Source organism: Vespa mandarinia, unplaced genomic scaffold (assembly GCF_050613455.1).
Source record: "Vespa mandarinia isolate Hongniang unplaced genomic scaffold, ASM5061345v1 scaffold_57, whole genome shotgun sequence".
Taxonomy (NCBI): Eukaryota; Metazoa; Arthropoda; class Insecta; order Hymenoptera; family Vespidae; genus Vespa; species Vespa mandarinia.
The window spans coordinates 238,482-382,660 of NW_028197191.1; the positions used below are offsets into that span (position 1 = coordinate 238,482).

General features: G+C 31.7%; 3 protein-coding genes, 4 long non-coding RNA genes and 3 pseudogenes across 25 annotated transcripts; 4 read left to right on the forward strand and 6 right to left on the reverse strand.

The window, feature by feature from the left end:
* Window positions 1-1,118: 1,118 nt before the first annotated feature.
* On the reverse strand, window positions 1,119-10,805 carry LOC118450136 (uncharacterized). 5 transcript variants are annotated; one of them, XM_085664422.1, is made up of 8 exons: window positions 10,598-10,805; window positions 10,265-10,468; window positions 9,973-10,057; window positions 9,119-9,294; window positions 8,585-9,027; window positions 4,429-8,521; window positions 3,968-4,364; window positions 1,119-1,519 (listed from the first exon to the last, which is right to left on the reverse strand). In XM_085664422.1, the coding sequence occupies exons 7-8, from the start codon at window positions 4,346-4,348 to the stop codon at window positions 1,514-1,516; spliced, it is 387 nt and encodes a 128-aa protein (XP_085520548.1). In that variant the 5' UTR covers window positions 4,349-4,364; window positions 4,429-8,521; window positions 8,585-9,027; window positions 9,119-9,294; window positions 9,973-10,057; window positions 10,265-10,468; window positions 10,598-10,805; the 3' UTR covers window positions 1,119-1,513. The 5 variants fall into 5 exon arrangements, with proteins under 5 accessions (XP_085520548.1, XP_085520545.1, XP_085520547.1 ...); XM_085664419.1 differs by lacking the exon at window positions 1,119-1,519 and adding an exon at window positions 2,037-3,770; XM_085664421.1 differs by lacking the exon at window positions 1,119-1,519 and adding an exon at window positions 2,037-3,883.
* Window positions 10,806-10,986: 181 nt separating this feature from the next.
* Window positions 10,987-19,302, forward strand: LOC118450146 (uncharacterized). Of its 7 annotated transcripts, none has more exons than XR_014983670.1 (4): window positions 17,421-17,663; window positions 17,853-18,025; window positions 18,156-18,378; window positions 18,448-19,302. It is a non-coding gene; the product is annotated as an uncharacterized LOC118450146 (long non-coding RNA). The 7 variants fall into 7 exon arrangements; XR_014983669.1 differs by having other exon boundaries at window positions 17,853-18,010; XR_014983671.1 differs by having other exon boundaries at window positions 17,853-17,990.
* LOC146872084 (fatty acyl-CoA reductase wat-like) lies at window positions 12,533-15,016 on the reverse strand. The gene is made up of 6 exons (XM_085664415.1): window positions 14,476-15,016; window positions 14,035-14,372; window positions 13,815-13,924; window positions 13,549-13,744; window positions 13,200-13,447; window positions 12,533-13,107 (listed from the first exon to the last, which is right to left on the reverse strand). The coding sequence occupies exons 4-6, from the start codon at window positions 13,734-13,736 to the stop codon at window positions 13,019-13,021; spliced, it is 525 nt and encodes a 174-aa protein (XP_085520541.1). The 5' UTR covers window positions 13,737-13,744; window positions 13,815-13,924; window positions 14,035-14,372; window positions 14,476-15,016; the 3' UTR covers window positions 12,533-13,018.
* Window positions 19,303-19,633: 331 nt separating the features above from the next.
* Window positions 19,634-25,948, forward strand: LOC118450142 (histone-lysine N-methyltransferase SETMAR pseudogene; annotated as a pseudogene). 5 transcript variants are annotated; one of them, XR_004840607.2, is made up of 8 exons: window positions 19,634-19,803; window positions 20,186-20,299; window positions 20,362-20,407; window positions 20,479-20,638; window positions 21,118-21,261; window positions 21,342-21,465; window positions 21,810-22,012; window positions 22,151-25,948. The product of XR_004840607.2 is annotated as a histone-lysine N-methyltransferase SETMAR pseudogene, transcript variant X4 (transcript). The 5 variants fall into 5 exon arrangements; XR_014983688.1 differs by having other exon boundaries at window positions 20,192-20,299; window positions 21,086-21,261; XR_014983687.1 differs by having other exon boundaries at window positions 20,192-20,299.
* Window positions 25,949-26,817: 869 nt separating this feature from the next.
* LOC118450133 (uncharacterized) lies at window positions 26,818-59,792 on the forward strand. Of its 4 annotated transcripts, none has more exons than XR_014983681.1 (6): window positions 26,966-27,101; window positions 27,675-27,786; window positions 29,325-29,529; window positions 29,956-30,116; window positions 30,244-30,387; window positions 57,572-59,792. It is a non-coding gene; the product is annotated as an uncharacterized LOC118450133 (long non-coding RNA). The 4 variants fall into 4 exon arrangements; XR_014983680.1 differs by lacking the exon at window positions 57,572-59,792 and adding an exon at window positions 30,700-31,055; XR_014983679.1 differs by lacking the exons at window positions 29,325-29,529; window positions 29,956-30,116; window positions 30,244-30,387; window positions 57,572-59,792 and adding exons at window positions 26,818-26,842; window positions 28,485-28,566; window positions 29,207-29,298 and having other exon boundaries at window positions 26,913-27,101.
* On the reverse strand, window positions 30,999-31,588 carry LOC146872085 (uncharacterized). Its single transcript, XR_014983673.1, has 2 exons — window positions 31,296-31,588; window positions 30,999-31,208 (listed from the first exon to the last, which is right to left on the reverse strand). It is a non-coding gene; the product is annotated as an uncharacterized LOC146872085 (long non-coding RNA).
* On the reverse strand, window positions 39,193-41,970 carry LOC146872086 (uncharacterized). Its single transcript, XM_085664427.1, has 2 exons — window positions 41,867-41,970; window positions 39,193-41,791 (listed from the first exon to the last, which is right to left on the reverse strand). The coding sequence occupies exon 2, from the start codon at window positions 41,769-41,771 to the stop codon at window positions 41,376-41,378; it is 396 nt and encodes a 131-aa protein (XP_085520553.1). The 5' UTR covers window positions 41,772-41,791; window positions 41,867-41,970; the 3' UTR covers window positions 39,193-41,375.
* LOC118450122 (uncharacterized) lies at window positions 42,184-43,965 on the reverse strand (annotated as a pseudogene).
* Window positions 59,793-109,124: 49,332 nt separating the features above from the next.
* On the forward strand, window positions 109,125-110,707 carry LOC146872087 (uncharacterized). Its single transcript, XR_014983682.1, has 3 exons — window positions 109,125-109,238; window positions 109,784-109,895; window positions 110,594-110,707. It is a non-coding gene; the product is annotated as an uncharacterized LOC146872087 (long non-coding RNA).
* A 23,211-nt stretch (window positions 110,708-133,918) lies between these two features.
* On the reverse strand, window positions 133,919-138,286 carry LOC118450129 (uncharacterized; annotated as a pseudogene).
* Between the last annotated feature and the right edge of the window lie 5,893 nt (window positions 138,287-144,179).

Consider the following 144,179-nt stretch of genomic DNA (forward strand, 5'->3'; position numbering starts at 1 on the left):
AATATATAGTATTATTAAGATTTTATACAAATTACATTTATATCAATTAATTGAAATATAAAGTTTCATTTTTATATGAAATCAAATTTGACAGTAAAATTAAATAAATTAATTAACTTAAATACAAATTAAAATATGTGCAAATTATCTGTCATTTTTAATAAAATATTCTACCTCAGAAATTTTAAATAATATCTATTGCAGTTAGGTATTACAAAATATTTTCTATTCAACATCGAGCTAACAATCATTAAGTTAATTTATTAAATTAATTAAACAGTTTTTATTTAATACATTTAAGAATCCATTTATAAAAATAAAAAATCACGAAAAAGAGAAGGAAATAATTGCAAAAGAAGAACTTTCCTCGCTGAAGCCCTGTTCAGTTAGATACGAAAGATTCATCCACACAAGATGGATGGAAATCCGCGTCTCGAACACATCAAAAATTTTACTTTGACCAGTACACTCTCGCCCAATCTTGAAAAGATCAGCCAAAGGCTTTCTTATTCTATAATCGAGAAAGACGGCAAAGAAAGGCTTATACAAGCTAAAAAAGTTACAACCACTCTCTCTCTCTACCGAAAGATCCAGGGATTTTCCTTAGAGTAATTTGAGAGTTACTGACGAACTCCGCTAGTGGCTCCGAAGCGACATACGAAGAAACTTCGTTACTATTAATCTAAGAAATGTATTATATAGGAATAGCAAACCATCCGAACACTTGTGAGAAACGTAACAGTGACTCTCAATTCCTACCTAACTTTGCATTTTATTCGAACAATCATATAATATATTTTTAATCTAATACAGAATGATTCATAATTTTAATATATTTCATTACTTATGGTTGACTTTATAATTTATATATATTTTGTATATTCAGACACAAAATTAGAAATTTTTCAAAGAACTTAATCAACATGTGTACGAGAAAATAAAGTAATATATTAATAATCATTGAGATACTTTTGAAATGACTTACATCGAGATATATATGCACAAAAAAAATACAAGTCGAATGTAATTAATATGAAATACTATAAAATAAAAGAAATTACCTGTAGGTTTGTAATAAAAAATTATTTACGCTTATTTTCTGACAATCCAAACATTCTCATAGTTTATTTCTCTTCCTACATATTTATAAGAAATAGTGTAGGTCAATCGTTAACAATTAATAAAATTTAAAGAGTAAAAATTGATTAAATATGACACAAATATGTATATATTAATAGATTTATAGAGTTATGAACCGACTGGAAAGATTCATTTCAGACATTCTTTAATTAAGATTGTTGACTACTGAATTAAAACTGACTGCCCTTTCCTTCTTCTTCTTCTTCAGCGATAAAACACTATTCCTTTAAAAGAAGCAATTGCACAGTGGAAACACAGAGGAAAAGTATGAGATATATCAAGATGTGGCAATATCACATCAGTATCATGAATTTATCGTAATTTGGAAAAGCGTGTCAGCAGAGGTGCAAGTGCATATAACTGAAGATGTTTACTAAGCCTACAACAGAAATATTATCATATAAAATTGTATTTAATAGTTCTAAGTATATTAATTTTTTAAAGTCTTTAATGGATCTAATATTATTGCTTTTAATACCGACAGTGCTATACCATTAAATTTAAAAGAAATGCTATATGCATATAATATGTTTTATTATTTTGGATGAGGTGATAAACGAAAATATGTTTCTCTGTGAACAAAGGAATAAATTTTATTCGTTAATTAACAATTATTTGCTATTTACAGTCTTACCTGTGAACAATTTTATTTAATATATTATCTTTATAAAATTTCTCTGTAATCTCTCATAAATAGGTCCTATTTTCTAATGCCCATTTTTCTTCAAAATCTTAACGGCTCGACTTGCAAATAACAAAAGTCAATCGAAGGACGGGATATAAGAAGCGCGGCAAATCTAAATCAAGAAAGTATACTTTCTTTACATCTCTCCACCCCGCCCAGGATAAAATTCCTACAATTTTTAGTCCTCGTCTCCATCTTCTGATATTGGAAGTAATTTTGTTATGTGAAAGAATCCAGTTTTTTGTTTTCGTTTTCCTGTTTCTATTTTGTATATTGATTCTGATATTTTTTTACCATTTGGAAAGAACCAATTCTCAATTCGTCTAATTTCCTTCTATTCAACCTATTGCCATCTTTTATATACACCAGATCTCCTGTGTTAAACTGGTGATTCTTTCTATTCTTGTTAAATATCTTTTTGTTATATTTGAGTGATTTTTTTGTTCTTTCTAGAGCTAGTTCTTTATCTCTTATCCAATTTTCTTTACTGTTTCTTCTTTTTATTTCTTCGGGTAAAATGCTGGTATTTGTGCCATCTAACAAATACTTAGGTGTAAAGCCGGTTACTCTATGCTCTGTTTCATTATATTTATCCAAACATTCTTTAGCGATCGTTGTCCAAGCTTTTTTTTTTCTTTCTCATTTATCCTGCATCTTATTTTGTTTGATTCAATCTCTCGTTCAGACCGTTGGAGAAGGGCATGTTGATAGCCGTAAAAATTAGTTTATTGTCATTATTAGGAATTCCTTAAATTCTCTTGAGTTTATTCCCGGGTATTGATCTGCGAGTATTAGTCATATTCTGTCTGTTTCTAGCACTTTATTTATCAGCTTGATGAAATCCATTGCACTCTGGGTTTTTGATGTTACCATAAATGCGTATCTTGTAAAATGGTCCACCAGCAGGTGGAGATATCTTTTTATCGATCTTTGTCCTCCAAAGTCTCCGATGGTATCTATTGACATTATTTTAAATGGTTTTGTTGTTGGTCCTAATTGTGACATCAGTCCATATTTTCCTTGCCCTCTGAATTTGTTCTTAATACATATTTCACAATTCTGGCAAATTTTTTTTTATGTTTGCAGTTATACCTTTAGCTGTATAATAAGGAGATATCGTGTTTATCATTTGTTTGATCCCTATATGACACCATTCAGAGTGTATTTCTTTAACACTAGAACTACTAACAGTTGTTATATACCTATTTCTACCAAACCGTTCATTTTGTCCAGCCTGATATTTAGTTGGCAAAATATAAAAATTCAAAGAAAAGTTTTAAAGAAAATAAAATATATTTCATTCAAATATTGCAAGTACATGATATATACATCTATTTACATAAAAGGTAGTACTATTATTTGTTTTTTATTTAGGTTTAGTTATTATTTGGATCACCACAATTTTTGCATAAAGAAATTTTTTTCAATGTACATTTACCACAAACATGTTTTTTACAGCCAGCACATATAGTCATAGTTTTATTTTCATTACAAAAATCTATTTGGCAAGTTTTTCGTATATTAGAACTCTCGGGGCTCTTCAAGAGCTCATTCAAGTTTTCCAGTTCAGATGGATCTTGAAAAAAATTGATGACTGTCTTGTTTCGTCCTTTCCCAAATACGGGAACCCATTTATTATAAATTTACTTTGGAGATCAGATGCCAAGCAAAATTTTATTCCGAACTTATCGGGTTTGTTCGGCATATACTGCATGAATCGGCATCTCGCTTTGTTTGGAAATAGTTGTTCGTCGACTGTAATATTTTCTCCTACGTAACAATTCTGGCTATTTTCAATGAATGAATATCAAACATTTGAAATCAATGCAAATTTATCCGTTTGCAATCGTACACTCCGTTCATTTCTCTTATCGAGGCGGTTAAATTTTAAAATATCCGTAAACTCCTTTCTACTCATAGTTTTCGAAAAAAACGCTGGTCCCCACTTTTTAAACCATAAATAAGATAATTTCAAATTCTTAGCTTTATAAGCATCACGTGCATATAAAATTGCAAGAAAATTTTTCTTAAGATAGATTCCATTTTTCACCAAGAACTCTAAAAGCTTCTAGTTTTATGCATGTTCTAATATAATCCATCATTCGTCGATTAATTATAAAAAAAAAAAAAAGCACTACTTACAGTGGCCTTCATTATGCTTCGTTTTGTATATGCTGTGGGTCCAATTATTGCTTTGAAAATGCTATTTATTGATCTCCTTCCTGGAGTGGATCTAGCTTTTATTTTTGTCCAGATAGTTCCATCAGGAGCAATTTCAGTTTGTTGACGGTCATTCTGATCCGAAGATGACGACAATCTCAAAAGTCTTCTTGATCTATGTACATTCAGGATGTTCTCTTCTTCATTATTGCCGTCTGAGGAAACACACTTCTTCTTCTGATTGATTCTCTGAAATATCTGCTGGTCCAATCTCAGGGTCAAAATCACCTTGGTCGATATCAAGTCTTCTCTTATATTTGTTATGTTCTCTAAAATTTTAGGTATTTTCGGACGTCTCGGCATTTTTAAGGTAAAGTTTCTGGATAAAAATATTCTAAATATATTTTCCCTTATTATAATAAAAATATTCACAATTTACTTACATTTCAAGCTACGATAACTATAAATTGAAAGAAATATATTCAGCAGAATTGTCCACAATATTGAAAGTATTTCAACCGTATATAACAGCTGCCAATAAATAAATGACTGAATACTGTACTGAATGTAAGTATTTCAACTGTATACAATAGTTACCAATAAGAAAATAAAAAAGTATCACACAGAAACATTAAAAATGCAGACTGATCAATACCGGTCGGTATATATAAGTATATCACATATGTATATCAGAAAAATTGAAGTGAATGATCAAAATAATTTATAATATATGTTAAATACATGAATTTAGTAAAAATCATAACATTATTATAAAATATTAAATAAAATTTCAAGACAAAATCTTGTGAACAATTAATATAATTGGTCATTTTGATCGGTCGTTAGTTCTAGTGTTAATTAATTTTAAACTTAATTCTTCAAATAAAATTATCTTTTCTTTATTTCTAATTTTTTTTTTATAGAACACTCCATCTTTTTCTATTAATTTTGTTTTAGTTTTCTGCAGTGTTCTATTCTCTTTTTGATCTTCTTCTTCTTTTGATGAGCCCTGCTAGGGACTACGTGCCAATTTCAATTCTTCACACTTAGCTGTTTTCTTTTCCGTTCCCTCCAATATTCCTTCATCTTTTCACTATGCTACTTCTTTCTGTCCTCAGACCACTTCGCACCAGGTTTTTTCTTCAATCTTACTTGGAATCCTTCCATGTTTAATACCCTCTTTCTAAAAATCTCTCTGTCTATAGTTTCTTCCTCACTTATATTATTTCTTTCTAGATCTCTCTTTACCTCTTGAATCCAGCTAGTTGTTGCCTTTTTCTCCCAAAGGTACATGAGTATCCTTTTTGTTAGTCTGGACTCATCCATTCTGTAAATATGGCCAAAAAATTGCAGTCTTCTTTTCCTTATCGTTTCTGTTATGCCTTCTATGTTCCTGTATATTTCATCATTAGATATTAATTTCCATACTTTTGTTGTTTTCATTGGACCTAACATTTTCTACATGATTTTCCTTTCTATTACTTCTAGTTTATCTAATCTTTAATTTAGTACCAAGCATTCACCCGCGTATAAGCATTCCGGTTTCACTACTGTAGCGTAGTGACTTATTTTAAGATTTTTTGATAAACACTTTTTGTTGTAAAAATTCTTAGTGATACCATACGCTATTTCCATCTTGCGTAACCTTTCTTCTACTGCAGATTTTTCTAAACCATTTTCTTGATTTATTTCTCCCACGTATTTGAATTTCTTTACTTTTTTCACTGGATCAATATCTGTAGTTAAAAATTTTTGAGCGTTCTTGATGTTTATAATAATCTTTTTGATCTGTTTTTATCTCCTTTATTTTTATTAGATTAACTATTTTTAGCATTTATTATGTATTTTCGGATGATTCCAGTAATGGATTTCTACTTAGATTATCTGATTCAGCGTTATCTTTCCCGGAATATATTTAATTTGAAAATCATATTGTGACAAATAGTACGTTAACTTGCCAAGTTCTTCATCCGTTCTAACTTCTCTGTTCATACTTTCTAATGGTTTATGATCTGTAAATATCGTGAACTTTCTTCCGATCCGCCAATGTTGCCAATACTTTACCGCTTCCTTGATTGCCAGGCATTCAAAGTAAATTGCTTTTTTTTTCTTTTTTGCAAATCATTCAATTTTTTTGAAAAATACGCTACTGGCTTTTTCTTACAATCACTTTGTATCTACTTAAATACAGCAGCAATGCCTTCTAGTGATGCATCCGTGTAAATTCTCATAGGTAAATTCTTATCGAATATTTGCAATACTGGTTGAGAACATAATAATTTTTTTATATTTGTAAAAGTTTTCTCACACTCTTCAGACGGTATAAACTTCTCATGTTTTCTTAATAGTTTATGTAATGGGTCTAGCAGTATTGAGCTTTTCGGTATATATTCATGATAGAAGTTTATTTTTCCGAGAAACTGTCTAATATTTTTATGGGTTTTTGGTGTGGGAAAATTTTGTATTGAGATTAGATTATCTTTCACTAGTCTTATTGTATTCTATTCACTAGTCTTACTATAATATGTCCGAGATATTTCACTTATTCTGTTGCAAATGTACATTTTTCAAATTTTAGTCTGAAACCTTCATTTACTATTGCTTTCATTACTCTTTCTATGTGTTCTATATGTTCTTCGAATGATTCTGAAAAAATTAAGATGTCGTCTATGTAATTATCTGAAAAGTCTTTCAATTTGTGCTTTCTTAAAATATTTGATAATATTCTTTAGAAAATAGCTGGTTTTCTTGTTTCTTGTTTTTAGTTTATTAAATCTTCTATTAATAAGAATGGTTAAGCTTGTGGTGTAACTATCTTGTTCAATTTGCGGAAATCTATACACAATCGTGATCGTTTGTTTTCATCTCTTTTGAATGTTAGAGTTATTGGTGCTGCAAACGGACTATAAGATTCTTCAATTAATTTATTTTCTAATAGTTTTACCACCTGATTTTCTATCTCCTTTTTATCCTCTATAGTGCATCTATATGGCCTCTTACTGCAATATTTATTAACCAGTAAGCCTATTCGAGTTTCGTAGTCCGAAACGGTGCCTACATCATACTTATTTTTTGCGAATATGAAATTATACTTTTCTATAAGTTTTTTTATCCTTTTTTTTGTATTGTCCAAGTGATTCAAATCCAATCTAAATTCGTCTTCATTCACATGTTCGTTAAAATTTACTTCAACTTCTTTTATTTCTTCATTTCTATCCAATGTATTTATATTTTTTTTTTGCTTATGTTTCTTTCTTTTGAGATATCTGTAAGTTTTCATCATGAATTAGTTTGAATTTCTTTATCATATCTAACCCAATAATGAAATCTTCAAAGTTATTTCTATCTACAATAAATACATCAACTTATTCCTTTTTAACCAAAATTTTTACTTTAATGGTTACTAAACCTTTTGTTTATGTCACATCATTGACCATCTTTAAATTTTATTTTTATCTTCTGTCTCTTTTTTTTTATTTTGACTAGTCTCAAATTTATTAGAGAGACATGGGAACCTGGGTCATATGTTCCGTTTACCTCTAACTTCTCTTCTAATACTATCTTTACTTTGATCAATGGTGTGGTTATCCGTTTTTTTGTTCCTTGCATAGGTCCACTTCTATCATCGAATTTCTTCCATTAATTCTGATTTCCTTTTTATTTTCCTTCTTGAACCAACAGGAGTCCTCTGAATGATATCTAATACCTTTGTTTAGTTTTTCACAATTCTTACATGGTATCTTTTCTTCAAATTTCTTTTTATTATCTTGTCTTTCCTCTTTCTTTTTTGTAAAACTGTTTTTACTTACTAAATTTTCAAATTTTTTTATTTCTTGTAATAATTCTGTTGAGCTTTGACAATTTTCTCTATCTATTTTATCTCTTATGAATTCTGGTAATCCTGCTGCTATAAGCATCATCAGAATCTTTATACTGATATCGTTGTCCATATCCAGTAATAGTTTTTCTTTCCTCATAGCGTATTCCATTAGTGAACCTTCTTTATATCTGTAGGATATAGCATATATACTTGTACTCCATCCCTTGTCTGCATTTGAGTGTTTACATACAAATTTTTTAATCATGAATTTTTCTGATATACACTTTAAATCTATTTGATATTCTTTCTTCTGTGTGGGTTCTATTGTGTTTGTTTCCACTATTTCTTCTAGATATAGATTATTAAACATTATACTGTCATCTTCATCAAAATACGTACTCTCCATTTCCTATGTGCATTTAATCCATATTTTTTTTTCTTGGCCTCTTTGATTGAGCCTTTTTTTCATTCTTTTATAGCTTTCTGTTTTTGTTAGTCCGCTGTGGTTACTTGCAAATTTTTCATTTTCTGGCTACATATTTTTTTTATCTTCAGATGTGATAGAGGTTATGGCAATCACATTTGTCTTTCTATCGCTCGGTGATGCAACACATTTAAATACGAATTGTAGTTTTCTTGCCATTATAAACCAAAAATTGTCGTTTTATAATATGTTTTATTATTTTGGATGAGATGATAAACAACAACATGTTTCTCTGTGAACAAAGGAATAAATTTTTATTCGTTAATTAACAGTTATTTGCTATTTATAGTCTTACCTGTGAACAGAGAAACGACAATTTACGTTTATTATTTACCCTACTTAAATTTTATTTAATATATTATTTTTATAAAATTTCTCTGTAGTCTCTCGTACATAGGTCCTGTTTCCTAATGCCCGTTTTTCTTCAAAATTTTAACGGCTCGACTTGTACATAACAAAAGTCAATCGAAGAACGGGACATGAGAAGCGCGGCAAATCTAACTCAAGGAAGTACACTTTCTTTACATGAATATATACATAAAACGCCTAATTAAAGAATTTCAAAGTCGATCTTTCTTTTGACATTCTCATTTCTTATAGACTACTCTATTTTTTTTACTCTTTCTTAGAGATTCTCTTTCTTATTCACTACTTACGTTTTTCTCCTTGTTCACTTTCTTCCTTTGTTTCATAATTTAAGGTTTCTTCCTTTACTGCTAATTTCAATTTTCCCACAAACTACAATTATAAATTTATTAAATGTATAAAGAAATATAAATGTTGGTAATCGTATTAAAAACAAAAAGAACCGTATATATGGATGACATACTTTGTAGTAGAACTAATTACGATACTTTACATGCAGGTTATGTCTCTTGTTGCAGTTTTGTTGTCTTTTACTATAGAATTTCGTATTTTCTTCCTTACTTTTATTTCTTTGTCACAAAAATTATCTCCTTTGTCAGTTTATCCAAAAGTAGATGATTCTATAATCGTAGACATTTCCTTTAAAAAAAAAAGAGACTTTACATTAAAAAGTATTTCCTTTAATTTTCCCATTTATATAGTACCCATTAATATCAGTGGCCCATTTGAATATTGTATTTCTCAGAACATAATAAACTTGTATACTTAGAATAGAGATTCTAATTAATATTAAATAGAATGATACCACTGATAACAAATTAAGTGCTTCAATTATTTCTATAGTTATAGTTTTTTTTAATCATTTCATTAGTCAAGTAAGAGATAAAGTATTACTCTTTTTATATAATCAATAATCGTTATCTGAGTAAACAATATGACTTTTAACTTATTTCGAGATCTATGCGAAGAAAATTAAATTTTTGACAAATATATTCACTAATTTTATGAATTTTATGAATGAAAATCTATTTGTAATCACTCGATTACAATCCATGTTAAAATCTTGAAAGTATCAATCAGATTAACATAACCATAATTCTTCAATGTTGCATATCTATCGAATTATAGTTTGGTCTATATTATGAAAATTCAATATGTTTTCGTATGACAAACAAATGTGCATCTGTCGTTTCATCTTTATCTTCTAAATATATAAAATATTTTTATTATTTAATTTCATATCATTCCATTCTTTCTTCTTTGTCTTGCTCAACTAAAGTATTATTTTCATCATCACGTTTTCATTATCGTCATTACCATTTTCGTTTTCTTTTTCACTGTTTTTAGAGATAAGCTTATTTTCATTTGTAGATAATTCCGAGTTTTCCTGGATAATTTGTTGCTGAAATTGAATATTTCTTTTTAATTGGTATAAATAAAATTTTGATTTACGAATTCATTTTTTTATTGGAATAAAGTTATAATATCTGTTTTAGAAAGAAATAAAATCGGTATAGTCTATCACATCTTCAGACATTAACTTTTTAAAGCGAGTAAGTTAATGTTTACTATCTTGCAATTTCTTCTAAAAAGAAAATGTAATACTTACTCTCATTTAATTTTTAACTATATATATTTTAGAAACGTTCGATGATATATTGTTCCTTATCGAGCGATTACAAAATTCTAATAATTTTTCTCATTTATATTTTAGAACGGCGATAGTCATATGTTAATTTCATGAGATTCCATTTTTGTGTCGCTTCATAAAAATACATTTCCACTTCCTCGTCGTTTTCTTCCCTTCTGCAAGCTACACAAAGAAAATACTTGTCTCATGTACTTTTTCAAAAGAACGATTTAAATTATAACAATAGGGAATATTATTAAATAACATTTAATTTTTTCAAAAATTATTATATTATTAATAACATAATATAACCTGAAATGTATCTTTCCATTTATGACGTGTTGATCTGTTCTTCATTTTAATATAATATTTCAAAACTGCGTTTAATGATTCTAATTTTAATAATATTTCACCATCAACTTTATTAATTAATTGATAATAATGGTTTTTATTACAGCTAGAACTTGTATTAAGTTGAACGTACATATTTGTTAAAAAATTTTTATTTTGGTTAGTGGAAGAGTGAAGAACCCAAACAATAACTTAGGCGACATCTTGCGGTAGTAATGTGTAAGCTTATTATGGCGGCGTTCGAGTTTGCAGTTTTTGCTGGACTATCAAATCATAAGTTCCCTCGAAATATAGTTTCCTTATTTATCGACACTATGGTATCAGCCATGTTTAAAAATAGAATCGATGAACGATATACTAGGCTCGATAATGATACCGAGACCGTGCCTGGAGAAAGATTACCAGAAATACAGTAGATTTTGTGAAGAATAAAACATTTTTTGGAGAATGATTTTGTATGAAATACTTGTTAAGTATAAGGTATAGTGCTACAATTAACTATCTTTTCAAATTCTCCATAGCATCTTATTATTTACGTTTATTAACTTTAAAACGTCTCATTTCTGTTCGTGTTTTTCTAAATTCTTGATAAACTCAAATATTACATCATTCATTCTTATTGTATTTTTGCATTTACATATTCGTATCAACATGCAATGCAACTATGTCGCATTAATTGATTTCATATTATTCTAACAATTTTTTAATCTATTTCTGTCGATGCACATATACTTTTCGCTAATCCTATTTAACACGCATTTTTTAGAATAATTTTTGTTTTTATTTGATTTCTATTTTTCTATTAATCTTGTTCATACATCTTTTTATAAAAATGAAACTACTAGATATCAATATGAATTCCAGGATAAAGAAAATTGTTTTCTACTTTGGTAAAGAAAAATCATGAATTTTCTTTAAATCAATTCAATTCACCATTTATCCTTATATCTGTTAGAAATTCATTCCGACTTTTTTCAATTTATTTTTATTTATAAATACTCTTATTTATTTGGCATAAGAACGTTTTCTTTTGATCGTATCAGCTCTTTTTTAAACGACAAATAATTATAAACATGATATCAGGAGACAATATTTTTATTATATTGATATACATTTATATATTTGTATCTTTCAATATTTACCTATAGATTTTTTAAAATTATATGAGGTATTCATCTAAGCATCTCGATCGAAAAACATCGTTGATAAATGTGTTAATATATGAGAAATATGGGATGGGACTAAAATCTATATATATTTTACTTATTGCAAAAGTATTTCCCATTTTGCATAATTAAAATTTACGCACTTTCATCGCAATTATAAACGTTTAAAGCAAGCATTCTTTTCTTATGGTCATGTCACATACAGATGTTGTTATCGAATGTACTCACTGTAGCATTGAACTATAAAGTTTAGTAGAAGTAGGTAGCCTTTTCTCCTCAATCATTGAAGGCTTAAGTTATCAATGTACGCAACTCATAACGATCCAAAACTGTACATTTATAAATTAATTTTCAACGTTTCGGTTAAATTTTTAGGATTTGAAATCAGTATGGCGAATACATTTCACAAAAAAGTCCAAAATAATGAATTTACTAGTAAAAATGATACGGAATTAATAAGTATTTCGGTAACAAATCTCATCAGTTATGATTCCGAAATACGTATTTATTGAACGAATTTTGAATTATTGTCTTATTCATTTTACTTTAATTTTTACTAAGAAAGAGAAAATGCAGAAAAAGTGATACATGGTTTCAGTGAAGTTTAGGAATGAAACTTGTAGCTAAATATTCGGCCATAATAAAAATTAAATATAAAAAAATATATATGATATGCAATAAATGCGTAGTATATAAGGAGATAGTTCTAACCCTAACATCTGTTCGAGAATTCACGAATAAAAACAGTTTAATTTTGATTTATTTTCATTCAAGAAATTATTGATTCGTACATAGGCGATAGTCTAAATTATGATTATTTTTATCCTTCATTCTTTTGCTTATCTTTACTTCTTTTACGGAGATTCAAACGTTACAAATAGTCTAGAAATCACAGCCCATGTAATGATAAATAGGACACAGACGATAAGTAGTTTCAATGCTTGATGCATCAAATAAAACAAAATTTGAAAGATCAATATTTTTTGAAAGTGATTGTCAATAACAGAAGGACAATAAAATAAAAATGCTATAAAAAAAATACCTTCGCCATTTTATACGAGCTTGTGGAAGTGTTTCAATAGGATCCTTTAAGATATATTTTCTTATACATGAGAAGTATATTTCAAAATAAGTATTCCAAACGAGATCCTTCATATCACGATAGAATAATTCACGATCTTCGGGCGTCAACTTTCTCATCAATTCGTTCCATTTTTTATTCGTAAATTTTTTTTCGTTTATAGAAAAATGACGAAGCAGATCTGACTTTTATTGACATGAATTTTATTGTACATTCTGAGTAACCTTGAACGAAAAGGATTATTTCGAGATGAAATTTTTCGCTTCTTTATCGTTCTAATACGCTCCCTCTAGAAAATAAGATAAGAGAAATTTACCTTTGGTTTTTACCTCTGTACAAAAAGATTGTATCGAAGAGCTGGCTGTAAGAGCTGGTAGTAAATGTAAAAAATATACGTAGAAAAGATAGATCGGCCGATACTTTGTTATTTCAAAGATGGGGCACCAAATTGCCTTTTCGAACGGTACCAATTCTCCATACGTAACTATCATTTCTATAAATCTGCCGTAAGTGAATGGATTGTCCTTTGATACGTAATTGTAAATGGGAATATCTTTATTGGATCTAAAAAGATTATGTATTCATACAGACGAATTAATTCAATATTTTCTAATATCATTATTTAATTTGATCCAAAAAATATTGTTTCGAGTATTTGTCGTTACTTTCGATTATTTGCAATCTCCCATACGCTAGCGATTATTCCATTGGTGGTCAAATATTCAGGTACGAAGTCCACATTTATCGATCCATCGCAATGATGAGTTTGCATTAATACCATTAAAACACCGGTTGTAATTCCTATTGGTCCGATCATGTTGACGATCCATCCTCGGATACGTTCTCGGTACATGGATGTGACTAGAAATAATACATCAATTAATATACATTATTTATTACTTTATTTTATAAGGATTGTGTTGCTACAAACCAATTCTTGGACGAAATATTCCAATCGGTATAGAGTCAGCATGCTTTCTTATAAGATTCTCTGCGACTGTTTTCGTATAAACATAAGTATTTGGCCATATTCCGAGTAATCTACAATTAAACAATTGTGTGAGTGTAATTAAGTGCACTATCTATTCATTTTATATTTTTTATAAATAAATATGAAACTAAGCAATCGATACTCCGAGGTATAAACGTACTGTGGGGTAATATCGTCGAGCAATTTTTCATTTATACAGTTCACTAATTCCTATATTCGAATTTACATGTTGTTTTCTAGATGAGTTTGGAAATGATGCAAGAAATTATATAATTATTGGTACAGGCAGCCAGATAACGATTTTCATGGTCAATTAATTTCTTTTTTTCAGAACGTGTCAAAAGATACATCTATTTTTTAAAGTAATATCCTCTTCACAATTCCTTGGTCAATAATTACCTCGTTGATTTTATTTCCCTGTTTGCAAATATTTATTTACGTACTTATTTTTTTATTCAATTGGTCGAAGGATCATTATCTAATTAAATGTTTAGAACGCTGTGAAATAAAATTTTTGTAACTACAAAATCTATTATCACTGCGAATAATCTGATATCATCACATATGAATATATCAGTGTTTTTTTGAAATGGAAAAGTACCAATATAATTCGTAATACGTAGTGAAAAATGTTTATTACGTCTCTCGAAGTATCTTTGAAATGAATATCATTCATTGTTATGACTTTCCACCATAATTAGTTATCATGCTATACTTTCTCTTTTATTCATGGAGAATGTAGAAATATGATTTCTAATTTTAATCAGGTTTAACCGGATTTTAAATTATTTGTAAAATATATCGACACGATGCATCTTAGTGAGACGAGTGAAAGAGGACTTATTTTTAGTAAATTTCTTCCGCATTTTTATATTAATTGTCGTGTAAGAAATCATAAAAAATCATCATAAAAAATCTTTAATCCTATTAAATTCGTCAAGTTTTTAGATATGATCGACTGTAGAATATTGTCTCCTAATTTAATAACATCCTCTCTTCCTCATTTGCTTGCTTTTATTTTCTCCTTTGATCTTTATATTAAAAATATAAATATAAATATTAGTAAAAATAAAAATTTTTTATATTAAAGTATTACATTAATATTTAAAAAATTGTTGTATTGCCAAATTATAATCGTAATAATTGTGATTTATTAATTTAATTGTTTAAATTATAATATATTAATTTAAATTCTTCATATTTATTTAAACTTTGATTATACAAAAATATTTAATATTTCAAAAATTATGAAAAATTTGTTAGTATTTTAATTACCACGGGTCATTTAAATTATCGGTTTAGCAGTATCTCATTACAATTAGAGTGCAATATTTTGCAGCTAGTTTTTTTTAACTTGTTAAATTATGGTAATATCTAAATAACTGAAAAAATATTTCGCATAACTACGTGTAACTTAAAAAGTTTTTTTATATTTTTTCCAACGTAGACTTGGAATTTGTTGAATTATCATAGAGGAATATGACTAAATCTAGGTGTCTTAATAGTCGGTAGAACTATACTTATACGAGAGGTCCCGGTTTTTTTCTATGTTGCTTCGACTGTGAGATGCAATGAGAAAATGAAATCAACGTCAGCTATTAACGTTTGAAATCAAAAATTTTATATCATTTCAATTTGCATTAATTTATTCGATTAATATTGTACTAGTAGAAAATGTCATTTGTATGCTGTTTCATTTCTTTTCTACATACACACAAGCACGATTATACAAATTTATCGATAATATTAAAAGAGATCGAATGCAAATTCAATGTAAGAAAAAAGCAAAAACGTAACCGGTTAACAAAATATATTAGTAATCTATTCTTGTAAGTGCGCCCGAAAATTTAACCTATGATAAACATCGTCGAATAAAAATTAAAACGAGACTATGACTATGGCTACGACTGTATGAAGATATTGGTCACAAATCATTTTAAAATAAAATTTTCATACGGGTTACATGTAAAAGTAAATACATATGCTTTTGTGATTCACGCCTTTTACGGATGCGGAAGAATAATCAGGTTTGATAAATTTCCAATCGACTTAATTAAACGGTCAAGGATTTTTGCTGATAAATTAAAAAAAGAGTGAGAAATGTAAGCAAGAGGAAAGATAAAATGATCTATTTAACCGAATACACTAAATAAACTATTATGTAGATCTATGTACATATATAAACTCGAACGAGTCGTTTGCATCAAATAATTTAATATTTTTGAATTTGTTTTTCAACGGGTAGTGTAAACTTTTGTATAATGTAGAAATACTTTTCGGGTTTTTATTCTTTTTGGAATTTGATACCATTTCAGATCCAAATCTATATATATATATGTAATATATATAATCTATATATAGAATAATAATATTATCTATATAATATATATTATCTAATATATATTATCTATATATATAATCTATATATATATGGAAAGAAAGTATACTTTCTTCAGGTAGATTTGCCGTGCGTCTCATAGCCCGCCCTTCCATTGTCCTTTATTATTTACAATTTCTTTTGTGACCTTCAAATCGAGTCGTTAAGATTTGGAAGAGAAACGGACAGTATGAAATATAACATAGAAGAGAAAAGCAACACGAGAGCTAGAAGAAGATTCATAATATAATAGAAATAAAATTTAACAGTGTGAATAATAAACGTAAATTTTCGTTTTTTTGTTCACAGAGAAACATATTTTTGTTTATAACCTCCCATAATCAATAAAAGATATTATACATATATACATGAATATTTTCCTAATTCTACAATACCTACAACTATACCTTTTGTATACATCTATATCGCACTAAGTTACATAAGCTTGTTTTTCTACTCGTACGAATTTTATCAATAACTGCAACTTGAAAATGCGAAGTCTTCATATGTACAGCTCACGAATGAACATGAATATTTTGCAATTTCAAGAGTAAAGAGAAAAGTAAAAACAAAAAGATGTTGGAAGAGGAAATGTTACATGCAAAATTGGGGAGCAATATTCGATAGAGATGAAAATTTATCAAATTTAATAGGATCTAATTTCTTCTTCCATACATTTAAAAGAAAAAAAACTATAGGTAATATTTACTATAGGTAATTTCAGTTATGATTTCCAAAATCATAACAATCTGCAACTAGAAAGCGATTATTATGTACGAGTGAGAGAGATATGACCAAGACAAGTTTAAGAGGAAAAGATGATAAACTAATTTTTTTGGATCCGAGGTTACAACGATTTTATGTTTAATTCATCACTTTGTTTTCGATCTGGCGTATTCATGATTTATGTCACTATCGTAACGTGATCTAATTAGCATTTTATCGAACGTTAGCTTATTAACCAGTTTTTTGTCCCTAACGCTTATCAAAATGAATAATATAGTAACAAAAGTTTGGTTTAACATTCCTATAGGTATAAGAAAAAGCATAATTAAGTATTCGCGCGCCACAGTTTAAATCGAAGTCTGTTTTAATTTTGAGAGAAAAGTATTTACGATCGAAATGAACGTATGAAGGACATTCAACCGCTAACAGTCGATAAAGTACGTGTGATTGCTTTGCAAAATAGATTTGAGAGGCAGCGTTTTCTTCTATTTTATTCAATTAAACTTGGTTTCCTTCCCCGAAAGTACTTTCCAATTTTGCACGTACTGACCCTATCGAATTTTTTAAATAGTCGAAAAATAAACAAATATAGTGAACTCAATCGTAACATTTCATTTTTAAACTTTGTATGAAAATATTTCAAATTGACGGAAAAATTAAAAGATAATTATAACAAATAACAAACTGTAGGTATCATTATCTATCGTTGTATATTAACTTACGGTGTACATACAAACGAATAATTTTTCCTTCACATTTTAAGATAATATATGACTTTTAAGCATTAAAAAGCAATATGTTTTTACTACATTTTTTTTCTTTGACAAATCTGTATAATTATACAAATATAACTAAATTTATTTATATTTTGTTAGAGGGAAGCTGGAAGTTTAAGGAGTATACAAAATGACTGAGTTAACATTTATCAAGTCCAAACAATTTATTTATCAATTTAAAACGAATATTTTGAACAAATGATAGAATCGAAGTTTGAAACAAGTGTTTAATCACTGGTAAAATCAGTGGAAGCCAAGTAAATTTTATTGTGGTGAAATAAATTTTTTGAGTTGCATACTGCCAATGGAATGTTATAAATTAAAAAAAAAAACTAATTAACCTTTTAACTATAAGATTACTATTGGAATGATATTTTAAAGTAAAATTGATTATTTTAATAGTTACAGTAGCCGACGCGTTGTATGTCAACTGGAACAACACATGCTCACGGAGAGAAATTTGTATCGTCGCGTTGACGTCAGTGATTCGTTTCTCAAATGTCACGAAAATGATCCATTTTTGATGCGCATCATTACTGGGGACGAAAAATGGGTTGTATATAACAATGTCAAACGCAAAAGATCATAGAGCAAAAAAGATGAACCGCCTCAAAGCATTTCCAAAGTCAATATCCATCAATAAAAACTGATGATGTCTGTTTGATGGGATTTTAAAAGAATCGTTCTTTTTTAGATTTTACCGGATAACACAACAATTATTTCGGAAATTTACTGTCATCAGCTGGACAAACTAAATGATACACTTCAACAAAAAAGGCCAGAATTAATCAACAGAAAAGGTATAGTGTTCCTCCAAAATAATGCGAGATGTCATATAAGTTTGGTCATTTGCCAAAAGCTTTTACAGCTTGAATGGGATACAATGCCACATTCACCATATTCTCCAGATCTGGCGCCTTCGGATTATTATTTGTTCCGGTCACTGTAAAATTTTTTAGACGGTAAAACCTTCACTTCAAATGAGGAAGTCAAAAATCACCTCGATCAGTTTTATGCCAACTAAGATCAAAAATTTTATGAGCGTGGAATCATGCTACTACCAGAAAGATGGCAAAAGTTATTGGACCAGAATGGCCAATATATAAGTTCATAAAATATTTGTCCATAATACGAAAATTGTCTTTCATTTTCACAAAAAAAAAAACGAAATTACTTTCCGAACAAACCTTTATTTCAAACAGATTTAGAATTATAAAACTTCAGATATTCGAAAAATAATTATAAACTACTACTTTACTTTCATTTGCTAAGCTTTACATATAGGCAAAGCATTTTTTCTTTATTTTTTAATATTCTTATTCTTATTTAAGAAAAATAGACTACTGCGTTAACTACTCTCAGTTTTGTATTTTTAAAAAGATGTTGATATCAATAATTACTTAATAAAACGTACTTTGAAGATAAAATTGATAATTATTTTAAAAAATCAAGATCAATGAAGAGAGCGACTACAGATTATAAAGCCTATAAGTTACCAAATTGGACTGAAAAAAGTTTTTTGTGCAAATAAAAATATAAAATATAAACCCACAATATAAAAATATATATGATCATAAATATCACAAATATAAAAATTATAGAAATAACAATATAAAATTATTTTTTTAATTTATTTATTTTATGTTATTCATTCAGCTACGATCTCGAAAATATCGTTACACCCTTTATATTGTGCATAAGTACGATAGAAATTATCGATCGGGTACATAAATTTGATTAATACATAAGTGTCAATAAATCAGGAAGTTTTATTTCTAAAGATGGTAAAAGATTATGAAATCAGATTATGAAAAGCAAATATGAATCGAATATCCCGCGGAAACTAGAATAATACAAGAGCGCCACTATGGTAAGAATCGAGTTACTACCGCAATGTCGCTTAAGTTAGTTGTTTTACTTTTTCTGCTAATCAAAGTAGAAAGACTTAAATAGAATGAAGAAAATAATCTAAAAGGCATCAATGTATTATCACATTATTATAAATGTTTTAAGGATTCAAGCAAATATTAATAATCATAAATTTATCCAGGTTTATATTTTTCTAACCTCTTAAGTTTTATATCTATTGATCATTATAGAATCTATGCATGAACTATAATATATATTAATTAATAAGTAAAGTAGTTTGTGTTACAAAATATAAATTGAAATTAGAATCACTAAATACAATTTTTAAATACTTTTTCAAAATGAAGAACAAGTCAACACATCATAAAGGCAGAGATACATTTCAGATATTATTCAAAAATAAATGTGATTTTTCATAATATTATATGTTATTTAATATTGTTTTCTATTTTTTAATTATATTTTTAATTATAATATTTTTTAATTTTATATTTTATATTATAATTCAAATGATTTTCTAAAAGAGTCAACAGAATAGATATTAATATCTTTTATTGTATAAGTTACAGAAGTCAGGACAATGATGAAATCAGAACCTATTTTCATGAAATGAAAAATGGCTTCAAAAAAGAAATCTCCTGAATCTAAGAGAGAGTTATTGGAATTTAAAAAGACAAGTAAGAGAATTTGTTATATCAATTGCTTAGTAAGAAATGTTATGTTATTGATTCATTTTTAGAATATTTAGACAAGCGAGATGTTCTATTTCTACAGCTAATATTCGAGTAAGTATTTTAATTGGCATAACTTAATATATCTATTTTAATTATATTTGCATAACAATTTTATGTTTTAGATAAATAGCGACAAATTTATGAAAGGATTTTTTAAAGATATTTTTATCAATTTTTACAAGCTATAATGGGTATTATGATTAAAAAATATAAAAGAAATAGAATGCACATTCATGACTTGCCAACTAATACAAATATCTGTGGCGATATTAATTCTAAAATGTAAGAACTCTTTTAGATTTGCTTTCATCACTTTTACTCGACCCAATCATTTCATATTAATAGTATTGGTACAGAAAGTTTTGTCTTCATTGTCAAAATTAATTAAAATTTACTGCGATTTCTGTTGAAGATATTATAAGATTAATTAATATGAAATTACTGACTTTAGAAGATTTATGTTTGAAGATCTAATACAGTAGTATATCAATTTAATCTTTTTGGAAATCAGATCTTGTAACATTATTTTAACATTTTAAAAGATGAATTTATAAATCAAGATCTAATATATACTTACGTGCAACTAATATTGTTATATCACTGGAAAATATTATTTATACAAATTAAAAAGAAATAGTTAATTTCGAAGACAATCTATAAAGAAATAATCAGAATGATCTATAACCGAAAATAAGTTAAAAAAAAATAAAGCTTAAATAAATTAAAAAGATTACTATGTCAATTACATGGAATCATCACAGCAAGGAATCACCATGTTCCAGGATCAGAGAAAAGTTCTTTATAAATATGGAAAAATAAAATCTAATGAGAACTCCTATCGCATTAGCATTTGTTAGATTATTAAAAAATCTTCCAGAAGATATTTTAAATTTGCATCTATGAAGGTAAATATATATATTTTTCTAAAGTAAATAAAAATTATTTGCAATTATACATTATACTCTTATTAAATTTTTCTTTGTAGAAAACAATTCACCTTTATTGGCACGTACCCATATATAGAGAAATTCGCAACAAATTAATTTTGTACTTTCCGTTTTTGATATTGATAAAGTTGTCATACTTTACAACTTGATAAACATCCAACGGTAAAAAAATTGTCAATTCTAATCTCATTGATGTTTTACAGAGTTCGATTTGAGTCCTGATCACACAATTATAACTACATATTATCTATATAACTAGCAAGCACAAACTGTTAAAAACTTGATGTTCTTTACATCGCATAGTACTTTGTTACAAGTTAGAAATCATAATAATATTAACTCACAATGTAGATAAAGGGAGTAATATTTTACTATTGAAATGATTAAAAAAATTATAAATATAGAAATAATTCCAACAATTAATTTGATATCATTGATAAATATCATTATATTTAATACAAATATTATCAATTTCTATGCTCGATATAGAAATTTATTATTTTCAGAGAAACGAAATATCCAAATGGGTCATCAATGCATGAGAAATGTTCATGACTGAAGAATCATCTACCTTTTCGTATCAATTAATAAAAAAAACTCTATGACAACGAAATAAATATATAATACAGAATATATGAGATTTCTTAGTGAAATACAACAAAATCTTCATAGAAAAAAAATGAAATATCAAAAGATACATAAACAGCAGGTAATTATTATATTTTACCTAGAAGAAATTAATTCTTGAGTAAACTATAAATTAATCATCTATATAATCTTCTTTTTATTTTTAATAAATTATTTTCATCAATATTTACTTATATATTTAATGAATTTATAATTGCAGTTTAAACAGAGAAACCTAAAATTTATGGCAAAATCTAAAGTCATGAAGACAACGAAAGAAGAAACCAAATAATAAGAAAAGTTAGAAACGCAAAAGTTAGAGATGTACAAAAAATTACAAGGAAGAAAGAATCAACTTCTTTCTACAAAATTTATAAATATGATTTCTTTTAAATTCAGTGACATAACGCTCTTAATAGTTAAAACAAAAACATCTAACTTGTTAAAAATAGTTTTAAAAATTGAAATGCTTAACACGCAATTAAACATAAGTTTACGAAAATATTTTCTTTTTAAATAATTTTAAATTTAAATACTTTATTTTTAAAGTAAATTTAATATATAATTAGTAATTTTAATATATAAACGAAGAGATATATTAAGAGAATATTTGGAAAAATTTACAAAACATATATAAATTAAAAAGTCAATCATAATATAAAAAATTGAAATATAAATCATTGAGAATACATTCTACGGTTATCGAGATCAAATCTAACATTGTTAAAAATTGAAAATCATTGTTCTTACATAATAAACTTTCAAGGGTAGTAGTAATGAAATTTCCTTGTGTCACATTGGAGTCATATTATTTTTAATTAAGATTATTGAAGTCACATTATTACTCAGTGGAGAATAAAATTAAATCTAACCAAAACAGAAATAATAATATTGACAAAGAAAAAGGAAAAAAACAATACAATAATATAAAATGATATACAAAACAAAACTATTAAAATAGTAAAATACTTAGGAGTGTATCTTGTGTCTAAACTAATCTTCAAAAATTTTATAAAAAATTTAATCAAGAAAGTTCAAGCAATATTAAGCAAGTTATATTCGCTAATGATATATGATTTGCCAATATATCTCAATACAATAAAAAACTCATATATAAAATAATAATAAAACAAATAGTAATATATTTAGTACCTGTTTGTGTAAGGGTGCGCCAATCAATATATTCTGTATTATTATAAATAATACAGAATAAACGCCCAAGTTTGATACTGTTAATCGATATATGCTTGTAAGAAATCTGTATGAATTTACAAAAATAGAATACATAAGTGAATATATAACATAACATAACTTGTATATAACATAACTTGACTGATAATTCTTACAACAGTCAATTGAATAACATTTTGTTAATAGAAGAATTAACAAACATGTCACAATTCCCTATAAAATATTAGGTGGATCGGAAAGTAATGTCGTTTCTGCGCATGTCGATATTTAATTTAATTTGTTAGCTCATTGTCTACTTCGAAGTCGTGTCAAAAACATTTTAAGGTTATTGTGACTTGTTCACTTCTAAATAATTAAATATTAGACTCTTTTTTTGCAATTTGGGGTGAAATGGCCAGCCAAATACCAAAAGAGCATATCCGGCATTGTATGCTTTTTGAGTTTCGCAAGGGTAGTAATGCAATAGTTGCGACCAAAAACATTTGCAATGTTTATCCAAGTGCATTAGACGTTCGTAAATGCCAAAAATGGTTCTCTAAGTTCAGATCCGGTAATTTTGATCTCTCTGACTTCTATCGATCAAGAAAACCAAAAACCAATAACATTAGACAACGACATGCTAAAGGCAGAAGTGGAAGCAAATCCACGTCAGACAATCGAGGAACTCTCAAACACCCTTAACCAACCTTGGTCGATCATTCAAGAACATTTGCAGCAGATTGGAAAAATAAGCAGAGCAGGTGTTTGGTTCCCCCATAATCTGTCCGAAGAGAACAAAGCCAACCGATTCATCACATGCAACGTATTGCTTCAACGGCACCATACAGAACCATTTTTTGATCGCTTAATCACTGGAGACGATAAATGGGTCCTATATGATAATCCAAAACGCAAAAGGCAGTGGCTCTCTCCAAATGAATCATCACGAAGTATTGCGAAGCCAGGTTTACATCCCAAAAAGGCGCTTCTGTGTGTTTAGTGGAGTATACGCGGAATTGTTCATTTTGAAGTGCTGAAACCTGGACAAACTGTTAATGCAGATCTTTATTGTGAACAATTGGATCGAGTAAACCAATCTTTAATTAAAAAGTATCCGGCGATTGTCAACAGAAAAGGCGTTAATCTGCAATACGACAATGCAAGACCGCACTGTGCAAGAAGAACCTTGGAAAAAATTAATGAATTGGGGTGGGAGGTATTGCCTCACCCACTCGCCCGATATCGCATCCTCGCATTTCCATTTATTCCGATCGCTACAACGTTTTCTTAGTGACAAAAAATTTGAAAATTTGGATGATGTTCAAAATGCCATCTCGAGATATTTTACTCAAAAACCAATCGATTTTTATCAGTCCGGCATTGAAAATTTGCATACTAGATGGCAAAAGGTTGTTGATAACGAAGGTGATTAAATTATTTATTATATATTAAAAATAAAAGCTTGTTAAAAATTTATTCGTTTGAATTTAGTTTAAGAAAGCGATATTACTTTCCGGTATCCTTAATATAAATACAAACTACTATATCAAAATCTTTTTTATGAGTCATTGTTATGAATCACTGACATTTTCTATTTGAATATGATATAGTTTTTTATATAAAACGAGTAATTTAAGATAAATAACTAAATACAAAAAGACTCGTTAATTTAGTAAGAGATATATAAAATTAAGTTTTTTCAAAGTTTTTCAAAACTTTTATGCGTAAAATAAGAAATACAAATAATACATAATAATAAATTCAAAATATATATATATTTCATATATTTTTAAATGTATATAAAAAGTTCATAAAATAAAGAGATTATCTGATCATTTGTGAAAGTTAGTCAGTAATCTTGAACTTGCTCTGAGAAAAATACCTGGACTTTTGGCAGAAGAGTGACGTCTTTAGTCATAAAAATAAAACCTGTCCCCCATCATTCTCAATCTAAGATGGGGAAGTTTTAGTTGATCTTCCGAGATTGAGCGAATGTGTATTAGTCAAAGTAAAGCTAGATAATATGTTCGAGACGAATTATCAATCTTGTTTAGAGTGATATTATCTAACTCAATAGAACTTTCAGTAAGATTGAAAGTTTCATCTTCTTTTTTCTTTTGACATTATTTGTTGCATTCTTTTTTGCCTTTTTATATTTTATAAATAAATTCTACAATGCATTAAATATCATAAAAATTTTGAAGTTAATTTTTTAAATTAATGTAATTATTAGCTCGAAGTTGAATAAGAAACATTCTTATGCTTACTGCCTTATAAAACAATTAACATTTTTTACTGATCGACCCCTCTTGAAAGTATTAGGTGGACCGGAAAGTAATGTCGTTTCTGCGAATATCGATATTTGATTGTGATTAAAAATAAGAACTTGTTAAAAATTTATTTGTTTGAATTTAATTTAAGAAAGCGACATTACTTTCCGGTCCACCTAATACAAGTATTACAAAAGTACAAAGTGAAGCCTTCTTTCAGGCGCAATATTTACTATTTATATAAAAATTATATAAAAAAAAATCTTGATCTTATTTATGTTAATAATTTCACTATACCAATTATAATATATATTTAAAACACAATAACAATTTTGGATATAAAGCTAAAATCAAATTTGTTAAAAAATGGGTGTATAAAAATGAAATTTAAAAATTACGTGATATTGTGAAGAGTTAATTTTCAGAATTCTTTGTATTTATACGTTTCGAACCTATGTGATTATATTGAACTTAACAAATTGAACGTTCGTTAAAGACTGAGGATAGTCATTTAACATTTATATTAAGAATTTGACAAAATTATCGCATAAGCTAATACTAATTATTTATCAGTTATAATTTGTAAGGAATCACATTTTTAATTATAATAAGAATACTTATAAAAATTTATTTATATATTATAATATATGACATATCTTAAATTATTTATTTATTATGATAATAATTATTTCTACTTTATTTACATTCTTAAATAATATTCGATTATGTAATATAATTTGTGACATATTTTAAATTATTTATTTATTAGGAGAATAATTGCTTTGTTTAAATATTTATATTCTATTGTATCATTATATTTAAATTAAATATTTGTATATATATATACTATAAATTTCATGAAATATCAAAAAATCAATAAATTTTTCCTTTTAGTAATTTTTTTATTAAACATAAGATAAAAACATTTTTTTCATCAAAAATTAATAAATTTTTCTTTTAATGATTTTTTTATTAAATAAAAATTAAATATTTATCATTGTATTAAAAATTCTTAATAATTACGTCTTATTTTTATATATTATATTATAATAAATATATATATAATATAATCAAATCATATATATATATATATATATATATATATATATATATATATATATGATTGCGACTATGTTGTCTACCATAAATAATTTTTTCAAAATATCTCGCAAACTAATCATTTTTCGACATTGTAGTTTAATACTTTTTTATTCAGAATGGCAAGAGAGATCAATTTATACAAACTAATTGTAGATTTAATAAAATATTTATGATCTTGAAATTTCTTAATAAAATTAAACCTTTAGAAAAAATTCTTTCCATCATAATAGGTGTCCTTTGAAAGGTGACTTTGTTCTGAACATTTTTTCCATACATTCATAAATACTGGAAATATTTACTTGTTTTCATTTAAAAGTTATTCTCTGTGTAAACATATATGTATGTAAATATGTAAGGTAACGAGGAATAAGGTAAAAAAGAAATATTCAAGCACAAGTTAGAACAATAGACTTAAGCAAATAAATAAAAACATTTTGTAAGGTTATTGGTTCTTTGTTCTGCTATACGTACAATACAAAGAGAGATTTTCAAGTAGATGGAAATAAACAGAGAAAAGAAAATAATGTCAAGACTTATTTACTACATATATTTTTGAAAGGATGTTCTAAGATCTGTTGACGAATGTGAAGTATCAAGAAGAGAGCTAGTTTTGTATATACGATGAATACTGTAAGTTAAATTTTGTTATTTGAAAATTATATTCTGTTCTTTTTGTTCTTATTTATAAGTTTCTACTTTAAGCATTTACTTAAGTATTAATTTAGGATAACAATTACTTTCCCTTTCTCCCTCTTCCCACTCCCTCTCACTTCCTCTCAGTAAAACAATTAATGATGGTGATATATATATATATATATATATATATATATATATATATATATATATATACTGAAGGTTTGTTGTAAAAACCTTCACTGTCAATTAGTTTTTTATACCATTATTTATTCAAAATTATTTCTTCGCCGCGAATTTCTTCTTTCTAAACACTGACCAAACATTTCCAATGATTCTTGATTTCTAACGCTTCCTGATATTTCATTTTAATTATAAATTCTATATTATTAGAGATTTATAAATAACAATGAATAGATAGAGATAAATATTGTTTTTTTTAAATATTTATGAAACGGATTCAAATTTATTGCACAGATTTATTTATTATTTGATTCATTGTATTTTCGTATTTATTTATTATCGTAAGATTGAGAACATAATTGAGAACATCTTTTCCGCTGTTGCCAGATGGGTTCCACTAAAAGTACAAGTCTCTACCGGTTTCCCTACCACTGCTCTCATTTTGGATTCGCGTGCGCCAACAGCTTTTCACGGGGCTTCATTGTCCTTCTATTTACAGGTAATTAACTTTTTTTTTCAAAGTTATAATTTCGTCCAATATATTAATCGGTAGCAAAACATGCAATTTGTATAGTGTAATGTTTGCAAATTTGGAAAATGTGGCGTTTAAAAGATATTCGTGAAAATGAATTTGCCATCGAGATCGAGAAATTATTACATCATTCTTTCTGTTGAATTTTCTTATATCTTTTTTAATGATGATATACAAAAAAGGTCTCATAATAATCTATGCTAGAGAAAAATTATAATATATGTATATATTTTCACTAATTATTACATTAAAAAAAATAATCGACGAATATATATATATACTTTAAATACATTTGTCATCTAGCGAAATTGTACTGCTGCCTTTGTTCTATATAGAATAGGTTATCCCGAAACTCGAATCAAGTAGGAGAAATAAATTTAAGAGATTTGATAGTAATATCTTATTAAATTATCAAATAAGCAAAAGTAAATAAAGTTATTAATTATTTTTTTCGATAAAATCAAAAAAGGTACCAACGGAATCATTAGCTTCATAACTATGATTCCTGAATTACAAATTTAGACGCTTACTAATATGTTACACATTACTTATAAAATCTCTTCATTTCTAGTTTATAAAATAAAAAACGAACAACAATTTTTTCTTAAATTTAATAATATCTCTGAAAATCAGTAATGGGGATATGACCTTTTTTTTTGCCACAGATTTCGAGGGTGACCACTGTACGAAACTTTCTCTTCCTGAAAAATATGAAAAACAGCATTTATACCAATAATGAGAACAAGAGTAATTTTTAATCGATTTTTATGAACACGATCTTATTTTAAGGAGGAAGGTTTTATCTACAACCCCGATTTTTTGAATATTTGAAAAAGCTTTATATTTATGCATAAAACTCTTTTATTTTACGTTATAATACATAGTTTTATTAAATTCTAGAAGCATTTGCTACGAATAATTTGTAATACATAATATAATACGAATAGACAACCTCACACGTACAGTGTCTTTTTTTACTAGTTTTCGTATGTAACTGAAGGTATGTTACGTGTATCTATTAAAAATTTGCAAATAAATTCTGGTATAAGAATTTATATTAAGATGTATTAATTCTCCTATAAGAATATATATTATTCTATTTTAATCAGTATGTTTTAGGAAATTTGTCTTCATACATGAATTTATGAAAGATTGTGTCGTGGGATAGGATTAAATAATTTTTGTTGCAAAGTAATAGGATACCTACTTTGGAAAATACTTAGCTTTTTGTTACATAGATAAATAATATTATTAATTATAAATAATATTATTAATAATAAATTAATTATTGATTTATTAATAATTGTGATTTATTATAAGCTATGTACTTTTATTATAAAATTATTAGCACTATTAACGTTATTAATATTTTGTTGGTCAAGGATAGGAAATTGGCAGTTTGAAATGTGGCTCTTTATGCACTTATTTGTTCCGTTAAGATGGAAGAAGATGTTTTCCATTATTGGATCTCAGTAATAGGTATATGAACTTTTTCTTTTTTGCAGGTGCTACTGTATGAAACTTTTTTTTCTCGAAAAATATGAAAAACAATATTTAGACCAATAATGAAAACAGGCGTAATTCTTAAGCATAATTTTGATAAACGCGGAGCATGGAATTATGGCTAGTAAATTTATATAGTGGAGGAATGAATTGATTGACACGGTTGTTGATCATGCAGCTAATGGAAGAGAAGTTGTTCTGTTTTTGGTAATAATTAATATTAATAAGTTAATAAATTGTAGGTAATAGTTAATGTTTATTAAATCTTTTTTGTAATATTTTTGTTTATTTCGTTGGTACTTTATATTAGTAAAAACTCAAGTAACCTCTTATTTTCTGTCTATATTTTTTAATGATTCTTTTTTATTGATACTAATGATATTGTTTGTATTTTATTTCAGATTATTATTGCACAATTTGTGGAGTCATGAATGAATCAATCTTTGTTTCGATAAAATAAAAGAACTAAAATCGATTTAGGGTTTTATTGTTAATTTGCATTCATTTGTATTTTGTGATTTCAATTAAATTTTAGAAGCATGTGTATTTTAATAGATTGTGCACAAAGCAGTCATTAAATCAGTGTTTGTTCGTATAAAGTTTTATTAATGTTTCTATTTTGTTTTTTTATAGTTCGATAGATATATATATATATCTATACTTTATATGTGAAACATCCAATTGAATAAAATTTTTGGTGTCTCATGAACAATAAATAATTATCGCGTATTAAAGGCAATGCACCATGGAAGACGATCAAGGAGCTAGTATATTTCTTCTATAGAAGTATAGCAGTAAGTAAATGTTGAAATTTTATAGTCATATAATTTTACAATTCATTTTATTACAAAAAATTTAATATCAATTTCTTTTTCAATCTGTTTTCATATCATCATTGCATTCTCAAATCAATTTTCCAAGAAATCTACTGCAACTTCAACCTACTACATTTTCAATTTACTTTGATGTAAATATATCTTATTTTTAACTTATTACGAGTCAATCTACTCTAATTTCAACCTACAATAAGGATGAATGTTTTGGAACGTGGAATTTCTTAAATAAGTAAGTGAACAAAATTGTATTTCTTCAGTACTTATTTTGTTGAGAACAAAACATCCAAATCGGTACGAGTTACTGGTTGTAATTTTTTCAATCAATTATTAACTAACATGACCATTAACAATTCTTTTTTTGGATTTTCTCATAAGTAGTACATTTTTAAATGTTCTCATTTTTTTCTTTATATGTTTAACTATTTTATTTGCTGAAAATAGAATTTTGTATTATCGATTACAACGATACAATTTAATTGTATTATTAATTAATGATGCATTTAATTAACTCTTCTTTTTTTATGTATGCTTACGATATTAGTTGTGAAATCGAGCGTTCATTTACCTGATATCATTTGATATTACGATATTTCGATATCGAAGTACCAAAACATGAAGGAAAAGAAGATAGTGATGCATAGATTCGAGAATTCAACAATGTCATGGCAGATCATGACATTGTTTTTTTATTAGAACAATCACGTGTATGGAGTTATAAATATATACCACGAACATGTAATTTATAAAAATATTAAGCGTGAGCAGTGAAAAAAATAAATGTACGTAAGATGTAACAGTGTTAAGCCAACGGAACTATTAGCTCTTTGTATCGTATGGCTATTTTTGGTAATAATATTACCGAGTAAACATCGTCAATTACTGTATTTCTTCTACTATCTTTTTGGTTCTTCGTATGATCGACCTAGGATGAAAAAGCCATTCATCCAGAGTTCGCGAAAGTGTGATCTTAAGATATTTACGTCGATGATACTTTAAGCAAAGCTGACATCATCGAAGAGTCTCTTGGTCGTTAGCTGATAGCTGCAGCATCTTTTTATGAAAAATGGATCAGTAACTATTTGTTCTTGCTACATGACATTATTGTCAACTTGCCGATTCTGATCGTCTATTACATACCAGGAATATCTTTACATGTTACAACAACGCAGCACTCAGTTGCCATCTCGTGATATTCATGAAAGAAGATAACCACTCTCCTCTTAAATGGGCTCGGATGCATCATATAGAGCACAATATTGTCACTTGTATTGAGTAGCATGTGACGTAGACACATCTGTCGGAAATATCCAGTTATTGCTTCGCAAACTATACTCTCTGCTATTTCAATAGATATCATTAATCATCTGATTTTAATGAAGTTTCATGACATGTTAAGTTGCGACTTTTCTCTATGTCGTTTTGTATACTAAAGTGTGACTAGTTCTTGTAAGTTGGCTCACTAAAGACTAAATAAGTTATTCATCCTATTACTTAGCTTAGAATTGGGTAATTTTATGTAGTTTACTTTTTTAGTCTGGACAGTTAAGCCGATATCTTCCTTTCCTGCTGATTCCAATGCTTTTCTTTCACATCTCGTAAAAACTATTCAAGAAACAGAGTTATAAAATTAAAAGGCCGGTAGCGTTCATCGGTCCTTAAACAGAGACACAAAATGACTGAATTTGTCATTTGCCATACTTGATTAATTTCTTAATCAAGTTTTCTAAGGACTCATCCGCTATTTTTGAGAGGGGCACTGCTGCAAGCTTTCTTTTAATTCCTAAACTGATTAAGGTGAAGCCCGTGTCTTGTTTTTGAATTTAAGACTTTTAGGATATCTAATTGTGTCTGATGTACAAACTGATGAATCTCTTCTGTAATTACTGCTGAAACAATCCATATGCAGCTGCAGAATTCAAACTCCTGCGAGTGTGAAGATTTCTTCGAAGAAAAAACTCTCTTCAGAGTCTGTTTTCTTAATGAGGAGTGATAAGCCGTGGATGCGCGGATGGATACTTTTACGTGAATAAAATTATTCTAAGTGCGAATCCGTTCCCGATCATGGTCGTAAGAATTCTCGCAAGAACTTTCGTAAGTATAGGTGTTACTACTGCAGTTTCTAACGACTCAGAATATACCATGACAGATTTTAATGCCTTTTGGCACAGCTGTTGAAGATGACTCACATACCAATAACTCATTAGTATGCTGAAAAATGTCTTCGAATGAATTTTTTATTATTTTTAATTGTTTCAACTTCTGTTTTGGACGACACGATATAGTTAATTCATAGTAGGTATAAAAATTATCAATGTATAATGTTCATCCCTGGTTGATAAACTTTGCTGTAAGTTGCAGACATACATTATATGTCAATCCAGTTCCTCTGATATCACAATGTTAATACCATGGGACTTGAGAAATATAGAAAATTTAGGGGTGTCCTATTGTATTGTCACAAAATGTAGTTGGCTTTTCACTATAGATCCTTATTACATCCATATATATCCTTTAGGAGAGCATAATTTAAATTATTTTATTTCCTATTTATGGGCTTTATTTGGAATATATTACTTAATTATCAATCTTTTATACCATGAAATTAATGTTTCGTCAACGATGATATTTCTTCCTAGTTTAAATATTTTTTGATACTTCTTTTGTTTTTTTTTCATCCCATAGTCGAAATACCTTTCCAAGTCCATTACTATAAGCAATAGTAGTGTTATCAGCGAACTGAAAGTTGCTGAAAAGTATAATCTTTCGAATCTGTTCTGTGATATGATGGTACGCAGTAAATCAAAATTATACAATGTGCTTTTTAGCAATAATTGTTTATTGAGTTGACTCTTACATCAGAGAATTGATCTCAAGAATTTTCTTATTTCATCCGGATTAGTTTATGTCTATTGATGCATTCGTGCAGATTGAATTAATGTGGCTTTATTTAATTTTTATTCTGTTTATTTGTTCTATGAGCAAATTTATCAATTTGTTATCAACTTATAAAGAAAATACATCATATGAAGTATAGTATAAGTAGTTGTTGATGTCGATTGTTCGAATGAAAGTAAACAATTTCTGATGTCCACAAAATTCAATCCACCTAGCGCACTTAATTGCAGTTTCCTCGACATTATCATCTTCGATATCTTTCTTAATAATTAATTCTTGTATGATATATTGAATAGCATCTTACTATATATTTATATAGTATCAAGTTAATTATCACAACTATTCAATCGTCAATATCCAAATCCGATGCATACAATTTTATTTGTTTTTATTTTTGGAAAAATCTAAATTCTTTTCTATCATTACTATGCAAATTTTTGTAAAACGCATAGGTTTCTTCTTTACTACTAGATGATTTATGAAATAATATTGTGCTTCTTCTTTTCGCTATTGCAAACAATTAGCCCAAAGTTTAACTTTTTTTTTTTTAACTGTAAATTTTCAATAGAAGGAATATATTATTTCTTAGATGCTTACTTTTCGATTACAGACTTTCAACAGAAATTTGTTGAAAAAATATACATACACATACACATACATATTTGCATACAATACAACTATACACATTCGTCTTCACAGTAACTTTTGTGAGTATTGTGGTATTTTTTTAGTATATTACTGGAAAAAATATTCTACTATTATTCTAAAATCTCATTTTGAATGTCTATAATCAATAAATATAGTTATATACTGTTACGAGCGGGTTTAGAATTGATAAGTCATTACTATACATCAAAACTATTTTGACGATAAATATTGGGTATATTTTTGTCTTAGACTCTGGTCATTTGGTCTGAGAGAATGTGACTCATAAGCATTCCAGATTATTTAAGTTTTGGTGGAGTCAGGGAAGTTTTCAGAAAAACTGTTCCTTGGTGATAACGAATATCGCAGATGATTGCATCTTACAGCGCGACTTTTGTGAAAAATAGATTTGATGGAGCTATTGGGGTGAGTTGTATTACAAAGTTCGGGTTCACTAGTGAGAGTTTCATGAGAATTGATTAATAGTTTGAATAACGTGCTTCAGAAAAATTCTAGGAATTTCTCGATAGAGCAAGAAAAGGATTTTCCAAAATTCCTTCAAAAATGTTCAAAAGAATTCGCAAGAAATTGCGGAATTGTTGAACATATCATAGATCTAGCCGATTCTCTATAAAATGATCCTCCTCCAATTCCTTGGAGGATTTTTCATTTGAAAGGAAAAAAGAGGAAGTTAATGATACGCGTTTGGGAGTTGTTAGGAATCCAAAAAATTAGATCGACGGCGTTATATCTGCAACAAGACGGACTTGATTGATCATCTGGCAAAATTCGTTAGGACCAGAAAGATTAGGATCTGTGGATTCTATTGTGTTATTTAATTTATAGATCCGCAAGGCATAAGATTTCAGCAAAAATATTAACTAGAAATGACTTAAAAATACTATTAGATTTTCTTTGTTGTCCATCCGTATAGAAAAGGGAGATACACATTAAATCTTATGTCTCGAAGTTTAATACGAAGCTAGACGAAATCCATAGAACCATAAAGAAGCGGATAGAGATGTAGTTTTGCTTGAAGAAAAGCTTATTAAAGGGTCAGAAGGTATGTTCAACTCTCAATACAGAAGAGGCAGAACGAAGAAGCTCAAGAGCAATTGGGAAAGCCCATATAAAATTATGAAGAAAATTAACGATGTGGTGTACACTTCGAGGAAAAATCTTCAAGAAAGAAATAAGAAAATCTTTAAGAAAGAAAAAGAAAATTGATCATTTAGATAATCTAACGCTAATAAAGGAATGAAGTAAAACGGTAGAAAAACGTGGGCACAAATCTACGAGTGATTAACACTTTTGCATGAATGAAGCGTCACATATTCTGAGTTAGGTGTCTTCTCTATCAGGGATGGAATCTACCGTTAGTAGTTCCGATTTTTTCGGAAGATAAGAGAGAGGTAAGTGAGTTATGTGAACTGATGTCGATTAATTTGTAATAGGCAAGATAATGATTATATTTCGTGAAGACAAACATTCGGGTTGGGTAATGAATCAAATTTTATAGTATAACAAAGTGGAGGAATAGATTTTTTCTTTTTTAGACAAACATTCTCTTAGTGCGAAATTATTCGTTGCGAAAAGCTTTCTGAAGCAAAGAAATTTTGAAGTCTTGACCGAGTTGGGTAATTTATTCGAAGAAGAAATTTGTCTCAGGATCAAACAGTCGAAGAAAGAAGGAAAAGGAAAGAGCACTCAATTGGATACTGCAAATTCCTTGGGGTTTTTTAGGCCATAGTTTTCTTTCCGAGCGAAGCGGATTCATGCTACAGATGAATGCCAAATCGCTCATCAGTTGGGAAATGATCATGGCAGTTTACAACCTCCCCATACCAATGGTATTCTAAATGATGGAAAAAATAAGAGGGAAAAAGCCTAAAAATGCCGAAGATAAAGCTAAGAGACGAATTTTGCCAAATCCTTGATGACTTGGTTATTAGGACAAAGAAATTTGAAATACGAATGATTTAGCAAATAAGCAGGTGTTGTCAATGAGGAATTCTAGAGCTGAAGGTTTGTGATATGGAGAAGTTAGTAGAAAACCTCTTAGTGAAAACTCTTAGTGCAATTTTTAGTGCGAAAAGGACCATAATAATTGACTCCAACATTTGAGAAGGATTTAGTCTTATTCACATGAATATTGACCCTGAATGTAAATACGAGGAGATTTATTTTCTTTATTTGTTTTTGGTGTTACCTGTTGGTGTAGCATCGGTTTTAGAGAGGATACTGTATGAGTTGTGTGTCGGTATATCTTGTAGCTACATTTCGAATTGATGGAACGTGTGTGAATTTGACATATTTGTAATTGTATTAGATTTGCTTGTTTTGCTAGTAAATGGAGACTCAGCTCTGTAGATTGAAGCGTTAGTGGATATGTAGACATCCTTTACTTCATTATTTGATGTGTTCCATATGGAGTAGATGTCTCCCAATATTGAGACTTTTAGGTTTATTGGTGGCATATTTGAACCAGCGACCATACGACTACTGTCTCAGTATGCCTACTGTCTCACCGCGCCGAGATAATTAATAAAGAGGTCGTTAATGTACGTTACAAGAACTATAAACAAAAACAAGGCACGAATAATAGGAAATACGTCTATCCTGTACAAATTTAGCGAATAGAATGAAATAATAAGTAGATACGTATAGATCACCTCGATCAATGCCCCCACGTAAGTTGTGTTGCTGGCAACTGCATTATACTTTTTAATTCTAAATTTTTTTTTATCTCTTCATAGAATTCTTTTCGAATCCATCATTCCAGCATCATTTCAATTACTTAAAAGTTACACAGTTCTCTTGTCCTTCCAGACTAAAAATGTGATTTTTCCTTTTTTATAGAAACAGGTTTTCTTATCTAAAAACTTGGATTTATTTCGTGAATGTTGGAATAGCTTTCCTCTTAGTTTTTATAGTACTAGTCCAATGGCATTTCATTTTCATTGGTTCTTCTGCCGAAGATATATTGGCATAATATCTATCAGTAAACATATGGTAATCCTGTTCCTTGGAAATTTTATTTAACAACTTTTGATGTAAATGTAATAGAATTCTAGTGCTAACTGATAGATTTGGACAAATTAGATTTTCTTATGTAATATTTTCATAATAAGATAGGAAAGTACAGATATGTCCTGCTTCAAAATTTGTCATCGCATAGATTCTTATACTCCATTTTGTTGGCTTAATCGTGTTATATGTAATGAAAAAATTTTCCCTTCAAATTTTATTATCGGTTCATCTACACAAATATTTTGACCGGGAATCAACTGTTTATAAAATGTTGAATTTAGATATTCTAAAAAAATACGGGCTCGTTGTATTTTAAGATTTTTGCTATCTGAGTTATGAATTTTTAAATGAAGAATTCAAAATATTGATCGACTCGAGTTCTTGTAAATATATCCGTAACAAGAATTCTACTGTTATGTTTAGTTGACCAATATTAGAAATAGGCTTTGTACATATATTTAGAATGAATCAATGAAAATCTAAAATTCATTTTTATTTACATCATGCCATGCTGGCTATTACGGAGCCTTTAGATAGATTCTAACAACAATAACAAGATTTTGCATATTTGTTTATTTCTTTTATTACTTCATCAACTAGTTGGTTCGTGAAAAACAGTTGGAATAACTGAATCGGTTCAAAACTATTAAAGGATCTGTTACTTTTGATTCTATTGAAAAATTTACTCTAAGTGGCATGTATCCATTCTCTGTAATAATGACCCAATTATCTTTCTTTGAGATGCTTGCGTTATTATCGGTGTCAGATTCAATAATCCCGTACCTTTCGTCTTCGATAAATTATTATTTCGCTGTCGTCATTATTATTCTCAGTATCACGTTTTCTTTAACGAAATTAACATGTGTTGTTCACCTGAGAATCATTTGAATCCTTAAGATTTGTGAAAAATATTATAGGTTTTATGGCATATCAATGGTTATGCGTGTAAATGGAATTTATCCTTATATTTGGTCGTTATAATGAGCGCTTTATCTTCGTTAGTTTCCACCACGTGGAGGAGCTTCGTCTTATCGTCATTTCTATCACACTGCACTATACTCGAGTGTTCTCAATGGTAAGCGCTGCTGTTCGTAATGATGACGATGGTGATGATGTTGCTCTTGCTCTTATTTTTGTTGTTGAACCTTCTCTGTGATTGAAAATATCGGAATGGAAAAAGAATGTTTTCCCGAAATAGAAAAGAATTTTGCCTAGAAATAGTATCCGTGGATTCTTCTGTACTCTTGAACAATGAGTGACAAAATGGAGTGAACTTGTTATTGTGTTGAAAAACGTTTCGTTCAATAGATAAAGGCCTGATGATTCCTACTCATTATTCAAATTTAATCTTCTCAAAGTTCATTACCTTTGTTTCTACAATCCTTACATTCTGCGTTTTTTGCTTGTGCTGACATCCTCTTTTCGCAATCTCGATAACGTACAAGTTTTATTCCCATTATTCTCCTTCAAAAGTAGATCATCAGAAAGATTTGTTTCCAATGTACGATCCTTCGTTTCTTTGTTATCTATTTTTTCCCACATGAAGTAATTCGCCGAAGTAGACGGAATTGACGATAAAAATCCTCGGCGAAAGGGAAGTTAAAAAGTTAAATTTCTTTTGAAATAAATTGATTGAGAAGATTGCTTCGGACCCGTCGTTCTTAATATTCAAAGTTATAAATTAATGACCATTTTGTTCGACCCTCAAATGAGCTGATTCTTCAAGGAAGTTGGAAGAAATTCTACAGAATTTTTTGAAACTTGTACGTTCACATTTACGAGATGATTACTAAGACATCTCGTAAATGTGAGCGTCAAAATATATTGAGGAATTTTTGTGAATGAAAGTACTGCTTTCGTTATTGAGATATTGCTCTCCCGCGAAGCCTTGATTCTCCATCTGAAATAAAAGAATCGATTCGATCAGTTTTCGAACTTAATTTAATCGAAAGAACAAATTGATTTGCCTCGAATAATTCGATTAAGATGCATGATTCTTAATGCAGAACTCGAAGGTAAAGCGGAAGAAGATAAGTATGTTTCGATTCAATATGCCAATTTAAAATTATACGTATAAATTTATACGCATTTCACAAGCGTTAAAGGTTTGCTTCCAAATATAATTAATGATTTAGCGAGCTACATTGTCCTTCGGATTGCCTATTATTGTTTTCCCGTTAAACGATTAGTTTTTCTTCTCTTTGCTAACTCGATTAGAAGTACTAATGAAGTGTTCATCGAATGTGGATATTGAAGAGTCTTACGTTCCCATGATGATCTGTATAATCGTTAAATGGATTAATCACGATGCATCTACAATTTTGACGATTCGATTTTAATTACGTTTATTAGCTTGTCCTCCTGTCAATATCTATCGAAGTAAAATTTGTTTATGAAAATGCATTTTTAGTTGCATTAAACAAAAGGAGAAAGAAAAAAAAAGAAGAATTCTTTTATCGTTTATTATTATTAAATCATCTGCCCCTAGATCCGGTTCTTATTAGTCGAGGTCGTTCGCATTTTCTACTTGATACAGGTGTCGCCTCTTTATCGATTCGCATACGGCTTTATCTTTGATGTCGTCTTCCGTTTCTTTATCGATATCATCTTTGTTCCCTTTATTTATTTCTGCATGGGTTGGAATAGCATTAAAAAGATTTAGTTGTGATTCATTGCCATCATTTACATCCAATGTAATTGAAGTGTCTGTTTTCATATCTCTATTTGGTAGCGCTTTCGAGAAAACGTAGTTCTCCTGATTATCTTCATCATCGATACCATTAATTTGTTTTCTTGCAGAATGTCTTCGGCGGTGATGGTTTACTGGAACATTATTGTGGTCTTGGATTGGACCATTTTTGTCACAATAAATGAATAGTTCCGGAAGAATGTAGCCTGAATTTAATTTACTCAGAATTGAGTCTTCTGCTTATGAAATAAGTTCTGTAATTAAGCTGTCGTTTGTACGATTAATGTTGCTACAGTATTTTCTGGTTGTTTTGAGAGAAAAACAGTCAATTCTATTGATGTTGGCATTGTTGTAAATGGTCTCGTTTTTTATTCTCCTTTTATAATCTGATTCAGCGGTTCTGTGCGTTCTTAGGCATGATCTCATGCAAGATCTTTCAAATCTTCTTATTTTTTCAATTATAGTTGCACCTATATATTCCATATATAGGAGGATATATATTCCATAATATAGGAGCTGCATAAGTTAAAATAGATCTCACCAGTAGTCCATTTTGGCTTTAGTAGCAAGATTTTTATTGTAAAGAATTTTTGAATTCAGCTTGAAAGTTTTATCTAATTGAATCGAGTAGTGTTTATTCAGACTTAACAGATGATCTAGATGAACTCCCAAATATTTTACGATGCGTTTCTTCGGTATCTCAGTTAATTCGTTGTGGGTATCAATAGTTGTTAATTTTAAACTATCTATTTTTTTAACTGCAGAGTATTAGATTTGTTTAACTGGTCTTCTGAAAAAAATTAATTCGCCTTTACTTGGGTTGATTTTTAAATTCCAGTTTTTGTAATAACTATTAATGTCGTTGATGACTGCCTGTAATGTGTATCTGATTTTATTTATGTCCTTGACTGCTTTATAAATTATTAAATCGTCTGCATAAGCGATTAAGTGTAATTTATTAGAGTTGTTCATGGCAAACTTGTTGATTGGTTCACTGTTGAATAGGATTGGTGATGTAACGGTTCCTTGCTGTAACCCCTCTATTATTTTGAAGGACTTTGATGAGAAATTGATGCTGTCCAACGTGCGAAGTGTCTTCCCTTCAATCAGTAGAATCAGTAGAATTAAACCAACAGGAAATTTATAATCGTTTAGCTTATGTATAAGTCCGTTTTTCCATATAGAATCGAACGCTTTTTATAAGTCCAACAATACAGCACCAATGGCGTATTCATTATGGAAGTAGTTATTCAGATCGGAAGTTAGTTTGTATATAGCGTAGTCCTCAATATAGAGTAGTGGATAAATTAGATTTAAATCCAAATTGATTATTCGGAATGATTTTATGAGTATTAATGTGATCCATGTTTTCTTGTTAATTTTTTCGAATATTTTACTTATGTTCATAGTAAGACTAATAGGTCTGTAACTTTGTGGTTCTTCTGGATTTTCCCTTTTTTTGAAATCAGTAGAACTTTTACTTGTTTCCATCCATTCCTTCCATTTTATCTTATTTGGATAATATGCATTATTTATGGCGTTGTTGAAAATTATTGTGTACTCGGTAATTATTGATAGTGGTAAATTTTTGATGACTTGATGGAATTTTGTCAAGACCATAAGAAATTTTATTTTTTAAATTCCTGATAATCGTTCCGACTTCGGTGAACGAGATGAAATATTTTATTTCATTCTTGTTTTGTAGCGGATCATGTGCTGGAAATTGATCAGAAAAAATCATGAAGGTAGATTTGGTATTCCTCATTCTTCGTAAAATATCATGGTACTTGTGTGCGGTATCATCTGCTTTATTTTTAGTGATGATATTTTCATTAGTGTATCTTGGCGAATTGATTTTCTCTAGTGCCCATGACCTCTAATTTTATCATTGGATCAGTGATATGTATTTCATTTTCATAATCTAATTGCGGCATTTTTCTACCAATCTCTTGATTGAATTAGTTTTTGTTTAAATCAAGTCGGAAATTTTCAATACAGATGTGTTTTTGTGGTCTTAAATATTTGTTGTTGGTCGGAAAAATTTCGTTTGCTTCTTTGTAGTTTATTTTTTTGGCTATTGATGACCAATATGATGTAACAGATTTTGATATTTCTATTTGTAGTCGTTTATTAATTGCTTTAATTGTTCTTTTAATACGGTATGTTTCCTGTTTGCTATGGTTATGTGGGCTTCGGTATCTAATGAAGTGTAATCTCGTTATTAGAAAGGACTTTGTTGAATGTAACTTCTTGATATTGTTGCTAATGTATTCCTGGCAATAGTCATTTTTATTTGCTTGATTTTTAGGTATGATTTGCCTAATGGATTTGGTAATTACTTGTTCGAGATTCATAATGCTTTCATGTATTTCTTCTATTGAGAGATTTCTATTTGTGAGCAGTTGGTTATTATTCTGTAATTTCGAGTCAATGTGTTTAGCAAACTTACCCCAATTCACTCTTTCGAAACTGTAGGTGGTTAATCTAAGTGGTTCCAGTGGTACGCCTTGGAAAAGCGTGTCTGTATCTATTTTATCACGTTGACTGCCGTGGGCCAGTCACCAAAGACTGGCACTCGACTTGACTGCAGCGCCGTGGAGGCCACTGGTAACCAGCGACGCGACGAATAGTGAAAATTAGCACTATTCCTACCGACACTTCACGTATACCTATTCCTACCGCGGCCGGTCAAATGACTGGTCTTTCACAACTTATATTTTTCAATATTGAATGCAAACCAATAGCCAGCTTACCAGTATAAAAAAATTATTTTCTTTTATAGAAGAGTACATAGTCTACGTTTTTTTCTTTTTCGTCGCATTTTTTACAAATGGGCTTCTCAACTGTACATTTTCCGCATATGTACTTTTTACATTTTAGACAGATTTTGTTCGTCATATTATCTTTACAATACCTTATCTGACATGTTTTCCGTTCACGGGAACCTGTACTTGTACTTGCGATGGGTATTGTTTGATTTTCTTTGCCGAGCTCTTGTTGCTATTCGATGGCAAGTTCTTCTGCCAATTGGAATAGAAATTCCTGTCTTGTAAATTTCTCCTCCCATAGTTTCTTTATAAAACACCCATGCATTTATCCCGTCTAAATCCAAGATATTAAAAAATACTTGCAAAGGCCATCTCCAAGATTTAGATTTTACTGAATAATTTCTGGCCATTTGGTCGGTCACATCTACGCCAAATTTGGTGCTATTATACAATTGAATTGTCTCCGGTGTTCGGGTGTCATTTTCTTCAACTTGTATGGGGTTGTGCATTGAACTGAGAATTAGAACTTTCTTTCTTGGTTTGGCTTTGTAAATTGTCAACATACAATTAATTAAGCGATATAGTTTGGTTGAGAAAAGTGCCATGTCGTCGTTTTTCAGTTTTGCCAGTCTTAGTAGCTCTTTTCTATTTGCTCTAATTGTCCCAATAATCGTAGTTTTTTTTGCTAAAAGTTTTATTGCTAAAGGTAGGCTTGTAAAGAAGTTGTCCGTGTTTATATTTTTTCCACATCCTACATACGGTTCTGCTAATTTCATAGTGATAAATTTTCCAAGAGGAACTGAGGGTTTTCTACTTTCATCTTTTCCCAAATATGGAAAGCCGTTTATTATATATTTGTTACGTACATCGGATGCTAACCAAAATTTTATACCAAATTTGTCCGGTTTATTGGGCATGTATTGAGTGAATCTACACCTTGCTTTCGTTGGAAACAATTGTTCGTCAATAATAATATATTGTTAGTCAATAGTAATATATACCGGTTTATAACAATTTTGACTTTTGTCAATAAAGTTGTACCAAACTTCGGAAATCGTAGCGAATTTATCGGTTTGTAACCGTTGGCTTCGTTGATTTTTGTCGTCAAATCGAATAAATCTCATTCCGTAAAGTCATGTCTACTCATAGTATTTGAGAAAAAAGGCGAGCCCCACTTTTTATTCCATAGAAGTGCTGTATATTCTTAGCCTCATATGTGCCGCGTGCATATAGAATTGCAAAAAATGCATATAACTTTGCAGTAGACAGTTTCCATTTATATTCCAACACTCTAAATGCCTCTGCCTCTGTGTACTTTCTTATAAGTTCAATATAAGTTCAATTATATTCTTATCAATTATTACAGAAAATGCCGTCCTAACTTCGTCTTTCATAATATTACTGTTTACTATTACTATTTACTATTACTGTTTACCCAGTCGGGCCTGATGTTTCTCTAAAAATATTATGACCAGGTGTTCTTCCAGGATTAGACTCTATTTTTTACTTCCTGCCAAACAGTTCCGTCCATCGGAATTTTACTTGCCTCTTCCTCATTCTCACTATCGGAACTAACTAAAAATCTTCTTTTTCGTCGTCTACGTACGTTCGAAATATTCTCTTCGTTCTCATTGGTGTTCGAATCGGTTTCAAGTGGATCATAATTTTCCGTATTGTTATTTTCCATATCCAGAATTTCCTGATCATCTTCAGAACATTCTGCATCGATATCATTTATTCTCTCTAATAATACATTCGCACTCCTCAAACGTCTTGACATTTTGGAGTAAATATTCAACGGAGAAAATAAAAACTAAAATATGAAATTGTAAATCAAAATAGATAAAAAAATGAATAAAAGATAAAATGTGAAATTTACTGCGACGTATTGTTAGTCTTGTTCACTATTTTAAATACGATATAAAATATTACAAAATAATAATAAAAGACTGCCAAGTGTGCTCTTTATGACTTTCACATTTCGATGCACTCTGTTCGTGTCGCAAGACTATACTGATTTGAATTCGTGAGAAGACGTCTATACATTTCCTTCAGTTATAAGTTTATTTATTTTACGTCATAGTAGATAAAATGGCGTAAGAACATTCGAGGATCTGGATCGTATCGGATATCAATCAAGCAAATAAACACCGCTAACCCGATAGTCGAGCCAGAACTGTAAACACTTGGAAGTGCTGTAAACCATTTTCTGGAAGGCACTTCTCGGATAAAATCGTGCCACAACTACATTACCTTTCGTTTGTAACGACTTTATAGTTTTGGCATTGAATCTTAGAGAGTAACTATTACAAAAATGTATAAATCGTACTACCGGTCAAATGACCGGTCGTGGTAGATAAGACAGACTACAAATTTTTCTCAGAAAATAAACAATAAAAAAATAAGTGAATATTGAAAAATGTATCATACATATATATGGGGAAAAGTCGTAAAGTTTAAAGGTGATTCACTTACGTTGAATGTAGGAAATTCCAATCGAAAATTTAAAAACGGTCATTTGACCGGTCCTGGTAGGAATAGTGTTAGGGTAAACATCGATCCAATAAATTTTTTAAATAATACCATTGATTCTGTAGTGGTTTAAAGAAATGAATTCCGTACAGAACATGTAATTATAATTTTATTTATACAAGAAAATATACATATTATCTGTGCACATAACGGTGAGTCACATTGAGACACGGTAGGCAAAGAAAAGATGAACTAGGACAGTCGCCACTTTTTTAGTTATTCTTTGCTCTCATTTTTATTAGCTGTTTTGAATTTTTTTCGTAGCACTTTTTGCAAAATCGCCTTACATTTCCCATACTTTCCGGTTCTCTTTTAAGTTCATGACGACGTTTTTTCTGTACGCAATTTCTTGATAAAATGGAATCTTCATCATCAAAACATTTCACTCAATACATCGCTAACTTCTTTCTAAAATCGACGACTGAAATATTTTTTCAAGTTGCTTGTTTGTATAACACCATTGAATTTACAACACAAGTATTCAGCAAAAGCTCTATTACCAATTTTCTGTGCCACTTTATAGTTTTTTGCAATGGTGAACTATAAGCAGTTATTTGATCAGACAGATCAACTGAAGATTTCCCTAAATTATAATCTACTACCATTTTTGGCTTCTCATACGGCCGAAATGGTCTACAGTGCCTTGGGGGCTACCGGTGACCCCTACCACGAAAATTGCATAAGACACGTTTATACAGCTCACCTTATCTGCTGTAAATAATATTTGAACATAATATGCATCGCATAATAAAAAATTTATGTTGGCTTCTTGCGCAAGTCACGTAAAATTCGCGCGGCAACCAACGTGTTAAAGGTTAATGCGTTGTGTGTTTTATTTTGTTATTATATATATAAATCCAGAATCTCTATTCTGCTGTCAGCGATGCCGTAGTCAAAATAGGAGCTGCTTCTAATGTATGTGGGATTGGCTGTCGAAAAGATCGTTGTTTTGAATTGAATACCGTTATTTTGTTCCCATTGATGTAGGCGTCTACCTCTATCGTTTATGTAGTCTTATCTCCCAATATGTGTTTCTTGCATTTAAGTCTCCCGCAATGATGAAGTATAGGTCGTTGTCATCTAATCTGAAGTCTTTAAATAATTGATCTAGTTCTGTTATAAATGTGTTTTTTGATGATTGTGTTGCATATATGCTGAATATGACTGATTTATTTGCGTTTATCATTATTCTCACAGCTGAGTATTCTATTATCTTGTATTTCTTTGGCTGCGTGTTTGCATATGTTTACATATTTGATATTATTGTTTATTACTATTGCTGTACCATCTTCATTGGAATTTATTGCTCTATCTGATTTGATTATGTCATAATTGTAAAATTTTAGTTTATATTTATTATTTAGTTTACTTTCTGATATCGTTACAATATCATATCTATACTCATCTAAGTATTTTTGTAAATCTAATCTCTTTTTTAACGAGCAAAGTGAGTTCACATTTATAGTGGACATTTTCAGTATGTTATCTATTTTAGTATTTACTCTTATTCTACCTACTATTGTGACATGTAGTCGATTCTCATTATGTTTTGAATAATTTTGTTATTCAACTTCAATTCAATAAGTTGCTCTTTTATTTCCTTTAAACTATCTTTAATCCTTTGATCCTTTGATTCTGGATGTTGGCTATCAGCTACTCAGCGCTACTTTGTGGTAGAAACGTGCATTTACAGATCCTCAATGCAATTACAGATTATTTAGTATGGTTTTGGAACTAACTAACATATTATAATGATATTGGACTTAAATGAATTGGTTGAAATCGAGAAATGTATATAATATCTCGGATCTATTAGCTGAGGTGATAAACGAAAATATGTTTCTTTGTAAACAAAGGAATAAATCTTTATTTGTTAATTAATAATTAATTGCTATTTACAGTCTTACCTGTGAACAAAGAAACGACAATTCACGTTTATTATTCACAATACTTAAATTTTTTTGGTATATTATCTTTTATAAAATTTCTTTGCAGTTTCTCATGCTACTTCTCTCGTCTAAGTTCTATTTCCTAATGCCCGTTTCTCTTCCAAATCTAACGTTTTTGTAGATTATTTGTAGATTTGTAGATAACAAAAGACAATGGAAGGGCTGGACATGAGATGCGCGGCAAATCTACCTTAAGAAAGTATATTTTCTTTACATGTATATTTGTGAAAAATCAATATTTTATTTGTTATAATTTTGTACAATGTGTTAAACTTTAAAACACTCCCCAAAATGCATTGAAGGCTGATTAGTGCACGTTTGACAATAATATGTTGTTTGACGCCTGCCACCAGGTGTTTTCCTGTCAGAACAAACAATGCAATCCCGTTTTCTTTGTCCCACATCAGGAATTTGTAGTTTATTCTCTAATCTATTGTCCGCAGAAGATGAGGATGGACGCATTCTCGATTCACGAAAATCACCCCTCAACTGGTCAATGAGTGCCTTGATAAACTTGTGGTGCGTCATTGGCGTTACATTATTTGTTTGTTTTGAGATATGATAAATAATGTATAAGTTAATGACACACATTACCAACTTCCAAAAAAACCGTCATGTTGCGGTGTGTTTTCTTCCGTACCACTTTCATCACTATCGCTATCTATGCAGTCTCTTTGTCGCCTTGTTGCTTGGACGATATCACTATCACTGCTATCGTTTTCTTCTAGAGTTAGTCTTTCTAACATATTTGTGTAAATGTCTACCTGGAGCTCATCTTCACTACTACTTGTGTCATGAGACTCATTCGTGTTTGAACGTTTTGCCATTGTTCTAATAAAAAATATGAATAAATACATGGGTTAAAAATTTCTAATTGTTATTACTAACTCACAAGATGATATTTACCAAAAAAACTTTTACTAAACAATTTATTTACCAAGAGAAGAATCACTTTTCCGATTTTCTCACTCGTTAGATCTATCTATACCGGGCGACGCTTCAAACCAGACTGAGTTCAGCTTTAAAAATGTTTTCCTCCAGATTTAGACTTGATTATTTATGATTATAAATCTCACTATACAGTGCGTGCTATGTTTGCATACCGACCTTTATTCTACAAACATGCCTTATTGCTCTTTTCAAGTGGCGCCTTTGAAGTGCTCGGACCGTCGTGAGCACGCTTATCGCTTTCTTGTATGACACAAAACTTGTTGACATTTCTTCGTATATATCTTAGCAATTTTACTATATTTTGATTTGATTTCTTGTGCCATTTCAAGAAAAAACTTCAGGGAAACATGCATGTCTCAAAAAGTTGCGCTGAAATAACTCAATTACCCATAATCACTGATCAACTTTAATGTCCCATGAGAGGGGACAGCGGAATGCAAAGGGTTAAACATAGCTAATATTTGGTTTGTGCCATTGTAATTGTTTTCGTTATTAACATGAGCTTCTTGAGGCTGAATTTTATTGTATTGACTATTATGGTGCGTTGACTGAGGTGCGTTATTAACTGCTGAGGTGTGTTATTGACCGTAATTTGCGCATTTCGGCTTCTCTTTCTCTACAGAATTAACTAAATTGCAATTTCTCAGTTCATGGGGTTGGATACACATTTTACAAATCTGTATCCCATATTACAATTAGCGTTGGCATGACCTATTCTTTGGCAATTTTTGCACTGAAAAATTTTTGATCATTTTAATTTCTTCTTCCTTACTCTTTTGTTGAGCACTATGTTGTTTTTTATGAGTTCATGCGGGTTACTGTTACTATCTATTTGTACAATGAAATGATATCTATCTATGTTTTGCCTATCGAAAATTAGTTTACTGATTTTCGTTATATTAATATTTCTTATGTTTAGCATGTTTAGTGCAGTTATAACATCGGGAATGTCGAAACTATCTCTTATACCTTTTAATAAGAAGGTCTTGCATTTTGTATGCTTTGGTGTGAATGTGTGGAATTTGTAATTTTTGGCTTTTAGTGTAGGTACGCACTTATCATGTGTATCGTTATCCATGGTTATTAGTCTTATCATATCTATATCTAGTTGTTTTAACAAGAAAGCTTCCTTGTTAATATTGCTATTAGTTAGTAGTATAATGGTATCCTTTAGGTTAGACTTCAAAATGTATATGGGGGACATTCGGATTTTGGAGGTTTTCAGCCTTTTGTTTCTCATTGTGGCGCTGTTGGTCTTTTCAGCTATGCACTCTTCCGTGAAACTCATATCATCGGATAGCGGCTCAAATATATTGACTTACTCATAGTTTGGGCTTTGAGTACCGACTGAAAGTTTCGGCGATGGTGTTTTTTTTGGTTTAGGAAATCCCTCGTTCCCTTTATTTTCTTTCTTATATTGCACAATCCCCGCTGGGTCTTGTATTATATATCCTTTTAACAAAAGACCACCGATTAGCACTTCCATCTTATTGGAATAATCAATTATGAGTGCGATTCTTATTAGTTGAGGTCGTTCGCATCCTCTACTTGATACAGGTGTCGCCTCTTTATCGATTCACATACAGCTTTATCTTTGATGTCGTCTTTTGCTTCTTTATCGATATCATCTTTGTTCCGTTCATCTATTTCCGCATTAGTTGGAATAGCATTAGAAAGATTTAGTGGTGATTTATTGCCCATATTCAATGCAATTGAAGTGTCTGTTTTCAAATCACGACTTATAATTGTACTGTTTGTGCTAGTATCCAAGAGAAGATATCTTCTAGAATTATTGTCGAAACCAATAGATCTGTATTCCTTAGCCTTGTTATTCATTTTTCATCGCAATTCTTTAGATACATGTATGTAGACTTTGAATCCAAAGATATGCATGTATTTAAGATCTGGTTTCGTTCCATCCATCTTCAAAAATATTCAGACACTTAACAGATCATAACTATTTAATAATACATAAACTACATTATAACAAGTTTTTAATATTTTGTTGGTTATTGCTTTTGTCTAATTACTGCTCTTAAACGCGTGGGCATATTAGAAAATATTTCTTCTAAATAGTTTTACAGTATACGTCCTCACTCCTGTTTTACGGAGTATTGAATAAAAGTCCTTGGTGAAAAGGGAAATTAAAAAGCTCAATTTCGTTTGAAATATATTGACAGATGATTCCGATCGAATTCCTTTAGACCTCTTATTCTCAATGTTCGAAGTTATAAATTAATGATCATTTCGTTAAAACCTCAAATGAGCTGACTCTTCCGGAAAGTCGGAAGAAATTTTACAGAATTTCTCGCGACTTATATAGATGTTTTCGTGTTTCGATTTGTGTAAATGTCCTCGCCATTTGTATAGAATTGTTGATCGGCATCCATAAATAAATAAAGCCATCGTAAATGTTGTCAACATTGGAGTAACTTAATACACTTTGTAAATCGCTGTATATTTCATATTAAAATATAACTTTTATAATTTTCATATATAAATAGGTATTCGTCATTCGAGATGTGAGTATTTCTCACAGAGTTCTGTAGTGAAAATTTGTGGTAAGTTTTTTCATAAGTGTGTGATGCTGTGACAATAAGAAGATTAGAGACGATAGATGATTCGGGACATTGAGAAAATTTGAAACGATTAGATGATTTTACACAATTCCAGATTTCGAAACGATGAAAAGATTTGAAGCGGTTGAAAAATTTTAAAGTTAACGTCATTTAAAAGAATTTTCGATTGTGCTGCTTTAATAGATGACTACAAATAGTAGGAAGATTCACAAATTATTCTAAGAACTGAAAGTGTTTGTGATTGTAAAATTATTCGAGAAATGTCATAACACGTTCTACGAAACCATGATAAAAAGGATTTAACATGGCATGCAGTTAAATGGCTTCTTATGTAAGAAGATTATAAAGAAAGCATTGTACAATACATCGACCAAGGAAACAAATAAAACATATAGATACATTTAGCAGATATATTTTCATGTCTGTTACTAGAGATCGAACAATTTTAAAAATGCAAATGATTCAGGAAGATGATATTGTCTTTGTTCACTTACTTTTATTTTGCTCTCTGAATTATCAATTGTTTGATGATAATAGTAATAACGAAATGTTAGCATTTTAGATGGTTAATTGGTATATGTAATAGGTGTTATAAATCCCTCTCTGTAAAATAAATCAATCGTGATAGTATTGTTATTTGTATATGTTACGATCATTATGTTTAACGTGAGAGTTTTATTAAATGATCTCTCTATAAAATTCCAGTTCTAAAAGACATCAAAGCGCTACAAAGCGCTTTTGATAAGTTTTGGTCTATCTATAACATATCAGGTCGTCAAACAGAATCTCTAAAAGGTTCTGATCAATGTATTGAATCGTTCTGACAAGGAAATTAAAAAATGTGTTTTTTATAGAGACAAAAAATCCCTTAATCAAAATCAACATATAGTCATTATAATCATAGTTAACGTGTTTCTTCTGCAATTTTTCTGTTCTTCCCTTTCATATCAACTATCTATCATTTGATCAAATTCTATTTATTTTTGATCAGACTAAATGATATTCGTCCATAATTCTTTGGTATAATTTTTATATTTTTTTGCAAACTCCAATCTCATAGCTATGTGCCTTTTTGTAAGCAGCGGCTTTCGAATTGAAATTATAAACGTTTGAAGCAATCGGTCCTTCAGGCAAATTAGTTGCTCGAATGAAGTTCACTTTTACACTGAACTATAAAGCTTTAAAGAAGTAGGTATCCTTTTCCCCTCGGCCATAGAAAGCTTAAACGATCAGTGTACGTAACTCAAACTTAAACTAAAAATTGATTTTTAACGTGTTGGTTAAAGATTTACAATTAGGGATCATGATTAAACTACATTTAAAAATTGAATTTTAACGTTTTGCTTAAACTTTTTGAATTTGGGATCATGATGCCGGAAATTTAGAAGTAAAAATGAAATGGAATTTATAAATTCTTCGCCAATAAAATTCAGCAATTATGACTAGATGTATGTACATGTTGATCCGACTTTAAATTATTGCATCATTAATTGCTAACTGCTTTGCAATAAATATCGTAGGGAAAATCCTGTAATAACGATGCATTTTTTCCTAAAAATATAGATTTTATAGCATTTAAATTCGTGATGAAGTATTCGTTCACGATAAAAATTAAAACTAAAAAGATAAACATATTTTTTGTAAGTAGCATAGTGTATGAAAAAAGATTTAACGGAAAATAATTTATCCTAATATAAATGAAAGCGTAAATTATGATTATGAAAAAAGCAAGTGATAATAAGTCCCAATGCTTGATACATCCAATAAAACCTTTAAATTTTGAAAAATGAGTATTATTTGGAAATGATTATTAACGACAGACGGAGAATGATGTAAAAATCAAAAAAAGAAAATATCTTTGCCATTTTATATGAGTTAGCATGAGCGCTTCAAGGGAATCCTTTAAAATGTATGTTTTTATCCCTAGGATATAAATCTGAAAATAATTATCCCAAACGAGATATTTTATATAAAGAATAATTCACGATCTTCAGATCTTAATTTCCTCGTTAGTTCGTTTCATCTATTATTCGTACAATGGCATTTGATCATAGTAAAATGAATAAATAAACTCGACATTTTGTGAATTTTATCATATGTTTGGAGTAATCTTGAAGAAAAGAAAATATTGCTCGCATGAAATTTTTATCTCTTTTTTCGTTCTTATACTTTCCCTCCAGAAAATAAGATTAAGGACATTTACTTTGGCCGTTTATACAGACACGACGTGATCGTATCGATTATAAGTAAATGTAGAAATTATACGTAAAAAAGATGAATTAGTCGATACTTCGTTATATTAAAGCTGTGGCATCAAATTGCCATATCAGATGTTATCAATCCTCCATATTCAAGTATCATTTCTACCAATTCCCCGTAAATGATTGAATTATAATTAGATATATAATTCTATATAGAAAAGTCTTCCTTGCATCTGAAGGATTATGTATTCTATTAAAAACGGACTAATTTAATTTATTCTAATATCTGCGTTTGATTTTATCGTGAAAATATTTTTTCTAGTAAACCAAATCATTTGACATTACTTTCGATTTTTTGAAATATCCCATACGTTAGCAATTATTCCATTAGTATAAAAGTTAAATCAGATATAAAGTCCACTTTTATGGATCCATTGTAATGGTGAGTTTGTATTAGTCCCATTAGAACACTTGCTGTGATTTCTACTAGTCCATACATGCTGTCGATCCATCCTCGTATAGGTTTCTGATACGTTGATATTACTAGAAAGATTATATTAATTAATATACATTATTTATTGTCTTGTTTGACAAGGATTGTGTTGATAATAACCAATCCCTAGACAAAATATTTCAATCGGTATCCAGTCAGTGTGGAAAATTCTCTGCGACTGTTTTCACACTGTGTAAACATAAATATTTGACTATATTCCGCGTAATTTATAATCAAGCAATTGTGTGAATTTAATTAAGCACATTATTTATTCATTTCATATTTTTTATAAATAAATATCAAACTAAGTAATCGATACTCCCAAATATAAACGTACTGTAAGGTATTATCATCAAGCAATTTCTCATTTATACGGTTCATTAAATATATCAACTTATCAGCACCTATTAATGATTCATAAAATTCCTTCTCGAGTAAATTATGAAAATAATTGGAATAAGCGTTTGATACAAGCACAAAACTTTGAAATATTCAGGATAATAAAGATTTGTTAAAGTCAGATTTTTCATGAAATGAATCTGATTGTTATTACACGTATGAATTTGATTGTTATTATATGCATATAGAGGACAAAGGTGACACCTTCAGTTTTGGCATTTCTTTGAATAAATTTATTGCATCCTCTAGACTTCGAATGTTATTTCTCTGTTACGTTCTTTATTATGAATATGTAGATAAAAACAATCTTTTTGCTAGTTAAACATATGTTAGCCTAGCAATTTATTGTCCAATATTCTTTGTCTTATATCCTGATTATACTGTTTAGTAGAAGCAAATAATTTCAGAGTTGTAAAATGATAATTTACTAATCTCTGTAATAAATATAATTACTAAATGCAACAATACGATAGGATATCCCTGGATTTTCTATGTTTTTCAAGTTCAGTAATGTTTACACATATTCAATGTATACATCAATAAAATGTTCCTCCTCCTTTATAAATTATCAGTAATTGACTATTTTTTACGTTGTCTTTCAAAACATTCTCCCCAAAAATTATGGAAAATTTTTTATCGGTCTCTTTTTTGTCTTAGATTTCTTCTTCTTAGTTATAACACAGAACCATCAATATTTATGCTTATTAGCAATGGTGCTTGTTTTCTAGCTTCAACATGACCATTATTATTGCATAAACAAATCTTTAATCTTCTTTCTAAATTTTGTCAAATTTTTTCATAAAGATTTGATATAGTATGAAAATGACGAAATGCATTTTCAGTTTTTAATTTTAACAATTGTACAGTTCTAATCATCTGTCGTGATTAGTATATTATATGCTTTACTGTTCCCCAAAGAAAAAAATCGTGAGGTATAAGAAAACGAGACAGTCAGAAATGGGGGGCAGGTCTACATCCTATGCAACGAGTTTCTAATATTTCTGTTAACAATTTTCGTACTGGTCTAATAAAATGCGGTGATACAACATCGTGCATAACAAAATTTGGTAGCCGCTATAGTGTGGTATAATTTCCCTTAATACGTTCATCGCTACGTCACCCATATTTGGGTGACGCTCTTCTTGTTCAAGTTCATGGGGTTTCCAGTTGGATTTCTAAAAGAAATTCAATGAAATAAGCAGTGAAATATAAATATAGAATATACAATATAAAAACATTAAAAATATACACATTATATTATACTTTTTATTAATTTATATTTAGGATAACATATTACATTAATAAGTTTTTTCCTTTTTTTTTTGATGCGTAATCAATAGACGATATTTGTCGTTTAAGATTGATTTACTTTATTATATATGAATCGTTCTGCTCTATTACTTTCTTCTATCGCTCAGGAAGCCTCATTATGCCCTCTTTCCAAAATTGTTGAGATTTACTTGCAAAATATTCATCGAGGTGCATTTTTATTTCGCTTTCAGATTTTTTCGTGACATTTATCACGGAGAGAATTTTTTAACGATAGAAAAAAGTAATAATCGGATGGGGCAAGGTACGGAGGATGAGGTAGAATGTTCCAATCAAACTGTAAGAGTTTCTGTCTTACGGCCAACGCAATAGACGGTCTTGCGTTGCCGTGATGAAAAACGACACTTCGTCGGTTCACCAATTTTTGCCGTTTTTCGGCTATGGCGGCTTTCAGTTTATCGAGTTGATTGTAATATTTTGCAGAATTGATCGTTTTATCTTCTGGAAGGAGCTCTTAGTATACTTTTTAGTCCCATCAAATGCACAAAAAAACTTCTTTTGGATGAAATTTTGGTCTTGCAACAGTTGAAGCTCGATTTTTCTTAGACCAAGTGTGTTTTCGATGCACATTTTGATATAAAATCCAAGTCTCCTTTCCAGTAACAAGTCTTTTTAAAAAAGAATTTTTTTTATGTTGCTGAAAAAGCAAATCGCACGTAGAGACGCGGTTCATAAGGTCGGTCTCCGTCAATTGGCGTAGAACTCAAACTTCATTGATTCACATATCCCATCTTGATTACTTGTTTATGTACCATTGTCCTGGGAATGTTAGTGTTATCCACTATCTTGCGCACACTTTATCGTGGATTCTCAGGGAGCATACTCTTGTTGTGGTCCGTATATGTCGTTGCTGGGCGCCGCTACGGTCTTCATCTTTCAAATAAAAATTGCCCTCTCTATATTTCGTAAACCAGTTGTGGACGTTTCTAATAGTCGCAGTACCACTCCCATAAACGGTACAAATCTCATCTGCAGTGTTCTTTACACTACTACCTTTTTCAAAGCAATGAAGCATAACATGCCGCAAATGATTCTTTTGGCTATCCATATTGAACAGCGTAGAAAAAGATTGTAAAAGAGATTTTGTCACCAATGAAACGTACTTTGATAGGGTTATAATAAAGGTTATGGATTGAAATTGATCCCTTAAACGGACAATAGATAAATCTACATGTTTACTAATATAGTCGGCTTGAGGTCATACATAGCGTGGCGCGGAAGAAACTTATGAGATATCCTAACAGTATGTCGCATGATATTCGTAAAAACACTCTAAACATATTTGATGTGATTTTGGACAATTCGGACAATAGGTCGTAGCTTTTTTTACACTTTTATTCGCTTCATTCACCACTTTGCTTATTATTCTGGTAATATTGGGCGTACATCCTTCTTATAGGGTTCCCCTGCTAATTCTTACGAATTTCTAAATGGTGGGCACGTTCCTCCTTGTTTTATTTCTATTGTCGGGCATAGCATTTTTCAAGAATAACCATTCAGTAAGGAGAAGTTCCCGAAATTTTCTAATTTCTATCTTTTTATTGATGGGTCTCTGCTACACGGTGTTAGCATTTACTATACTTGTTCCTAAGAACAAATGTAGTGCTAATTACCACTTGATACTTTTCCGTATCGTTGTTGCATATGACACCATCTGGTCATTATTGTCAATACCAGTTTTTCCACTATTATATGCTAGTATCGCCAAAGGTTTTTGTTTTGAAGGACGATCACGGTGATTAGAATCCGAGCATGAAATCGTAATAGGTGTATGCTTTGTTGATAATATTCTAACATTGCGAACATCCTTCTATTTTACAACCACAATACTGTTGTCATCTTTTCATGCTATCATTTCACCTCTCTTCAATGTGTACGACATTACAAAACGTGGCATAAATTTTTTGTTGTACCGTACAGTTTCAACGACTTGCGTTTTGAATTTTAACTATTTTACTGCTAATTTATAGCTCGTGTAAAAATTGTCGACAAACAAAGTTCGTCCTTCATTTAGTAATTTATCTGCAAGTTCAATGCAGACGTTTTCGGCTATGCCAACTTGCTTTCTTTCGCTGGTATCTCGTCCAGAATATATTTTCGCAGACCATGTATACCCTTTGTTGGAGCATAGTTTGAAAAGTTTTATAACGTACTTATGCGATTTAGTTGGTATGTATTATCTGAATATTAGTCGTCCCCTCCAAGGAACCATTGTCTTGTCGACTACAATATCTTCGCCAGGAGAAAAGAATTTTTGATAATTATCTATCAATATGTTTAGGAGTAGTAAAACTTTTCCAAGTCTGTAACTCTCTTCTATCGTTTCGCTATTTGCAAAATGTAAGTTTGCTAACAGTAATTTAAAACGACTACAGGACACGATGCTGTGCGGAAATGGAAAGTTGTATATAGGGTCCGTTGACCAACATTTAACGAATGGTGTCCGTAGTAGACCCATCCATATCATCAGTCCGAAAAATTATGTAATTTCTTCCGAAGTGGAAAGTTTCTATTTGTTCAGTCGAACATGATTAGTGATTTCATGTTGATGCAATTTTTGCTCTGCATATCTATTAGTTTCTATGACTAAAAGTCTTATCACTTTTTCGTCTAAGAATAGCTTTAAGCACTTCACTTCGCTAATATCAGACGGCAAATCCATCAGAAACCCACCTTTCCCGGTAAACGGAAATGATTGTTGCCTGATGTTAGCAAATTCATTTCACTGGATATTGTTCAATGAATTATCAAAAGTGTTCAGTTCCTCTTCTTCGTCTATAGCAAGTTCTGTCAACTTGTCGTCAAGCTCTTTACTTCCATATGATTCCGTAGTATCGGAGTCTGAACTCAATGCTATTCTATTTATCACTTTTCCTCTAAAACTCACTACTTCGTCATCACTATTTCCCTCACTTTTAATTATACTTTTACGCCGTCTAATGAATATTTTCAGGATAAAAAATCACTGATGTGCATCTAAAAAAAAGTATGTTTCTCGACTAAATGAAGGATCTGGGATAACTGCAGTGAGATCCCGGGCAGTCCTCTAACTGACAAGCTTATCGCTTTCCACATTTTGGAACTAAACACTTTATTCTTTACAAAGAACCGAAAGCTCTGTAGCATTAGATAATCGACAATGTACGGGCCTACTCGAATTACATTATTGCTATTCCTGATCATTACTAAACTTACGCGCCTATCATATATACCTATTCTTCGATTTGTACTCTGCGATTTTCAAAAGAATACTAAATTTAGATGTCAATTAGAATAGAATATTCTTATTGGAGAATAAAAGCACAAAAAGTACGCATTTTGTTCCTTGAATACAAAAGGACCGATAAAATTTTGAGGCTATACTTGATATCGACTCTGCCAGATATCAAGCCTCAACTTACGATAAAAAAAATCCATATTCAAAATTCTAAGATGTACATAACTATCTATAGTTGTCATACTTAAGTCCACAGATAATATCCTGTTCGAAAAATTCAGAAAATGATAAAAGATATGTATAATGCTGGTCAAATGACCAGCTATGGTAAGAAACGTAGGCGATAAATGTTTCTCCGAAGAAAACAAAGAAAAAAAAAACCAAAAGTGAGAAACTGATTAATCAGAGAATCTAAAAATTCATGGATAGATAATGATGACTAAAAAAAAGTAATATAAGTGACAAATTCATGATTAAATTTGCAAAAAGGTCAAATGATTGGGCTCGGTACTTGTAGTGTTATCGCTTATTTACGTTCCGGCGTCCGACAGTCGGATTTTTGGGTCTGGCGAGAAACTCAGCCAAATCGCACTGGGCGACGAACGTGTTAATTGCCGTATGAGATACGATCGAAAGAAATTAAAATAATGTGCTCCGGTTAAAGAATTGGGTGAATAAAAAGAACCGATAATATTATCGACAATGATTTCTAATCATACGTTGATCGAAAAACGGCCTTGATAAAATATTTTAACTATTGTGTGAGGACTTTTATTATACCTACTATATTTATATTATTATAATACTATAGTATTCTGTGAATTCTGTATATTCGTGTTGGAAAAATTATTTTCATCTGTGAAGAACACGTTTCGCAAAAATTGTGGATTTCGTTTTAATTTCTTCAACATATAACATAAGCAAAAATTAAATAACATAGAAAACGATTATCATTGTGAAATGCTTGTACTTATCGAAGGTGATATGGATGTAAACCTTCCTCACGAATCATGCGTTGTTTTGTGATATGCGAAATGTCTACCCGACGTTGAATGCTACGTAAATCCATATGTAATCAGTTGTTTTCATTGCAAATGCAATCACTCTTTCCTTCAATGAATCCGAGGTCAACACTCTCAATCTCTTTTGCTCCATGATCGAGTCTGTTCGAAATTATTATAGACTCGTTGCTAGTTATGATTCGCTTCAGAAATTTTCTTGATGCTTGAGAAGCAAATCACAGATTAATGCAACGGAGTAATTCTCTTTCTTTAAGAATATGTAAATTCCATGTATCGAGTTTTGAAACGAAATCAAGTCGTTTCATGATCATAAATGATCGAATTAGATAAATAAATTTCATAAATAAATTTGATAAATAAATTTGATAAATAAATCTCATACCGATTTATCGTGTAGTTATTTGATGGTTTGGTTAAAACAATACCTTTATTTTGTCTTTATCAGCCTTAATTGTCCATCCAAAACGTGGTTCAATATCACAATTGCCGGAATGAAATTGTTAACCAGTTTTGGCAATTCTGGCGTTCTGTTAAGACATCTTCTCCAGACGAGTCACTTTTCCTTATAAATAACTCTTTCCTTGGTTGAACAGCATTTTTACTTTTTCGGTAACAAAGAAGCAAAATATCCCGCAAATTATACTTTTGATTCTCTGCATTTGATAGAATAATAAAAAACCAAAATCAAACAAAATTGTTTACATATATGTCTTCAAATGTTAGCTGTCAAAATATATATAATAATACGGTTTAGAATGAAGTTAGCTGCTTAAATTAATGCCTCTGTTACGAAAACAACGAAATTACTTCCGAAATAACCAAATAGAATAGACAACAATAATTTGACCTTCAAATTTATGGTGAAGATCAATTTTGTGGCTAATTTTTTAAACATATCTTCGCCGATCATAAGTTGTACGGTCACCTGTAGAATTCGTGACATAAAATTTGTTTGCACTTTGTAAATATATATATATATATATATATATATAATATAATTAGTTCTCTTGTGTAATGCGAATAGTGTAAGCTCTGATCTTGTTCCTATAAAGAGGCTATCATAAAAATAATTAGAATAAAGTTCTCGTGATAACGAATCTACAATAATGTATTCTACCTGAGATCTCAAATGTCTCCAGTCTTGGATGACTTTTGTAGATTGTATCTTTATTACGCGATTTGTCACAATCTTTTCCAGAATGTGAGGAGAGGTATTGAGGCATTATAATACAATGATCAAATTTGACCAAAAAATAAATTTATCAAATTTCATATGAATCGCATTGTACGCGGAAATTACCAACGAAGCTAATAATTGTGTTCCGCAAAGTTCGAGTCTTGATTATATACATATCCTAAAAGTAGAAACATGCGATTTAGTGTATACGAGGAACATCTTCGTGTTATCTCCATTATCGATATATTCCAAAAGTATATACACACTCATGTATTCTTTTACTAACGTCACAAAACCCATGCATTTGTATTATATCTTGAGAATTTGATAATATTTTCTTTACTTACTTATTAGTATTATTATTATTATTAACATTAATATAATAAAGTCGGTAACTAAGCGTCTCTCTTCAAAGGAAATTCAAACTTCGGCATAATGGCCGCATAGTTATGTTCAAATTTACTCATAGGACTGCTAGAGATGAACATAAAAGTATTAAAAATCGATGACGGATCTTTTTAATCAGAAAAGTACAATGTCCAAATTTATATCTGTTCAAAATTGATCAAGAGTTACGCAAATTTTTATTGTTAATGTAAATACACTTTTCCATATTTATAATGAGAATAAAGTCATGTTCAGTGGTGCCTTCGAAATCTGCGACAAAAAAGAAAAAGATCTACTGATTTTTATATATACGCTTGAATGATGTATATTCTGTTTTCCTGAAATAGACGAGTGTCTGCTTGTTCTTGAATACATGAAGTGATGATATATCAGATTTTTTGAATCATTTCAAACAAATACCTGTTATATTATATTATATATATATAATATTTATTATACTTTCTGCATTTTTCGTGAAATAAATGCATTATCGACGTCGGATCAAGTACGAATTTCTTCATTTTATGGAATCTTGAAAAAATCCCCAAGGTTTTTTGTTTTATCAGTATAAATATGGTAGTATTCATTGGTCTCATGTTTCTCACTTTTCTTCTGTCTATTGGAGTAAACATAATTTATTTTTTTACCTTTGCACATTTCATGAAGTTTACCATTTAATCTGACCTCAGAAAGTGAAGTAGAAGCTGTAGATCTTTCTTGTTGAAAATTATTAGTCAATTCTTCGACTAGTATTTTAACATATTTCAAATGTCTTAATTTTTTATTGTTTTGATTTTTTTCACAATCTTATATCTGACACATGAATTAATTATAAACATTTCCATGTATCAAAAAAAAAACATTTTTCTTCACCACTTAGGAGACTTCCTCAAAAAACAATAAGTAGATACGTATAGATCACCTCGATCAATGCCCCCCCGTAAGTTGTGTTGCTGGCAACTGCATTATACTTTTTAATTCTAAATTTTTTTTTATCTTTTCATAGAATTCTTTTCGAATCCATCATTCCAGCATCATTTCAATTACTTAAAAGTTACACAGTTCTCTTGTCCTTCCAGACTAAAAATGTGATTTTTCCTTTTTTATAGAAACAGGTTTTCTTATCTAAAAACTTGGATTTATTTCGTGAATGTTGGAATAGCTTTTCTCTTAGTTTTTATAGTACTAGTCCAATGGCATTTCATTTTCATTGGTTCTTCTGCCGAAGATATATTGGCATAATATCTATCAGTAAACATATGGTAATCCTGTTCCTTGGAAATTTTATTTAACAACTTTTGATGTAAATGCAATGGAATTCTAGTGCTAACTGATAGATTTGGACAAATTAGTTTTTCTTATGTAATATTTTCATAATAAGATAGGATAGTACAGATATGTCCTGCTTCAAAATTTGTCATCGCATAGATTCTTATACTCCATTTTGTTGGCTTAATCATGTTATATGTAATGAAAAAATTTTCCCTTCAAATTTTACTATCGGTTCATCTACACAAATATTTTAACCGGGAATCAACTGTTTATAAAATGTTGAATTTAGATATTCTAAAAAAATACGGGCTCGTTGTATTTTGAGATTTTTGCTATCTGAGTTATGAATCTTTAAATGAAGCATTCAAAATATTGATCGACTCGAGTTCTTGTAAATATATCCGTAACAAGAATTCTACTGTTATGTTTAGTTGACCAATATTAGAAATAGGCATTGTACATATATTTAGAATGAATCAATGAAAATCCAAAATTCATTTTTATTTACATCATGCCATGCTGGCTATTACGGAGCCTTCAGATAGATTTTAACAACAATAACAAGATTTTGCATAGTTGTTTATTTCCTTTATTATTTCATCAATTAGCTGGTTCGTGAAAAACAGTTTTTCTCATATTTACGAGATGATTACTAGGACATCTCGTAAATGTGAGCGTCAAGATATATTGAGGAATCTTTGTGAATGGAAGTACTGCTTCCGTTATTGAGATATTGCTCTCCCTCGAAGACTTGATTCTCCATCTGAAATAAAAGTATCGATTCGATCAGTTTTCGAACTTAATTTAATCGAAAGAACAAATTGATTTGCCTCGAATAATTCGATTAAGATGCATGATTCTTAATGCAGAACTCGAAGGTAAAGCGGAAGAAGATAAGTATGTATAGATTCAATATGCCAATTTAAAATTATACGTATAAATTTATACGCATTTCACAAGCGTTAAAGGTTTGCTTCCAAATATAATTAATGATTTAGCGAGCTACATTGTCCTTCGGATTGCCTATTATTGTTTTCCCGTTAAACGATTAGTTTTTCTTCTCTTTGCTAACTCGATTAGAAGTACTAATGAAGTGTTCATCGAATGTGGATATTGAAGAGTCTTACGTTCCCATGATGATCTGTATGATCGTTAAATGGATTAATCACGATGCATCTACAATTTTGACGATTCGATTTTAATTACGTTTATTAGCTTGTCCTCCTGTCAATATCTATCGAAGTAAAATTTGTTTATGAAAATGCATTTTTAGTTGCATTAAACAAAAGGAGAAAGAAAAAAAAGAAGAATTCTTTTATCGTTTATTATTATTAAATCATCTGCCCCTAGATCCGGTTCTTATTAATCGAGGTTGTTTGCATTTTCAACTTGATACAGGTGTCGCCTCTTTATCGATTCACATACAGCTTTATCTTTGATGTCGTCTTTTGCTTCTTTATCGATATCATCTTTGTTCCATTCATCTATTTCCGCATGAGTTGGAATAGCATTAGAAAGATTTAGTGGTGATTTATTGCCCATCATTTATATTCAATGCAATTGAAGTGTCTGTTTTCAAATCACGACTTATAATTGTACTGTTTGTACTAGTATCCAAAAGACGATGTATTCTAGAATTATTGTCGATACCAATAGATCTGTATTCCTTAGCCTAGTTATTCATTTTTCTTCGGGATTCCTTAGATACATGTATGTGGACTTTGGATCCAAAGATGTGCATGTGTTTAAGATCTGGTTTCGTTCTATCCATCTTCGACAATATTCAGACACTTAACAGATCATAACTATTTAATAATACATAAACTACATTATAACAAGTTTTTAATATTTTGTTGGTTATTTCTTTTGTCTAATTACTGTTCTTAAACGCGTGGGCATATTAGAAAATATTTTTTCTAAATAATTTTATAGTATACGTCTTCACTCTTGTATTAAACGAGCTTTCAAGTATTCTTTCGCTTTTATCGATGTTATTTTAATGTTGCGATTCAATAAATCCTATAAGTTTTCAATGGGATTTAAGTCCGGCAACTGTAAAGGAAGATGTAACATCTTGGAGTAATTATATAATAAATATTTTTGAACGATCCGAGATTTGTCTTTCGTATCATTGTCCTGATAAAATTTGAAACTATTACTTATGCCCATTTTAACTGCACTTTGTGTTAAATTTTCTTTTAAGATGTCTAAATATTTACTTTTATTCAAAATACCGTCGATAAAAATAAGTTTTCTTATTCCAGTAGTTGAAATGTAACAGCCGGCACCATATTTTAGAATAGCTCGAAGATCCTTTTTTCCGTATTGTGTATTAACTTTTCGCCACACTAATTTTCGACAGCGAGAGTGAACGCGCAACTCTCTTGGGAGTCTACAGTGAATCAGTGATAACGTTCATTTAGCGAATGACATATTAGCGGAACAAGCGAGAGCAAATAATAGCGAAACAAAATGACTGACGGGTCAGCAAACATCAAACAGCTTGTGACATTGTTTCTTTTATATTTTTACTTTTGTTAAATATTTCTACAATATTTAACCCAGTAGTCGAGAACAGCGTTCTTTTCTTCAGCATTGCGCCTGCCTATCAGTAGGATAAAATTTAACGTGCTATCAATTTTCAACAACATTAATAATATTTTTCTCTACAATTGGGGGCTCAACCAGGATCTTGAATTAGCAGGTATGCAATCATGAAGATACGTTTATGCGTGAAGCATAAATTTAATTGTATTTTATGATAACGAGTTAACAGCGTGATGGAAGCAAAAGATCTATACAAGTTCAGCGTGACGCAGTTTGAAAGAAAACCTTAAGATTCTAGCATTTCCGATTATGAAATCTAAAAACGAATTAATGGCTAGACTGATTGAACACGATGTCAGCGAAGTGAGTGACGATGCAACACCTCCGCAAACGTAGTTCCGTGGATCTGTTAATCGGAGAAGAGAATGGAAGCGAAAGCGAAATAGACTTGATGCTATAACACATCCAATTGCTAAATAAAGAAAAAGAATTATCAATGCGTGAAACAGAGCTTATATGAAGGGAGTTCGAGATGATGCGAATACCACAACGGACAGATCATCTATGCAACGGATGGCATTAAACATACTAAGGCCAGAACCTCTTTGGATGAACATTATAACTTTTACAGGTCTATTAAATTACTTTAGGGATTAGTGATTTTTAAGTGGTGTGTAAAAAACAAGGTCTTACGTTGTGGGAAATTATGGGTTGCATGAGGATGTTAAGTGAATATTAATCGTTTCTTGACTAAGATGAAAGGCGTAAAAATAGTTTCATCTAGACCGGGCTTTTATGCGGGACTACAAACTACAGAATTATTGGCGGAAATAAAGTCAATGAACTGATCAATATTCTAATCAACGTCATAGAGGATTCCACGTTACGTGATCAGGCACGTATTGTTACGTCCCGCTCAGTACGGGCATCAAAAAAATATATTACAAATTTTCCAAAGAACTCCTACTTGTCGCTAGATTAGTACCTTTTTCGCCCTTTCCTGGTATGTGCAGTTCTTGGTTCGAGATTGATACAAGCATACACAAAATGATTCGAGACACGGCACTTCAGAGATTTATTAATGGATGTCCTTACCTTGTTCGGTGATCCTCGTGAATTATGCTCCGATCTTCAAATACCTGGTTGTTTTCGGGTCAGGGTGTGGTAAATGGGAAACTGGAACAGCCTTCCTGTCGAACGTGATCGGGAAGAGGCGGTAAGGTACCTCGTTCTTCTTGTTGGCTTCTTTGTTACGATAAAATCCAATGACGTCCGTGAAGTACGTATGGGTACCGTGTAACGTCGCGAGAAGTCGACGCAAGTGATACTTTCTACCGGCATGACTCATTTTTGACATTCGTGAGAATTTTTAGGAGAAAGGCTGATAAGGACGCACTCGTACGAACCGTATGCATCACTAATGAAGGATTTGATAGGAAGTTATCATTCGCACGAGCAAGCCGTACACATCTCTAACGAAAGTGTGACTTTGAGGTTTTAAGGTTGAATAGTATGGAGTGGAAGAATACCACGTGAGAGAATTTGTCGACTGCGCGGTAAAGAATTCGCTTAATTAATCGATTCCCGAATCGTAGAGATAAGAAACCTTATAGGTTTGAATTAAGACGATTAGAAGGATCTCGAATGAACTTCGATACACACAATCGGGGTTATTCAAGTATATATACACAGCGAGTATGAACAAAACTGAATTTCTTGAAGTATAATGAGTACAAAATTATAAAGTACAATGATTTGAAAAATCGCGGACAAAGTTAACTGCTCGATGCGTACTGCTCGATAGCTGCCATTATAAAAAAAAATAATGTGCGTCTTTTCGTTAGGCGTAAGAGTGACGTCTGACGTAACACTTTTCCCCGTATTAGAAAATGTACGTACATGTATAATATCTCGGATTGATTAACGAAAATATGTTTCTCTGTGAACAAAGTAATAAATCTTTATTTGTTAATTAATACTTATTTGCTAATTAGTCTTACCTGTGAACAAAGAAACGACAATTTACGTTTATTATTCACACTATTTAAATTTTATTTAATATATATTATCTAGTATAAATTTCCTTATAAACTCTCGTGTTACTTTTCTCTTCTACGTTCTATTTCCTACTGCCCGTTACTCTTCCAAATCTTAACGGCTCGATTTGTAGGTCACAAAAGAATTTTTTAAATAACAAAGGACAATGGAAGGGCGGGCCATGAGAAGCGCGGCAAATCTACCTGAAGAAAGTATACTTTCTTTACACATATACGTGCATTTTAGCATTTATTTAAACACGCATTTAATTCGATGAATGTGCTCAGCTGGTTGGACGTGCTATCCATTGGTTTTTCCATTCGTTTGTGAACCGTGACGTTTTCAGGTGGCATCGTCGCTCATTATTCTTCGCGTTCTGGATGTTTAGTAGCCAGATGTAGGAGGAGATGAATCAATAAACACCATAAGCCTCTTATGACATGTAGGTTCCTGCCATATATATTATGTAATGCGTATCCGTGGAGGAGCGTGTCGGCAATGTATTTTATTCATTGAAGAGCCATGAAAATGGCTAAGATTCCGGCATTTGCTAATTCTAAGGTTATGAATGCTGCCCATAGACTTTGTCCTGTGCTTGACGTAATCTTGTCCAGTGATTCGTCGTCCATTAAATTATAGAGAGATATTTTCTCTGCCACTGATTCCTCTGGCGAGGGTGTCGAGGATGGCAGGTTTCTCTCTGCAGGTTCCATTGTGTGTGACCGTAGTTTATACAAATGTTCGGTAGAGCAGCTCGTTCCGAGATGTTCAGGGTTTAATCACCAAAAGAGATATTGACTCCATTAATTTAGGTGTGACCTTATACCAGGTGGCATGTAAATTATATATATTTGGTAGTAGTTCATTACAATCAGTGATGCTTCCTTTAAGATGATGCGCTCGAAAGTATGAATTATTACGTTGGGAAATGGGTAATTTCCTGTAGCATTCTTCGGTTTGCTGATTTTTACTCGTACTGGATTACATTTAATTATATATATTACTTCGATAGCTATTACTGCCATGTATCCTGGTTGCTTCATGAGAGTATGCCATTTCATTTGGTACTATTGTAGCTAGAGAGAGTTGATCCTTGAGTACTTGTTGTTCGAGGATGAATTTCTGTCTAGTTATATCTATATGTACTGATGTAAACATGGCTGTGTTTTTAGATGTCTTTCTACGTATATAAACTTTGGGTTCATTTATGCAAAAATATTCAGGTTTTCTCGGAAGTCTTAGATTTTTCTTTGAATGTTTTTCCAAGCAATGTTTTCGTGATAAATAACTTCGGATGTTGAGTTTGGATTATGGAGTAACCGCATAAGACGAATTCATTGGCTTTTGTCAGAGCGAAAGTAACATTTTTAGTGGCTACTGTGTAAAGAATGGGACACTGTGACAATTCCAGAGGTGTTAGTTTTGTTGCAGGTCCTTCACATGGTACGTCGTATTTGTGGAAACCGTAGCTATCGGTTGGAAGGGTCGACCCAATAGCTTTCGCTTCCGTCTGTGTCGAGGCAAGCTTCCTCATCCAATGCTCAGACGGTTCTCGTTCCAAGGTATATTTAATCGGCCTTTGCTTTGACTGTGGCATAATAGTTGCGTAGCTTTATCTTGAGAGAGGCTTGAACTACTACGTCATCTCAAGTTTCATAGGGATTGCTATACTGAGACCCTTCGCATGTTCCATCAGTTGTAACTATGCCGCTAATAGTTAAACTTATTCTATCTGCATTGTTATTGAATAATTCTCTTATGTAAGCATTTAGACCCAAAGAGAGACTTCCTGTTGAGTGTACTTGTTGGCATAGATGGTGATTTAAGGTGAATAAATATTCCAGACGTCCATTATAGATGGTGGAGTTGTGTGGGAGTGTATTCCACAATGAAATATTGTTCTGTGGATTTTTACTCTGCACTGCAGTACTTTAACCGAATTGTAGTTGGCTGCTTGTAATAGCTGTACGTAGACGGAGTTGTTAGTAGTTTGTAGATTTGGCATCTCGCAATCGGCTATGTCCAGAAGAGAAAATGTGGAGATATTTAATGAAATTGTTGCACAATCATATCCTACTAAGACCACTGCTATTCTTACTACAGTTAGTATTATAAAAATAATATTCATGGTTTCTACTAAAGATTATATGTTTGATTTGTCACGTACGAGAGAACAACTGATACTGATACAACTGTTTGAACTGCTCATATGCTAGTTCTTATTGACTTTCGAAGTTGTGGGGATCCGCCTTATCGATCGTCATCGTGGAGAGGAGAGCGACTGTTGCTCCATGCTGCGCTTGCTGAAACCGCGAGTCGGTGATGCAGATTTCCATAATGTCGACTTATCGAGCTTGGAAATTAAACTAGCTTATTAAGTTTTCATTTGTTGATATGTACTACACGATTGCCTTTGTGGGTACATATTTTTATATTATTTTTCTCCTAGATCTTTATGACCTCAAATGGTCCTATATATTTATCATCGAATTTTCCCTTTTGCGTTCTTTTTAAAAGATACAGTTGATCATCTACTTTAAAATTAACGACTCTTTGCCTTTTGTTATAGTACGTTTTTGCTTTATATTTTGAACAGATTAAATTATGTCTTGCTGCCTCTTGAGATTTGTTGAGCTGTTCGTTTAATACGCCCAAATATTTCGCGTATGTTTCATTCTGTAAGTCATTGTAGGTGGACTCGTTGGGTGTTCTAGCTAGTTGATCAAATATAAGTGTTCTACGTTCCCTCGTGTACGCTTGTATTATAGAAGAACATTGCTGTCGACCCAATTAACCCAATCGTTATTTTTGGTAATAAAGTGCTTGAGGATCTCGATGAGTACGTGGTGAGAACGTTCGATGAAGTCATTTGTTTGCTGGTAATACGCGTTAGTGTGATGGTGATTTATTTGAAACTTCTTCGCTACTGCTTTCATTAGTTCTAATAAAATCACTGTCCTGGTCAGTCAAGATTCTTTTTGATGATCCAAAACGGCATATTACATTTTTTATGAATGCGACTTCCTCTGAAGAAGCTTGCTGGAGAGTAATCGCGAGAAAATATTTGCTAAGCAGATCTTGAATAGTTAATATATAATTATTTTTTGTCCTCGTAGTGGGCATCGGACCGACGATGTCTAAAGAGATTTTGTCAAACGCCTTCCCAGGCGTCTCTGTAATAATCATGGGCTGTCTCGTTTTTAATCGAACGTTTTTTCATTTGACTATTTCAACGTTCGTATTTCATCTTGGCTTAAGATTTCTTAGATCGCGTAATTTGAAACGTCATTTGTAACGATGAAAGATTTCGTAATACTGGGTATTGAAATAGAGGTTCCTGACATAATAAATTTACCAATGTTTTGAATGCTTTTTTCTGATTATCTCATACGTAAGCTACGTCCTTTTTTAATAAATTTGTTAGTGGTTTACTCATGGCAGAGAAATTTGGTATGAACTGTCTGCAGTAGCCTGCAAATCCTAAAAATTGTTTTATGTTCTTTGGTGTTCTGGGTACAAGAAAATCTTGTACCGCTCTTATTTTTCCTGGATTCGGCTTCACTCAGGCGAAGGTAATGATATGCCCTAGGTAAGTTACTTCTTTTCGTAAAAAGTTGGATTTTTCCGGTTGTAATTTCAGTCCTGCTTGTCTTAAACGAGCGCATAGCTTGCTGTATTTTACAATGTGTTCGGTGAGAAAGCTAGAATATATGACAATATCAATGGAGATTTACAAAAAGTTCGTTTCCTTGTAATTCCGTAAGAATCGAATTCATGAGGCATGGAAGGTCGACGGGGCGTTCTTCAAGCCAAAGGCCATCCGCGTGAATTCATAGTGCCCGTATGTTGTCGAGAAGACCATCTTCGGTGCGTTCTATTTACTCATTATGATTTGATGTAGGCCTGAAGCGAGATCAAAAGTATTAAAGTATGTGGCGCTCACTTATTGATCCAATGTTTCGGTAATATTGGCCAGAGGAGATAGTTGTCCTTAACTGTTTGCTTGTTTAGCATTCGATAGTATATAACGAGCCTCCATCTTTTGTTATTGTTCGCGTCGGCTTCCTTCGGGACGATTCAGAGAGGGGAGTTATAGGGCGATGCTGATGGCTGGATGACGTCATTCTTCAGTAATTCCTTGATTTGTTTATTTATTTCCTCCTTGTGGATTGGAGGAAAACGATACTATCGTACGAAGTCTGGAATAGAATCTGTGGTCCCGATTTTATGAGTTATTGTGTAGGTGTATGTGAGTTTATCTCCAGGTAGATGAAATAATTCTAATGAACCTTTTATCATGGTTTGTGCCATTTCCTTTTCTTCTTTATTGAGGGAGTTTAGTTTGATATTTTGCAAAGCTTTTGTGTAGCGTTTTTCGAATTTATCGGGACTTGTACCGAGGTAGAAGTTAGGAAAAGAAAGACGAGAGGTTTCGACTATCTTTGTAATAGCTGAGATTCTCTTTGTTTCAATCGTTTGTGCAAGGCGTGTTTGTTTAAGTTTTTCGGCATCCTTATCTCGCTTTAGGAGAGATGTGGAATGCGTGTTGAGTTCGCTTGCCTCGACTCTAGGAATAGTGAGATGAGTGGTTGGAGTGGCTGAGCGCTTTGTGTTATGCATTTCTTCTTAGAATCACTTGATTGAATCGTTGAAATCCACGATATTGTAGACGACCTCTTATGCCCTAAGGTTGATAAGAGATTCACGTCTCGAATTCTTCGAGTTTGATCGTTGGTATCGTAATTTTAACGTCTTTCTCATTTGTGTTGTAAACCTTCATAAGAGCTTTGCCGTTGTCATTTGTAACTAAAGCTTCTCCTGCAAATATTCTTTTTCCTAAATCGATTGCAGACACATAGCCCGTTTTATTTTTATTATTCTTAATATTAATCTTTAGGATGTTACTAGTGCGAGCCACAATGAGTATTTCTCTCGGTTTAACAAATTGCATAGTCATTCTGTGCTATTTTACTTGTTCTTTTATGAAATTTATCTTTGCTTTTAAAAGAATCCGAACCTATTATGCCGCCATGAGGGATATGAAAAGGGGATTTGGGACGGAGTGAAATTCCACGGAATAGTCAAAAATCGATAATTTTATTTTGTTTGACTCGTCGCATAATAAATCATCGGCCATATCTATTGTTAAGTGTTTGGTTCAGATCCCGTATCTACTAAAAATTCTATTTCCGTTTTCAAGTCCTTGGAAGCTATGGCGACAGAAGGATTACTCGTCATTTTTTAACACTTGATTGTGCGAAGGGTTCGTCCACTTTTACTGTTCCTATTGGACGCATATGTGCGGTTGCCTCCGAGGTCGCGTCCTTCAACGGAGGCTGCCGTTTTCCGCTTGTTGTTCGTACCATTTATTCTTTCGGCATTCCTCTATGACATGTCCGAAGTTTTTATAATATTGGCATTCTTTGAGTGTTTGGAGTGGTGGGGGAACGGTAGGGGAATGATCGGGAGGTGGAAGGTCGTATGTTTCCGCATGATGTGAATCTCTTGTACGATTGTCGTTAACGCGTCCATTTCAGGTTTTGGTACGTTTTCTTATGCTCTACTGAATGCTTCTTCGCGTTCATGTAAAAGTTTTTCGCGTTCCGCAAGTTGGACTTTTTTATTGCGAATTTGTCGTACTAGATCTTCGTAATCGGCTTCGGGAGGCTGTCTAGTTTTGCTTCGCGTCTCCATTCTATCGTTAGGCACGTCTATTTGTTCGAGCTGACTTGCCTTGTCGCTGGACATTTTGTATCTTTTCTATGTATCCCACCGCTGTCACCAGAAATGTTATTACTTCCCGCTCAGTACGGGCCTCAATAAAATATATTACAGTTTTTCCAAGGAATTCCTACTTATCGCTAGATTAGTACCTTTTTGCCCTTATCTGCTATGTGCAGGATCGAGATTGGTACAAGCACACACAAAATGATTCGAGACACGGCACTTCAGAGATTTATTAATGGATGTACTTACCTTGTTCGGTGATCCTCGTGAATTATGCTCCGATCTTCAAATACCTGGTTGTTTTCGGGTCAGGGTGTGGTAAATGGGAAACTGGAACAGCCTTCCTGTCGAACGTGATCGAGATGAGGCGGTAAGGTACCTCGTTCTTCTTGTTGGCTTCTTCGTTACTATAAATCCCAATGACATCGGTGAAGTACGTGTGAGTACCATGTAATTCTCGGCATTCGTGAGAATTTTTAGGAGAAAGGCTAATAAGGACGCACTCGTACGAACCGTGTGCATCACTAATGAAGGATTTGATAGGAAGTTATCATTCGCACGAGCAAGCCGTACGCATCTCTAACGAAAGTGTGATTTTGAGGCTTTAAGGTTGAATAGTAAGGAGTGGAAGAATACCACGTGAGAGAATTTGTCGACTGCGCGGTAAAGAATTCGCTTAATGAATCGATTCCCGAATCGTAGAGATAAGAAACCTTATAGGTTTGAATTAAGACGATTAGAAGGATCTCGAATGAACTTCGATACACACAATTGGGGTTATTCAAGTATATATACACAGCGAGTATGAACAAAACTGAATTTCTTAAAGTATAACGAGTACAAAATTATAAAGTACAATGATTTGAAAAATCGCGGACAAAGTTAACTGTTCGATGTGTACTGCTCGATAGTTACCGTGAAAAAAAAATTAATATGCGTCTTTTCGTTAGGCGTAAGAGTGACGTCAGACGTAACAGTATCCAGCATTTTATCTCGAGCGATGCTTTATTGAAAGCTCTCGAGAAAGTGACACTTCGAGACTGAGTATGCCTCAGGATGGATAGTGCCCGAGGATGAGTAGTTCCTTTACTATAAAGGAAAAAAGGTATTCGGTCAAGGGTAACAGTGGCAAGCTCCATAAAATGACAGAAATATTTTGTGGAGATGTAAGGGATAGTGATAGAGGAGGAAACTGATAGTAATGATAGTAATTTTTTTCATGGCTGTACTAATAGAGTGGTTCTATTAATGGAGTTGAACTACTAGTTCCAAGAGCCACAATATCTGTTGTCATTGGTATAGGGAGAGACATGATAAAAAATATCCAAGTCGGAACTTGAACAGGAGTACGATTCCAGCGAGAAAGAGAGGATGATTCTGATGATAGAAAATGTTTATTATCTGGGAAACACTAAGATGTGGAGCAGGCTCGTCGACATATTCAATAACTTATAGATAACGTACTGAAGAGAAATAATGTTAGATATAGTATAGGTGCCAGAAGTAGGCCCAGAGGAAATGAATAATGAATTTAGTACTAGTGGAAATCCAAGTGAATATGGTACTTGAGACAGGCGCCAAGATGATTCCATGCAAAGAACACATTACGAATTAGACGGGCAAACTGACGAATCATTTGATCATCAAAGTATGAACGAAGAAGAGAGCGATGAAGTTAACGGTAATATTCAGGAATTACAAAAGGAATTATCTACAACTGGACACACAAAAGGAACACAAAAGGAACTTGACGATCTACATCTTCATTTATTTTCGAGTAGAGAAGTATAAAAGACAAAGAAGAGAAAGTTGTTACAATTTAAAAATTACTAAAAGGAAAGAAAAAAAGCAGTGGAATTTGTTATGTGTATAAATGCGTAATATGTAAGTTAGGCATAAATGATAATTATTATTGTAACCTGAATTATGAATGTGTGAACGAATGGATTGAAGAAAGTGATAGCGATGACGGAGTGCATGGCGCCGGTGATATGAGTGATGAAAAATATGATAGCATTTGAGAACAGATGCTTATGCAGAATGTGGGATAGAAGGCTCCAGAGTTAGCTAGTCGTATGTTTGTGTATGAGATATGTCGATTGACAGGTATACAATAAGATGAAAGGTTCCAGAACTGACTAGTCGTATGTGTGTGTGTGTGTATATATATATAAGTGAAATATGCCGGGCGATGAACGAAGAAACGAAAGATTTTATACTTTGTTCAACGAATCGAGTCAGTAGAAATAAACCAATGCGTGATTGGGACAGGAGTGTATTTACAACTTTCAAATCCTTTCCAACCACTTATGGATGGAATTTTCGTAATGAAATAATTGATGGAAAAGTTTCACGTTAATTTTATCTGTTTAATTGTAAATTAATGTTTTTTACTCAGAAGTTGATTCTGTGCTTTCTTTTAAACTAATATCGCTATTATTTATATTTCTAATAAAAGGTTTAATAGTTCTTTCAATTATATAATCCAATCTCCAAAACTTGTTTTCAACTTTAGTGTTAACATGTTCAACACAATTTTTCCAATTTTCTTTACTAACATCGTTTACTGCTTTATAAAATAAAATTTTCATTTTTGCAAATTTAAATTTTACATTTCTTTTTATGATATAATTTTTTATTTGAGCCCATACCATTTCTAATGGATTTAATTTACAATGATAAGAAGTCTCAGCACAATAATGATTCGTAACTTTGCAATGTCATCTATTGCATAAAAATTATTTGTTGGTTTATTTTGATTTGCAATATGTAACAATTTATCATTCTTTATCGCTTAAAAAACTATTGCGTCCTGTTTTCTCATATTTAATATTCATAGCTTTTACAACTTTTTAAAACGTACTCCTTTTAAAATTCGTCAAAGAAATATCGTCATTTATTAATATAAAAGCTTTATCAATTATGGGCTTTTCATTTCGATAGAAAAATTAATAGGCTATTCATCTTATTACATTTCTATCAAAATCATTTACTTTATTGAAGATTTTCTGACATGACTTTAATCTCTTTGGAGACGATATTCTTCCCATTTTGTTTTCCCTATATATTCTATAAACTGATCTAAAAGGTTATAAAATACATATAATATCATGTAAATTTGATAAATTTTACATAACTATGTAAATAATATGTAAATTCTACCTTTCAGAGAAATTCCTGTGATACGTACAGTTGCTTGTATTATATCCTCAATTTTTTTGGATTATTATTAAATTCTGTTTTATAAATATTTAAAATAACCTTTTTTTTTCATTACGACTCAAGTACGATCATTCGATATGATTTTGAAGAGACGATATATATATCGGGTATTCACTAATTATTTTTAACAAAATATTCAACGACATTTAGTTTTTTGTCGCAAATTTATATACTATTTATTATATGTGTAAATTATTTTTATTATTTTTTATTCATTTACATTTGTGAAACAAATACGTAGCGACTGAAAAATGTGAATTCACAACATATTAGTACTACTTACTTTAACCTACACAAAACCGATTGTTATATTAGGTTGGGGAATAGGAAATCTATTATTTTTGTGTGAACTTTAAGACTTTATTTAACATTTTTTGGATTGTGCGATTTGGATCAAATATGTACCGTTTTGTTCAATAATTTGTTGTCATTTTAAAGGTAGCTTCATAATGCCTCTCATATATGTCTTGGTCCTTATTGGCGAAAAACTCTAGTAATCGATTTTCACAATCTTCTCTTGATGCTGATTTTTTATCACTCAGAAATTTTTACATTGCGAGAAAAAGATGATAATCGCTGGTGCCAAGTCCGCCGGACTATATGGTGGATGCATTAAAACTTCCCAACCAAGCTCTCGGAGTTTCTGATGAGTAACTACAGACGTGTGTAGCTTGGCGTTGTTTTTATGGAACACAACACCTCTTCTGTTGGCCAATTCTGAGCGTTTCTGGTCAATCGCTAGCTTTAAACGTTACAGTTGTTGACAGTAGAGATCCGAATTTAGTGTTTGGCCATATGGAAGCAATTCATAATAAATGATTCCTTTCCAGTCCTACCAAATGCACAGCAGAACCTTCCTGGCCGTTAGTCCTGGTTTGGGTACCGCTTGAGCTGCTTCACCGCGCTTTGACCACGATCGTTTTCACACAATATTGTCGTATGTGACCCATTTCTCATCCCCAGTTACCATCCGTTTAAGAAATGGGTCGATTTCATTCCGTTTGGCCAAGGCTTCGCAGATGGAAATTCAATTCATCACGTTTTTTGATGTTAATTGGTGTGGCACCTAAACATCGAGCTTCTTTTTGAATCCAGCTTTGTGCAAATGGTTTAAAACTGTTTTATGGTCGATCTCCTGGGCGATGCTACGACTACTAACATGCCGGTCAACTTCGATTATTTCTGTAATTTTATCAACGTTTTCAACGACATGCGAGGTGCGCATCTTTAACATCAAAAATACCTGAAAGGAATCGACGAAAACAAAATTGCACGTAATTAGCTGTTACAGTATCGGGACCATAAGACACCATTCACAATTTCAGCTGCCTGGCTTGCATTTTCACCTTTATCAAAGAAAAACTGTAAAATGTACCGAGTATTCTCCTTGTTGACTTCCATTTTTAACACTTTGTAACTCACAACTGAATGGACCAAACAAAAAGCAGCAAAAGAATTATTTTAATGTGAAATGTCACCTTGACAACGAGCATAAATCTGAAATTGTTTGATCGATACTTTACGAGATATTGATCACTATAGCCATCTACCAAAAAAATACTGGATTTCTTTTTTTCCAACCTAATATTTGCATGAGAGGAATATAACCAACACAAGTTATGCATAGACGCATGGTAGGAACAACGTTCCCCATTAGCGCTTATAGTTCCTATTGTGTCCTGTCATTGAAGTTACACACGTTTCAAACAAAAGATGATAAACAGTCTTAAGTTTGTATTCTGCATTTTATGAAATTGGTAATTAATTAATAAATTTATATTCTATGTTCTGTAAGACTGTTAATTAGTTAAGTCTGTATTCCGTATTTTATGAAAGTTGTAATAAATTTATAATGCTATATCCAGAAGTCAAAAAATCTACAATAAGTTGAACGTTCTGTATTTTCTTATAATTTCCTGAACGTTGTTATCTATCATTGAGACGGAAATCCATTTTTGAACTATTACACTGTTCGTAGAAAACTTGAAATCATTATTTTTAATATTCTGTTCATTACTTTGTTTGTTTTCCAATCTATTTATTTAACAGATCTTCTATTTTATCCTATTATGTCTCTTGTCCTATCGTTTATCATTGAATTTACATTTTTTTAAATCAATCCTTGGTAAAAAGCTGATCATCTTGACCTAACGATCTAACCAAAAACTGATTATTTTGAACTACGCCACAGGATATAACTCTACATTGGTATTAAATACAAACTCATCAATATGATGGACCGATGAAAGTATACTAAGTACCTGGAGGTTTGAGGTCAATGCGCTAAGCGCTATTGAACATTGCAGATAATCAAAAATACAATCAAATGATTTTGTTTACTCGATCTATTATATTTTCACGATCAAATCAAACAAAGATTTTAAAAGAAATTAAGTTATATAATTTTTATAATATAATTCGTATACATAATCTTTCAGATCCAATATGGTTATTCCTATTTAAGAGTTTATCTAAGATGTTATTTATTTATTAGTATGTATCTAACGATACATTACTACAACTACATTATAAAAATCTATTACAACCAACAGAAAAACATGATGACTATTAACATTGACAAAAAAAGCAAATTTGTATTTATTAATGGAGAGTATTTATCGGTTCATCTCTTCTTTGTATATTTTTTACATTCACTAACAAATCATATAATTGATATGGTCGCATTATGTGTACAGAAATATAGTAAATCTTTTATTATAAAAAATATAGTAAAATCTTTTATTATGAATAGAAATATAGTAAATCTTTCTTATGTCATATTCTGAGGGAAGTGTATTAGGATGAAAAAAGAGAGAAATTATGTACTTAAATATTTTCGACAACTACATCAGAAGTTCAATTAGAAGGAACAGATACCACTGATTGTTTTATACAGGAAAAAACAAAAAAACATTTGTTTCTATTGAGACGGAGGATTATAAAATTGTAAACCTGAAGATTCCTCTTATTATCAATCCGTCAAATTTTTTTCTAAATGCCCATAAGTATTTTTTATTATGAATTTTGTAATATCATCGCGAATGGGAATACATTTTTTTTTTAATTATACAGATATTCAGATGAATCATTGTGTTCAGAGCTAATTTCATTCATGAAACATTCGGAGTATATTCTTATCGTAAGTATAATATATATATATTATACTTACATCTATTCCAAAAACATAATTTACATACCTCTGAGTTTAATTAATAATGTGTAGAACCATCTTTATTTTCTATTACTTCAATTATACGTTTAGATAATGATTTAAACAGCTGATTAAACAAATTTTATTTTGAGACAAATTATCCTCAGCTTCTTTAAAAGATTATCTTAGCTCATGGATATTATTAATTTGTTCAACATTTTTATATATTGCCCTTGCAAGCTCTGCCCAAATATTTTCAATAATATTTAAATCTGAAGATTATGTAGGTCATAACAGAAAAGATATAATTTCACGTGCAAAATATGTTTCAATAATTTTTGCACATTGAAATATAGCATTATCTTGTTGAGAGATAAAACGTTTCTTGTTATTTGTTCACTATGCTTGTTAATTTGCTCTTGAATTAATTTCAAGTATTTTTGATTATTCATTTTCCCCTGAATAAACTGGAAATCAGTTTTATTAGTTATATTCAATTTCAGCCCAAACCACCAGACTACCTCCACTCATTTGTCAGTTAGTTTTTCTAACTTTTTTCCTTTTTTATATCGTGGTAATAGTATGCAAATCCATCTGGGCTGTCTATATTAAATTTTTTTTCATCAATGAATAAAACTTCTCTATTTCTTCTTTCACTGCACTCGATCTCTTGCAAATTGTAAACGTTAGTCCTTATGTTATTTTGTTAATGGAGGTTTCTGCTTCATTTTCGACCGTTTGAGATGTTTATATGTCTGAAGAACACAACGAACACTTCAAATATTTGCAGTAACACTTGATTCACGAACAATTTCTCTTGCTGTAAAAGTTGAATTTGAAGCAATACGAAGAATATTTCGCTTTTCACGGTCCGACATGATTGATAACCTACCACTACTCTTTTTTTTCCATAATTATCCGGATCTTTTAATAAATTGTAAATGATCTTACGACTTCTTTGTACTATTCTTGCAATTTTTGAAATTATCAAATTTTGACTTCTTAAAGTAATAATTTTTGCAATTTCTTTTTCACTGAATTTATTACCACGGCCCATTTTTCAAAATGCTTAGAATACACGACACTGTCACTTGCTTGTCTAAAGATTGACTAATAAATATTTTCTAAATAAGGCTCAGGTATGCTATCTTTTCGTCTTTGGTTTTTATCTGTTTACACTCTGTACGAAGAAGGTCAATAAGTATCATCCTTACTTTTATATATATTTTTCAAAATTAAAAAAATCATATGCTATCTTTGAGAAATTAAAGGTAGCACAGATATGCTATCATTTTGTCCAGGAACGTAGTGCAAATATTTACGTAAACCATTTCGACACTTTAAAAGCTAAATTTTACTCATTCTAATATTATGTTGATAATAATTATTCAATTTGTTTAAAATAAATTGTTATAAATAATTAATAAGATAGAAATGTTTGGAGAAAATTTCTTACAATTCTCGTATTACATGATCTATACATTTTTGACCAATAAGTAATATCAGAATGTTCTTTATTACATTTAAATAAATAATATAATTTGATATATTATTTATTATATTATTTAAGGAATAAATATTATTTAGACGTAAAATATTAAAAATTATTCCATAAAATATTGGCCAATCAAATGTACAATACATTTGAAATTGTTCAAATAATTTAATTTTTTCAAAAATATCGAAAACAGCATTTACATGACAATGAGAATAGGCGTAATTCTTGACTAATTTTGATGAACAAGGTTTCATATTAAAGATGAAGAATCTAGGACCCTGATTTTTTGGAAAATATTTGTGATTAAACTGTTTTCGAAAAAATCATATTATTTAACACAATTTTTTTTAAAGGAAATAAAGCTCTTTCAAAAATTCGAAAAATGGAGTTCTTAATTAAACTTTCTTCTTTAAAATGATACCTGGTTCATCAAAATCATTCAAGAATTACGTCTGTTCTTATTGTTGGCGTAAACCATTATAAAATCAGGAATGATGAATAGTTTTAAGTAACAATCTTATTAGTTGACAGTACCAAATTGATGAACATAATTGGTTTTCCCAAATAAAACTTATTTCATTATTCAGTTTTATTGGTAACATGACATAAGAAACAGGAATTCATCATATTTCTCATTTTATGAATATTTTGATTTATTGGTATTATGATAGTTACTTCTAGCACAGTGTTATTTACAAATTAAATTTAACATTTTTTGACCCTTAAAAATTGATTTATTAATTAATTTGTTAGCTAATTTTTGACATACTTAATGATTCAACGTTTCCTGAATAATAACACAACGGCTCGTCAACTTGCACAGCTTTCTATAATACTTGCTTTTCTAACTTGTATTTTTGCTTAATAACGTCACTGTACAATGAGATCATTTAATTTCTCATATGTTTTTCAAGATAAACAAATTTTGAGTTCACATAAGCGAACAGATCAAGGCCTCGGCCGAAAGTTTTATTTTAATAACAAATGTTCGGCCCTTGCGTGTTTTTAAAATGAATAATTTTGGATGTTCGCTTTTTAAATAAGGTGTATCCACACAAGTGATATTTCACTCTTCTTTCCAAAGGGAAGGTGACATCGTGGGTCGTGAGTATATAAATGTCAGGGAATGTTTCTATCTGATTTGAAGCTGTTAATTTGGTAACTAATCCCTCGTATAGCATTAAGGCGTCGGTCGAAAGTTTTGTTTTAATAGCAAATGTTCGGCCTTTGCGTATTTTTAAAATGAATAATTTTGGATGTTCACTTTTTAAATAAGGTGTATCCACACAAGTGATATTTCACTCTTCTTTCCAAAGGGAAGGTGACATCGTGGGTCGTGAGCATATAAATATCAGGGAATGTTTCTATCTGATTTGAAGCTGTTAATTTGGTAACTAATCCCTCGTAAATTACAAATTGTGTCAAAATGTGTTGTCCAGTAAGCATTGCCTTTCTCATCTGTAATACAAGTGCCATTTGTAAAACCACATTATAGTGTGGTTCCCTTAAGAAGAATCACATTGTTGACATTTGTCTTTACCGTGGCAGGATATTCTTCAAGGTTGACCTTTACTGACGCTTGCACTACTACGTTATTCCATGTGCCATGTGGGTCGGTGTATTGCGCCCCGGTGCAACGTCTATCCGTTGATACTGATCCAACTACTGTAATGCTTCGATATTCGGTAGTACTGAATTTAAACCCGACATCTGAAGCATAGGAGTTATCGATAAAATTTCTGTGTTGAACGCGGCCTTGTAGGCTTCCGAGATCGTGTCTAACAGTCTATATTCTTTTTCCATTATGAACGTCGGATACATGTGATGTCATTCTATAATAACATATTTTGCGGTCCAGTTCTACACGACGTTGATACACGTGTGTACTCTCATAGTTTTCTAATTGGAGGAGCTCCGTGGAATTAGACATTTCATTACAATCCCCTCTGTCCAATAACGATAATGTCGTAATATTCGTGTTTGCTCCTCCGCAATAATATCCCAGGAGGGTGACGCAAATTTTTATTGAAAGTTTATTACTGCTTTTACTAATGTCTTCGCCATGGTTCTGGAAAAATTCAAATTCTATTACTTGCTCGATTTAATTTTTGATTTTCTCAATTTATTATAATTTACTATTTTTGTTTTTTCATTTATCTGTAACTTAACATTATTTTGAGGTAGTATTCTTAAAATTTTATGGGGGCCAGTGTATTGATTTCCGAATTTTGAGGTAGATTCCTGTTGACAATTGACGAGAGCGTTTTTGAAAATGCGCTTCTCTCACCGGACCAGCGATGATAGTCTATTCGCACGGAGGAAATGTCCCCCGTCTCGTCTTTATTGTCCGAGCTATAGACCCACTGGTCACGATGAATAATGGCGACGGCATTAGGCTAGGATACCATTGTAGGGCATCAGCAAAATACCGCTCGCCGTGTTCCCGCAAATTAATGGGAGAATGCGCGTTTTTTAAAGGACCCCGTGAGAAATGGAGAAGTAATTGCGATATGTAAATCTCACCGTGAATTTCATCGGATGAATTACAATTGTTTGTGTGCCTCGTGTATGATGTGTAGTTAGCTGAACTGATAGCTTGAAAGCTTAGACGTTGTGAGTCTGAGTGATGTAACTTGATTGTCTTTTGGCCTGTTTTGAACTATCCACGTAAACTCAAATGAGATTGGTAAAGGGCGGAGTTTGACCTATAGAAAGGGAAAGAATAAATGCCCATTGGTCGGGAATAGCTTGTTGGAATGTTTAACAAGGCACATTCCATGGTCCTAAGCTCTGCTTTTAGTTGCGCATTAGCCTCCTTGGCTGAGGGAGGATCACCTGCTCCAATTTGGAGCCTCTCCCTTAGGGTTTGAATTATTACCAGCATTTTATTATGGAAACGTTTCATTTTTCCTGAAATATCCCCCTTAATGTTGTTGGATCTCTTCCTAGCGCTTTCGGCATCTACGGTAAGCTCCCTGGCGTTTTCCAGCAGCCTGCCAGTCCCCACAAGAGAGCTCTTTTCTTATTCAGTACGGCCCAGTCTACCCTTGGTTCCTCTTCCTCCAACGAATAGATCAAGGGCCTCGCACATTTGTGCGTTCTCACCTGGATAGGCATTCTATAATCGATGATTAATCTCCATCTTTTCTTTCCATCGGCGCCTGCTTTCTTTGGAACGATCCATAGAGGAGAATTGTAGGGTGACGTCGAGGGCTGAATAACCTCATTCCCTAAGAGCTCACTTATCTGTTTATTTATTTCTTCCTTATGAATGGGAAGGAAGCGATACTGTCTAATGGAGACTAGCGTCGAATCTACCGTTTCTATCTTATGCGTTACTGTATCAGTAAATGTGAATTTGTCTCTTGGTAAGTGGAATAATTCCAGCGATTCCCTTATCATTTGTTTTGCCGTTCTAATTTCTTCCACGTTCAATGATTTTAAATCTATATTCTGTAGCGCTATAGCGTAACGTTCGCTAGGTGTATTATGACTGTCTTATAAGAGCGAGTGTGGGAGAGGAAGAGGGAAAGACTCGTGGCGGTCTTTGTCGATTGCGTATCTTTCGAAATCTCGGTCTTGTGCGTCGTTATCTCGCCCTAGGGGAGATAAGGTCCGCATTCCGGACTTACTAGTCACGTTCGACAAATTGTTTTTGACGGGGAGATAAGAATTTCTTATGTTCTCTTTATCTCTATCCGTGCTTCTAAGTTCTGGACTCGGTACAATGCATACGTCGACCGTATCGAAATCTTGAAGTTCGATTTTTGGAATAACCACGTTTACGTATTCCTCTGTCGTATTAAAAATTTTTATGAAGGCCTCTCCATTGTTACTGTTTACTATAGCCTCGCCTGCGTAAATTCCTTCTCTGAATTTTAATGGAGGCACATAGCCTATTTTATTTTCTTTATCTAACGTGTTTATTTTGATTATATTGCTGGTTCGCGCCGGAATGGTTATCTCCTTCAGTTTGACGAAGGGCATAGTCATTTCGTGCCATTCTACGTGTTCCTTAATAAAATTTATTTTTGCTGCATGTTTGAAAAAATCTGTCCCGATAATACCGCCATGTGGGATAGGAAAGGAGTTGGGAGCAATGTGAGATTCTACGGGATATTCATAAACGTCGATGATGCACGTTTCTTACGTACCCACCATTTCTTTTGTAATTCCGCTTAGGTTTATTTTATTGATTTCATTGCACATTAGATAATCATCAGCTTTACCTATCTTTAATATGTTTGGCTCTGACCCTGTGTCGACTAAAAATTCTATTTCTCCCTTAAGGTCTTTGGAAGAGATGACGACAGAAGGTGAGCTCGGATTACTGCTTAAGCGGATTGTGCGGACGTAGTTGGCTCGTCCGTTCTTACTGTCATAATTTGACGCGTTTGCGCGTTTACCCTCGAAGTTGCGTCTCTTGTCGGAGGGCGGCTCGCGTTTCTCGACTGGCGTTCCTGGCACTTCTTTTTACGACATTTCTCGATCATGTGTCTGAAATGTTTACAATACCTATACTCTTTCATAGGAGAGCGGAAAGATCCTACAGTCGGAGATGTGTGAGGTAGACGAGAAGGAGTAGGATCGTACGATCTATGTGTAGGAGTATGCTTTTGCGACTCTTGCCTGTTTTTATAGCATCGATCCCGCGTATGTCCTACTTTCTTACAATACGAACAGACTTCACGCGTATCGTTAATCCATGTTATTTGCGTGTTGGCTCCTTTTGCTTTCCATGACTCGTGGTAGTAATGATCAGCTGGTCGTTCGCTGTTATCTTTCGATTGCCAAGATATCGCGGCTTTTCTCCTATTCCATTCATACTGCATTTCGGCATGCAATTCGTTTGCTCTATCGTATGCATCTGATAGATTTTTACTTCGACTATCTAACATATAGGGGAAGTATTCCATGGGGAGTCCGGCGCAAAAGCTATCGAGAGCTAGTTGATCGATCTCAGCTTTCTTTGCCTCGGACGCTTCTTCCCAATACCCTTCCTTCTTTGTCTATAAGCGCTTCGTGTAGATCTCTCACTCTACCGATATATTCTATCATCCGTTCATTCTTGCGCATCAAAATACTTCTAAGTTCGGCTTTATAAAATTCCTGTGAGTGTATTGATCCTAACGATTGTCTAAGACGATTACATAACGCGTTCATCTTATGAAGTTATTGTTTTTCTATGGTGCGGTACGCGGTACGCGGTATCGTGTTAGCATCCGTATAGCAGCTTTAGCGAATAATTCTTCTGGATAATCCGGTATCATTCGACGGGCCCTTTTGCATGCCTTGATGAATAACGTAAGAGGCATATTTTTCCCGTCAAAACGCGGTATCATCCCTAACGCTTCATTTATCGAATGCTGATCTGATTTGGGGCGAGTCTCGTTCCTCATGACAAAGATTTCCTGCATCATGAATACGATTGGATCTGTTTCTATCTTTATACGTTCGGTTTCGCGCCTCATTGCTTCTTCGCGTGCGCATAATGCCTGTTCGCGTGCAGCTAACTGAGATTCGAAACTAAGTAGTTTTCTCTGAGCATCTTCTAACTCTTGCTCGTTGGGTCGCCTAGGCCTTGCACTACACGTTTCCATTTTTTCGGAGAGATTTGCCTTATCAGATGACATCGCGTATAATTTGCATATCACACCACTATCACCAGTTTTTTGTCACGTCCCACTCGATACGGGCTTCAAAAAGATTTTTTAAGCTCAAGACTTACCTTGAGGAGCTTTGACCTTCGTGAGATTTGTGTCCTTTTTGGCCGTTACCCGCTATGCGCAGTTTGTGGCGCGGGATGGACACCTATACGCACGGTCTTCTGGCTTGGCAACGTTGACTGGAAACTTCAGACTGCTCTTTGCCCTGGGATCGGATGGTGTTAAGTCTCTTTGGATGTAGATGGTTTCTTCCGTAGTAATAGGCACGAGACGATATGGAATTATTTTGCGTTTGTTAGTAATCTCGGATGACGCGATTCCTAAGTCTCGGTGATGAAGAAGAAACGGATCGTAATATGCCGCAAGTATCCGTCGTAGGTGATACTTCCTACCACCACGTCCTGTTCTCGGCATAAAGAAAGATGAGGTTTAGGAATAGAGAATAATAACCTAAATTATTATTTAAAGGATGGTTACAATAACTTGTGCAATTTGTATGCACCTCTAGTTATCGGGGATTGGATGAGTTATGGTAACTCGTGCGATTCGTACGCACCACTAGTTATCGGGCAAGGATGTTATTGCCTTTACTCGTGCGATTCGTACACACCTCTAGTAAAGGGTAACTAAGGAGAAGGTTTTCACGTGAATATTGGAAGCCTTTTAGCTTCGAACTTGTCGACTATGTAGTAGGAAGATCTTGAGACTTGCGAAAGAATTTAATGAATTTAAGTTAGAATTACGCGAGGTTACCTGCGAAGCACAGCCGGGGTTATATTAACGAACACTGAGTTTAAACTTAACAAAACTAATTTATTAATAATTGCCAAGTAACACACAATCGACTTTTAAAATATAAGAAGACGACCTTGTCGAATGCAGCTCCTGATATGTCCGTGAGCATCATTGTTTGCTTATTATTTACTCTGACTAATTTTATTAGTTGGCAATTTAGGCAATTTTCTGCTATGGTATGTTGTCAATTTCAGCTGTTTGCAAAATACATACTCTACGGAGATCTAGCTCCCGTGTTACCGACAATAGTGATTCAAGCGCGGAATCTAGTATTTCGCTGTCTAATGTAATATTATCTGTTTCTTTTTATTATATAGAAATATTAATTTTTTGTTTTTTAATGCACGTCTCAGCATTAAATCTTTATATTCTGGAAGTTTTTTAAGTTCAGCCAATTGTTTTGCTTTTTCATCACACGATTTTCCGCACATGGTGATGAAGATTGCTATATTATCCTTTTTAGTCGAGATTCGATTGCCTGATTCTACTAGATTCCGTGAATCTCTATGTTTCCTCCGAATGAGGCGGTATAATGTACGGAGACGTGGCAGAATCAAACATAACCTCCAAACTGGTGTCCGCATCGGTTTCCTCTTGATCAGGGCGGAGAGAGATACTCGAAGCACTGACATCCTGACATGATCATGAATACCTGACATCCTCATGCAACACCTGTCCTGATTCAAATTATCGTCAATAAGCGTATCTAACGGCGTCGAGGTTTCTACTGGTGGTTCTATTCTCAGATCTGATGTTTATTTAATTCTGCTACATTTGGCATACTTGAATACTATGATTCACTATAGGATGTTTCATCCGACAAATGAATTGGGAAGATCTGTTTTACTTCGAGTGGATTCATGGATAGAGCGTTAGCGTTCGTGTTAGCAGTTCCCGATTTATGAAATATTTTGAAATTTTATTCTGCCAATATGAGAGCCCACTTAATCAATCGTTGAATTAGTCATTTCTGCTTAGTTTAATAATCTTAAACAGTACAAGACCGGAAGGTCTTTTCCAATATAGACCTCTATAATCGATCATCATTTGCCATTTTGCATTTTTCTTTGAGTCCGCTTTTTGAACTGCCCAAATTGGTCAATTATATGACGAAACTGAAGGCTGGATTATTTCAGATGCCAGAAGTTCTTTTGTTTGTTTATTAACTCTTTGCGGACGGAGTCGCCTGACGAGCGAGCGTCGCTGTGGACAACAGGTATTGGAGCGCGCAGTAAAGAAAATGTTCACGTCGCACGTTTGCGTTGTAAAAACTAAAGCTCTATTTAAATAACTTTTTCATAAAATTCAACAAAATCATAAACAAATAAATTCAGTTCTGGTTACATATGAGACGTTTTATATTCGAGCTTTGTATGGTATAGTTCGAAGCAATTACCTATGTGCAAGGCCGGCTTAGCCGAACAAGTAGCACAATAGTATCTGGATTCTCTCCTTCCATGTTTTACTTTTCGATTGGAAGATATGACGCAGTCTATTTCTTCCTGTCCCGTCCCGCCGAATTATATGTAAAAGGTCGTTGAGTCTTTTTGCTGTTCCAAATGTCGAAGGAGGTTTGGGATTAGCCTCTCGAAAATCTCCAATCAATTGATCTACCAAGAGACGCACGAATTCTATATGTTTGAACTTTTTTATATTGTATGTCTGGTGATGTTCCTGATATAATAAATAAGAATTAATGACTGAAATTTCCAATCTCCAAAAAAATAATTTTCGCTACCATTTTTGAGACTTTCGTATAAAACAGTACGTGCCTTTGTATTGGTCTCCTTTATCAACCCTGCCCATATATTTATTATAGTTTATAATCACATTTGGCTTTACAATATCAGTTCTTCCTTCTTTGCGTGACCTTTTAGTGACGGTTTTTGAAGACGAGGTAGCACAGGTGCTGAACATAGTTACAATACGCTTGTCTCTCCAAATCAATAATAGTAAATCTTTCCGTCTGTAGGCAATGATTTAATTTTTGGCAATCTTTGGATTTTTTATTTTAAGTGGAATAAATTACCTATTTGTCTGAATAGTTCCAGTTAAATAACATTTCATTTTCAGTAGTGCATCTGCCAAGGGAATGCTTGTAAAGTACCGGTCGTTGAAGATGTGGTATCCTACAGCGCGCTGGATTGAATTGCAATAAATTGTAATATAGTTGCGGAACTATTTTTGTGCTTATTGGCAGATATGGTCTGAGTAATTTCTCTGTAGTAAAACTGCCATAATACGGTAAAAATATCTGTATATAATTAATATCGGCTTCTGCAAGAACATAAACACGGATACCCCACTTGGTCGGTTTCTGTGGCTTGTACGTAATAAAACTTATTCGCCCTTTGAATTTGATGATTCATCTACGGATAACTCCGCCGCGGACACAAAATTTTTACGATTTACCGTCAATGTAATCTAAAAAATTGCTAACTTTTCGCATTCTTGTTGTCATGTTTCGCGTACCTCCAATATTTTCATTTGTATGGAGCATCCAAAATATTTGTAGGAATCGATCTCTTCTGAATATTACAGCAAAGTATGGGATCTTACTTTTCTTGTCTGTGGTCCAAATAATCTTGCAGGCTCGGAAGTGGTATTGTCTCCATAAGCAATATTATGTCGAGAAATGTTTGCATTTCCTTTGGTGTAACATTAGTCCATGTATGCCATATGGACCGCTTTTTTATATTTTTTCCTTGTATCATACGATTTGCGTACCGGTTAGCCTCTTCAACTATTTTCCTGATCAATTCATCGGTAAAGAACGAATTGAAGAAATCTAATGGTTCTGTATAAATTGATTTTAGTTATGAATCAGGTGTTCGTGATCCAGATCTAAATTGTATTTTTTGTGGAATGATATCGTGATTTGTAACATTCGTCCACTCATTATCACTACTGCTATCATTTTCTTGAATATTGGTTTCTTCATTACTGCTACTATCACTGCCCACATTGAAACGTGTGAGTGGGTTCCTCGTTGCAAGGATTCCACTGGATGAAACAATGTCGTAATCTTCTGTGTTGTCAAATTCAAACTGAAACTCATTAGTTACTATCGAACGTATCGTCTCTGGATATTTTAGCCATCGTGGATAGGATGTTATAAGACAAAATATGTGGAAAACTTTGTTGGTTTCTCCGGTAGTAACACTGAAAGACTGACTCGACAAACTAAAATTCGTTCTGACCGTACCATGGTCTCGCATCGTAAGTTTACATTATACGGACAATAAGATTTCATCATTACAAAATTTCTAATTTCATTGAGAGGCAACTTGACTTCTTAGACTAGTATACCCATGCGTATCTTATTGTTTAGGACGACAGACGTACGCCAGCTACAAGTATGCAACGATAAGAAGGTTTGAGCGGCTATTTGCCGACACTTATCCACAAAGGATTAAGGCGAAAGAAAATTTTTCTGAAAAAATTTCTTGGAATTTTACATTTCATAACGCATCCCCCCCTTCCTTATCGAACATAAGAAACATTCAGCTCATGATCCTTAGCCGAATTTCTACATCCTCGGAATATCCTATCTCGCCTGTTTGCGAGATAGTCATTTAGCAAATATTAACCGACTCACGTAGTTCATCTTAGTTACCCTGTGAGGGTGCAAGCATTAGCTCTCTCCTCTTTCTCGAAAGCTTTACCAGGGTAAGCACTTTTTTGTCGTATAGGCTTGTAAATCGGAGATAAGTACTCTTCCTGAGTACATAAAAGCCCGTTTGCATCTGCTTCCACGTAGTGTCTCTTAGCACGGAATTTGACTACCCATGCCAGAAAATAAGAATGGCAGGCCCATATTCACACATTCTGCCTTTGCGCTATATTTAAATCAGGTATTTAAAAGCTTTAATTATTCATTCATTTGTACTAAATTTTTCTAACACTATTTAACTTCTGTTATTATTCGACTTCATTGGATAACCTAATCCAACTACTGAATTTCCTGTAGAATTTTCCGGATTTTCATTTTGACCTATATTCATTCTTTCACTTAATAAACGATTCGATTTCAGCAAAGGATTTTAAAAATTTCTTACATTCCTTTGCACTAAATTTATTTCATTCGTCCCAACAAAGAAATCCCCCTAGTCTGATTATTAATATTAGGTCTACCCAAAAGTTCTGTTTGTTTTTAGTAGAAAATAAAATAATAAATTTTTTATACCTTGAATAAACTTCATTGAATAATATAATTACCTTCATTACTTCTTGCCAGCGTGATGGCAATTTGTATATCCCATTTTAAAGAAATGCCTTATTCCTAGAGGCGAAAAATTGAACCAGTGTATTTCTGATATCTTCTTCTTTATAAATTTTTTGGCCTGCAAAAATTTTGGAAGGACAGAAACAAGTGATAATCGGAGAATGCTAGATCCGGGGAGCTCTGCGATTTTCTGACGAGTCCCCAAAGTAGTAAGTGGCCTGGCATTATCATGAAGCAATATGATGTCCTTCCTATTGAACATCGCCGACCTCTTTGCTTGAAGTGCTGTTTTTAAATTATCCAAGTGCTGACAATACCTCAAATTTAGCTTTTCGTTCAGTTTCAACAGCTCAAAATATATTGATCCTCAAATGTCTCTCCATATACACAATATTCTCTTGTTCAAGCTCAACTTCGGTTTAGAAGTGAAGGAAGCAAATTTTCAGGGTTCACTATTTGCCCTTTTCCTTATGATGTTTTCGTAGATAATCCACTTTTCATCCTTAGTTATTATCGGGTCCAAGAATGGTACGATTTTGTTCCGTGCAAGCAGAAATGTGCATATAATAACTCGATCATTCAAATTCTTTTCGATAAACTTAGGTGGCACCCATCTCGAATATTTCCACACGAATCCTAGTTTCCCAATATGGTCCGAAATGATTTTTTAAGCTGAATTAAGTCTATCCGCAATCTCCAATGTTGTCAAAAAAGGATTTTGCTTTAACATGATCTTGACAGTATCGTCAATGTCATCGATCAAAGATGATCGCTCAAATCGTCGTTTATCAGAAAGGTCGAAATCACTTGTTTCAAATTTTTTTAACCATATTCTGCAGGTTCTATCAGAAACTGTATCTTTACCGAACACTTTCAATAAATTTCCTCACGCTTCTATAACATTTCTTCCTTGTTGGAATTCATTCGAAATACAGTGGCGTAAATGAACTTTATCAGAAGCCATAAGTACAATATCGCGTCTCACTTAATACTAATATGAATCATCTTTGTTTAATTCATTCGCTAGGTTAGTATGTATAAATTCAGTGACAAAAAGAAAGAGCTAAGTATGCGTCAAATGAATAAGCGCATACTTGTTGAAACTTGTTATCAGAACGGACAGAACTTTCTGGTACACCTAATACTTATCTGATATGGTTCCTTTTCTAAAAACAGAGACGAATTTTTGTTCGCGCAAGAAATTCATCAATCCTCCTCCTCTCCACTTCGAGTTCCTTCAGTTGTTGCTTAAGTTCCCCTGGAGCTCTTGGACAAAGAGAGTGAGCGACTGTATTTTCTTCTCTCTTCCTTCTTTTCCTCGCCGATTTTCCTGTCTATTTCTTGAAGATACGTTTCGTTATGTCCCAGACGAACTTCCAAAATTGTTACATGCAACCATGCTTTTCAACGAAAAAGAACTTTAATAAAGAACAAAGAAGAACAAGTTATTGCTAATGAACAGTTTAGCAGATTAATTCTCTCAATAAAAATATCCGAATATGTTGGAACGTTCGCATATCACGTCCTCTCTGGCCGAATTTCTTTAGAAGATAAATGATAACCCGTTATTATTAGTCACATTTTCTGGGCGGTTAGAAACGATCTTCTAGTTTTAAGTTCACTTAGAACTCTTTTAGTCAGACTCATAACAATATCTCAACTACAGATTAATGGCAGCACAAATCTTATTTACAAACATTTAATTATTTAAAATTGAGCTCAGTCTATGGTACCCTGTACCCTACAAGTAAAACTAGGTTTAAACATATTTGATATTTGGAATATTTTTAATAAAGAAATAACAAAATTTACATTGATAGCAAAGGAATAATTTATATTTCTAATATCTTCATCTTGCTTCTTAAAATAATAGTAAAAATATAACAAAAATAGCAAAACAATAGTGAACATAAAAATAAAAAATTGGTATGTCATGAAATTTTAATCATAATAGTCTTGTTATGAAAGATCGATATTTTTTGGGGCATATTTTAATAGGGGTCCAAAAATTTGTAATACCTGAGGTCTCTTAAAAGTCTGCCACTGACAGTATTCGATCACATATTCGTAAGATCTCACAGCAAAATATTTTTCGATGAATTAATTATTTGATCTATCATTGATCATCATTGACACGTCAAAATAAATAGAAAGTAGCAATAAAATATTTTTAATTTCCAATCCTATATCGTAAAAATAAGCAAGCAAAGTTTTAATTTTTGTCTTGATATGTTGAATCTGTTAACGAGATAATGTTTATGTGTATTACAGACTCTACTCTATCTTCATATTCCGTTTCGTTTAAATCATTGCGTTCGATTTTACTTTCATTTTTTTTCGCTTTCTAAACGAACAATTAAATATACTACTTTATCACGTTTGCGAAGTGCGCGTTCCTGTTTGTGGAATTTTAAGGTCTCCTCCTAAATCAGTCGTTCTTTCGATTTTAGTTTTTCATATATTTGATATTTCTGATATATATGATATTTCTTCTAGTCTAACCTCCATAGACACTACTTCGTATATCCATTTTTTGATCGAACTTGTTTTGATTCGTTTTATTTGATGACATTTCACATATTCCATCTCTGTCTCAATTCTGTGTTACGTCGCGTTCGGTACGAATCTGTAGAAAATATATCTTTAGGAGTATCTCTTATATTGTCGGAGTTTATGTCTAGAGCTTTTATCTGTTATTTGCAATTATGGCTCGAAATAAATACGAACAAAATATCGCACGTGAATAGTTCAAATATTGTTTGGTTGCATTAATACCGGTTTCAATCAACACGATTTCACATGAATAACAGGAATATAACGGTCTTCTACAGATGTCCTATGAATTTGAAATTGCAGCATTTCGTAGATGGGATTGATTCTGAAATAAATTAATATCGATTGCTCGTATTACGTAAAAAGTAGTCCTAGAATAGAAAACAAAAGAAGTTTTGGTTTAATAAGATTCCAAGTCTTAAAGATTAATTAGATTTGAATTACAAGGACTTTCATATTTATAGCTAAAATAAAGTACACGAAAAGTAGAAATATCGATTGCATTGAAATATGGCTCAAAAAACGCGTGTAATGTGTAGAACAACCAAAAATTTTTGTGAAGGTATTCTATGAGTTATAATTAATGAATAGCGATCATTTGTCAATGTGATCGTAACAAATTAATAGGGAACGTTCAAATTCTGCTAGAAATGGTTCTAAAGTTATGGAGATATTCTTAATAGAATTGTCAGATCTAAGTGCATAAGAATCAAGTCTTGCTTTATTAAAATTCGAGATATAAAAGATTTTATTAGATTTGAATTACGATAATTTCCGCCCTTATAACCAACGATCGATTGCATGAAAAATTGAATTATTCTTTTACTGCATTGATACGGAGATCAATAAGTACGTTCTCACGTGTAAAATAATAATGCGATAATCTTCTGAGGATATTCAATAAATTATAATTATGGAATAACGCCATTTTTTTGACGAGATCAATTCTGAAACTAATCAATTTAGTAGAGGATTTCTCATCCTCTGCCAGAAGTGGTTGCGGCTTCGATGAAATTTGTATTTTTGTCGGTGTAATCGTCGGAGAGAATTCCTTTTCGCGAGATGAATATTTTGAGTGTGTTTAAATACGACTTCGTCGGCAAATTGAAAACTTATTTGGGATGGATTATCTTGCATGACAAGGATACAAACACTGCAATAGTCTATTCCGCAATAGACGAATGGTTTCGCTAGGGATATTCTAGGAGTCGGGAGATCACCTATAATTATTTGTTTTGCAATTGGCACAATACGAAAATATTTAATATAATTTCGCATGAAATGTCTTAACGTATTTTTCCAGTTATTAATAAAAAACGTCGCAAAGAAGCTAGCGTAGATTGAGGACATCTTCGTAATTTTGTGTTTCGGAGGTAGCAGCACGATAGGGTGCTTTGTCGAGCACGGCAGTGCGGAATGTGACAGTCTGCCTCCAATTCTGATGACGCCAGTCTTGACGATGAACGGAATCAAGCCGAGAAGCTTACGGTTGCGAGGCATAGATTTATTGTCGTGTATAGTCTCAGAACTGAGACATTGAGGATCATTTTACAAGAGTTGTGATTGAATTAAGTGAGACGGCGAGATTCCTCGAGAAATTGCGTCGACAGGTTTTTCCTTCATGCTTACATACTTCCATGATCATGAATTAGTTCATTCCTGTATTGGACCTACAAGATTTGATACTAATAACGCTTCGCGTCGACTCTTATCCACCCCAACGTGATCATGAATCAGACAAATTCTAAATTCCGTCAAGCTTGATGCTGAGAGACTGTGAAATTCGATGTGCGAGTAAATGCGCCGTGCAAAGTTCCAATTTGAGAAATATATAATACTTTTTGCAGGAGCGACTTTGCACAGAATATCCTTTCGATAATCATCGACATTCTTCGCTTTGATATAGACCACGACTCCAAACGCATCCCCAAATGCATGCTTGTGACGCAAATACCGTATATCTCAATGAATAAGGTTGCGAATAAGTGATGATCGTTCTTAGTATTTTCAATGTATTCAATTGTAACATTTGATTCCAGTATTTACACTGTTTTGTTCCGACTTCCAAAGATACTATTTCATCCCAATCGATCTTTAGCAATCTAAGCTTCTGTATGAGAAACTTTCCATTTATGATAACTAGCCGGAGTAACCCGATAGGATCGAAGATTTGAATGACGTTTGTGAGTATCGATCTTTCACGGGAATCGGCGGTATCACATAGTATTGAAAGGTATCATGATTGAGTATATGTTCAAAACGAATTAGAAAAATTCTGAAATACTGCCGAGTTTTATGCCCATTTTCTGAGTTTGAATTCAGCCTTGATCAATATGGCTATCACTTCATCGCGAATCACGATTGCTTGGTCTATATTGTTTGTGCCGGTTAACAAATCATCGACAACATGAAAAAATCCGACAACATGATCACCACTTATAATGAAAAATTGGTTCTTTCGAGATGCGCAATTTCTTGCAATTCTTGTATGTACCGTATGTGACTGTTTTAAAGTCGAATATTATGATCTTCTCGTCTGGATTGGTCCTCCATAAGATGTGCTCATATTGTTTGCGAGTTATCAAAGTAAACTTGCTATACGCTAAATCGGAAAATTATGTCTAAGAGATTTTGCTGCAGAGTTGGACATACCATGAGTATGTCGTTGAGAGAAACTCTTGTCGAGGTCTTGCAAAATGCGTCAAACACAACACGTAACTTTATTTTGAAATACGTTTCTTTGACTTGGTGATGCAGTAAATAATATTCCGCTGACACAAATCTTGATCTTCGATTCACTTTTGTGACTTAGTCATCGATACTCGCTAAGAAATTCTGTGTATTGAATCCTAACTTCGCATTCTTTTCGAGCTTTCGATCCAATGCGTTGAATCGTCGCAATGCTGTAACCTTGAAATTGTCAAGCTGCCCAGTCGTATCCATTTGGAACGGAAGCTGCACTATGAAACGACCGCCCTCGTCTCTGTGATAAATTTGAACAAAATAATAATCACAAAGATTTTTCTGCGTCGTGCGATTAACTCGCTGTGGGCATAGCTCGCTTTCCAAAAATTTCGTGAAAATTGTGTTGAGCTGTTGATTTGTGATAAGATTGTGATAAAAATCGGTGCGAGCTCCAGTCTGTTTCCTCGTCTCGGTCAATCAGTCCAATACCCAACCGAAAAGAGTTTTTTGAAGGATTGGATGATCTTTAGTGACCTTAATCTGCCCAACAAATATCAACGGAAATGCCTTTACAACGTCCAACACCTGAATGATTGTTATGGACAACCGGACCTATCACCTATCATGATCATGAAATGTATGTGTGGCTGCCGATATAATCTAATGCAAATCTTTCGATTAGTTTTGCCAAATCGCTTTGTGGAATTAATGGGAGAATATATAAGCATGTTGTATCTGTTGCAGTAGGTTTTGCAACTACCGACTTGACAATCTTTCGTGCAATGTAAGATAGATCGTAAACAATTCAGGCACAGTTTGTTGTCCTTGACTGCTTTTGCAGAACCGGCATCTTCAGTAAAGTTTCGCACATGATCTCGAAATGCTTGTCCTTAGAAATGGGGCATTTGTTAGTTTGATTTGTGACGTTGAGCGAAGTCGGCTTTGTTTGCCATTGTTTGTTGAGGATTGAAGGAGTAGACGATTGTGACGCTTTTCTTTGAATAATTTTCAACATATATCATCTGCGATTCATGAATTTAAAATTGTTAAATCCTGCAAAGTCGGGATTTCTGGTTCCCTTAAGCTGTTTTCCCATTCTCGATTTGCGACAACATCGAGCTTACTTGTGATTACATACACGAGGCGGTCATTCCATTCGATTGTCGTTCGGCCTAAGGCTCTCAAGGCGCGTTTGTGCTTCGACATATCATCGACAATCGCAATCATGCGTGATTTTTTTTAATAGACTTATCATAATAGCTGGTCAACAATTACAAAGCTTCGTTGACTCTGAAAAAAAGTGAACCCCTGTCTATTTGATCTGGAACCTCTTTTTAACGAAGGCTTCTTTTTACTTATCAGTGCGCTGAGTACGACAGAAAGTACTATTGGTGTCATTTAAGTCCTATACTCTACCCTCAAACTCTGATATCAATACATTCCGCAAATTTGTGTATGATATGCTTCTCTTTTTTGCTATTGTTCCCAAGCTATAAATGTTATCGAACTTTCTAGCTACCTGTAGTAGCCATCACATTTTTCTAGTTTAGATCCTACTTTCAAACAATTTGATGTGCTCATCCCACATTAGATCACACTCCATATTCAATTTTCCGTATTGGGTTTTAATATTCACAGAGCACCCTAAACTTTTCGGTCTAAACTAATCAGTTCTTTTGTTAACTTTCAAACCTCTGCCGGATGATCTATTGCATTGTGATAATATTGTTCATTGCAAACAGATTGCAGTAAGTTAGATGTTCTCCTTTCATATACTGTCAACTTACAAGCATAGCCTCGTATTAACAGGTACCATTTTGGTAATGATAAACCAACGGTTCCCAATTTAACATCCCTAAAGATCCTAGGGAGCAAATGTAGTATTTGATCCAATCCATGCCAAACACCATCAATCTTTAAATATGCTTTATCGCTCTCCTTCAATTTAGAAATTAGATCTAAACAGGAAGCTTCTACCGCTATCTTGTCTATTAAGTCAAAAGCTGGTATTCTTGATTTCATCTACCAAATACTACGCTATCTACTGACAATATTTCAAAACGTTGTACCTATTGTTACTAATGCTATATTCACATTACAATTTGTTCTTATTCGAATAGGCTGGACGTAAAATACGTTATCAGCCTTTTTGAGATCATAGACACTAAGTAGTACTCAACAGACCCATCGTATCCACTGCCTTGGTGGAATATAACTTTAACGTCTCCAAAACAGTTTGAATCCGCCCATATAGTTGATATTTTGTAGCCGCCTCAGTACTCATATGTTGTTCTCCCTGGTTGTTCGACTTTAGTGGAACAGTGTTCCTAATTATTTATGTCTGTCTCAAAGTTCTGCCGATAGCCTACTTGCAAAATGGTCAGTAACTTACTCTACTCATATTATTTGGGACAGATCTATAGCATCCCGTACCAGATTCTTGGCATCAGTCATCCATTCCCACCTAGAGTTCTATTGAATGAAGCATCATATTCCAATGGGTGCTTGAAATGGCTAAAACCACCAGAGTCTCCCATTATCGAAGTCATCGCTTCTTCTTCCATCAAGTCCATTTCTTCCCTAACTTTTTTTATCGAAGACAATATCACAGTCGAATTCCAGTCATTTAATATTCTATTAGCCAGTCTAGCATCCTGCAAAACCAACTAGGCATCCTGCAATAGTCTTTTTACCAAATCCTACAAAATCGGAGTGAGGACGAAAATTTAAAGAACCTTCTTATTGACTCATCGGGCAACGCTGCTGCTGTTGATGACGTTTAACGTGATACGAATTAATAGTTGATAAGGAAAAATTTAACAATGAGAAATGTATATCTCGCGGTTTAGGAAACAGATACGTAGGCAGTGTAGAAAGGAAATAAAATCCTTGCTGATTAATTGCATACATTGTAGAAAATTTTTCATCCGAGTTGACATCACAATTTTCATAAAGTTAATAATTCAGCAAATGGATCGCTGAGTTGAACTGGTAAATATGAAATATTTATAAAAATATGAAATAAAGAGTGTGAAACAAGGAGTAACGTATGCAAGGGGAGTGTAAGGCAGCATCCCAATAATGTAAATAGCCGAATAGCGATCGAGTGTTTCACGCCAAGACAAAGATCCAACAAAAGAAAAGAAGGCATAAAAAGGTAGTCAGCGTCTATCAATCGAATAACGATTACATCCTAGTGTACCAATATTTCTTTACTTTTCATTTATTAGAATATATTGCATTTCCGTAGAAGAGAGTTTTCTTTTCATCATCGGAATTCTTATTTTTTTTAGTCAGATATCATTTCAGAAGACTGACTAGACAGAGCGAATTCCAAATATATTATGTAAAAAGTATTAGTAATATAGTAATATCTGTAAATACTGATAAGTCGAAGAGCACGACGTGAAGAATAATGTATATTACTGAAAGTACAGGGATTAATATAGAGAACTTTGAAATGATTAAGATAAAGGATTTAGAGGAAATTGTTATGAGATTGTTGAAACAGAAAGGAACCGAACAGGGAATAACTACCAATATATTAAAGTTGGTGTTTTATGCAATAAAAGAGAAATTTGTCGACGTAATAAATAATTCTTTGAAGAAAGGTTGCTGTTCAGAGAGTTGAAAAACATCAACGATAATACCGATTCCACAAATAGAAAAAGCTAAAAAGCAAATTATTATAGATCGGTAAATGTATTTTGAATTTAATGGTATTATAACGGAACATTGATTAGATGTTAGAAAACAATATTCGTGTAAAATGGTAATTCAAACTGTTGTTGATGAATGGAAATAAATAGTTAACTAGAGAACAATGATGGATATTATTTCTATGAATCTTAAGTGAATGTTTGAAACAGTAGATAGAAAGAAATTAATAGAAAATTTATATCAATATAACTTTAGAGGTATTGTTTTAGATTCATTTAAATAATAGAACGCAGCAGATTCGTGTGGACGATAAATGGTCTGAATTAATTAACACTGAATATGGAGTGCCGCAAGGATTTGTATCAGAAATCTTGTCATTCATTGTATATATAAATTATATAATAGAAATATTCTCTGAATGATGTATTATAAAAATGTTTACGGATAATACATTAATTTATGTTATTGGAAAAAGTAGTATACAGTTAGAGACAGAAATGAATAAGACATTTAACACTATGACGTCCGGTGACTCCACCTTGGTGCCATTCGGAAGTTATTGCTCAAGCACCAATGGCTGCATTGTGGAGAATTCAATTTAAATTCAAAATTGGAGGACGAAAGAATATTGCGTGTTCTGGAATTAACAGTAAATTACAGACGTAGCAACTTTGTGTTTTCATAAAAACCTGTATCCTTCGACAATGGCAAACGAAAGAGAAGATACAATTATACGTGATGAGTGTGTGGACATCTTGTCTGGTGTTCCATCCGAATTTCAAGATAGTGAGGAACTAGAAGACATTACGTCTTCAGAAAAGGAAAATGAGGCAATATCTTCGAATGAATCTGACATATGTAGACAGAGAATTCGGCGAACACTACCGTTACCAAGCGATACAGAAAAATCAGACGAAGATAACTGTAGACAGTGGTCAAATTTTGATTTACCAAGAAACAATTATGCTTTCGAAGGATCTTCTGGTCCTAACGTACTTCCCAAAGATACAAACAATATCGAGGATGTCGTGGAACTATTTATAGGGAACGACTTGTTTGAATTTATTAGTACCGAAACGAACAGGTACTAAGATCAAAATTCCACCAGGAGGAAGCCCGATAAAAAAAGTGCAAAATTTTTCAATGTTACGGCAATTGAACTAAAAAAATGGTTTGGACTGATTATTCTTATGGGAATCGTTAAAAAATCAAAGATTGAAGATTATTGGGCGACAAATCCATTTTTGGAAACACCAATATTTGGTAATACGATGTCCCGCAATAGATATTGGCAAATATTATCGTTTTTACCTTTTTCGGATAATAGTAAAATACCTGCTAATGCCGACCGACTGTTCAAAGTACAAGGTATAATTGATTATTTTACGAAAAAGTTTCAAGAAATCTTCAATCTTTGTCAAAATATTACAATAGATGAAGGAATGATGGCGTGGGCGATTGAATTTTAAAGTTTATAACCTTTCAAAAATTATAAAGTACGGTATAACTTGTCCGGATGCTGTGTGATTCCGTTACGGGATATATTTCGCAAACGGGATATATTTTACAAAATATACTCTGGCAGTAAAAAATCTTTAAAGGATACAGTGATAAAACTATTGAAAAATGTTACTGGAAAATGGCATCACTTGTATATGAACAGCTACTATAACAGTGTGGAACTTGCGGAAAATTTGCTTACGAAAAAAATTCGCGTTTGCGGAACGCTGTGTAAAAATAGAGGATTACCGGCAAAGTTGAAAAACTGCAAACAAAATGTATTTGAAACCAAACATCAACGAAGAGAAGCAGTACTGGCGCAAGTATGGAAAGCAACGAAGACGAAAATAATAAGAACAATTTCTACCATACACAATGGTGGTTTAGTTGACACTGCAAAAAAATGCAGAAAAAGCAATAGTACGATTAAAAACTCGGCATCTATTTTGGATTATAATAAATATATGAAGGGTGTAGATCGAGCTGATCAATTTTTGAGCTATTATCCCATATACCGGAAAACTTTAAAATGATCAAAAAAAGTGGCATTATACCTTTTCAATTGCGCTTTATACAACGCGTTCGTACTGCAACAACATTATACAGATTCCAAGAAACTCCACTTTCATGATTTTTTATTGAAAATATGCGAATCTTGGATAAAAGATCATTCACCTGTTGGTGAAGAGAACTTGGAGGTCCCGAGTTCATGGCATGCTTCCAGTCGTGAATCAATCAACAGACTTTCTGTCCTCGTAATGGAACGCTGATATGTATTTCAGTAACCACCAACCGAAAACGCAGAAGGAGTCATGTGTGTTATAAAAACAAAAAAATTAAGTGAACTAATTTAATCTGTAAATCTTGTGGAGTTGCGCTTCACCTCGGAAATTGCTTTGCTTCGCTTCATTTGAAAAATAAATACTAAGTTTTTAACAAAATATAAACAAATAGATAAACATGTAATACAAAAAAATCTTGTACTTATTTACATATGTATACCCTCACAATTTCGAGAAAATCGCGAGACAGGATTGAAACATGGAAACTGACGATAAGATTAGTAAACAAGAACCTCGAAAAACCGCCGGTGATAAGCAAAATTATGTAAATCAGTTCCACCGGCGCGACACGAAAAAATCTAGTTTAGACGTACGGACGGGATAGTGTTAAAACAGTAGAAGAATGGAAGAATATATATAAATTGAGAATGAATGCAGAAAAGACGGAATATATGATAGGAGTGTTAGAAAAGAGCTGGATGGAAATATTGTATTGAAATGCTTTGATGGAACCTAGATACAACGTGTAGAGATAATGAAATACTTAGGAATAGATGGTAAGCTTAGGTTTAAAGGTCATTGCGATTGTATGTTAAAAAAGATAGGTAAGAAAGCTAGTTTTTTGAATGGAATAGGAAATTATACATCGGCATATACTAGATGTGTCACGTATAAAGCGATTATAGCACAGATCATAGTACGTGCAATGTTGTTAATGGATATGAGAGATACAGCCGAATAAATTACAAGTAATGCAAAATCGGGGAATGAGAGTATATTACAACATGTGTCTATGTATTTTCATGATCTTGAGAAATTTGTTAACTGAACAATTAAGAAAAAGAATAGAAATAGTGGGAAAAGGAAACGGAAAACACATACGACATACCAGAAACATTGTAATACAATTTCGCTGAAATAGGAGTGCGTGATAGAGTATGTTTTATGAAGGAGTTAAAATATATAATACCAGCCGATACAAAACAACGCTAAAGGCTCGACCAATTTAAAAAGATATTAAAGGACTATATTTTCTATAATTTCTAATGTAGTCTAAATTGTGTATTTCAAATAGTTGAGAGAGCTTCTTCTACTAATAAGTCGATGTCTAAATTCTCCCTCGATTGTTTAATAGAGCAGAACATCACACTGAAGTTCTAATCATCTAAAACTCTTTTACCTAAACTAGGCTTGTTTCTATGTATCGATCTTCTCACTAGGCTGTACAATTGATTATGTAGTCTCCACCATAACCATCATTATCATACAAATATTGTGTTCCATGATAACTTGTTTATCATGCTATAGCTTACCCACAATGGATAACAACCAGTTTTTTGAAAACATCCATGAATTACTATTTTCCTGTTCGACGTCCACTTTCTTCTTTCCACTTATATGTTTTCTACACGGAGTTAACTTCGTTCCAGTTCTACAGAACTTTGTTAATCTTAACCGGCAATTCCTGATACTCGTTGGTTGACAATTACAGATACTTGTTGATTTCCAAACTTTCATTGTTACATTGTACATTCCATTTATCAAGATGTTTGTTAAATTTACTAAATCCCATGACTGATCCACGTATCATTCCTCATGTTGATTAGAATACTGCATTTACAGTATCCCCCTATCATGCTCAAAAATAGGAAATCATTAACAGTATAGAATTACATCTACTTATTAGTTTCCATGATTATTGTACTTGTAATTGTGACCAATACTTGTAATAATAAATATTTTAATTAGAAAAAAAGGTGTAGAATATATGTATATATAAAAATAAATGGAAAATATACGAATAAAATAGTATTCTGTTAGATTTTTCTTGTAGGCGGCTTTGAAATCTATTATTCACAGTTACATTTAATTATTCACATTTTCATATCATTACGATTATTTTGCGTTTACATACTACATAGATTTCTATTAATTTAATTGTCAAAAATTTTCAATGTTTCGAATGCTTATTAACATGCATAGTTTATTAGAAAATCGATTTCTTTTACTTATAAACATGATTGTAGTATAGCGAGGTCTAGATACGAAACTCATTGAAATGTAATCTAACATAATTTGAAAACATGTCCATCGATAATATGATTATATGATTGGTGAAAATCATTAAGCTAATTCTCATGAGTTTTTTTATAGTACTTTCTTTAGATCTAAGTTAATATTTTATCTATCTATTATAATGATTATTCAGTGTTAATAGATTATCCTTGTAGCTGTCAAATACTAATAACTTATATTTTTAAAGTAAATAGTATAATTAAAAAAAAGTTATATATAACATTTAGGTAAAACGAAAAATTACATATACTTATTTCTTTTTAAATTATTTAAAAATATCAACGATTATTATATTATTAATTAATTATTTGTATATTTACTTGTAATTATATACAATGAAAATAAAGAAGACGAAGAAAGGAATAAAATATTCAAATATATCTGTTACAAAATGAAAAAAATATGAGAGAAAAATTTTGAAGGATGAATATTTTAAACAAGATTTTGGAGCCATTGGTTGTTAGTAACGATTGGCGGAATGAAAAAACAGATGTTTATATATTATCTTATATATGTAGATCCTATTCTATATATATATCTGATTCTAAATTATGTTAATGTTTTTAATAAATAGGGAATAATAGAAATTGGATGATATGGAAAGCAGTGATAGCGATAGCTCATAGAGGAACACAAGAAACCTTTAGTAAGCCTAAAGGAAACATATCTGTTGATTGTTGACGAGAGCGTTTTTGAAAATGCTCTTCTCACATCAGACCAGTGATGACAGTCAATTCGCACTGAGGAAATGTTTCCCGTCTCGTTTTTGTAGTCCGAGCTACAGACCCACTTTTCGCGATTAATAATTCCCATCAATTAATGGGAGAACGCGCGTTTTCGTGAGAATTGAAGAAGTAATTGCAATATGTAAATCTCGCCGTGTATTTGATTGGATGAGTTAATACATTAGTTTGTGTGCCTCGGGCTAGTGTATGGGGTCTTCGTCATTGTGCCCTTCGAACGATTTATAGCGGCGTGGTTAGCCCTACGGTAACGTAAGCGGCAGCAGGATTGTCCGATCTCTGCACGGAGGGTAACCTTAGGAAGCTAAGTACGACCCAACGATCGGGCCTTATTTCAGTCATATCCGCGTATCGCACAATCGCAACGGAATCTCTCTGCTTCGTAGTAGGAGAGCCCCTGATTGATTTCCAGTTATACAAACGGAGAAGGTTATACGACCTTAGGAAGAACAGGAATACCGAGAAAGCGACTCGAAAATTAGAAGGCATTAGAAGGAAGCTTAAGCGCGCGTTAGTAGAACAGTTCGACGAGAAAATCCTTGCAAATTAACAGTCGAGATGGGAGAATTCCTTCAAACGAAGGACGACATTTGCTTTTTTCCGGATATTAAGAAAAGGATAGGTGCCAGTTTCGTTTCTCCAAACCACTTTTCAACGCAATTTCTTTCAAGTCATGGGACTTTCAAGGTAAAACTAAGGTCGCTGAACCTCGTCACGGATGGAACATGCGAGTGTGGCGAAGAGGACACGGTTTCGGATCACATCATCGAATGTTTGGTTTTCGAACCTCAGAGAGTTGCTCTGGAAGAAATATTCTGCGAAAAGAGCTGGCCAGAAGTAGCGAAACATCTTGTCTTCACGGCTGAGGCCTTTTCCCTCTTCGCGGTTTTGTAAAGAAACCATCTGTATTAAGGGTAATTAGTTCATAAATCCTGTTCAGCTGGGATTGTCGGAGTTCTGGTGATGAGGGTTGGTGTTTGTAATTTTTCCAGGTTAACTCACTCTCGAACAGGATAGAGTCGGAGATACTCGCATGCGTTACCCTATTTTTTTTCTTCTCACTACAACCCAATACTCTCTCTAATACCTGCTATCCTACCAATCCTATCCTGTCCTACGGAACGAGTGTCAAGGATCGTGGCACTGTGAGCGGGCCTTTCCGTGGTTTCCCGTGGGTACAGCCGGCATCAGCGTGGTGATTCGTTGTTGCGAGGATGTTGGTCGCTGCCGGGATGTGTCTAAACCGCTCACCTTATCTTGCCGGCAGGAGTTTTGGGTTTTTCCGAATCCGGTCACTTGGCTGTGGTGGCTGCTGCCTTTGGGTGGTTTCGTAGCGTATGTCATAATGGGCGAGGTAGCACAGGTGCAGGCACCCTATGTCTATTCACCTTTACGCTATACTGTTCCATCATGGCTGCGATACGAGATGGACACGTTGCCGTGTGCGCCGCGTTTTGTGAAAATTTTTCCGGTTTCCTTTATTTTGCCTGTGAAAAAATTATCTCACCCGTTAATTAGAGATCGGTGAACAAAGTGAGATAATAATTAATACTGGGGATTGATTAATTTCTCTGTAATTAGTGTAGAATTTGCTCAGTTTTGTAGAGGTTATGTACGTTTTTGCATTTTATATTCTATGGACGAACGGTGGACTCAACTGATAATTTCTGTTGCAAGACGTAAATGGATTTGCAACTAAATTCACGCCATACTGTGATTGGCTGATGGATTAGACAACAATAATTTGTATTGGTAGCAATGCACATTATTTATTTTTCGACAGTTGGCGCACATGCGTCGCTCATAACCTCAAATCAAAAAAGCGCGGGAAACGTACGGAACTTCAGGCACGGCTCTACAGACCTTGTCGCCCGTGGTAAGGGAAATAAAATTTTCCGATATTTTCGAAATTTAAATGGTTTTTAAAATTTTCAAAGTTTCGGCATAGGAACGTGATTGCGAAAATAGAGCCATGATGGAAATCCTACAAATAAATAGTGGAGTGCTTGCATGATCAAATAATTAATAATTAAAAAAAATATTTTTTTTTTCTCTATGTCATTAATTACTTAAAGTACCTTTACTGAAGTATTTTAATAATTTTCTTTTCTTTTCTAAGGCCTCTATTTACTTGAAGTACTTTTACTAAAGTACTTAAAATTATTTTTTTTATTTTCCCGTAGTGAAATGTTACTATTTATAAATACAAACTACTATATCAAAATTTTTTTTATGAGTCATTGTTATGAATCATTTTCCATTTGAATATGATATAGTTTTTATATAATACGAGTAATTTAACATAAATAACTAAATTCAAAAAGACTCATTAATTTAGTAAGAGATATATAAAATTAAATTTTTTCAAAACTTTTCAACCTTTTATGCGTAAAATAAGAAATACAAATAATACATAATAATAAATTCAAAATATATATATATTTTTGATATATTTATAAATGTATATAAAAAGTTCATAAAATAAAGAAATTATCCGATCATTTGTGAAAGTTAGTTAGTAATCCTGAACTTGCTCTGAGAAAAATATCTGGACTTTTGGCAGAAGAGTGACGTTACTTTAGTCATAAAAATAAAACCTTCTGTCCCACATCTTTCTTAATCTAAGATGGGGAAGTTTTAGTTGATCTTCCAACATTGAGCGAATGTGTATTAGTCAAAGTAAAGCTAGATAATATGTTCGAGACGAATTATCAATCTTGTTTAGAGTGATATTATCTAACTCAATAGAACTTTCAGTAAAATTGAAAGTTTCATCTTCTTTTTTCTTTTGGCATTATTTGTTGCATTCTTTTTTGCCTTTTTATATTTTATAAATAAATTCTACAATGCATTAAATATCATAAAAATTTTGAAGTTAATTTTTTAAATTAATGTAATTATTAGCTCGAAGTTGAATAAGAAACATTCTTATGCTTACTGCCTTATAAAACAATTAACATTTTTTACTGATCGATCCCTCTTGAAAGTATTAGGTGGACCGGAAAGTAATGTCGTTTCTGCGAATGTCGATATTTGATTGTGATTAAAAATAAAAACGTGTTAAAAATTTATTTGTTTGAATTTAATTTAAGAAAGCAACATTACTTTCCGGTTCACCTAACACAAGTATTACAAAAGTACAAATGAAGCCTTCTTTCTGGCGCAATATTTACTATTTATATAAAAATTATATAAAAAAAATCTTAATCTTATTTATGTTAATATAATTACACTATATCAATTATAATGTATATTTAAAACACAATAACAATTTTGGATATAAAGCTAAAATCAAATTTGTTAAAAAGTAGATATATAAAAATGAAATTTAAAAATTACGTGATATTGTGAAGAGTTAATTTTCAGAATTCTTTGTACTTATATTGAACTTAACAAATTGAACGTTCATTAAAGACTGAGGATAGTCATTTAACATTTATATTAAGAATTTGACAAAATTATCACATAAGCTAATACTAATTATTTATCAGTTATAATTTGTAAGGTAACTACCGAATCACATTTTTAATTATAATAAGAATACTTATAAAAATTTATTTATATATTATAGCATATGACATATCTTAAATTATTTATTTATTATGATAATAATTATTTCTACTTTATTTATATTCTTAAATAATATTCGATTATGTAATATAATATGTGACATCTTAAATTATTTATTTATTAGGAGAATAATTACTTTGTTTAAATATTTATATTCTTTTTATTTATATTCTTATATATATATATATATATATATATATATATATATATAAACTATAAATTTCATGAAATATCAAAAAATCAATAAATTTTTCCTTTTAGTAATTTTTTTATTAATAATAAAATAAAAACATTTTTTTCATCAAAAATTAATAAATTTTTCTTTTAATGATTTTTTTATTAAATAAAAATTAAATATTTATCATTGTATTAAAAATTCTTAATAATTACGTCTTATTTTTATATATTATATTATAATAAATATATATATAATATAATCAAATCATATATATATATATATATATATATATATATATATATATATATATATATATATATGATTGCGACTATGTTGGCTACCATAAATAATTTTTTCAAAATATCTCGCAAACTAATCATTTTTCGACATTGTAGTTTAATACTTTTTTATTCAGAATGGCAAGAGAGATCAATTTATACAAACTAATTGTAGATTTAATAAAATATTTATGATCTTGAAATTTCTTAATAAAATTAAACCTTTAGAAAAAATTCTTTCCATCATAATAGGTGTCCTTTGAAAGGTGACTTTGTTCTGAACATTTTTTTCATACATTCATAAATAGTGGAAATATTTACTTGTTTTCATTTAAAAGTTATTCTCTGTATAAACATATATGTATGTAAATATGTAAGGTAACGAGGAATAAGGTAAAAAGGAAATATTCAAGCACAAGTTCGAACAATAGACTTGAGTAAATAAATAAAAACATTTTGTAAGGTTATTAGTTCTTTGTTCTGCTATATGTATAATACAAAGAGAGATTTTAAAGTAGATGGAAATAAACAGAGAAAAGAAAATAATGTCAAGACTTATTTACTACATATATTTTTGAAAGGATGTTCTAAGGTCTGTTGACGAATGTGAAGTATCAAGAAGAGAGCTAGTTTTGTATATACGATGAATACTGTAAGTTAAATTTTGTTATTTGAAAATTATATTCTGTTTTTTTTGTTCTTATCTATAAGTTTCTATTTTAAGCATGTACTTAAATATTAATTTAGGAAAACAATTACTTTCCCTTACTTCCTCTTCCCCCTCTCTCTCTCCCTATCAGTAAGAAAATTAATGATCGAGACAAATATATATATATATATATAATGAAGGTTTGTTGTAAAAACCTTCACTGTCAATTAGTTTTTTATACCATTATTTATTCAAAATTATTTCTTCGCCGCGAATTTCTTCTTTCTAAACACTGACCGAACATTTCCAATGATTCTTGATTTCTAATGCTTCGTGATATTTCATTTTAATTATAAATTCTATATTATTAGAGATTTATAAATAACAATGAATAGATAGAGATAAATATTGTTTTTTTAAAATATTTATGGAACGGATTCAAATTTATTGCACAGATTTATTTATTATTTGATTCATTGTATTTTCGTATTTATTTATTATCGTAAGATTGAGAACATGATTGAGAACATCTTTTCCGCTGTTGCCAGATGGGTTCCACTAAAAGTACAAGTCTCTACCGGTTTCCCTACCACTGCTCTCATTTTGGATTCGCGTGCGCCAACAGCTTTTCACCGGGCTTCATCGTCCTTCTATTTACAGGTAATTAACTTTTTTTTTCAAAGTTATAATTTCGTCCAATATATTAATCGGTAGCAAAACATGCAATTTGTATAGTGTAATGTTTGCAAATTTGGAAAATGTGGCGTTTAAAAGATATTCGTGAAAATGAATTTGCCATCGATATCGAGAAATTATTTCATCATTCTTTCTGTTGAATTTTCTTATATCTTTTTTAATGATGATATACAAAAAAGGTCTCATAATCTATGCTAGAGAAAAATTATAATATATGTATATATTTTCACTAATTATTACATTAAAAAAAATAATCGACGAATATATATATATACTTTAAATACATTTGTCATCTAGCGAAATTGTACTGCTGCCTTTGTTCTATATAGAATAGGTTATCCCGAAACTCGAATCAAGTAGGAGAAATAAATTTAAGAGATTTGATAGTAATATCTTATTAAATTATCAAATAAGCAAAAGTAAATAAAGTTATTAATTATTTTTTTCGATAAAATCAAAAAAGGTACCAACGGAATCATTAGCTTCATAACTATGATTCCTGAATTACGAATTTAGACGCTTACTAATATGTTACACATTATTTATAAAATCTCTTCATTTCTAGTTTATAAAATAAAAAACGAACTACAATTTTTTCTTAAATTTAATAATATCTCTGAAAATCAGTAATGGGGATATGAGCTTTTTCTTTTTTGCCACAGATTTCGAGGGTGACTACTGTACGAAACTTTCTCTTCGTGAAAAATATGAAAAACAGCATTTATACCAATAATGAGAACAAGAGTAATTTTTAATCGATTTTTATGATCGCGATCTTATTTTAAGAAGGATGGTTTTATCTACGACCCCGATTTTTTGAATATTTGAAAAAGCTTTATATTTATGCATAAAGCTCTTTTATTTTACGTTATAATACATAGTTTTATTAAATTCTAGAAATATTTGCTACGAATAATTTTTAATATATAATATAATACGAATAGACAACCTCACACGTACAGTGTCTTTTTTTACTAGTTTTCGTATGTAACTGAAGGTATGTTACGTGTATCTATTAAAAATTTGCAAATAAATTCTGGTATAAGAATTTATATTAAGATGTATTAATTCTCCTATAAGAATATATATTATTCTATTTTAATCAGTATGTTTTAGGAAATTTGTCTTCATACATGAATTTATGAAAGATTGTGCCGTGGGATAGGATTAAATCATTTTTATTGCAAAGTAATAGGATACCTACTTTGGAAAATACTTAGCTTTTTATTACATAGATAAATAATATTATTAATTATAAATAATATTATTAATAATAAATTAATTATTAATTTATTAATAATTGTGATTTATTATAAGCTATGTACTTTTATTATAAAATTATTAGCACCATAAACGTTATTAATATTTTGTTGGTCAAGGATAGGCAATTGGCAGTTTGAAATGTGGCTCTTTATGCACTTATTTGTTCTGTTAAGATGGAAGAAGATGTCTTCCATTATTGGATCTCACTGATAGGTATATGTACTTTTTCTTTTTTGCAGGTGCTACTGTATGAAACTTTTTTTTCTCGAAAAATATGAGAAACAATATTTAGACCAATAATGAAAACAGGCGTAATTCTTAAGCATAGTTTTGATAAACGCGGAGCATGGAATTATGGCTAGTAAATTTATATAGTGGAGGAATGAATTGATTGACACGGTTGTTGATCATGCAGCTAATGGAAGAGAAGTTGTTCTGTTTTAGGTAATAATTAATATTAATAAGTTAATAAATTGTAGGTAATAGTTAATGTTTATTAAATCTTTTTTGTAATATTTTTGTTTATTTCATTGTTACTTTATATTAGTAAAAACTCAAGTAACCTCTTATTTTCTGTCTATATTTTTTAATGATTCTTTTTTATTGATACTAATGATATTGTTTGTATTTTATTTCAGATTATTATTACACAATTTGTGGAGTCATGAATGAATCAATCTTTGTTTCGATAAAATAAAAGAACTAAAATCGATTTAGGGTTTTATTGTTAATTTGCATTCATTTGTATTTTGTGATTTCAATTAAATTTTAGAAGCATGTGTATTTTAATAGATTGTGCACAAAGCAGTCATTAAGTCAGTGTTTGTTCGTATAAAGTTTTATTCATGTTTCTATTTTGTTTTTTTACAGTTCGATAGATATATATATATCTATACTTTATATGTGAAATGCACCATGGAAGACGATCAAGGAGCTAGTATATTTCTTCTATAGAAGAATAGCAGTAAGTAAATGTTGAAATTTTATAGTCATATAATTTTACAATTCATTATATTTCAAAAAATTTAATATCAATTTCTTTTTCAATCTGTTTTCATATCATCATTGCATTCTTAAATCAATTTACTAAGTCAATCTACTGCAACTTCAACCTACTTCATTTTCAATTTACTTTGATGTAAATCAATCTTATTTTTGACCTATTACGAGTCAATCTACTCTGATTTCAACCTACAATAAGGATGAATGTTTTGGACCATGGAATTTCTTAAGTAAGTAAGTGAACAAAATTGTATTTCTTCAGTACTTATTATGTTGAAAACAAAAGATCCAAATCGGTACGAGTTACTGGTTGTAATTTTTTCAATCAATTATTAATGAACATGACCATTAACAATTCTTTTTTTGGATTTACTGATAAGTAGTACATTTTTAAATGTTTTCATTTTTTTCTTTATATGTTTAACTATTTTATTTGTTTAAAATAGAATTTTGTATTATCGATTACAGCGATACAATTTAATTGTATTATTAATTAATGATGAATTTAATTAACTCTTCTTTTTTATGTATGCTCACGATATTAGTTGTGAAATCGAGCATTCATTTACCTGATATCATTTGATATTACGATATTTCGATATCGAAGTACCAAAACATGAACGAAAAGAAGATAGTGATGCATAGATTCGAGAATTCAAATGGCAGATCATGACATTGTTTTTTTATTAGAACAATCACGTGTATGGAGTTATAAATATATATCACGAATATGTAATTTATAAAAATATTAAGCGTAAGCAGTGAATAAAATTGTACGTAAGATGTAACAGTGTTAAGATAACGGAACTATTAGCTCTTTGTATCGTATGGCTATTTTTGGTAATGATATGACCGAGTTAACATCGTCAATTACTGTATTTCTTCTACTATCTTTTTGGTTCTTCGTATGATCGACCTAGGATGACAAAGCCATTCATCCAGAGTTCGCGAAAGTGTGATCTTAAGATATTTACGTCAATGACACTTTAAGCAAAGCTGACATCATCGAAGAGTCTCTTGGTCGTTAGCTGATAGCTGCAGCATCTTTTTATGAAAAATGGATCAGTAACTATTTGTTCTTGCTACATGACATTATTGTCAACTTGCCGATTTTTATCGTCTATTGCATACCAGGAATATCTTTACATGTTACAACAACGCAGCACTCAGTTGCCATCTCGTGATATTCATGAAAGAAGATAACCACTCTCCTTTTAAATGGGTTCGGGTGCATCATACAGAGCACAATTTTGTCACTTGTATTGAGTAGCATGTGACGTAGATGCATCTGTTGGAAATATCCAGTTATTGCTTCGCAAACTATACTCGCTGCTATTTCAATAGATGTCATTAATCATCTGATTTTAATGAAGTTTCACGACATGTTAAGTTACGACTTTTCTCTATGTCGTTTTGTATACTAAAGTGTGACTAGTTCTTGTAAGTTGGCTCACTAAAGACTAAATAAGTTATTCATCCTATTACTACGACTCACAGCTTAGGATTGGGTAATTTTATGTAGTTTACTTTTTTAGTCTGGACATTTAAGCCGATATCTTCCTTTCCTGCTCATTCCAATGCTTTTCTTTCACATCTTGTAAAAACTATTCAAGAAACAGAGTTCTAAAATTAAAAGGCCGGTGGCATTCATCGGTCCTTAAACAGAGACACAAAATGACTGAATTTGATATTTGCCATACTTGATTAATTTCTTAATCAAGTTTTCTAAGGACTCATCCACTATTTTTGAGAGGGGCACTGCTGCAAGCTTTCTTTTAATTCCTAAACTGATTAAGGTGAAGCCCGTGTCTTGTTTTTGAACTTAAGACTTTTGCAGTAACAGGATATCTAATTGTATCTGATGTACAAACTGATGAATATCTTCTGTAATTACTGCTGAAACAATTCATATGCAGCTGCAGAATTCAAACTCCTGCGAATGTGAAGATTTCTTCGAAGAAAAAACTTTCTTCAGAGTCCGTTTTCTTTACGAGTAGTGATAAGCCGTGGATGCGCGGATGGAAACTTTTACGTGAATAAAATTATTCTAAGTGCGAATCCGTTCCCGATTATGGTCGTAAGAATTCTCGCAGGAACTTTCGTAAGTATAGGTGTTACTACTGCAGTTTCTAACGATACAGAATACACCATGACAGATTTTAATGCCTTTTGGCAAAGCTGTTGAAGATGACTCACATACCAGTAACTCATTGGTATGCTGAAAAATGTCTTCGAATGAATTTTTTATTATTTTTAATTGTTTCAACTTCTGTTTTAGAAGACACGATATAGTTAATTCATAGTAGGTATAAAAATTATCAATGTATAATGTTCATCCCTGTATAATGTTCATGTCTGCAACTTACTTTGTTGTAAGTGTTGTGTTTTTTGCAATCCAGTTCCTCTGATATCACAATGTTAATACCATGGGACTTGAGAAATATAGGAAATTTAGGGGTGTCCTATTGTATTGTCACAAAATGTAGTTGGCTTTTCACTATAGATCCTTATTATATCTATATATATCCTTTAGGAGAGCATAATTTAAATTATTTTATTCCCTATTTATGGGCTTTATTTGGAATATATTACTTAATTGTCAATCTTTTATTTCTTTGAGGCACAGGATTTCATATAAAAAGTAGACCCATGTTGCACAGGAATTTTATCGAGTTTTAAATGAAACAAAATTGGTATATTTCTTCCTAGTTTAAATATTTTTTGATACTTCTTTTGTTTTTTTTTCATCCCACAGTCGAAATACCTTCCCAAGTCTATTACTATAAACAATAGTAGTGTTATCAGCAAACTGAAAGTTGTTGAGAAGTATAATCTTTCGAATCTGTTCTGTGACATGATGGTACGCAGTAAATCAAAATTATACAATGTGCTTTTTAGCAATAATTGTTTATTGAGTTGACTCTTACATCAGAGAATTGATCTCAAGAATTTTCTTATTTCATCTGGATTAGTTTATGTCTATTGATGCATTCGTGCAAATTGAATTAATGTGGCTTTATTTAATTTTTATTCTGTTTATTTGTTCTATGAGCAAATTTATCAATTTGTTATCAGCTTATAAAGAAAATACATCATGTGAAGTATAGTATAAGTAATTGTTGATGTCGGTTGTCCGAGTAAAGGTTTTCTGATGTCCACAAAATTCAATCTACCTAGATAAAAGATATCTTCGATATCTTATTAATTAATTCGTGTAAGATTTGTTCAATAGCATCTTACTATATATTTATATAGCATCAAGTTAATTATCGCAACTATTCGCTCATTTATATCAAAATAAAAGTCCGATGCATACAATTTTTGTTTTTCTTTTTAGAAAAATCTAAATTCTTTCCTATCATTATTATGCAAATTTTTGTAAAACCCATAGGTTTCTTCTTTACTACTAGATGATTTATGAAATAATATTGTGCTCCTTCTTTTCGCCATTGCAAACAATTAGCCCAAAGTTTAAGACTTTCAATTGAAGGAATATATTATTTTTTAGATGCTTTGCGATTACAGACTTTCAACAGAAATTTGTTGAAAAAATATACATACACATACACATACATATTTGCATACAATACAACTATACATATTCGTCTTCACAGTAACTCTTGTGAGTATTGTGGTATTTTTTTAGTATATTACTGGAAAAAATATTCTACTATTATTATAAAATCCCATTTTGAATGTCAATAATCAATAAATATAGTTATATACTGTTACGAGCGGGTTTAGAATTGATAAGTCATTATTATACATCAAAACTATTTTGACGATAAATATTGGGTATATTTTTGTCTTAGACTCTGGTCATTTGGTCTGAGAGAATGTGACTCGTAAGCATTCCAGATTATTTAAGTTTTGGTGGAGTCAGGGAAGTTTTCAGAAAAACTGTTCCTTGGTGATAACGAATATTGCAGATGATTGCATCTTACAGCGCGACTTTTGTGAAAAATAGATTTGGTGGAGCTATTGGGATGAGTTGTATTACAAAGTTCGGGTTCACTAGTGAGAGTTTCATGAGAATTGATTAATAGTTTGAATAACGTGCTTCAGGAAAATTCTAGGAATTTCTCGATAGAGCAAGAAAAGGATTTTCCAAAATTCCTTCAAAAATGTTCAAAAGAATTCGCAAGAAATTGCGGAATTGTTGAACATATCATAGATCTAGCCGATTCTCTATAAAATGATCCTCCTCCAATTCCTTGGAGGATTTTTCATTTGAAAGGAAAAAAGAGGAAGTTAACGATACGCGTTTGGAAGTTGTTAGGAATCCAAAAAATTAGATCGACGGCGTTATATCTGCAACAAGACGGACTTGATTGATCATCTGGCAAAATTCGTTAGGATCAGAAAGATTAGGATCAGTGGATTCTATTGTGTTATTTAATTTATAGATCTGCAAGGCATAATATTTCAGCAAAAATGTTAACTAGAAATGACTTAAAAATACTATTAGATTTTCTTTGTTGTCCATCCGTATAGAAAAGGGAGATACACATTAAAGCTTATGTCTCGAAGCTTAATACGAAGCTAGACGAAATCCATGGAACCATAAAGAAGCGGATAGAGATGAAGTTTTGCTTGAAGAAAAGCCTATTAAAGGGTCAGAAGGTATGTTCAACTCTCAATACAGAAGAGGCACAACGAAGAAGCTCAAGAGCAATTGGGAAAGCACATATAAAATTATGAAGAAAATTAACGATGTGGTGTACACTTCGAGGAAAAATCTTCAAGAAAGAAATAAGAAAATCTTTAAGAAAGAAAAAGAAAATTGATCATTTAGATAATCTAACGCTAATAAAGGAATTAAATAAAACGATAGAAAAACGTAAGCACAAATCTATGTGTGATTAACACTTTTGCATGAATGAAGCGTCACATGTTCTGACTTAGGTGTCATTAGTGCAATTTTTAGTGTGAAAAGGACCATAATAATTGACTTCAACATTCGAGAAGGATTTAGTCTTATTCACATGAATTTTGACCCTGAATGTAAATAGAAGGAGATTTATTTTCTTTATTTGTTTGGTGTTACCTATTTGTAAGTGTAGCATCGGTTTCAGAGAGGATACTGTATGAGTTGTGTGTCGGTATATTTTGTAACCACATTTCGAATTGATGGAACGTGTGTAAATTTGACATATTTGTAATTGTATTAGATTTGCTCTTTTTGATAGTAAATAGAGACTCAGCTCGATAGATCGAAGCGTTAGTGGACATGTAGACATCCTTTACTAAGTTATTTGATGTGTTGCGTACGGAGGAGGTGTCACCCAATATTGAAACTTTCAGGTTTCTTGGTGGCATATTTGAGCCAGCGACCATACGATGTACGCCTACTGTCTTACTGCGCCGAGATCATACAAGAGGTCGTTAATGTACGTTACAAGAACTATAAACAAAAACAAAGCACGAATAATAGGAAATACGTCTATCCTGTACAAATTTAGCGAATAGAATGAAATAATAAGTAGATACGTATAGATCACCTCGATCAATGCCCCCACGTAAGTTGTGTTGCTGGCAACTGCATTATACTTTTTAATTCTAAATTTTTTTTTATATCTTCATAGAATTCTTTGTGAATCCATCATTCCAGTATCATTCCAATTACTTAAAAGTTACACAGTTCTCTTGTCCTTTCAGATTAAAAATGTGATTTTTCCTTTTTTATAGAAACAAGTTTTCTTATGTAAGAACTTGGATATTTTTCGTAAACGTTGGAATGGCTTTCCTCTTAGTTTTTATAATACTAGTCAAATGGCATTTCATTTTTATTGGTTTCTCTGCCGAAGATATATTGGCATAATATCTACCAGTAAACATATGGTAATCCTGTGCCTTGGAAATTTTATTTAACAACTTTTGATATAAATGCTGCGGAATTCTAGTGCTAACTGGAAGATTTAGACGAATAAGATTTTCTGATGTAATATTTTCATAATAAGGTAGGATGGTACAGATATATCCTGCTTCAGAATTCATCATCGCATAGATTCTTATATTCCATTTTGTTGGCTTAATCGTGTTATATGTAATGAAAAAATTTTCCCTTCAAATTTTACTATGGATTCATTCACACAAATATTTTGACCAGGAATGAAATGTTTATAAAATGTTGAATTTAGATACTCTAAAAAAATACTGGCTCGTTGTATTTTGAGATTTTTGCTACCTGAGTTAGGAATTTTTAAATGAAGCATTCAAAATATTGATTGACTCGAGTTCTTGTAAATATATCCGTAATAAGAATTCTACTGTTATGTTTAGTTGACAAAAACTAGAAATAGACATTGTACATAAAATGTATATTGTATTTATGAGTCTCTTGAAAATCCAAAATTCATTTTTACTTACATCATGTCATGTTGGCCTTACGGAACCTTTAGTTAGATTTTAACAACAATAACAAGATTTTGCATATTTGTTTATTTCCTTTATTACTTCATCAACTAGTTGATTCGTGAAAAACAGTGTGAATAACTGAATCGGTTCAAAACTATTAAAGGATCTGTTACTTTTGATTCTATTGAAAAATTTACTCGAAGTGGCATGTACACATTCTCTGTAATAATGATCCAATTATCTTTCTTTGAGATGCTTGCGTTATTATCGGTGTAAGATTCAATAATCCCGTACCTTTCGTCTTTGATAAATTATTATATCGCTGTCGTCATTATTATTCTCAGTATCACGTTTTCTTTAACGAAATTAATGTGTATTGTTCACTTAAGAATCACTTGAATCCTTAAGATTTGTAAAAAATATTATAGATTTTATGGCATATCAATGGTTATGCGTGTAAATGGAATTTTTTATTATATTTGGTCGTTATAATAAGCGCTTTATCTTCGTTAGTTTTCATCACGTGGAGGAGCTTCTTATGGTCATTTCTATCACTCTGCACTGTACTCGAGTATTCTCAGTGGTAAGTGCTGCTGTTCGTAATGATGATGGTGGTGATGATGTTGTTGCTCTTACTCTTATTTTTGTTGTTGAACCTTCTCTGTGATTGAAAATATCGGAATGGAAAGAGAATGTTTTCCCGAAATAGAAAAGAATTTTGCCTAGAAATAGTATCCGTGGATTCTTCTGTACTCTTGAACAATGAGTGACAAAATGGAGTGAACTTGTTATTGTGTTGAAAAACGTTTCGTTCAATAGATAAAGGCCTGATGATTCCTACTCATTATTCAAATTTAATCTTCTCAAAGTTCATAGAGTTACTTTTATTTCTACAATCCTTACATTCTGCGTTTTTTGCTTGTGCTGACATCCTCTTTTCGCAATCTCGATAACGTACAAGTTTTATTCCCATTATTCTCCTTCAAAAGTAGATCATCAGAAAGATTTGTATCCAATGTACGATCCTTCGTTTCTTTGCTATCTATTTTTTCCCACATGAAGTAATTCGCCGAAGTAGACGGAATTGACGATAAAAATCCTTGGCGAAAAAGGAAATTAAAAAGTTAAATTTCTTTTGAAATAAATTGGTTGAGAAGATTCCTTCGGACCCGTTGTTCTTGATATTCAAAGTTATAAATTAATGACCGTTTTGTTCGACCCTCAAATGAGCTGATTCTTCAAGGAAGTCGGAAGAAACTCTATAGAATTTCTTGGAACTTGTACGTTCACATTTACGAGGTGATTACTAGGACATCTCGTAAATGTGAGCGTCAAAATGTATTGAGGAATTTTTGTGAATGAAAGTACTGCTTCCGTTATTGAGATATTGCTCTCCCGCGAAGCCTTGATTCTCCATCTGAAATAAAAGAATCGATTTGATCAGTTCTCCAACTTAATTTTATCGAAAGAACGAATTGATTTGCATCGAATAATTCGATTAAAATGCATGATTCTTAATGCAGAACTCGAAGGTAAAGCGGAAGAAGATAAGTATGTGTCGATTCAATATGCCAATTTAAAATTATACGTATAAATTTATACTCATTTTACAAGCGTAAAAGGTTTGCTTCCAAATATAATTAATGATTTAGCGAGCTACATTGTCCTTCGGATTGCCTATTATTGTTTTCCCGTTAAACGATTAATTTTTCTTCTCTTTGCTAACTCGATTAGAAGTACTAATGAAGTGTTCATCAAATGTGGATATTGAAGAGTCTGACATTCCCATGATGATCTGTATGATCGTTAAATGGATTAATCACAATGCATCTACAATTTTGACAATTCGATTTGAATTACGTTTATTAGCTTGTCCTTCTGTCAATATCTATCGAAGTAAAATTTGTTTATGAAAATGCATTTTTAGTTGCATTAAACAAAAGGAGAAAGAAAAAAAAGAAGAATTCTTTTATCGTTTATTATTATTAAATCATCTGCCCCTAGATCCGGTTCTTATTAGTCGAGGTCGTTCGCATTTTCTACTTGATACAGGTGTCGCCTCTTTATCGATTCGCATACGGCTTTATCTTTGATGTCGTCTTCCGTTTCTTTATCGATATCATCTTTGTTCCCTTTATTTATTTCTGCATGGGTTGGAATAGCATTAAAAAGATTTAGTTGTGATTCATTGCCATCATTTACATCCAATGTAATTGAAGTGTCTGTTTTCATATCTCTATTTGGTAGCGCTTTCGAGAAAACGTAGTTCTCCTGATTATCTTCATCATCGATACCATTAATTTGTTTTCTTGCAGAATGTCTTCGGCGGTGATGGTTTACTGGAACATTATTGTGGTCTTGGATTGGACCATTTTTGTCGCAATAAATGAACAGTTCCAGAGGAATGTAGCGTGAATTTAATTTACTCAGAATTGAGTCTTCTTCTTATGAAATAAGGTCTGTAATTAAGCTATTGTTTGTACAATCAATGTTGCTATAGTATTTTCTGATTGTTTTGGAGGAAAAACAGTCAATTCAGTTGATGTTGGCATTGTTGTAAATGGTCTCGTTTTTTATTCTCCTTTTATAATCTGATTCAGCAGTTCTATGCGTTCTTAGGCATGATCTCAAGCAAGATCTTTCAAATCTTCTTATTTTTTTAATTATAGTTGGACCTGTATTCCATAATATAGGAGCTGCATGAGTTAAAATAGACCTCACCAGTCCATTTTGGCTTTAGTAGCAAGATTTTTATTGTAAAGAATTCTCGAATTCAGCTTGAAAGCTTTATCTAATTGAATCGAGTAATGTTTATTCAGACTTAACAGATGATCTAGATGATCTCCCAAATATTTCACGATGCGTTTCTTCGGTATCTCAGTTAATTCGTTGGTGTGGGTGTCAATAGTTGTTAATTTTAAACTATCTATTTTTTTAACTGCAGAGTATTAGATTTGTTTAACTGGTCTTCTGAAAATAATTAATTCGCTTTTACTTGGTTGATTTTTAAATTCCAGTTTTTGTAATAACTATTAATGTCATTGATGACTGCCTGTAATGTGCATCTGATTTTATTTATGTCCTTGACTGCTTTATAAATTATTAAGTCGTCTGCATAAGTAATTGAATGTAATTTATCAGAGTTGTTCATGGCAAACTTATTGTTTGGTTCATTGTTGAATAGGATTGGTGATGTGACGGTTCCTTGCTGTAACCCCTCTATTATTTTGAAGGACTTTGATGAGAAATTGATGTTGTCCAACGTGCGAAATGTCTTCCCCTCAATCATGTTAGCAATCAGAAGAATTAAACCCACAGGAAGTTTATAATCGTCTAGATTATGTATAAGTCCGTTTTTCCATATAGAATCGAACGCTTTTTATAAGTCCAACAATACAGCACCAATGGCGTATTCATTATGGAAGTAGTTATTCAGATCGGAAGTTAGTTTGTGTATAGCGTAGTCCTCAATATAGAGTAGTGGATAAATTAAATTTAAAACCAAATTGATTATTCGGAATGATGTTATGAGTATTATTATGATCCATAATGTTTTTCTTGATAATTTTTTCGAATATTTTACTTATGTTAATAGTAAGACTAATAGGTCTATAACTTTGTGGTTTTTTTGGATTTTCCCTTTTTTTAAAATCAGTAGAACTTTTGCTTGTTACCATCTATTTGGATAATATGCGTGATTTATGGCGTTGTTGAAAATTATTGTGTACTCGGTAATTATTGATAGTGGTAAATTTTTGATGACTTGATGGAATTTTGTCAAGACCATAAGAAATTTTATTTTTTAAATTCCTGATAATCGTTCCGACTTCGGTGAACGAGATGAAATATTTTATTTCATTCTTGTTTTGTAGCGGATCATGTACTGGAAATTGATCAGAAAAAATCATGAAGGTAGATTTGGTATTCCTCATTCTTCGTAAAATATCATGGTACTTGTGTGCGGTATCATCTGCTTTATTTTTAGTGATGATATTTTCATTAGTGTATCTTGGCGAATTGATTTTCTCTAGTGCCCATGACCTCTAATTTTATCATTGGATCAGTGATATGTATTTCATTTTCATAATCTAATTGCGGCATTTTTCTACCAATCTCTTGATTGAATTAGTTTTTGTTTAAATCAAGTCGGAAATTTTCAATACAGATGTGTTTTTGTGGTCTTAAATATTTGTTGTTGGTCGGAAAAAATTCGTTTGCTTCTTTGTAGTTTATTTTTCTGGCTATTGATGACCAATATGATGTAACAGATTTTGATATTTCTATTTGTAGTCGTTTATTAATTGCTTTAATTGTTCTTTTAATACGGTATGTTTCCTGTTTGCTGTGGTTATATGGGCTTCGGTATTTAATGAAGTGTAATTTCGTTATTAGAAAGGACTTTGTTGAATGTAACTTCTTGATATTGTTGCTAATGTATTCCTGGCAATAGTCATTCTTATTTGTTTGATTTTTACGTAAGATTTGCCTAATGGATTTGGTAATTACTTGTTCGAGATTCATAATGCTTTCATTTATTTCTTCTATTTAGAGATTTCTATTTGTGGGCAGTTGGTTATTATTCTGTAATTTCGAGTCAATATGTTTAGCAAACTTACTCCAATTCGCTCTTTCGAAACTGTAGGTGGTTGATCTAGGTGGTTCCAGTAGTATGCCTTGGAAAAGCGTATCTATTTATTTTATCACGTTGACTGCCGTGGGGGTCACCAAAGACTGGCACTCGACTTGGCTACAGCGCCGTGGAGGCCACTGGTGACCAGCGACGCGACGGATAGTGAAAATACATAATTAAGGTAAACATCGATCCAATAAATTTTTTAAATAATACCATTGATTCCGTAGTGGTTTAAAGAAATTAATTCCATACAGAACATGTAATTATAATTTTATTTATACAAGGAAAATATACATATTATTTGTGTACATAACGATGAGTCACATTGAAACACGATAGGCAAAGAAAAGATGAACTAGGACAGTCGGCACAATATGTCGCCACTTTTTTAGTGCAATTCTATGCTCTACTTTTCTTAGCTATTTTGAATTTTTTTCGTAGCACTTTTTGCAAAATCGTCTTACATTTCCCATACTTTCCGGTCCTTATTTAAGTTCATGACGACGTTTTTTCTGTACGTAATTTCTTGATGAGATGGAATCTTCATCATCAAAACATATCATTCAATACATCGCTAACTTCTTTCTAAAATCGACGACTGAAATATTTTTTCAAGTTGCTTGTTTGTATAACACCATTGAATTTACAACACAAGTATTCAGCAAAAGCTCTATTGCCAATTTTTTGTGCCCCTTTATAATTTTTTGCAATGGTGAACTATAAGCAGTCATTTGATCAGACAGATCAACTGAAGATTTCCCTAAATTATAATCTACTACCATTTTTGGCTTCTCATACGGCCAAAATGGTCTACAGCGCCTTAAGGGCTACCGGTGACCCCTACCACGAAAATTGCATAAGACACGTTTATACAGCTCACCTTATCTGCTGTAAATAATATTTGAACATAATATGCATCGCATAATAAAAAATTTATGTTGGCTTCTTGCGCAAGTCACGTAAAATTCGCGCGGCAATCAACGTGTTAAAGGTTAATGCGTTGTGTGTTTTATTTTGTTATTATATATATAAATCCAGAATCTCTATTCTGCTGTCAGCGATGCCGTAGTCAAAATAGGAGCTGCTTCTAATGTATGTGGGATTGGCTGTCGAAAAGATCGTTGTTTTGAATTGAATACCGTTATTCTGTTCCCATTGATGTAGGCGTCTATCTCTATCGTTTATGTAGTCTTATCTCCCAATATGTGTTTCTTGCATTTAAGTCTCCCGCAATGATGAAGTATAGGTCGTTGTCATCTAATTTGAAGTCTTTAAATAATTGATCTAGTTCTGTTATAAATGTATTTTTTGATGATTGTGTTGCATATATGCCGAATATGACTGATTTATTTGCCTTTATCATTATTCTCACAACTGAGTATTCTATTATCTTGTATTTCTTTGGCTGCATGATGTTTACATATTTGATATTATTGTTTATTACTATTGCTGTTCCATCTTCATTGGAATTTATTGCTCTATCCGATCTGATTATGTCATAATTGTAAAATTTTAGTTTATATTTATTATTTAGTTTACTTTCTGATATCGTTACAATATCATATCTATACTCATCTTAGTATTTTTGTAAATCTAATCTTTTTTTTAACGAGCAAAGTGAGTTCACATTTATAGTGGACATTTTCAGTATGTTATCTATTTTAGTATTTACCCTTATTCTGCCTACTATTGTGACATGTAGTCGATTCTCATTATGTTTTGAATAATTTTGTTATTCAACTTCAATGCAATAAGTAGCTTTTTTATTTCCTTTAAACTACCTTTAATCCTTTGATCCTTTGAACCATTCTGGATGTTGGCTATCAGCTACTCAGCGCTACTTTGTGGTAGAAACGTGCATTTACAGATCCTCGTATTATTTAGTATGGTTTTGGAACTAACTAACATATAATGATATTGGACTTAAATGAATTGGTTGAAATCGAGAAATGTATATAATATCTCGGATCTATTAGGTGAGGTGATAAACGAAAATATGTTTCTTTGTAAACAAAGGAATAAATCTTTATTTGTTAATTAATAATTAATTGCTATTTACAGTCTTACCAGTGAACAAAGAAACGACAATTCACTATTATTATTCACAATACTTAAATTTTTTTGATATATTATCTTTTATAAAATTTCTTTGCAGTTTCTCGTGCTACTTCTCTCGTCTAAGTTCTATTTTCTAATGCCCGTTTCTCTTCCAAATCTAACGGCTCGATTTGTAGATAACAAAAGACAATGGAAGGGCGGGACATGAGAAGCGCGGCAAATCTACCTTAAGAAAGTATACTTTCTTTACATGTATATTTGTGAAAAAATCAATATTTTATTTGTTATAATTTTGTACAATGTGATAAACTTTAAAACACTCCCCAAAATGCATTGCAGTCTGATTAGTGCACGTTTGACAATAATAAGTTGTTTGACGCCTGCCACCAGGTGTTTTCCTGTCAGAACAAACAATGCAATCTCGTTTTCTTTGTCCCACATCAGGAATTTGTAGTTTATTCTCTAATCTATTGTCTAATCTATTGTCAGAAGATGAGGATGGACGCATTCTTGATTCACGAAAATACACCCCTCAACTGGTCAATGAGTGCCTTGACAAACTTGTGGTGCGTCATTGGCGTTTCATTATTTGTTTGTTTTGAGATATGATAAGTAATGTTTGAGTTAATGACACACATTACCAACTTCCAAAAAAACCGTCATGTTGCGGTGTGTTTTCTTCCGTACCACTTCGCTATCGCTATCTATGCAGTCCCTTTGTCGCCTTGTTGCTTGGACGATATCACTATCACTGCTATCGTTTTCTTCTACAGTTAGTCTTTCTAACATGTCTGTGTAAATGTCTATTTGGAGCTCATCTTCACTACTACTTGTGTCATGAGACTCATTCGTGTTTGAACGTTTTGCCATTGTTCTAATAAAAAATATGAATAAATACATGGGTTAAAAATTTCTAATTGTTATTACTAACTCACAAGATGATATTTACCAAAAAAACTTTTACTAAACAATTTATTTACCAAGAGAAGAATCACTTTTCCGATTTTCTCACTCGTTAGATCTATCTATACCGGGCGACGCTTCAAACCAGACTGAGTTCAGCTTTAAAAATGTTTTCCTCCAGATTTAGACTTGATTATTTATGATTATAAATCTCACTATACAGTGCGTGCTATGTTTGCATACCGACCTTTATTCTACAAACATGCCTTATTGCTCTTTTCAAGTGGCACCTTTGAAGTGCTCGGACCGTCGTGAGCACGCTTATCACTTTCTTGTATGACACAAAACTTGTTGACATTTCTTCTTATCTATCTTAGCAATTTTACTATATTTTGATTTGATTTCTTGTGCCATTTCAAGAAAAAACTTCAGGGAAACATGCATGTCTCAAAAAGTTGCGCTGAAATAACTCAATTACCCATAATCACTGATCAACTTTAATGTCCCATGAGAGGGGACAGCGGAATGCAAAGGGTTAAACATAGCTAATATTTGGTTTGTGCCATTGTAATTGTTTTCGTTATTAACATGAGCTTCTTGAGGCTGAATTTTATTGTATTGACTATTATGGTGCGTTGACTGAGGTGCATTAACTGCTGAGGTGTGTTATTGACCGTAATTTGCGCATTTCGGCTTCTCTTTCTCTACAGAATTAACTAAATTACAATTTCTCAGTTCATGGGGTTGGATACACATTTTACAAATCTGTATCCCATATTACAATTAGCGCTGGCATGTGAGTGCGCTTCTTATTAATCGAGGTCGTTCGCATTTTCTACTTGATACAGGTGTCGCCTCTTTATCGATTCACATACAGCTTTATCTTTGATGTCGTCTTTTGCTTCTTTATCGATATCATCTTTGTTCCGTTCATCTATTTCCGCATGAGTTGGAATAGCATTAGAAAGATTTAGTGGTGATTTATTGCCCACCATTTATATTCAATGCAATTGAAGTGTCTGTTTTCAAATCACGACTTATAATTGTACTGTTTGTACTAGTATCCAAGAGACGATATCTTCTAGAATTATTGTCGAAATCAATAGATTTGTATTCCTTAGTCTTGTTATTCATTTTTCTTCGGGATTCCTTAGATACATGTACGTGGACTTTGGATCCAAAGATGTGCATGTGTTTAAGATCTGATTTCGTTCTATCCATCTTCGACAGTATTCAGACACTTAACAGATCGTAATTATTTAATAATATATAAACTACATTATAACAAGTTTTTGATATTTTGTTAGTTATTCCTTTTGTCTAATTTCTGCTCTTAAACGCGTGGGCATATTAGAAATATTTCTTCTAAATAGTTTTACAGTATACGTCCTCACTCTTGTTTTACGGAATATTGAATAAAAGTCCTTGGTGAAAAGGGAAATTAAAAAGCTCAATTTCGTTTGAAATATATTGACTGAGACGATTTCGATCGAATTCCTTTAGACCTCTTATTCTCAATGTTCGAAGTTATAAATTAATGATCATTTCGTTAGAACCTGAAATGAGCTGACTCTTCCGGAAAGTCGGAAGAAATTTTACAGAATTTCTCGCAACTTATATAGATGTTTTCGTGATTTGTGTAAATGTCCTCGCCACTTGTATAGAATTGTTGATCGGCATCCATAAATGAATAAAGCCATCGTAAATGTTGTCAACATTGGAGTAACTTAATACACTTTGTAAATCGCTATATATTTTATATTAAAATATAATTTTTATAATTTTCATATATAAATAGATATTTGTCATTCGAGATGTGAATATTTCTCACAGAGTTCTACAGTGAAAATTTACTGTAAGTTTTTTCGAAAGTGTGTGACGATGTGACAATAAGAAGATTCGAGACGATAGATGATTCGGGACATTGAGAAAATTTGAAACGATTAGATGATTTTACACAATTCCAGATTTCGAAACGATGAAAAGATTTGAGGCGGTTGAAAAATTTTAAAGTTAACGTCATTTAAAAGAATTTTCGATTGTGCTGCTTTAATAGATGACTACAAATAGTAGGAAGATTTACAAATTATTCTAAGAACTGAAAGTGTTTGTGATTGTAAAATTATTCGAGAAATGTCGTAACACGTTCTACGAAACCATGAGTAAAAAGGATTTAACATGGCATGCAGTTAAATGGCTTCTTATGTAAGAAGATTATAAAGAAAGCATTGTACAATACATCGACCAAGGAAACAAATAAAACATATAGATACATTTAGCAGATATATTTTCATGTCTGTTACTAGAGATCGAACAATTTTAAAAATGCAAATGATTCAGGAAGATGATATTGTCTTTGTTCACTTACTTTTATTTTGCTCTCTGGATTATCAATTGTTTGATGATAATAGTAATAACGAAATGTTAGCATTTTAGATGGTTAATTGGTATATGTAATAGGTGTTATAAATCCCTCTCTGTAAACTAAATCAATCGTGATAGTATTGTTGCTTGTATATGTTACGATTATTATGTTTAACGTGAGAGTTTTATTAAATGATCTCTCTATAAAATGCCAGTTCTAAAAGACATCAAAGCGCTATGAAGCGCTTTTGATAAGTTTTGATCTATCTATAACATATCCGGTCGTTAAACAGAATCTCTAAAAGGTTCTGATCAATGTATTGAATCGTTCTGGCAAGGAAATTAAAAAATGTGTTTTTTATAAAGACAAAATATCCCTTAATCAAAATCAACATATAATCATTATAATCATAGTTAACGTGTTTCTTCTGCAATTTTTCTTTTCTTCCCTTTCATATCAACTATCTATCATTTGATCAAATTCTATTTATTTTTGATCAGACTAAATGATATTCGCCCATAATTCTTTGGTATAATTTTTATATTTTTTTGCAAACTCCAATCTCATAGCTATGTGCCTTTTTGTAAGCAGCGGCTTTCGAATTGAAATTATAAACGTTTGAAGCAATCGGTCCTTCAGGCAAATTAGTTGCTCGAATGAAGTTCACTTTTACACTGAACTATAAAGCTTTAAAGAAGTAGGTATCCTTTTCCCCTTGGCCATAGAAAGCTTAAACGATCAGTGTACGTAACTCAAACTTAAACTAAAAATTGATTTTTAACATGTAGGTTAAAGATTTACAATTAGGGATCATGATTAAACTACATTTAAAAATTGAATTTTAACGTTTTGCTTAAACTTTTGGAATTTGGGATCATGATGCCGGATACAGTCCATAAAAAAGCAAAAATAATGAATTTAGACGTAAAAATGAAATGGAATTTATAAATTCTTCGCCAATAAAATTCAGCAATTATGACTAGATGTATGTACATGTTGATCCGACTTTAAATTATTGCATCATTAATTGCTAACTGCTTTGCAATAAATATCGTAGGGAAAATCCTGTAATAACGATGCATTTTCTCCTAAAAATATAGATTTTATAGCATTTAAATTCGTGATGAAGTATTCGTTCACGATAAAAATTAAAACTAAAAAGATAAACATATTTTTTGTAAGTAGCATAGTGTATAAAAAAAGATTTAACGGAAAATAATTGATCCTAATATAAATGAAAGCGTAAATTATGATTATGAAAAAAGCAAGTGATAATAAGTCCCAATGCTTGATACATCCAATAAAACCTTTAAATTTTGAAAAATGAGTATTATTTGGAGATGATTATTAACGACAGACGGAGAATGATGTAAAAATCAAAAAAAGAAAATATCTTTGTCATTTTATATGCATGAGCGCTTCAAGGGAATCCTTTAAAATGTATGTTTTTATCCCCAGGATATAAATTTGAAAATAATTATCCCAAACGAGATATTTTATATAAAGAATAATTCACGATCTTCAGATCTTAATTTCCTCGTTAGTTCGTTTCATCTATTATTCGTACAGTGGCATTTGATCGTAGTAAAATGAATAAATAAACTCGACATTTTGTGAATTTTATCATATGTTTGGAGTAATCTTGAAGAAAAGGAAATATTGCTCGCATGAAATTTTTATCTCTTTTTTCGTTCTTATACTTTCCCTCCAGAAAATAAGATTAAGGACATTTACTTTGGCCGTTTATACAGACACGACGTGATCGTATCGATTATAAGTAAATGTAGAAATTATACGTAAAAAAGATGAATTAGTCGATACTTCGTTATATTAAAGCTGTGGCATCAAATTGCCATATCAGATGTTATCAATCCTCCATATTCAAGTATCATTTCTACCAATTCCCCGTAAATGATTGAATTATAATTAGATATATAATTCTATATAGAAAAGTCTTCCTTGCATCTGAAGGATTATGTATTCTATTAAAAACGGACTAATTTAATTTATTCTAATATCTGCGTTTGATTTTATCGTGAAAATATTTTTTCTAGTAAACCAAATCATTTGACATTACTTTCGATTTTTTGAAATATCCCATACGTTAGCAATTATTCCATTAGTATAAAAGTTAAATCAGATATAAAGTCCACTTTTATGGATCCATTGTAATGGTGAGTTTGTATTAGTCCCATTAGAACACTTGCTGTGATTTCTACTAGTCCATACATGCTATCGATCCATCCTCGTATAGGTTTCTGATACGTTGATATTACTAGAAAGATTATATTAATTAATATACATTATTTATTGTCTTGTTTGACAAGGATTGTGTTGATAATAACCAATTCCTAGACAAAATATTTCAATCGGTATCCAGTCAGTGTGGAAAATTCTCTGCGACTGTTTTCATACTGTGTAAACATAAATATTTGACTATATTCCGCGTAATTTATAATCAAACAATTGTGTGAATTTAATTAAGCACATTATCTATTCATTTCATATTTTTTATAAATATATATCAAACTAAGTAATCGATACTCCCAAACATAAACGTACTGTGGGGTAATATCGTCGAGCAATTTCTCATTCATACGGTTCATCAAATTTATCAACTTATCAGCACCTATTAATAGATTAGCACAGATTCATAAAATTTCTTCTCGAGTAAATTATGAAAATAATTGGAATTAGCGTTTGATACAAGCACAAAACGTTGAAATATTCAGGATAACAAAGATTTGTTAAAGTCAGATTTTTCATGAAATGATTTTGATTGTTATTACACGTTTGAATTTGATTGTTATTACACGTTTGAATTTGATTGTTATTACACGTTTGAATTTGATTGTTATTATACGCATACAGAGGACAAAGGTGACACCTTCAGTTTTGGCATTTCTTTGAATAAATTTATTGCATCCTCTAGACTTCGAATGTTATTTCTGTTACGTTCTTTATTATGAATATGTAGATAAAAACAATCTTTTTGAAAACAATCTTTTAGTTAAACATATGTTAGCCTAACAATTTATTGTCCAATATTCTTTGTCTTTTATCCTGATTATACTGTTTAGTAGAAGCAAATAATTTCAGAGTTGTCAAATAATAATTTACTCATCTCTGTAATAAATATAATTACTAAATGCAACAATACGATAGGATATCCCTGGATTTTCAAGTTCTGTAATGTTTACACATATTCAATGTATACATCAATAAAATGTTCCTCCTCCTTTATAAATTATCAGTAATTGACTATTTTTTACGTTGTCTTTCAAAACATTCTCCCCAAAAATTATGGAAAATTTTTTATCGGTCTCTTTTTTGTCTTAGATTTCTTCTTCTTAGTTATAACACAGAACCATCAATATTTATGCTTATTAGCAATGGTGCTTGTTTTCTAGCTTCAACATGACCATTATTATTGCATAAACAAATCTTTAATCTTCTTTCTAAATTTTGTCAAATTTTTTCATAAAGATTTGATATAGTATGAAAATGACGAAATGCATTTTCAGTTTTTAATTTTAACAATTGTACAGTTCTAATCATCTGTCGTGATTAGTATATTATATGCTTTACTGTTCCCCAAAGAAAAAAATCGTGAGGTATAAGAAAACGAGACAGTCAGAAATGGGGGGCAGGTCTACATCCTATGCAACGAGTTTCTAATATTTCTGTTAACAATTTTCGTACTGGTCTAATAAAATGCGGTGATACAACATCGTGCATAACAAAATTTGGTAGCCGCTATAGTGTGGTATAATTTCCCTTAATACGTTCATCACTACGTCACCCATATTTGGGTGACGCTCTTCTTGTTCAAGTTCATGGGGTTTTCAGTTGGATTTTTAAAAGAAATTCAATGAAATAAGCAGTGAAATATAAATATAGAATATACAATATAAAAATATTAAAAATATACACATTATATTATACTTTTTATTAATTTATATTTAGGATAACATATTACATTAATAAGTTTTTTCCTTTTTTTTTTTGATGCGTAATCAATAGACGATATTTGTCGTTTAAGATTGATTTACTTTATTATATATGAATCGTTCTGCTCTATTACTTTCTTCTATCGCTCAGGAAGCCTCATTATGCCCTCTTTCCAAAATTGTTGAGATTTACTTGCAAAATATTCATCGAGGTGCATTTTTATTTCGCTTTCAGATTTTTTCGTGACATTTATCACGGAGAGAATTTTTTAACGATAGAAAAAAGTAATAATCGGATGGGGCAAGGTACGGAGGATGAGGTAGAATGTCCCAATCAAACTGTAAGAGTTTCTGTCTTACGGCCAACGCAACAGACGGTCTTGCGTTGCCGTGATGAAAAACGACACCTCGTCGGTTCACCAATTTTTACCGTTTTTCGGCTATGGCGGCTTTCAGTTTATCGAGTTGATTGTAATATTTTGTAGAATTGATCGTTTTATCTTCTGGAAGGAGCTCTTAGTATACTTTTTAGTCCCATCAAATGCACAAAAAAACTTCTTTTGGATGAAATTTTAGTCTTGCAACAGTTGAAGGTCGATTTTTCTTAGACCAAGTGTGTTTTCGATGCACATTTTGATATAAAATCCAATTCTCCTTTCCAGTAACAAGTCTTTTTAAAAAAGAATTTTTTTTATGTTGCTGAAAAAGCAAATCGCACGTAGAGACGCGGTTCATAAGGTCGGTCTCCGTCAATTGGCGTAGAACTCAAACTTCATTGATTCACATATCCCATCTTGATTACTTGTTTATGTACCATTGTCCTGGGAATGTTAGTGTTATCCACTATCTTGCGCATACTTTATCGTGGATTCTCAGGGAGCATACTCTTGTTGTGGTCCGTATATATCGTTGCTGGGCGGCCGCTACGGTCTTCATCTTTCAAATAAAAATTGCCCTCTCTATATTTCGTAAACCAGTTGTGGACGTTTCTAATAGTCGCAGTACCACTCCCATAAACGGTACAAATCTCATCTGCAGTGTTCTTTACACTATTACCTTTTTTAAAGCAATGAAGCATAACATGCCGCAAATGATTCTTTTGGCTATCTATATTGAACGGCGTAGAAAAAGATTGTAAAAGAGATTTTGTCACCAACGAAACGTACTTTGATGGGGTTATAATAAAGGTTATGGATTGAAATTGATCCCTTAAACGGACAATAGATAAATCTACATGTTTACTAATATAGTCGGCTCGAGGTCATACATAGCGTGGCGCGGAAGAAACTTATGAGATATCCTAACAGTATGTCGCATGATATTCGTAAAAACACTCTAAACATATTTGAGGTGATTTTGGACAATTCGGACAATAGGTCGTAGCTTTTTTTACACTTTTATTCGCTTCATTCACCACTTTGCTTATTATTCTGGTAATATTGGGCGTACATCCTTCTTATAGGGTTCCCCTGCTAATTCTTACGAATTTCTAAATGGTGGGCACGTTCCTCCTTGTTTTATTTCTATTGTCGGGCATAGCATTTTTTAAGGACAACCATTCAGTAAGGAGAAGTTCCCGAAATTTTCTAATTTCTATCTTTTTATTGATGGCTCTCTGCTACACGGTGTTAGCATTTACTATACTTGTTCCTAAGAACAAATGTAGTGCTAATTACCATTCGATACTTTTCCGTATCGTTGTTGCATTTGACACCATCTGGTCATTATTGTCAATACCAGTTTTTCGACTATTATATGCTAGTATCGCCAAAGGTTTTTGTTTTGAAGGACGATCACGGTGATTACAATCCGAGCATGAAATCATAATAGGTGCATGCTTTGTTGATAATATTCTAACATTGCGAACATCCTTCTATTTTACCACCACAATACCGTTGTCATCTTTTCATGCTATCATTTCACCTCTTTTCAATGTGTACGACATTACAAAACGTGGCATAAATTTTTTGTTGTACCGTACAGTTTCAACGACTTGCGTTTTGAATTTTAACTATTTTACTGCTAATTTATAGCTCGTATAAAAATTGTCGACAAACAAAGTTCGTCCTTCATTTAGTAATTTATCTGCAAGTTCAATGCAGACGTTTTCGGCTATGCCAAGTTGCTTTCTTTCGCTGGTATCTCGTCCAGAATATATCTTCGCAGACCATGTATACCCTTTGGTGGAGCATAGTTTGAAAAGTTTTATAACGTACTTATGCGATTTAGTTGGTATGTATTATCTGAATGTATTATCTGAATATTAGTCGTCCCCTCCAAGGAATCATTGTCTTGTCGACTACAATATTTTCGCCAGGAGAGAAGAATTTTTGATAATTATCTATCAATATGTTTAGGAGTAGTAAAACTTTTCCAAGTCTGTAACTCTCTTCTATCGTTTCGCTATTTGCAAAATGTAAGTTTGCTAACAGTAATTTAAAACGACTACAGGACACGATGCTGTGCGGAAATGGAAAGTTGTATATAGGGTCCGTTGACCAACATTTAACGAATGGTGTCCGTAGTAGACCCATCCATATCATCAGTCCGAAAAATTATGTAATTTCTTCAGAAGTGAAAAGTTTCTATTTGTTCAGTCGAACATGATTAGTGATTTCATGTTGATGCAATTTTTGCTCTGCATATCTATTAGTTTCTATGACTAAAAATCTTATCACTTTTTCGTCTAAGAATAGCTTTAAGCACTTCACTTCGCTAATATCAGACGGCAAATGCATCAGAAACCCACCTTTTCCGGTAAACGGAAATGATTGTTGCCTGATGTTAGCAAATTCATTTCACTGGATATTGTTCAATGAATTATCAAAAGTGTTCAGTTCCTCTTCTTCGTCTATAGCAAGTTCTGTCAACATGTCGTCAAGGTCTTTACTTCCATATGATTCCGTAGTATCGGAGTCTGAACTCAATGCAATTCTATTTATCACTTTTCCTCTAAAACTCACTACTTCGTCATCACTATTTCCCTCACTTTTAATTATACTTTTACGCCGTCTAATGAACATTTTCAGGATAAAAAAATCACTGATGTGCTTCTAAAAAAATGTATGCTTCTCGACTAAATGAAGGATCTGGGATAACTGCAGTGAGATACCAGGCAGTCCTTTAACTGATAAGCTTATCGCTTTCCACATTTTGGAACTAAACACTTTATTCTTTACAAAGAAGGCTCTGTAGCATTAGATAATCGACAATGTACAGGCCTACTCGAATTACATTATTGCTATTCCTGATTATTACTAAACGTACGCGCCTATCATATATACCTATTCTTCGATTTGTACTCTGTGATTTTCAAAAGAATACTAAATTTAGATGTCAATTAGAATAGAATATTCTTATTAGAGAACAAAAGCACAAAAAGTACGCATTTTGTTACTTGAATACAAAAGGACCGATAAAATTTTGGGGCTATACTTGATATCGACTCTGCCAGATATCAAGCCTCAGCTTACGATAAAAAAAATCTATATTCTAAATTCTAAGATGTACATAACTATCTATAGTTGTCATACTTAAGTCCACAGATAAGATCCTGATCGAAAAATTTAGAAAATGATAAAAGATTTGTACAATGTCGGTCATGATTAAATTTGAAAAAAGGTCAAATGTGCTCCGGTTAAAGAATTAAGCAAATAAAAAAGACCGATAATATTACCGACAATGATTTCTACTCATACGTTGATCGAAAAACGGCCTTGATAAAATATTTTAACCCTTGTGTGAGAATTTTTATTATACCTACTATTTTTATATTATTATAATACTATAGTATTCTGTGAATTCTGAATATTCGTGTTGGAAAAATTATTTTCATCAGTGAAGAACACGTTTCGCAAAAATTGTGGGTTTCGTTTTAATTTCTTCAACATATAACATAAGCAAAAATTACATCATAGAGAACGATTATCATTGTGAGATGCTTGTACTTATCGAAGGTGATATGGATGTAAACTTGATTATATACATATCCTAAAAGTAGAAACATGCGACTTGGTGTATAGGAGGAACATCTTCGTGTTATCCCTATTATCGATATTCCAAAAATATATGCACACTCATGTATTCTTTTACTAACGTCACAAAACCCATACATTTGTATTATATCTTGAGAATTTGATAATATTTTCTTTACTTATTTATTAGTATTATTATTATTATTAACATTAATATAATAAAGTCGGTAACTAGGGGTCTCTCTTCAAAGGAAATGATATCAAACTTCGGTATAATAGCCGCATAATTATGTTCAAATTTACTCGTAGGACTGCTAGAGATGAACATAAAAGTATTAAAAATTGATAACGGATCTTTTTAATCAGAAAAGTACAATGTCCAAGTTTATGTTTGTTCAAAATTGATCAAGAGTTACGCAAATTCTTATTGTTAGTGTAAATACACTTTTCCATATTTATAATGAGAATAAAGTCATGTTCAGTGGTGCCTTCGAAATCTGCGACAAAAAAGAAAAATATCTACTGATTTTTATATATACTTGAATGATGTATATTCTGTTTTCGTGAAATAGACGAGTGCCTTCTTGTTCTTGAATACATGAAGTGATGATACATCAGATTTTTTGAATCATTTCAAACAAAAACAATGCCAGTTATATATATATGTATATATATATATATATATATATATATATATATATATATATATATAATAGTAAGTATATATATATAGTAAGTATATATATATAGTAAGTATATATATATATATAATAGTAAGTATATATATATATATATATATATAATAGTAAGTATATATATATAGTAAGTATATATATATATATATATATATATAATAGTAAGTATATATATATAGTAAGTATATATATATATATATATATTATACTTTCTGCATTTTTCGTGAAATAAATGCGTTATCGACGTCGTATCAAGTACGAATTTCTTCATTTTATGGAATCTTGAAAAAATCCCCAAGGTTTTTTTATTTTATCAGTATAAATATGATAGTATTCATTGGTTTTATGTTTTTCACTTTTCCTTTGTCTATTGGAGTAAATAACATAATTTATTTTTTTACTTTTGCACATTTCATGAAATTTACCATTTAATCTGATCTCAGAAAGTGAAGTAGAAGCTATAGATCTTTCTTGTTGAAAATTATTAGTCAATTCTTCGACTAGTATTTTAACATATTTCAAATGTCTCAATTTTTTATTGTTTTCATTTTTTTCACAATCTTATATCTGACACATGAATTAATTATAGACATTTCCATGTACCAAAAAAAAACATTTTTCTTCAGCAGGAGACTTCCTCAAAATACAATAAGTAGATACGTATAGATCACCTCGATCAATGCCCCCACATAAGTTGTGTTGCTGGCAACTGCATTATACTTTTTAATTCTAAACTTTTTTTAACTTTTCATAGAATTCTTTTTGAATCCATCATTCCAATTAATTAAAAGTTACACAGTTCCCTTGTCCTTTCAAGCTAAAAATGTAATTTTTCCTTTTTTATAGAAACAAGTTTTCTTAACTAAAAACTTGGATTTTTTTCATAAATGTTGGAATGGCTTTCCTCTTAGTTTTTATAATACTAGTCAAATGGCATTTCATTTTTATTGGTTTCTCTGCCGAAGATATATTGGCATAATATCTACCAGTAAACATATGGTAATCCTGTGCCTTGGAAATTTTATTTAACAACTTTTGATATAATTGCAGCGGAATTCTAGTGCTAACTGGTAGATTTAGACAAATAAGATTTTCTGATGTAATATTTTCATAATAAGGTAGGATGGTACAGATATATCCTGCTTCAGAATTCATCATCGCATAGATTCTTATATTCCATTTTGTTGGCTTAATCGTGTTATATGTAATGAAAAAATTTTCCCTTCAAATTTTACTATGGATTCATTCACATAAATATTTTGACCAGGAATGAAATGTTTATAAAATGTTGAATTTAGATACTCTAAAAAAATACTGGCTCGTTGTATTTTGAGATTTTTGCTACCTGAGTTAGGAATTTTTAAATGAAGCATTCAAAATATTGATTGACTCGAGTTCTTGTAAATATATCCGTAATAAGAATTCTACTGTTATGTTTAGTTGACAAAAACTAGAAATAGACATTGTACATAAAATGTATATTGTATTTATAATGAGTCTCTTGAAAATCCAAAATTCATTTTTACTTACATCATGTCATGTTGGCCTTACGGAACCTTTAGTTAGATTTTAACAACAATAACAAGATTTTGCATATTTGTTTATTTCCTTTATTACTTCATCAACTAGTTGATTCGTGAAAAACAGTGTGAATAACTGAATCGGTTCAAAACTATTAAAGGATCTGTTACTTTTGATCCTATTGAAAAATTTACTCGAAGTGGCATGTACACATTCTCTGTAATAATGATCCAATTATCTTTCTTTGAGATGCTTGCGTTATTATCGGTGTAAGATTCAATAATCCCGTACCTTTCGTCTTTGATAAATTATTATATCGCTGTCGTCATTATTATTCTCAGTATCACGTTTTCTTTAACGAAATTAATGTGTATTGTTCACTTAAGAATCACTTGAATCCTTAAGATTTGTAAAAAATATTATAGATTTTATGGCATATCAATGGTTATGCGTGTAAATGGAATTTTTTATTATATTTGGTCGTTATAATAAGCGCTTTATCTTCGTTAGTTTTCATCACGTGGAGGAGCTTCTTATGGTCATTTCTATCACTCTGCACTGTACTCGAGTATTCTCAGTGGTAAGTGCTGCTGTTCGTAATGATGATGGTGGTGATGATGTTGTTGCTCTTACTCTTATTTTTGTTGTTGAACCTTCTCTGTGATTGAAAATATCGGAATGGAAACAGAATGTTTTCCCGAAATAGAAAAGAATTTTGCCTAGAAATAGTATCCGTGGATTCTTCTGTACTCTTGAACAATAAGTGACAAAATGGAATGAACTTGTTATTGTGTTGAAAAACGTTTCGTTCAATAGATAAAGGCCTGATGATTCCTACTCATTATTCAAATTTAATCTTCTCAAAGTTCCTTACATTTTGCGTTTTTTGCTTGTGCTGACATCCTCTTTTCGCAATCTCGATAACGTACAAGTTTTATTCCCATTATTCTCCTTCAAAAGTACATCATCAGAAAGATTTGTTTCCAATGTACGATCCTTCGTTTCTTTGCTATCTATTTTTTCCCACATGAAGTAATTCGCCGAAGTAGACGGAATTGACGATAAAAATCCTTGGCGAAAAAGGAAATTAAAAAGTTAAATTTCTTTTGAAATAAATTGGTTGAGAAGATTCCTTCGGACCCGTTGTTTTTGATATTCAAAGTTATAAATTAATGACCGTTTTGTTCGACCCTCAAATGAGCTGATTCTTCAAGGAAGTCGGAAGAAATTCTACAGAATTTCTTGGAACTTGTACATTCACATTTACGAACTGATTACTAGGACATCTCGTAAATGTGAACGTCAAAATGTATTGAGGAATTTTTGTGAATGGAAGTACTGCTTCCGTTATTGAGATATTGCTCTCCCGCGAAGCCTTGATTCTCCATCTGAAATAAAAGAATCGATTCGATCAGTTCTCCAACTTAATTTTATCGAAAGAACGAATTGATTTGCATCGAATAATTCGATTAAAATGCATGATTCTTAATGCAGAACTCGAAGGTAAAGCGGAAGAAGATAAATATGTATCGATTCAATATGTCAGTTTAAAATTATACGTATAAATTTATGCGCATTTCACAAGCGTTAAAGGTTTGTTTCCAAATATAATTAATGATTTAGTGAACTACATTGTCCTTCGGATTGCCTATTACTGTTTTCCCGTTAAACGATTAATTTTTCTTCTCTTTGCTAACTCGATTAGAAGTAATAATGAAGTGTTCATCAAATGTGGATATTGAAGAGTCTGACATTCCCATGATGATCTGTATGATCGTTAAATGGATTAATCACAATGCATCTACAATTTTGACAATTCGATTTGAATTACGTTTATTAGCTTGTCCTCCTGTCAATATCTATCGAAGTAAAATTTGTTTATGAAAATGAATTTTTAGTTGCATTAAACAAAAGAAGAAAGAAAAAAAAGAAGAATTCTTTTATCGTTTATTATTATTAAATCATCCTCCCCTAGATCCGGTTCTTATTAGTCGAGGTCGTTCGCATTTTCTACTCGATACAGGTGTCGCCTCTTTATCAATTCGCATACAGCTCTATCTTTGATGTCGTGTTTCGCTTCTTTATCGCTGTCATCTTTGTTCCGTTCATCTATTTCCGCATGAGTTGGAATAGCATTAGAAAGATTTAGTGGTGATTTATTGCCCATCATTTATATTCAATGCAATTGAAGTGTCTGTTTTCAAATCACGACTTATAATTGTATTGTTTGTACTAGTTTCCAAAAGACGATGTATTCTAGAATTATTGTCGATACCAATAGATCTGTATTCCTTAGCCTAGTTATTTATTTTTCTTCGGGATTCCTTAGATACATGTATGTGGACTTTGGATCCAAAGATGTGCATGTGTTTAAGATCTGGTTTCGTTCTATCCATCTTCGACAATATTCAGACACTTAACAGATCATAACTATTTAATAATACATAAACTACATTATAACAAGTATTTAATATTTTGTTGGTTATTTCTTTTGTCTAATTACTGTTTTTAAACGCGTGGGCATATTAGAAAATATTTCTTCTAAATAATTTTATAATATACGTTCTCACTCTTATATTAAATGTGCTTTCAAGTATTCTTTCACTTTTATCGATGTTATTTTAATGTTGCGATTCAATAGATCCTATAGGTTTTCAATCGGATTTAAGTCCGGCAACTGTAGAGGAAGATGTAACATTTTGGAGCAATTATATAATAAATATTTTTGAACGATCCGAGATTTGTGTTTCGTATCATTGTCCTGATAACATTTAAAACTATTACTTATGCCCATTTTAACTGCACTTTGTGTTAAATTTTCTTTTAAGATGTCTAAATATTTACTTTTATTCAAAATACCGTCGATAAAAATAAGTTTTCTTATTCCAGTAGTTGAAATGTAGCAGCATACATTAACCCTCCGACACCATATTTTAGAATAGCTCGAAAATCTTTTTTTCCGAATTGTGTATTATCTTTTCGCCACACTAATTTTCGACAGCGAGAGTGAACGCGCAACTCTCTTGGGAGTCTACAGTGAATCAGTGATAACGTTCATTTAGCGAATGACATATTAGCGGAACAAGCGAGAGCAAATAATAGCGAGACAAAATGACTGACGGGTCAGCAAACATCAAACAGCTTGTGACATTGTTTCTTTTATATTTTTACTTTTGTTAAATATTTCTACAATATTTAACCCAGTAGTCGAGAACAGCGTTCTTTTCTTCAGCATTGCGCCTGCCTATCAGTAGGATAAAATTTAACGTGCTATCAATTTTCAACAACATTAATAATATTTTTCTCTACAATTGGGGGCTCAACCAGGATCTTGGATTAGCAGGTATGCAATCATGAAGATACGTTTATGCGTGAAGCATAAATTTAATTGTATTTTATGATAACGAGTTAACAGCGTGATGGAAGCAAAAGATCTATACAAGTTCAGCGTGACGCAGTTTGAAAGAAAACCTTAAGATTCTAGCACTTCCGATTATGAAATCTAAAAACGAATTAATGGCTAGACTGATTGAACACGATGTCAGCGAAGTGAGTGACGATGCAACACCTCCGCAAACGTAGTTCCGTGGATCTGTTAATCGGAGAAGAGAATGGAAGCGAAAGCGAAATGGACTTGATGCTATAACACATCCAATTGCTAAATAAAAAAAAAGAATTATCAATGCGTGAAACAGAGCTTATATGAAGGGAGTTCGAGATGATGCGAATACCACAACGGACAGATTATCTATGCGACGGATGGCAGTAAACATACTAAGGCCAGAACCTCTTTGGATGAACATTATAACTTTTACAGGTCTATTAAATTATTTTAGGGATTAGTGATTTTTACGTGGTGTGTAAAAAACAAGGTCTTACGTTGTGGGAAAATTATGGGTTGCATGAGGGTGTTAACTGAATATTAATCGTTTCCTGACTAAGATGAAAGGCGTAAGAATAGTTTCGTTCTAGACCGGGCTTTTATGCGGGACTACAAACTACAGAATTATTGGCGGAAATAAAGACAATGAACTGATCAATAATCTAATCAACGTTATAGAGGATTCCACGTTACGTGATTAGGCACGTATTCTTACGTCCCGTTCAATACGGGCATCAAAAAAATATATTACAAATTTTCCAAATAACTCCTACTTGTTGCTAGATTAGTACCTTTTTCGCCCTTTCCTGGTATGTGCAGTTCTTGGTTCGGGATTGATACAAGCATACACAAAATGATTCGAGACACGGCACTTCAGAGATTTATTAATGGATGTACTTACCTTGTTCGGTGATTCTCGTGAATTCCGCTTCAATCTTCAAATACCCGGGTGTTCGAGGGTCAGGGTGTGATAAATGAGAAACTCGAACAGCCTTCCTGTCGAACGTGATCGGGATGAGGCGGTAAGGTACCTCGTTCTTCTTGTTGGCTTCTTTGTTACGATAAAATCCAATGACGTCCGTGAAGTACTTGTGGGTACCGTGTAACGTCTTGAGAAGTCGACGTAAGTGATACTTTCTACCGGCATGACCCATTCTTGGCATTCGTGAGAATTTTTAAGAGAAAGGCTGATAAGGACGCACTCGTGCGAACCGTATGCATCACTAATGAAGGATTTTATAGGAAGTTATCATTCGCACGAGCAAGCCGTACGCATCTCTAACGAAAGTATGACTTTGAGGTTTTATGGTTGAATAGTTTGGAGTGGAAGAATACCACGTGAGAGAATTTGTCGATTGCGCGGTAAAGAATTCGCTTAATTAATCGATTCCCGAATCGTAGAGATAAGAAACCTTACAGGTTTGAATTAAGACGATTAGAAGGATCTCGAATGAACTTCGATACACACAATCGGGGTTATTCAAGTATATATACACAGCGAGTATGAACAAAATTGAATTTCTTAAAGTATAACGAGTACAAAATTATAAAGTACAATGATTTGAAAAGTCGCGGACAATATTAACTGCTCGATGCGTACTGCTCGATAGCTGAAAAAAAAAATTAATGTGCGTCTTTTCGTTAGGCGTAAGAGTGGCGTCTGACGTAACACTTTTCCCCGTATTAGAAAATGTACGTACATGTATAATATCTCGGATTGATTATGTCAGGTGATAAACGAAAATATGTTTCTCTGTGAACAAAGTAATAAATCTTTATTTGTTAATTAATACTTATTTGCTAATTAGTCTTACCTGTGAACAAAGAAACGACAATTTACGTTTATTATTCACACTATTTAAATTTTATTTAATATATATTATCTAGTATAAATTTCCTTATAAACTCTCGTGTTACTTTTCTCTTCTACGTTCTATTTCCTATTGCCCGTTACTCTTCCAAATCTTAACGGCTCGATTTGTAGGTTACAAAAGAATTTTTTAAATAACAAAGGACAATGGAATGGCGGGCCATGAGAAGCGCGGCAAATCTACCTGAAGAAAGTATACTTTCTTTACACATATACGTGCATTATAGCATTTATTTAAATACGCATTTAATTCGATGAACGTGCTCAGCTGGTTG

Excerpts from the sequence above, each read along its gene's own strand:
- LOC146872086 (XM_085664427.1), bottom strand. The coding sequence starts at position 41,771 with ATGAATCTCGAACAAGTAATTACCAAATCCATTAGGCAAATCATACCT.
- LOC118450136 (XM_085664418.1), bottom strand. The coding sequence starts at position 8,211 with ATGGAGAGTACGTATTTTGATGAAGATGACAGTATAATGTTTAATAAT.
- LOC146872084 (XM_085664415.1), bottom strand. The coding sequence starts at position 13,736 with ATGTACCGAGAACGTATCCGAGGATGGATCGTCAACATGATCGGACCA. Across the intron at positions 13,448-13,548 it reads GAGATTGCAAATAATCGAAA|ATCCAATAAAGATATTCCCA; the intron begins GTAACGACAAAT and ends TAATCTTTTTAG. Across the intron at positions 13,108-13,199 it reads TACAGAGGTAAAAACCAAAG|GTTACTCAGAATGTACAATA; the intron begins GTAAATTTCTCT and ends TTTTCGTTCAAG.